This window comes from Anser cygnoides, chromosome 11 (assembly GCF_040182565.1).
Source record: "Anser cygnoides isolate HZ-2024a breed goose chromosome 11, Taihu_goose_T2T_genome, whole genome shotgun sequence".
Taxonomy (NCBI): domain Eukaryota; kingdom Metazoa; phylum Chordata; class Aves; order Anseriformes; family Anatidae; genus Anser; species Anser cygnoides.
The window spans coordinates 5,148,419-5,257,500 of NC_089883.1; the positions used below are offsets into that span (position 1 = coordinate 5,148,419).

Sequence of the window (109,082 nt, forward strand, 5' to 3'; positions counted from 1 at the left end):
AAACATGGGTTATGATTTTTCAAGGTCTCTCAAGCTTCCGTCTCAAACTCACATAAACATATTTTATCATGCAAGTATAAGAATTACACAAAGGAGTTGATCCTATTCCCCCTGAAGTCAATGGTATTCCAATGAAATCAGCTAAACCCCACCATATTTTTACTTTAGATCTATTTTTTTAGATTATATGTTTCCCTATATATATTATACCATACACTCGCATAACATCAATAACGGTTCCCATTGACTTATAGCCACAACTACCAGAGAGGCATTGCGGTTAGCTCCTGCCAAGAGGCCATCCTCGGAAGTTTCTGATAAATCAATGGGAGCTTTATGGACTGGTTTTATTCTCCCTTCCAGGAATAAATGCAAACAATGTCACTGCCTGGACACTTGTCTTCTGCACTGAACTAAGCAGAACCACCAAGAGTAATTCTTCTGTACCGGGAAATGCCATTCTGATCTGTCCTGTTGCACCTTTTCCCTTCAATACATTGCATTTTTATATGCATTGAAAACAGTTCAGTAGGTAGTGCTAAACTAACACAGGTTTCTGTGTCATTCACACCGTGGTGGAGTCACTTTTCAAGTCACATGAACTTGCTAATTTTAATGGAATCCACACAATGAAACATGCCACTTTGAAATAAGTCAACTTTTCTACCTTTAAATTTAAACTTTGAGGATACATTTAGTAAAATTATAATCTTGTTATAGCAATAATACTTTTTTATTTTAACTGTGATTAGCAGACTGTTAATAACAGCATTGATTTTTCCTTACAAAGTCATCACAATTACTGTTCTAAAAAAAAGAAAAAAAAAAAAGCTTGATTGTAAGCTAGCTACTCTCCCTGAAAAAATACAGATCTAAATTCTATGAGCCTGGTTTCCTACAGATTTCTGTCCTTTAGCCCTTGCTCCTCGTCTATATCCTCACCATACGCTCTATTCAGGAAGCACAAGGAGATGCTGCAGCCCGCCAGCTGTTCCCAAAGAGAATGTGGAAGGGCTGAGTCCTGCCTGCCTTTCCCTCAGTGGGGGCACTAATTTGGGTTCTTTCTCCTCTACAGATTTTCACAAAACTTACAAGAACTTAATTATCACTGACATTTCTGCCCTTCTGTCAAATTCAGTTGAAAAAAGCAACAATAATAGGAGAGGACTGACAGGTAGAGCAAACGATCATGTAAGCTTCATTTTTGTAGGTACATAGCCTAAAGAATAGTATAAAAAAATACAGAAAGTCTAAAGCCCTGCTCTAGCAATGCTGCTAGCTGTGTGATCTGAGTTAGTGCTTCATTTGTATATGGGTGTGTATTTAAAGATAATTAATATTAGCTGTGACTTTTGAGACTGATATCAACAGTCTCCCTTTGTAGTGCCTACAGTTTTGTAAATGCAAATAATTTTGAGTTCAGTTTTGCATTTTTAATTATTAGCAGGCAGAGTTCCTTTGGTATTTAACTGCCTAACCATGACTCAGGGTAGACACACATTCATGGAATTAAGAGTGACTAGGATTTTCAGGTGAAAAAAAAAATCAAAATAGGTTTAAAAACATTTAACCTCCAAATGAATCTGGAAGAAACGTTATTTGAGATGCGTGGGCTTGTTTTTTGTTTTGTTTTGTGTTTTAAAGCTTTGGCCAGAGAGATTTCTATTAGTTCAACTACAGTAACGTATGTAATATTAATATGAACTCAGACTGTTATGAACACTTACTGTATAGCATTGGGGGGGGGGGGCAGGAGACATATACTGTGATATTAAAAAAAAACACATTATTTCGAGGTAGGCATGCCAAAAGCAGTTCTCTGGAACAGAAGGTGGCCTAATTATTAAAAGAAATGGCTTCCATCTCTGTGATGGTCTGACTGTTTGTGGATAAAATCCTACAACTGTGAAGGGCCTTGTGCACTGAAAAAAAAAAAAGAAGGAAAAAAATCAAAGTGTTCAGCAGCCATACATCAGAGAGACTATACAAGAAGGGTATCGTATTTTTAGAGACCCCAGAATTCCTGAGCAAAGAAGTAGTTAGTACCAGGTCTACATCAAAAGAAAACAACATTCTATGTCATCGCTGGCCTCCTCTGTGATGTTTTGCCCTCAGCTTCATAATATTCAAAAAGTCATGGTTAAAAAAGACAGACTGTCCCTTTAAAATTAGATCATCCCTTTTATTAATATGCAGAATGAGTTGTCAATTGACCAAGCAACAAATGTACATCCTCATATCCTCATTTTCACTTCTATCTATGAATATTTTAAAACCCTAATGTGTGCTTGGCCATTTGGGTTTTAAGCAAAGACTTATCACAGTGTAAAACCCCTCATTTTTATCCCTTAGCTGAGGGCTTCTTTTTCCCTTTTCCAGGGTGTCATTAAAAATCTGATGCCAAGAGCTGGGACTTGGCAGGGTTTGCGATATAATTTGCAATCTGCAGTGTTTGCTGGCTAGCCCCCACCTGCCCCCCTCTTTTTTTTTTTTTTTTAAACCAGCCTGCCTGCTAGAGTCAATAGGGGGCATCCCTCATCTGTCTAAAAGAAAAATAGCAGCATACTAATTAGAATTCTATTTGCCAGAAGCCTCGGAGTTGCTGTGCTTATAGATTTCAAGCTTCTTTTGTTTGAATTAAATTGCCAACTTTTCCCCCCCCCCCTTCCTTCTTTGCACTAGGCATGAGAGAGCGGGTGCCTTATTTGATTGAAAGAGGGGGTAGGGGGATGGGGAGGAGGAAAGCCTTAGCTATGGAAATGCTGAGGAAATGTCAGGGTTGTGTTTAAAAATGCCTGGTATGCTTTTCAGTGCCTGACTCCTGTCTTTCTAGCAGGGTTGTCGAGGGGAGGAAAGGGGGCCTGGCACTAAGCGCAGGCACTCTGCCCCTTCTCCTGACACCGAAATTCTGGGGGAGAGCTGACATGCCTTTCCCCAGCTCAAAGCCAGATGGTTCAAGCTTGGATAAAACCTTGGGATGAGATCACAAAGCTTGTTCATAACGGAACACACAACATCTCTGTTTTTCCTGTTAATACCTCCTTTTGTATGCATTGTGTGGGGTGAGGGAGGGGCCAGGGGATATGTCATAAATCCAAAGGAAAATGTCATATTTAACATTAATTTGTTTTCATAACCCTGGAAAAGAATTCAGGCTTTCCCCATTAAAATGACATAATTAACTGCTGAGAATTTTTATTACAAATAATTTTTTTTTTTAAGTTCATGAATAACTGAACGAAATACACACATGAAAGTTTTTTGCTGCCCTTAAGCATCAATTTTTATTTTTTTTAAACATTCAAGGAAAAATTTCACAGGGCAAGCTTCAAGCACGACCACATTTATGCAACTTCCTAAGTTTAGGTGACTAAATAGTATTAGGACCAAGCTCACTTTCCATCTCCACAAAGTATGTCCACACACAATATGGCCATTGACAGTCAAGTCTCATGCACTGATTCACAACCAGGGATAAGCGAATCATGGGGACAGAATAAAGCACTCTATGATCTTCATATTCCTCATAATGATGGAATGCTTGCAAAGGAATCAAAATTCTTTTAGAATACATTAATCAGTCAAATTTACTTGACATTTTCATGGATTTGCTTCCTCCTTACAAATTCTTAGCAGAGCTCACCTGGCTGTGATTGGTGCTCTCGGATGACACTGCCTCTGCTCCCTACCCAGATAAGCTCCTTATTTGACTTCTGCCATAAATGTTACCATACAGCATGCTTAAAATTTTTTGCATGCATCAGTTTAAAATTTGTTTTCCTTACCATTCATTCATCCTATTGCAATTTCGTTTCATATATGCCCACGAAAGGGCAAGATACTTTGGACATGGATATGAATGTGGGAAAAGGAGATGAAGGCTAATTCCACATTTGCCATGTTTGTCAGACAGTACTTAAAGTTAGTAATTTGTAAAGTCAATTCTGTTCCAGAAGAATTTGACCCTCAAATTTGGTGTAAAAATAATACTGAACTATGCCACAATGTTTGACAAATTCTGTTTTTATTTTTTTTCTTTTAAACTTTGAAACCTTTAAGAATTAATTATATTCTAATTTTTTCAAGGAATTCAGGCTCATGCCTGAAATACTAGTCTTTTCCTTTAAAAAATTATCTATACGTTATCATAGTATATTTGATTTTGGCTCTGTAGATGCTGTGATTGTTTTTGCACAGTCCTTCAAAATAAATTTCCTGAAAAAAACACAGAGCTAAAGTACCAGCTAACCACTGCATTTTTATGTATTCATTAAAGATAAGATCTTAAAGGAAAGAGGGAAAATACGGACATTAGTAACTCTTACATATACTCCTCGGTGCTATTATATTTTAATTAGCACAGTTTGCAGGCTGTAACCTTTCCTAGGCCTACATGATGCATGAATATTTTATTTGCATTACTATAAAGTAAAAATAATTTGATTATCATTTGTACTATTTATGATTACATGTTTCTAGACACGCACATAGGCTCTATTTATAGCAGACTTTAGCATTCTTAAATAGCATAGAGTGCTGACAAGCAAAGTATTGATGTTTACAGTATCATGCAAACCCTGAAGCCAACCATGTTCACATCTCTTTGAATTACTTTTCCAATTCGAAGCCTCTAAGAATCCAGTCCTCCTTTATCTCTTCTTGTTATAAAAAGTGGCAGGAGGCAGAGTGGCAGAATGACCCACAAGATGGCACCTGTCACCAGTGGGATTTCTTCTGCCTTCTGCAGGCCAAATTTTGTTTGAACTCACTATGGCCTCTGTCATATCCTCATTTTCCCTTCCACTCTTGCCTCTCCTTCTTAATCCCCTTCGTGCAGGCTCAGGCTCTGTTTACCCAGCTTCCGAAACCTTTTTTCTGCAAGAAGCCAAAGTAAAACTTCATTGAAAGAGGGGTTCAGGATTAAGAGGCAAACCCTGTGCAGGAGGAAACCAGCTACACCACCTGCTGCCTTTAACCGGCTTCACTTAAAGACAGTTTTTCCTATACACAATTACCAGGCTCATTTTTATAGATGTGCATCTGAAATACATGATTGCTTTAGGTCTCAAAGGTGCGGGAGTTGATTAGCTCTCTAATGAAGCCTTTTGTTATTACTTACAGAAAAAGTACATCACATAGATGGAACATATCGTAAGAAAGCTTTCTTACTCTAGGCCAGATATATTTTAACTCTGACCTGGTTAAGATCATCTACAGCAATGAGGTAAAGCAGTTTCTATAAATACAGAATCACTGGAATTTAACAAAAAACTGATTAAAGGCAATGGCAGAAAACAACAAACAAGCACCGTACGATCATTAAGCCCAATGTCCCAAAGATGAAACTGATAATTCACCTGCTATTGAGGCATTTTGTACTTTGTCCAAAATGACGTAAGGGAATGTTCATTAGTTGCCTAACACAGAGCTGGGAACAGGTCTATAAACAAAGATATTGATACGCATCCCTTGTCTTGGACAACACAAAGGTCCAAATCCAAACACTGTTACAAAGACACAGGAAAACCATCCACGGAACACCCTAAAGCTGCAGGCCACTCCATTTAATTCCAATGGCCACAAGGGAGAATTGCTCTGCCACAACACAAGGACTGAGCAGATCACTGGGACCCACATGGAGCCTGATGAACCCAGCAGGTCTTCTGCAGCCTGCACCAGTCCCAGCCCTTGCTACTACTCTTCCTCCACCTCCAGCTTTGAAGATCTCCATGCCCTCAGGTTTTTGTGCACCTTTTTGTGCCTGAGAACATCATACCAGGCTGTTGGTTTCTTCCATTAATCTCTTTCTGGGTTGAGGAGGGAAAAAAATCTTACACCTTGTTCCTAATTGTCAACTTTCTTTGTTCTGTCAACTTCAAAAATATTTATTTATTTACAAATATTTATTCCCCTAATTATCCCAAAGCAGAAATGGGGTCTTTCAGCAGCCACCAGCAAGGACAGAAAGGAGAAGTGTTTCTAAGATCTTTCTCTTTTTTCCTAATGCAAGAAGGCATGAGCTTCAAATCTTACTTATCAAAACTTAAGTCATCAAGAATCTTATAGTTTGGTCAAACCTAGTTATGAAGATCTTGTTTACATATTATTTTATACCAAGCCAAAATTTGTGAAAACAATGCAGAACAGAAAACAATGCAGAACAGTAACCTAAGTTAATCCTGCCATTAAAAATAACTATTACTACCATGAAACCTTTAAAACGTTAGTATCACCAAAGTGATTAAGAATATCTTTTCAATAACTGTCTACAGTTAACACAAATAGCAGACAACATTGCTGTCCCACGTAAGTTGTTTTTACTGTAAACATCCAGAAGAAATTCAGACCTCACATGCAAAATATTTTGCTGAAATTCTTTGAATCCTAGGTATCAATACAGATCCAAGAAGCTGTTTTCATTTTGATGGTCCCTTCACATGCAATTAAGGAATAATCTAAGGGTGTTCATAAAATAAATAAAAGCACTTCAGTAGCTTCTTTTTGAATTAGAAAATGCAGATTCATAAGACTAAAGTGGGTTTATGAATCATGCCAATTTGTCTTGAGCTTTGGGAGAGAGATTTTTTTTGACCCTTTTGTGTTTTCATTTTGAAATGACTTCTGTGCGTGTAGTGTTTTTTTGTTTTGTTTTGTTCTTTTTTTTTTTCCCCTCCTCTGGTAGATTATGAAATCAAGCAAGTCCAACCCAAAATGAACCATTTTGATCAATCTGAAAGGCAGCTTTTTCGAGAATTTTCCTCTGCCAAGAATTTGAAAATGTCACATTTCATTCCAGTATGAACAGAAGCCAGCTTCTGAACTCTCCAAATCCTTTGCGAAATAAAATTTGTCTTTTTCACAACTCCAAAATTAATTTTCCTCAAAGACTGCAGGGTGGCTTAAGATAGTGGTCAGCAGTTGCGGATAGCACGTGGGTGCTTTTTAGTAGCATTAGCATAGTAAGGGCAAGGCCAGGATCGTGGAGTTGGAGCATCTTGAGGGAAGCGTGAGAGGCACCAACTCTCAGCTCCTGACTCTCAGTGCCAGGCTCCAATGCTTCACTTCGAAGCAAGATATAGATGCCGAGGCAAACACCAGCATTTCCTAGCTCCCACTGAGTTTCTATCAATATTCTTAAACTTTAGAAAAGAAAAATACAATCTGGTGTAACAGCCTTAAAAGACCACTGACTACCGCTACAAGAAACATTCTACTACTGGAACCTATGTAGGGATATATATCCAGGAAGTGACTGCCCAGTCAAGTAAGCTCATTAAACTCTTGCTGATTTAAGTCACTCTCCAGTAATGTAGTCCTGTTTCCTGAAAAAAATATTTTCTCCCAATGTCCCTATAAAAGACAATTTTCTACAGATTGTAATTTTGCCAAAGAACTATGTAGGAAATCCTGGAAGTTATCAGGCCAAATCTGTGTTGAATCAAGTCAGTGGCATCAAGGCATCGCACCTTCTACCTGTGGCACTGCACAGAAGCATCTCCCTCTCCAGTCCTTCTCTGGAATGATTCTGGCATAGGCAAGAACACCATTTGGCTGGAAACAACCTCATAATTGTCACTTAACTGAGTTGGGCACATAAAAACCATTGCATCCCTTTGCTTTACTGAATGTATTCCCACAGCCATCCAACCAACCCAACCATGGATACACCATTCATTCCTCCAGGGACCGAGGCCACCCCACCACCTCCCACTGCATGACCACCAGCTGGCTGGGCACAGGATGGGTGGCTTCATCCCCGCAGCACAGCGGTGGCTTTGGGAGAGGGCTGGTGGTCCAGCACATCTGACAGAGCCGCCCGTGCTTTGCAAAATCACTCCAAAATCTGGTTTTGAAACATTATGATTAAATTCTTCTACAGCTGGTACAATAAAACAAGTAGCAGAAATTCTGTGCATGTCAAGGACAGCTATCATTTCTGTTTTATCACTGTTGTTTCACAGCATTTCCTGTGTGAGCCCCATTACTTCTGCTGCTTTTAACTACCATCCTGCTCACTTGGGAGTCATATTTAAGGTCAGGCAGTACACATTAGTCCTGTCTGGAGTAAAAATTTACTCCTTGCTCTGGAAATGACAGGCCTGTACAACAACACACGAAGAAGAAATGCCATTCAAAAACAAAACTACAGGTCTGTCTTTTCCTACGTTACACAAATCCAGTATGAAAACTCTAACCTGTATATTTTTATAGAAGCTCTGTCCCCTGTAATCTCTCTTTGTTTTTCTAATTATTTTAGGCTTTCCTTTCAGGAGTAATAAACAAAGCTTATATTTTCCCAGCATCCCAATGAAGCAACTTTGAAATCATGCCTTGTTGTTTGCTTTATGCTTTCTTGTTTTCTTCAGTACAATTGATGTCAAGATGCCACTCCCCCCACCCTCTGATAGTCTTATTGGCATGGACAGGGAGGAGAAAGATATTTTGGTTTTCATTCAGTTAACCACTCCTTTCTCCAAACCAAGATCATAAAATCAAACAAAACCAGCAAGAGATAATCCTCCACCAATAAATTTATCAAGAGCAAATTTTCTGCAGGCTTGCTAAACTGTCATAAAGGGGAGGAGGTAGAGATCAAATATACTGTTGAGTAAGGAAACAGAGAGCACAAACTTTGTCCTCAGCTCGGGGACAATGATGCTCAAAGATTAACCCACCCTCTCAATTAACACCTCACATGAAAATCCCAGCAAGGTCATGGGATCCGTGCTGCAACTCGGTCAATCAGCACTGCCTGCTTCCATACAAACCAAGATCGAATACAGAATTAACACTGGTCCCCCAAGCCCTCGCTCACAGACTCACGTCAGATTAAGCCCTTGCATGGAGGAGATATGAAAAGCATTTCTAATTAGGGTCTGAGGTTACTGGTTAAAATGCAGTCGAGCAGTCTACCAACCATTCTTCTCACCTCCTCCTCCCCCCCTTTTTTTTTTTTATAATTTTAATTAAACTCAGATACTATTTAATTCCTACCTGCATATATTTAGTACTACTTGAATGTAAACCTGATAAAGAATACTCCTGATCCCCACTTAGCTGCCACAAGCACTTATTAAAAGGAGGGTGACTGTCTTCAAGATCTTCCATGGGTCCGTTTGCAATAATTACTTTTTCTATCAAATGAAAAGCATAATATTTTTCTGTAAATAGATTTTTTTTCCTTGTGAAACCTTGACTTCCCTTTTCTCATGACAAAACTATAATTATAACTTCAGCACAGCAGTTAGTTACTGTCATTCCAGTCCATGAGGAGGCTTTTTCCATATATTCTCTGCTCCTCTTTTTTCATTTCTTACAGGATTCTTGAGACTAACACTTGAAGACATTTTGCAGCCCATTATTCTCACAGAAGCATTGCTGAACACCCAGTATTTTGGGGAGTGGGAGGGAGAGGACTTTGCACTGGTCACATCCTGTTAAATTATTTGTAATTCCAGGGCACTACACAACATACCTGCCATTGTGTGATTAGTAATCTAGATCCCTCCATAACAATTTTTAATATCTACCATGACCCTGGAAGCCTTCACGCTACATCTACAGCATACTAAAGCCTTGTGACTCCAAATTATAGCTCTGAATAATTCAGGAATTGTAACGGTAGCTCAGTACTTATTAAAGCGTTGGGAAAACTTTGGAATTCTCATATCTACAGGCTCTCTATTATTATTATTCTGATAATAAAGATGTTTTAATATATGCTATTGCTATTCTTACAGGTTACCACAGTACCATTTGTGAAGAGTCAATAAACGATCCAACTCCTGTATTAAAGGGCTATACCTCAGAGTATCAAAGGATACAGTAAAATGAAGATTCCATTTTTCAGGGCAGACAGGAATTAATAATAATCTTTAATAAAATAATAATCTCTACATTAAATTCCAAATTAGACAGCATAAACATTTGCAGCCAAATATTTTTTAAGCTAAACAAAATCATGTACTTATAGAATATCTCAGGCTTTTCCATGACACACTCACTACACAAATAGGGACAAAATTAATGCAAGTCTAACTACTTTAATAACATATTAAACAAATTCTGTCTATGTTAATCCCACGTAAGCAGCTATAATAAGCCTTACTGACAAGGAGGATCTAACGAAGAGTTGAATTTTTCATAGAGGTTTTATTAGGTTCATCAGCCTTCTCAAAAGTCCAGGCCTTCACTCATGTCAGCTCCAAAACCTGGAAAAGATTATCTTCAACTTACTGAGAATAGACATCTCATTTCTAAACGGAAAATTCCATTTGATGACAAAACTTCGTCATATCCTAAGCTTTGAAACCCTGCCACTGGATGTCATACCTGAGTAGCTTTAGGTAAATGCAAAAATTATTTTAAAAGTTTCAATAATCTTGAAAAAAATCTACAAGACATTTTTAGTCTGTAAGAATTACAGTATAGCATTATGAAATAGAGTAATGTATAGCATAGAAAGCATCCAAAACATCATTTTGGTGAAGTTTACTAATGAACTGCTTTCCCAAACTGTTGGAAAAGCTTTGTTACTTTCTGGGTAGTCAAGCACTTGCACTGACACTGACTCTCCTCAGCTGACTACCCTACATTGACTATGCTCCATTAATGGTTTATCAGAGCAGATATCCCACACTATAAAAAGTGCTCTAAATTCATTTAGAATTCAAAGCATCCTTTCCCCAAAACTTTGTAGACTATCAGATGGGGCTGGGAGAAGTATCCATAGTCCACCTCACTAAATAAAGCCAGTAAAGTGGGTTGAACCAAGTAATCCTAGTGTGACCACTGCTTTTGATTTCTGGTTTAAAGCAGGTGATAAGGTTTTATTTAAAACCACCCTCATAATATTTGGTGTGAAGCAGATGATAAGGTTTTATTATTGCTACCTATTTTTAAAAGCAAGTTACTCTCCAGATGGCTAAACTTGTGCAAAGCTTACATTAGAGGAGACCTGGGTTGAGTAGGAAATCTGTCTATTCAGGAGGAGGAGTAACGGTTCCACCATATTATACTTCACAGAGGCCAGTGAGCTGGTGGTGAAAACTGGCTGCCTGAATGCCACCTTCACCTGAAAACAGTCCCCACACTTTCATGTGTGGTGCCTCAGTGCTTTGCAGCACAGTGAGAATGAGACCATGTTCCCCCAGCTTGTTCTCAGCCACCAGGACACAAGAAGTTGACCCTGACATTGACACTTGCAGATGCACAGTTGGAAGCAAACCCAGGAATCTTTGCTTTTACCTTTATTTCAACTTACAGAGTAAGCAAATCAAAATGTCTGGTTTGTACAGCCTTCAACTGCTCCCATGCAAATTATACTTTCACTTTTCACACTAACATTGGTTGAAGAAGCTTCTTAACATCAATAGAAACTGTAGAGAGCTCTTCATCCAGCCAGCTCAGTTTTACACAGAAATAGAAAACATTTTCTATTCCATTTTTTTCTATTTTAAATAGAAAATATCTCCCCACCTCCTTAGCAGATTTAACTTGTTTCTCTCTTTTATTATTATTTTTTAAATAAACAAAGTTCAATAACTTCATAGCATTAGCCTTTAAGCTTCAGGTGCTGTTCAGGGATAAGTGTACATGAAAGGATCTAAGAATATACTACACGAGGAGTGGTAGACTTTTTTGTTCTTTTACTTACTGTTGTCAATTTTGGAAAACATTGCTTTCAATACTGGTTTAATGCAAAAATGAAAAAAAACTGACAATTTTGCAAGAATATTTTTTAAAAATAAAATTTTCATTTTAGTCTTTTACCATAGTGAAAGAGAAGCAATGATTACCCTCAGCTCCAGAGATTTTCCGTTCTTGAAATATATGAAGAAATCTCCTGAATGTTGCTAAACATGGCAACAGGAGCAGACAACACAAGCAGCATCTCTGAAAACTCCTCAAAATCCTTCAGGATTAAAGTTTGTGAAGACAGTTGTATTGAGGTCTCTGTTTTACTTCTAAAGCATTTACCTTTTAGGTGACTTTCAAGGTAAGCATGTCCTGATGTGAAGAGCCTGAAATATTAGCTTACTGCAGAGAAAATATCACCCCATTTTCAATTAATGACAACCAACTTAATCCTGCAAAACTCCATTACAGACAGGTAAGGAATAAATGGACAATTAACCACCATGGAAACAAAAAAAAAATAGGCTCCTGACAAAAGATTTTTCAATCTTAAATGCATCATTATTTTTAATAAAATATGTTGTGTCACCATTATTTATCCTCAAATTACACCTGCCCCTTCCTTATACCAACTCAGATTAACATGCAAAAGCGCTACTTGCCCCTACGTACATTAGAGGAGCTCCTGTTTAGGTCAACAGAAAAAAACTTGTCTAAAAGAGAAGAAAACTGTCAGAATACAATGTTCTTTTCTAAAGCTTGTCTTTCCCATCTAGCTAACTAGTATTCTTCTCATTTAAACTACTCAGGTAAAAATAACCATTAAACATCACCTAAGTACTACTTAAATTCTATTTTGGGGATTTATGACTAGGATTAACTTCATGTCAGCTTTGTGTCACCTTTTAGTACAGGCCTGAATGACAGAAATTCATTTAACCACAGTTTGAATCCCATTTCTTCCCTACTTCTGTATTCATACACATTTTTCTAACATATATTGATCTCAGAAACCCAGAGTCACTTTTTAACACTTTATTAAATACAATATATACAAGGTAACATATTGAAAGTATAATAATGAGGCCAATGGTAATATAATAATGACATCTAAAGCTCTATCAAATACGTAATTAATATTTTAATTATATATCACATATATCTGCGCCCCACTGTGAAAAATAACTGGGTCTAGTAATTTTCATGGCCAATGACAAGATTACTATTACTAATGGTCTGAGGTACAAGTGTTTATTTTTAACATTATTAACGGTACTAATTATGATGAATATGATTATTTAGAGTCATTAGGTGGTAGAAGAGTTTGATGATCCACTCAGGTGCCTAGAATTTAACATTCTCCATCTACCATCTATGGAAATTAATGACATAGCTTAACTCTATTGTTATCGTATGCACTGCCATGAAAATTGCTTTTAAGGAGGAAAAAAGCAAAAGGGATCATCCGAGTGTGCTGTCCATTTCTTTACCATCCTACAAATGTTCATGTTTGCAAATTGGTAAGAAAGACAGAAAATAAGATGTTACGCACTGAAAAAAAATGAGACGGTAACTTTGACAGAGGGACAGGTTTCATGAGCACTCCTTCATGCAGAAGTACTATTTTCGTTATTGTAGGGCTTGGAATCAGCGCTCTTGGGCCAGGTACCAGGTAGATACAGGTATCCACAAGAGCTTGCACAGGCATGACAGACAAAGGAGTATTTTACAATGCCCCTTTTGCAGATGGCAAGCTTACACCACAAAAACCAAAGGATCCTAAGACCATATAGCTTATACAACTTGGAGCATCTTCATCCACACCCATGAGCATGGCACACCTCACCTCCCTTTGCTGTCTGTGCACCTTCACACACAAGAAATACCTGTGAAGATGCTTATGTGACTGAGGTATTTGGGCAGAGAAGGTGCCACAGGAGCTCAAAAACATATTACAACTGTGTTTGCAGGCTCCCAGGTAAGGAAATCTGGTTTGGTGGGCAATTTTGGGCTTGTTACTGGCAGAGAGCACCAATACAGACACAAAGGCTGCAGCAGGGGTAGGCACAGAACAATCGTTTCCTAAAAATCAGAGTTGCAGCCTCAGCAAGGCCTCCACAACATTTGCTTTCACTACAATTGATATGCTATCCACATAACCACAGCATGGCCTTGCAGGTCTCAACCAAATACTGCCTCGATGAGGAAAATGTACATATAATTTTCCCATTGATTTTTAAGCCAGTCAATGCTTAACCCTTTACAGGACTCTCAACCCTGCAAAATGGCTCCTACAGATCCCATGGATTGCTTATGCATTAACTGCCTGTTCACTATAAACAATTGTCACCTCTGCAGCTAGATTTCTTGCAGCACACAGAAGTAGAGGGCAGAATCATTAGCTAGTTAAATCTGATAAATACAGACTCTCAGAAAAGGATGGAAGAAAATGGACCATTCTCACTTTGTAATGCATTTCCTTCAGTGACTGGCACACTATTAGGATTGGGATCAAAGGGGGTGGGATGCTGGCGTCTTTGGATTTGGGCCTTTCACGTCGTCTGATTGATGGAACTGAAAGGCTTCTGCTTGTAAAGCAGTCACCCCAAACAGCTGTCTCTTGCTCCTGTCCTCCTCTCCATTGCAGTATATGCAGTTCAGATTTCATTTATCAACCTCTTTGAATAGCAACACCCTTACGGTGGAAGTAAAGCCTTGCATTAAAAGAGGATGCTTAGCAATTTGCATGCATGCACTGTATTGCTAAGCACTGTACAGCATTACTTGCCAGAGGACACACAGCAATGCGTATCTCCTATCTCCCACACTTTTCTGGTTTCTTAAATTATCAGTGTTTTACTTCCCTTTCATGTTCAAAGCATAGCAAATTTATTTGATATATTCTGAATGCTGAAGCATGCCAGTGACATCAATCAAACTACAGAACACTGGGAAAGCTGCTATAGAGTAATCAGAATTGGCCATAAGCTATAAATATCTACTCTCTCACGATTCTTTTGGCTGCTTTGCAAACTTTGATCATTAGCACTGATCAAAGATCATGAGGGATAAAATGGTATTATGTAACAATGGCATGTATGCTACAGCTGATACTAAGGGCTATATATGACCTATGCATGACTGTATTGTCTTTCTCTACACACCAGGAGCATTCATTAAAATGGCAGATTTATTCTGCTGTACCTTAAAGGACATATAACAGAAAACTGTAGTAGAATCAGAACTGGCATTACTCACAACCAGCCTGTTTTGCATTTGTATTCTCTGCAACATACCTCCTTATAAACTGCACAGGTAACTGTCTCATACAATGTCTAATTATGCCCAAGAGGTCACAAAACATGACTAATGACTTTTTATTGTTTTCCCACTTTGAGATGAATTAGACATTTCCTCTCTAATAGCAGGATATATCAAGCACTTCACAGGTATATCTTGCATAGTAAGGTTATGCAAGTTAGGCTTTGCATTTTAATCTAATCCTTATTTGTATGAGAATGGTTTCTTAATGAACATATCTTTTATTGATTTGTAAAGCATCCTCCATTACTAGTGCAGTTTTCCCAAATTAAAATTATGATATAGAATATGGGTTCACCATCCTTGTCTGACAGCGTACTTCTCTGCCCCATACTCTGAATTAAGTATTTAAATACCTTATCAGAGCCTCAAAGCTTTCAGGCAAACTAAAATAGTATCCAACCTCATAGTTGTCAACTAAAATGACACAAAATTGTTTTGTACAGAAGAAATTAAATGAATACAGCCTTACTCATTAACTTATGTTGAATTTTCTTAGGAAATCCATCCAAAAAGAAAAAGAACTAATTGTTTCAAGTCCTCAGTCTTACACTTCTCCCAGGAAAAACAGAACATTTAAGTTTAAGAGTAAGCTTACCCAGTCAGGAACAAGAATGCTGCATGATTCGCATGGCCACATGCTGCTTACCAGTAAAATCTACACCGGTAATCCGTACAGGTAAAATAAGAAGTGCCAATGCACATGCATTGACAAAACTACACAACTACACCTGCACAACAAATCAAAGTTCATCTGTCAAACAGAAGACTATTGTTTGCTCAAATGTGTTGTTCATCGTTATGTTCTAATCCTGCTTTGTTAATGCTTCACACTTTCTGAAGCTTGTAGATAGTTCTAGTACTTTCAAAAACTAACTTATAGGTAGAGGTGGTCTCTCCAAAGTCTTACAAGAAAGGCTGAAAAAACAAGAATGGATCCCATTTCTCCTGGGTTCAAGCCAAGTAATTTAAACACAAAGTCTTTCTTTAGCTGAGCTGGGGAAGGGCACTCAACCAGCAGGTGAACCCATATTCTCATTAACTGCTTCTGTGTAACCATGTTCTCCACACCCACTTCCCACCCCCTGGAGTTGCTTGAATTAATAGAGAAAATCATTCATATATATTATTTTGGTGACATATTTAAAACAGTTGATTCGCATATACAGGTTTCACACTTCAGGTCAGAACAAATTGTCCTCAAAAGCAACACAGTTAAATTGAGTGGAACTAGCATCCACCAACTTCCAAGGTACATAATATATATTATAAACTTGTATTACTTGGCACCAATTTGACAACCTCAGTTTGAGTGAACAGAGTGAAAATGAGTTTTAAGCACTCAGCTACAAAGAGGGACAACTTTCATTATGTATAGTCCTTTAACAGATTGCTCAGATAGTGGAGATCCTTCAGGAAATTGACATTTAGTGACTCTATTGCAGTTTTAGTTACTACATGGACTACTACTAATTCCTGCTACTATGTAGACTCCTACAAAGTCCAGAGCTTCCCACACACAGAACTTATATATACCATGTTGCTTCTCATGTAACATTTGCTCTAGTCCTCAGTGGATTTACAACGCAAGAAGCCAAATTCCACTCCGTGTGTGTGAAACTGAGGAAGGAAACTGCTGAAGATCAGTATTTATCTCGACATTCCTGGACAGCAGGGTATCAGCCACTTGGAATGTACTCTCACATGAGGTCTTCCCTAGCCAAAAATTCTGTAACAAAACATGCTTAGAAAAGCAATAGAGAATCAGACGGCCTTCGATATGCGAAGGTGAATTCAGCACTCAAGTCATTCCTACAGGCATGACCCAAAATGATTCATTGTCATTTCTGATTTACATCTGTGTAAAGAAGATCAGATTCTGGCCAGATTTTATTGTGCCTTTTTTTGTTAGTGTTCTTCCTTTGTTCATTTTGTGAGGAAGAGATGAGAAATCTCCATTTTGTGTGGCTTCTTCTCTCCTCCACCCCTTACAATTTGTGAGTTAAGCTTTCAGATTTTATCTCACCTAAAAAAAAAATCCTGAAGGAAAAAAAAACAGTAGCGTAATTTTACTTTAGGTCATTCTCAAGGTCACTGTGGCAGCAATCTGATAAAACAAACAGTGCAAACCCACAGGAAAAACCTGAATTACAGCACCTGGTCCAGTGCCTACCAAAGTCAATGGATGTCTCTGCACTGGTTTCAGCAGGCATTTGATCAGGCTCAGGGATAATTTGGCGCTCAAAACCACTTTACTTTTTTTTTTTTCCCTTCTAATTTCCATTATCTCAATCTCACTAGCATAGTCCAATTTTGGGCTTAGGTTACATGCAAAGACCCATCATCTTGTCAAAGACACAATAATCATGATGCTGTTATAGTGCCTTGATTATATCCCTGTGTTTTATCTAGTCCACTGGCTCCTGTATTGGAAAAGATTTGCATTTCCCACTAACTTGCTAGTATGACTTTATTTTAAAGCCCTTTCTCCCCCACACCACCTCCATTGTAAGCCTAGCGGTACATTTGTGAAGAAAACAAAACCAAAAAAGCAGCCCTTGTGATTGAATGACAGATGCATGAAATATTTTCTTGTATACATTTCAAGAACATGTAAGCTTTTTATCCAGTAATTGAGATCATGTGTGTATCGTTACTCACACACACCTATATCTACCTAAAAAAGACAAATACATTGAAGACACTTATATCAGTTAGGGTCTGGCAGACTTGCGTTAGCCAGAACCAGAGAAATGTGTGTATACACAAAGTTAAACAAATATCACATCAACTTCCTCACAAGATTGTGTCACTTTGCCTTTAGTCAGAGGAAGGGATTATCCACAAGGATTAGAAAATCACTACTTCCTCAATAAAGATGCCAACTAAATCTTTATTGGATGCACACATGGAGATGAGAACCAAGCGATACCAGCTGTGATAAAAGATTCCTATGTTTGAAGCATGAGAAGAGGAAATCTGTGTTGACTTATTTTTTATATTGTTTTTCTAATCAAATAGTCTATGGTAAACCTGGAAGTATATTGTGAGCCTAATTGCATTAACTTTCCTCAAGCAATCATTTTAAATTATTTTGATGAGAAACTCCCATCTATGCAAATCTCTAGGATTCATTTGCTAAGCTTGAACATTGTCTTCTCATCTGCCAAAGAGAAAGAAATAATTGATTACATTTTCACAAATCTGTTCCCTCATTTTTTAAACCAAACACAGGACTTGTAAAAATGTTTCTAAGCCAAAGGACATTTCTATTTCTTTGCCTTATTTTCTATATGTAAACAATAAACACTTTCACTGCTTCAGTCCTCTCTGTTGTAGGCCACATTATGGGACAATCTCTTCAGAATGTTCATCTTCCTTTTCTCCATATTTTTTCAATTTCTTAGATTTTTACCCTTTGCAGAGCAAACACCAATCCACAATAGATATTGTGCTCTACTGGTAGATTTGTACCTACTCCGTCAGTCTTCATGAATTACATCCCAACAGCCTTTTGCTTCTCCCTTTGCTAACAAGGGATTTAAAATGTTACTCCACTTATCCTCTCCAGTCTAAATCCTAAAATGGCCCACAAGTGTTCCACATACACTCTCTGATTACATTACATTCTCAATATCCGTCTAAGTATTGAAAGCACACTCCTTATCGGGTGGTTTTCCAACCAGCTTTTGTAATGGCACTAGCCCTTGATATTCAGGTTCATTAAAACTGCCTTTTTTCTATCCGAATAGCTAGCCTATACATGAACTGCTTGGAATGAACTGTTGCAATCAGGCTCACCTGTACACAAGTTTTCCAATACTGGTGCAGTATTATTTTAATGAAAACAAACTTTATTGACCATGGCAGCAAAAAAAAGGTTTGTTCATCTTTCATTCCTTGAAGAAAAATTCTTGGCAGTAGGAGTTTGAAAATAAACACTACAGTCAGCTTTTTTCCATTTTTGACAGTTGGGGGCAAAATTAAATAGCACTAATGCATTCCATTTATTTCAGATAGATCAAAGAAGGAGAGAATATGCATCATCAAGCAAAGTTTTCAGAGCATGTGCTCACACATGCACTCTTGCTTTTCTAGCAGACTTTTTAATGGAAATTACTGTCATTTAGTCCATAGATTATCTTGATTGAACAGGAGAGCAAGCATCATTTGGAACAGTGCAGAGGTCATGCATGACCTTGGGTTTACTGAACATGCTTAGCCCATGAACATGTTTTGTTTCCAGTTAAGAGTATAAAGGTGTTGACAGTTCTAGTGAATCCAGCTGTGGTGGTTCTGGAAACTGCCTCTGCCAGAGCTGACCCAAGAGAAAGGCAGAAGAGAAAATATGTCCACATCTGGGACGCTTTCAGCTGAAAGTCTATCTTTATGGCAGTGAAAGCAATCAGGGGATTTTGTGTTAATTAGACAGTATTCACTGCAGTCCTCTAACTTTATTAGTCAGTAACTTCTGAAACTGCCAGGACATCAGTAACTCCTCACACCTTTGCAGTAAGGCACACCAGAAGTTACTTAATAAGCACTTAAGTCACTGCTCTGCATTACAGAGCTTTACACAGAATAACTCATGAGGGATAATGAAAAGATTAAAAGATGTTTGATGGATCAACATGTTGTTAATAGAAAATCAGTCAAAAAGCAGTATTTCTGTAAAGATGTGCTTTGCACAATCTGCCTTGATCCACTACTGCAGAATGTATCAACAATCCAGAAGGCAAAACACCAGGACTAAGGAGGTACGAGGGAGAAGTAGCAATAAATGTAGCACTAATATTTAGTCATTACCAAAACATTTCATACAGAAAATTAAGGTACTTCCCCACCCCCCACAAAAAAATTGTTTTTGAAAACTTGCTGTATAGCAATAGATCTAAAGAGTTCTTAATCTAAACAGATAGTGCAGAAATTTTAAGAGTTAACCTGACTTTGATGTAAAAGCACTGGTGTAGGAAGAATATATCAGGCCCAGCCTCCAAGATATGAGTTGCTACCTGAATCTAGACAGATGAGGCAGCTATAGGGTGGCAACAGGACATGTCTGACCACACCCAGCATGAACAGGATGCTACACAGCAGAAGCTTCAAACCCTTTAACACCGTCCCATGCGGCAGGACTAGGCCCTCTACCACAAATTGAACCAGTGGAACCATCAGCAGCCATACTAAGGAGTTTGTGTACAAGTGTCTCTCTAGCCCAATGAAACATTAAATCAGATTTCAGGTTCTGTCCTCCTCATTCTAGCTTCCTAGGCTTTCAGTTTCAAAACCAATTATATTTCCTAGTCCACCATGCCTGTGGGCTACTTCCTGCTGTTCCCTTCCTTTACGAGCTTCAGCCTGAGATTTGAGCAGCCCTACAGCCATGGCCAAATGGATATAGTACCTGGTAGTTTTCATCTGGTGAGCAAGATGATTTTCTGTTCCCTGAACAGTCAGGAGCCTGACAGACACATTGCACTCTATTGGATGAATACTGTTATGGCCTTCAAGGGGGAGGAGAGTCAGATAGGAGCTGGGACAGGAGGCAGGATGAAGCTTCATGAGAACCCATCACTGAATCTTCTCCCACAGGTTTACTATGGTATCCAAGGCTCAGACAAAAATGTTGTTCAGATTTAGTTGCAAGATTTACCAACATACCCTTTGAGTAGAGAGTTCTGTTTGAACTTCATCCACAACATTAATTCCTTGTTTTATTGAATTTAGCTTCTCCAATGAGTTACTAAATACTCACTCGCATTTTCCTTAATGATATTTTTAGGGAAAGTAGTTCACCATGCTAATATATATTTACTTCACACAAAAGCATATCTATGTACAGCTTTGTACTGGATACTAACAACTTATAAACCGATGTTATTACCAGAATCAGTATGTATAAGTTGGCAATTACGTATGTTTGCCTTCTTTCCACTATATAAATTTCCTTTTCCTAATAAAGTGTGGAAGGTTTCCCAAAGAGTTTAATAACCCAGAATCACTGAAGTGTAGCTGTTAAAACAAGCTAAACTGGTTTAACTTCTGAGCTGTCAGACTTAATTTGAAATGACGCGATCTGACCACTGTTTTCACGTGAATTGCTAAAATTAGGTCATTTCCAAAGATATGTAATAAATACTAGAAAGAATGTCAAAGTTCAGGGTTTTTTGTTCTGAATTTGCTTTCTTAAATGAAATTAAGTGGCAAAATAAACCATTAATTTATTACATCAATTTAAAAAAATAGTTAAAACAGTTGAACATGCTAATAAACCATGAAGAGCAGCATTCCTGTAATATATAAAAAAAAAACTTTCAAAAGGTATTTTAACATTAAAAAGATATCTACTTCAATCATATTTTTTTTTCAGGCAGTAAAAGCAAATGCATATGGCATGAAAATCTGTTAAAACATAGTACTTTACACCTTTGTTTGTACCTGCTCCAAATATATTTGTCTATAAATTAACTGCACATGGTGGTTTTCACATTGGTTTATTTTATCCATGTGTTCAAGAAATTTAATACATAACTTGTATTCCATCAATTATGGTTATATTGAGTGACTGAAAAAGAGAGGGGATATAGATACACCTATGTATTTTGCATTTTTATATGCGGTTTAAGCCCAAGGTGCCAACTTGTATATAAAAAAGGACAAAAAAAGTAACTGTGAAATTCTTCAGCATTTCAGAAGAGCTAAACTCTCTTAAAATCCCAATGTATTAAGCATCATAAAGTAATGCAATAGTTATGTATGGGGTTAGTCTCATTCTGCAGACAGAAAACTGAACTATGACTTCAGTCGGTTGGCTTTCTAGTGAGACCCACACAGTCTCATGGTCCTCACCCCAACATCAACCATCATCTTTTAGCTTGTGTGGTAAGATTTGTTTTAAATGCTTACTCTCCAGTACTAGTTAGTACTCATGTCCACAGCTAAACATTATTACTGTTTTTCCCCCTAGAAAATCCACATATCTCAGAAAGAACCCAGGTATTCCTGATATCAAATATGGTATAAACGTCACAGTCCTGATTCCTGCTTCTGTGAGCTCTGGCTCCCTATTTAAACAGAAAAAAAAAAAGAAAAGAAAAAAAAAGAAAAAAAGGCAGTATACATACAACTCCCCAGGTTCTCCGCCAACTCCCTCAACAAGCACTTCCATTCAAAGTGGGACAGATGTTTATTACATGTGGGTTGGGTCACTTCACCCCTCTCTTTTAATTTTAGTGCATGTGAAATTTGCCATATGGACAGCTCTGAAGAGCGAAGTCCTTCACTTACTTGCAACAGTAGTAAAGCAACCCTTTCTATTACTGTTTCTTTAATATAACCCATCCCTTGGCCCAAATTTTTAGAAATTCATGAAAACTGAACAAGATCAAATCTTGCTCACAGCTCCCTAAAACTACCTAGCAGCTACAACTACCTAGCTGGGGGGGGAGGTCATCTTCTGTTTTCTGCTCCTGTTAGGTTGTTTGGAGTCTCACTCTGAACAGTTAGATTTGTTCTCACCCCCAGCTTTAATTTATTCCCATGTTATTGTTCCAGTAATATTCTTGGACAGGTTAAGCATGGGCAAGAGAATTCAGATTCTCCCTTCCATTCACTCTTTGCACTGAAAGCTTCAACTTCCACAGGTATACATCATTCTTAGTATTTAGACTAAGACCAGAAATCCCATTTCATATCATCCTTTCTATTACATCTACCTGCTCTAGACTCAGACCAAAGATTAAGACTTAAACTCTACATCCCTTTACTTGATACAATGTCAGTTGGTACATTTATTTAAAGAGGTTACATACGGAAAAGGTTAGTACCACAATCCTGCAAAAACTTGCCAAAATGCTTAATTTCAGGCATAAAAATAATTTCACTAAATGCAAACAACTCAGGCCCACTGAATGCAACATGCCATGCCTGTGCCTATGACTGAATTATAAGGCATAGGATCACGGACTTAGAGATCATTATCCATGACCCAGTTTGGTGGGTCCTGACATAAATCAGATAAGCAAATCCCTTCTGCTTGCATTCAGAGTGCTGAACCCTTACAAGCTGGATGTCTTAGGAGATGCTAACAGGGAAGAGCAGCCAAGCATCTCCGACACTATGGCAAACTTGGACCTGTAGCCCCAACTATTCAATTTGGTCAATTTTTAAGAAAAAAATGAGGTATCAACAAAACTCAGTACAGCATCTTAGTACTACTGATAGGACAATAAACATATTCCAAAACTGGACTCGGTAAGCGCTGCCTAGAAGGTGCTTTTTTATTCTCTTCTTTTAATTCGCTTCAAAGTTTAATTATATTACAGGAAATATTTGGCTAAGGTGTGGCTATTCATCACGATTCCTATATTAACAGTATGATCAGAGAGGTTTCAGTCAATTTCTCATTTTAAGCTGGCTTTTACTTTCAGAATATAATTATACCCCCTCGTTTCATTTCTGTTATAAAAAGAAATTATATCTTTTAATTTTCTTTTACTAAAAGAAAAGCTTTTTCTTTAAAAACCTATGTTGTAGTGGGCAACATATTTAGAGCTTACGATCAGCAATTTCTCTAAAGAAGAAGATTTAAGGAAAAAAGTGGCTCTAAAAGTAATTTCAGCAGCAAAGTAGATTAAATATCCACCATATTAGTCACAGAGTATTAGATGGAATTGGATTGACTGGGAAGAGGTCAAAGAGTTGCTGAAGGTTTTAGCCCACCAGAGGAGCAATAAAATTCAACCATACTTAAAATCATTAGCTTTAAACCCTTTGATATGAGATCCAAACCTCCAATGCTCACAGAAGGAACCTCCAAGCACCATGCCAAACCAAAAGGAAACCCTTTAAGGCATCTACATTTCACGGAAACCTTTAAGTGAAGTAGGAGAGTGAAGATAGAAAGGACCCGCACATGCAAGGAAGACTGGGGCACAAACAGAGGGGAAAAGAAAACAGCATTTAAAGAAAGCCAATTTATAAAATACCAGTGTGTTTGCTTTAACAAGTTCTAGGGGGGCCTGCAGTTCATTTCTTAGCTAACAGAAAACCCACCCAATTCCTGCACACTTTCTCCAGTTTGCACCCTTGCTCCCAGAACCCCTGTTCAAATGCTTACTTCTCTCTTCATTTTCTCGTGATAACAAGGCGCACTTCTCCTAACAAAGAAGGGCTGCATTTGCTGAGTGAGTATGGCACCAAAATGAGACAATCAGAGCTCTGAATTGTATGACATGATAAAGGAAAGATGTGCTGACAGCAAGGCAAGGAGGAAATCTAAAAACTCAGAAGTCATCTAACAGACAATCCAAAAGAAAAAGGCAGAGGAGTAATTAAAAACCCTGAAGACAGTGATGGGTCTCAAGTTTTTGAACTGGCTCCCTATTTAATAGAAAGGATGGTTTCCACCCGAGAGAAGAGAGATAAAAGAAGACTTTTCTGTAACTAATAACCGACTGACATATTTCTGTTGGTTTTTTACATTTTTTTTCACTCATTTTTGAAAATGACAAGTATAATTAAAGTTGTTAAATACATTGAGAGACTTGTCATTCAACTAAAATATCAACTCTTATAAATTTTCCACAATAAGTACTGCACACAGCATAATGCAAAGAAATGAATCTCTCACTAGAAAGATTTAGTCATTTGATGATCCTATAAAAAACTCACCCAGACCTTCTATTTCCCACAGCAAGATAATGAACTTTTCTTCATGTGTTTGTGAATATAAAATGTATGTATTTAACTTAATTTCTGTTGTACAGAAAAATGAAAACCTCGAGAAGAATTTGTGGTCATTCTGAGCTATTTGGGACTTTACTTTTGATGCAAGTCCTTCACAGGAGTACATTAGTATTTTTGCACAAGCGTTGTTTGTTTTTCTTTTTATCCTTCATGAAAAATAAAGAGGATGCACCAGCAAGTTGCCTTCTGGGGACAAACTCCAGTGCAAGAAATTTGACTGTGCTGCCACAAGGCTCACACTAAACGGATCTAAGTGATACTTAAGACCTGTGTTAGCTTTCTATGCAGGTTAATTTTAATCCCAAAAGATCAAAAAAAAGTATCTTTTTTGGTGAAGCCATACCCTTTCAAAAATAACCAAACTCTCAAAACAAAATTTCAGCACTCATCTAATCTATGTACAGTGATAACAGTTATAATATGAACCAGAGGGCTTAAAGTGTTTTAGTGAAGAAGAGCCCACACAAATACATGAAGTACTTCAGAAATGGAGCAGTATGAAATAATGTGTAAAAAAAGAAAAAGATAAAAAAGAAAAAACATGCTTTTTCAGTACTTGATAAGAAATAGCGTAATAGTGTCTCAAAGAAGCCATCATCACTCTACATCTGCAAATTGTGCATTTCTGATAACGCACTGGAGGAAGTTAGCGGGCCATCAGCGCGTATACTGAACTACGCTGCTTTAGCTGCCTTCCTATGCAGAACATGGACCTCTGCAAATTTCATAGTCTCTTCATCACATCTATGGGAAATTTCTGTTCTACTTCTAACACCCAGGAGTGACAAGAGCCCAGACAGTTAGCGGGGCTTGGTAGCACACAGCTCTAGGTGGCAGTACAAGGCAACGAGGGGCAGCAGGTCCTGTCCCTCTTCTGAATGGCCTGAGTGGATGACAAACCCCAACAGAGGGGGGACACGCTAAAACTCATGAAGGCAACACCTGTAGGAAAAGTTAGCTTATTTCATATTATTCACAATGTGTTCAAGCTGCATTTGAATTCTGCCCAGAGTACATTGCAGTCATTTGTATAGCTCCTGTATAGATGCAAACAGCCAGAAGGAAAAGACGTATGAAGCCTTGGCTCAGCCACTAACACATGTTCAAGAGCAAAGTCAGTGTGAAGGGGGAATAACTTCCAGCTCATCAAAGGCTTCAGTAAGTGATCCTCTTCCAGGCTGAATTCCTCTGACTCCTTCTGGGGGAATATAACTATGAACTTGTTCAGGCAATGGGAACCAACGCTATCTAAATTAGAGCATCTGTTGCTATGGGGTGTCAGTTGGGTTCTCACTGTAAAAGTTACAAAGCCCTGATTACAAAAGGAGTTTTAATTCTTAACTAAAAAACAAAAAGGATGATTTAGTTACTGGCATTTTAATATCCTCAGTAGTTAGAGCAGAATTTGTTATTTTTCATAGGTTACTAGATGGGAACTAGACCAGCTTTTCTGCTCCTGCTAGCGGAAGGTCAATCCTCAAAGCAGCTTCATCTTTGTTGTTGTTTAAACCTTGACAAGACTGCTGAGATTGTCAGAAATCAGTGATGGTTTATGTACAGAGAATACCTGACCACTTAAAGCTGGGCTGGGATCCCCTGAACAAGGCAGATTATGGATGAAACTTCCAAATATGCTTCACAAAGCAAGACAGTTGCTTTTGCACTTCACAGAAGTAAAGAGTAAAATTTATTTTCCCATTTGAAATGTATTGCCTTAAGCTGTTTTGATGAGTAGGTCCCATGTAGTAGTAGAATAAAATATGCACACACAAATATTCGTATCTGAGGACACTGTAAAAGAGTATCTTCAAGGATGTTATATGCAAGGTAGAATACACTACTGCAGCAAAGCAAATCCTGTTTCATAATTTAAATCAGAACTGGATGAGTGATCAATTTCTTTTCAAGGATAGTGACTGAAAGAATAGTTCATGTTTCATAGTTTTTTTAGTGCCTAAAATAGTCTGTTTTCAATCTCTGAAGGCTTATTTTTCTTTCTAAAGATGGCGTGGGGCCTGGGGGACCCACTTAAAGTTTCTTGCCATACTTGGCCAAGAAACACAAAGTGTTGGTGAAGTATAAACACAGAGCCCTTTTTCTTTGACCCATTCTGCAGTGTGATGGGATAGTGTTGTTAGTTTATGTGAGAGAAAATAGCATAGGCTTTCTGAAAAAAAAAGTGGAATTGGATTAAGGCCTTTGTGCAAGCCTCAATGCTGAGGGGAATTAGCAATAGTTGTAGGCACTTAAAGGAGCTCTCATGCTGAAGCTTATCCCAGATTTTACACAATAAACATTTGAATATCAACAGTGTTTTGCAACTTGCAGCACTAATGTATAAACTTCTTCCTTTTGAAACTCCCAAATCCCTCCAAACGTTCGCAATACCCTCTACGTAAACATGTAGGGCCTATAGTGGAAAACACCCAGTCAGGGATGATTTTTTTTTAATTTATTTTTCATTCCCAAAATCTAAAGTCACCTAGTACTATTAGCTGATTTTAGCACTTCAGAAGTTCTGTATTTTAACCATCCAACTTTTTCCCCTCCAGCCTTACTTCCCATTTAAAAGACAAAGATATCAATGGGACATGGGCTTGACTTGGGTATACTAATCTCACATATTTCATGCTACCATAAAAAGGCACTACAAAAGCTTCAAAGTGTTTCATTCTTTAAAATACTTATCTGTCACGCTTTTATCATTATGTTCATAGCATATTTTTTCTGGAGCTCGCTACCAGGCTTAAACCACACTACCTCATGAACACTTAGAGCAGGCATTTAGCTCCCTCCCCTTAAACTCCTCTGTTAGCAAGCAGGATTCAGAATAGACTGACTAGGGAAAGCTGGATTCCTTGCTGCTAGGGTTGTACTAACACCCATGGAGTGGTGTCATTAGCCATAAGTAAAGTCTGGCAGTTAATGACAGATTTTGAATTTAACACTAGGTATAGCAAATTCACTGACTTAGTTGGAAAAAAGAACTGTGTCTTTTCTAGGTACTGATTAGCAAAATTTGCTGTTGACATGACATGACTAGTTTTTGTAGATGCAACTTAATTTCAGTATCCTGTTTAAAGGATGATAGATTCAGGAACAAATTACTTCCATGCTCTTAGCATGATCCCAAAGTAAATCTTCTCAATGCAGTATGTAATTATAAAAGATTCTCTCCTCCTTACTTACTTTAACTCATGTTCAGTAGTGATGTATGTAATCAATTTTACAGCTTTGCATCTGTCTACTAAAATATCTAACAAATAAGGCTATGGTGAAATAGCAGGGTGGGAAAAACTTGGAGATCATTTTTTGTGGCAGTGTTTGTTTTGTTCTTGAAAGGACTGCGATAAGAAACTCATTGCGTTAAGAAAAAATGAAGACATTACTGCCCTGTCCAGTTCTGAAGCATGTTGAAGCAGTTTGCCTATTGAATTTGATACAATGATGTATAGATGAATAAAGTTATCTCTAGTATTGAATAGGACGGTGTCAGTGGGAGGGTAAAAAGGGAGGAACTTGGAATCTGAAAAGAATACTTCCCTCCCCCCCCCCCCTTTTTTTTTTTTTTAAGAACTTGAAGGTCAGGGTCCAGCTGCCGTAAAAGGCTAGAGGACAAACAAAATGCTGGACAGGCCCAAATAAAGACAACTATAGACACATAGACACACATATTGCAGAGGTTTCCTGCTTCAAGTAGCTATTATATTAACCTACACTTTAGGCAAAGAGCATTTTTGGTTTCACACTGGTGAAAACCTAGGATGAGCAGAAGCACCAGTAAAAGTTGCATCTTTAATGAAAGAGATGAAACAGGCCAGCAAAGGTAGGAAACAATTTTTTAAAAGAAGAAATTATGTTGACTCTAGTTTACTTGAAAGTCTAGTTATTTTGACTGAGATAAGCTAGTAACATTGCTTCTCTCTTTACAACCTGGTAGTATCTATTCTAATAGATCTGGTGCCTCGCTCCTTGTAAGGCCTGCGTGATATGTAGCAAACCTTGAAATTTGAGTCAGTATATGAAAAACTTGAACTCATTGTTCATTCACCCATGTTAAAAAACAGTTTATTAGTAAGAGTTCATATTCTGATAATTTATCATTCACATCATGGTCTGGGTAGGGGAAGAATCTTCAGGGAAGTAGTCAGAAGGGTTAATATCACTGATTAGAGGGAAAAACTGCATTAAAGCTTTGAGTTGAGGTCCATTTCGTCATTCTTACCCAGTGCTGCTTATTGTTTTCGTGTAATTATTCTAAATTTAAATGTCTCCCCATAAAATGAAAGTGATTAGTATCTTTTTTAAACAAGAATAAATACTAGTAAGCCTGTCCTGTTCAGCAGGGGGCAGGGGGGAGGGAGCTGGAGAGCTTTGTCTGAGTTTGCTTGGCTTTTTTAAAGCAAAAAGGGAACACTGGAGTTAGAATAATCTCACGATCTCAAGTTTTTAATATACATATTTAATAGCCTTGGATGACTGCTATAAAAAACAACCCAATTCACTATATTACTGTTTTCCAACACTAGTTTTTGTTCTTTTTTTTTTAAATCAGTGGCATAAAATTCTAAAAATTACTCCAAAGAATTTAACAGCTTGATATAGATTATATTTTGCAAGGCGGAGAGCTTACAGTAAGTCTAGGTTCTACTGATACCACATAGTTAAATAAGCTCTTTACAAGTTATCTTTTATACTAAGTTTATATAAAATCATGCAAGTTGGTGGAAAGGGAAAGGCAGAAACTAGAATAATCTTCTGTTAAAAAACACTTTCACCTTGTGACAAAAATGTTTTAAGAAACAAAAAGAGGGAAATAGTATAAAAAGGAAAAGATGCAACAGTTAAGTCTTTAAAACAGTTTCAAGGCTAACGTAAGTTGCAGATCATTAACTGAATGCATTGTCTAATGGGCACAAATGATAGACTTCATTTTGAAGTTTCTCTTTTGTTTGCAGTCAAACTTTGTGTTTGATCCAACCTATATAGATAAATTTACAGATTAATCTGGAGGTTTAAATGGTTTAGCCAAAGGTTGGTCCAGCTTTATAATAGTGACAGCTGATCTGTGTTACTTTCCGCTGAGATTTCTTTTTTGGATGACCCCCCTACATATTGCATCTTGCAATTAGACTGTTGACAACTCTATTATGCTGACAGCAGCAGTAGAGCTACACAGGGAATTATACAGCATGTTGTGCTGTAAATGTTACTCACAGATGTCTTAAGAGATGGTAGTTTGTCCCATGTGTTCATATCTACGCTGCAGTGCATCTCAAGTTGCAGTTATTCAAGGTAGAATTGGTGACATGCTGAATCTAATGCAACTCTTACCAACAACTTTCTGAGATTAAGAGCCTGTCAGAATGATGTCAAAGGAGGTTTAAGAAGCGCTTTCTGAAGTTGTTCTGAGTTAATAATTAATGGGTATCTTTCTTTGATAGTTCTTTTATTTTTGGATGCAGCTGGCTGGAAATAACCACAAAGGGAACCTGATTTTATTTGTCATTAATTTTGACTTAGCAAATGATCATGTCCCATCATCAGAGCTTTACTAATCTGGCTGTACTATAATGTGAAGATGAAACCTTTGATTAACAAAACAGATTAATCAGTTTCTAGGGTGTTTTAGGGTAAGATGCATACATACATCTCCTCCCAAGTAGTTTTCCAGTACATGCTTAGAGATGTGTTAACTGTTGAAAGCTGTCGAGTAATCACAGTGAGGTTTTTGATCTAGGCTACATCTTCATCTTGTACAAATGAATGTTTTGCCAACTAAATCAGAGGTGTTTTATCTGTACATATGAGATGCAGATTTGGCATTGCATATTGGAAAATATAGGGCTGAAACCCATATTTTATGCTCAAAATTAAGATTTAAAAAAGATAATCTGAGTTAATATTTAATATTATCTTGCTATGACAATGCCCACAGATGCTAAATGCTGCCTAGATATAGGCAAAGATTAGATCCTACCTTAAACATTTTTCTTTTAATTTATTTTCCAGTATCCAAAATACGTGCATATATACACTACCTAGGCATTCCAACTCATACAACAGTAAGTTCACACATAACCTTCATGTCTTTACAAGAAAACCTGCTTGAAGACTCAGTCCTTTGAGATCTCCATACTGTCACATAAATGTACTGATCGCACAAAAAACTTTGATCAAACTGATCTACTCTATTAAAATTACTTCCTAAAGAAATTAGAGAAAAAGAACCAGAGAACTGGAAAGAGAAGGAAAGAAAAATGCAGTATTCTGAATATTCAGAGATCTGACACTGAATGTTTGCTTATACAAAGAAAAACTGAAATGATTCTGTATTACTTAAAATATACTAAATTTTAAAAAGTAGTTCTTAACAACCTGGGTGAGAAGAAAACTATATATATTTAAATGTAGTTGAGTTATTTTCATATAAGAAAACAAACAGTTAAGAATTTTATTATTATTATTACCACCCACAAGTTAAGAATCAAAGCAAAATCTAGCAGTTAAATAACAGGTCTCTTACTCTCCTGGGTGATCTACCCAGTGTAGATGAAATTGTATTGAGACAGAGCATTTTACTAGTCAGATAATGAACAAGGAGCAAGTTTATTGTATTGATTTTTAGAGAGCACACATTTCTAAGAAGAATATATTACCAATTTTCTAGTTATTAGGTATTTTCCATCCTGTGAATCAAGTTTCGTGTTCATAAACAAGTGCAGATTGCAAGCTTCCCCCGTAAGACCAGGGAATTAAGTTAAATTTAACTGTTGCTGTCTATTTAGACACTGCAGTAGGTTTCTTTAGATATAAATATGTACTGTGGTCCTGAGGTTTTAATGCAGACTATGGCTTCAGTTATAGTACCAAATATCACCTGTTAGCAACACTGGAAAACTTTTGTACTAACAAGGATGTGACACCCACCACCACGACAACCAGTGCACACCACGAATATATTTGAGTGTTTGAACATATTTTTGAGCTATGAAAGACACCCTTAAGAGTTGAGAGAAGCTTGACCATCACACCACAATTCTCACTGATCCTCCATAACTGAAAATACCTTCTCTTACTCACTCCCTCCCTCCCCAAACCCGGCTTAAAAAAATTGTTTTAAAAAGCTGGCAACTGTCAGCAGGGAAGCTGAAGGTACAGTGAGGTCTACAGACTTCTTTAATATCCTGTTTAGACAGATTAAGTCAGGAAAAGATGCTGTTTCAGTCATCCTGAATATCTGATTATATCTGATTACTATTTGAGCTGGATTTGATATTTGTCAGCAATGTGCGAGAAGAAGAAACTTCCTGAATCTTGGTTGGGGAGCTCTAACAGTTTTTGTTTACCATTATAACAAATAAGCACATACCTCTGTATGCATTTGTAGTCGTGAATGTATGACTATCAATAACAAATGTGTACAAAATATACTGAAATGCATGCAAGCGTAAGTCATTGCCCTCTTTATTTTTGTCCCATTTTAAAAAGGACAAAATTTGTCCCATTTTAAAAAGGACAAAGATAACAGTAAACTGAACTGTAAGAGTATTTGTTAATTTATACTCTAAGTTATCTGATTGGTGTATATACTCCTGAGAAAATTTAAATCACGTTCTTGAAAGTAAATATATACAAATAACTACATAGTTATATAACATATATATATATAACAGATTTTGAAAGGCAGTATTATGAAATTGAAGCCTATTATATTTCAGTGCCCACTGTTAGACAGCACAGCAGTAATCTGTGCATGACTTGTTACTCAGTTGTATTCTGAGGTTGATATTAAGAAAACATTTGAGTGTTTAATTTAAAATGATGTTCAATTTCAGCTCAGTGTTACGTTCTTAAACCAAGACAAAATTTTATGAGATTTTTGAATAAATTATAACTGTATCAGTTCCAAAAAGCAGCAGAAAAAGCACATGTTGACAGTCTGTATGTTGATTTCATACTACTGATCAAAATAACTTCGTATGCAATTTTAACAAAAACACCTCATTTTAAACTGCAGATAAACATTTCTGATAAATGCCCAGCTCATGAAGTGCATAATCAAATACAGGATTTTTCTAGTGTTTCTCCTAAAAAATATCCCCAACAGCAAAATGTTTTAAATGATTTAAATGTGAAACCATTTAAGAACAAATAGTGGTGTCCTAGGCATGAGATTCTGATCTTCACTTCCAGAAGGAAAATATTTTGTTTCTAGTAGAAACAAATAACTTGAAAGTGGTTTTCTATTAAAAAAGGCAAAATAGTATTTACTTCTGTGCTAGCTCTGTTTCACTGATGTGGTTAAATACATCTTTATCATTTACCACTTCTTAAAGGTACATATAAGCAGGGTAATGACAAGATATATATGTCATGGTAAATTGTGAAATAATTATTCTATTCTTTGATTTATTACATCAGTTGTAAAGCCTCTAGCTGGAACTGGGTATTGTAACCTATGCACATGTAAATACCTTTCTTCATGTTATTTGTCTCATAATCTATTCAAATCGGTTAATTACTCATGGGTGTAAAGATGAACAAAATTTGGACCTTAACTCTTCACTTTAGCCTTAAATCTTTATTAGCCTCTGTCTACAAGTCTATACCTGTATGATAGAGAAAGGAGCAAATTACACAGTTGCTCCAGTGTAATTGTTTTAGATGTTTTGAGCTTGAAATAAAAGCTATGTTAATAAGCACTCAGTTGAAAGCTTTGCTTTCTATAGTGTTAAGATGCTTGTTTTCATTTGATGAAAATTATTAATACTAACACAAAAATTGTTTTGAAACCATTTATATGGAATACGTACCTAACTCTTTGGTTAAAATCAGTGATCCATTAAGGCTTTTCTTGCTTTTTTTCCAAGCTGTGAGCATACTGCGTATTTAAGTGTGTGTAAGAGTGAAGGTGGGGGGTAGGTTTAGCTGAATAAAAGATTGCTTGATATCTTGAAGTCCTTTGAAGAGTTTTATAGGCTTATAAAGCCCAGTGTGAATGAATGACATTTTTCCTCCTTTACTTTTACATATGGAAGTTTGTTAACCTGCGTTTCAATTAGTGAATGATTATTAATTATACTAATTACAGGTTTAATGAAAACCACATACTTTGAAAAAAAAGTTAAGCTTAGGGCTGAAATTGTAGCTGCAGAGTGATGCTATAATAAAGGCTGAGGCAACATTTGTGCTTGTGGGGTTTTATATACACGTAAATTTATTTAATAAAACAATAAAGCACTAGAGCAACTTCTTACGGAAAAGAAAATCCATAGAGAAAATATATCCAATAAATGATTTCAGACAACCCTGATTTTTTTGAACCAGGAGTAATAACTATTTTGTTTTAGAACGAGAACCGTACCAGAGTGACTGGAATCCTAATACAAGACACAAAGCTGTCCTCATTTTAAGCTATCTATCCACACAAAAGAAATAAGAACTAATTGCAAGTTATCTGCTAGAAATTGTAATACTTTTTTTCCTGACAAAAGAGAGCATTGCATACATTGAGATTGCAATTATATTATGACACAAAAAACAAGTCAGAAAACTTAGATCTAATGGTATGATTCTGTCCCAAGGAATCGCCAACATTGTTTTTCTCTTCTCAAACTTTAAATTCCAAATAGGAAAGGAGCATGAATTTGAAACATCTCTATTTCCACATGACTATTTTATTTTAGTATGCTCTGTTAATTATACTTTTAGATAAACATTTCAGAATCCTCTAACAACACAATTTACTGTTTCTCCCTAGAAGGAGGCACCTCTAGAATGTTTTAAGAGGTATGTGAATCAGAAACTTTTTTTTTTTACACACACATATAAAGACTAACAAGACACCCTACTCCCTAGAAAGCAATTATATTTAAATCTAGTGTCAGTTTTAAGTGAGGAGAGAAAGGAAAGTCACTAAAGATCAGAATTTAAAAAGCTATGTATGCACATATACAAAATTGTTCATTCATTCTTCCACAATATAGTTTGAAATAATCTGAACATTCAATACTAAATTTTACAGAAATAAAGCTGTTCTTTTTCAAAAAGCTTTGCCTTTTTTTCTTCCGGTTTTCATAAGAGTTTTCCCTTGTCTTCTGCATTCAGTTGAGCATATTTTAAAGCAACGAAAATTTTTCCATCACATTATTATAACAGAAATTGAGACAAATATTTGCATAATGAAAAATTATTGTATAGATAATATCAATAAGTATGATTAAAATCATCTATTTGGGGGAGTTGCAAATGGAAAGATGGAACTAATATTTATAAATTACCACTGTAAAATTAATAACGTTAAATTTTTTTAAAATAACATGCAAAGCAGTCAGCAAATGTTTTGTTTTAAACCTCTTTTTATAATATTGGTGTTGCATTTTCCACAATTAACTGGTAACTTAATCCATCAGAAGTACATACAATTAAATCAACTATAAGGAGATGAAATTACTCTTCATATTTCTCTTCCCATGCAGAGAGAATTCCAAAATTAAAGTAAATTAACTGTGTTATTGAAATCCACTTGCGATCTTGATTTTAGATTTAAACAATATTTTAGCAAATACTTAAACAGGCAATTACTGTTTATATAGTAAACAGAAAACTGCCTGCAGTTTTAGATGAACTAGATTCACTAATATTGACAAGTAAATAGCTGTTTGGACCCGGAATAAGACTTAATTACTATAGTCAACAACATTCATTATTGAATGCAGCATACAGCTTATATTAAAATAACAAATATGTAAATATGTTATATTTGCCCATATTTCATACTAAGAAATTAGAAAATATGAAAATGTATAGAATATGAAATATGCTGGCACTAGAAATAGCAGGTATGAATCACTTCAGCAAGCTTTCAGACTCAAAAATCCAAATCTTTTCTTTCCAAAGAAAACACATTAATTAGGCCCCAATCCTGCAATGGGATCAAAATCTTTATAAGAGTCAGACTCTCTGAATGCAGTATGGTTCAGACCAGGACCCTTAACAGCCTCACAGTATTTCTTTCCTCTTGATTTGAGCTGTTATCAAATTAAAGAACTACCACAGCTTGACTTTCTGCCAACTGTACTTGAATTTTCAGAGAACAGCTTTATTCCTTTTATAACCTATTTTTGAATGAATAGTAATGCTAGCTGTAGATACTATTGCCTGAACATCACCAAAATTAAATAACATGAGAAGATGTGCCTGGTCCTAGGGGTAGAGTGCTACTTTTCATTGTCTATTAAGGCTCTGTGAGAAGAAATCTCTGAAGCTGCCTTTACAGGGCAGTTTGGGGGCATGTTAAAGCTTCCTGTCTTTCCTTGTCCCCCTGCAGAAAAATTGCTGCCTACCCAGACTAGGGAGTTTTTCCCCAAATACACAATAAGGAAAAACCTGCAGAGATCTCCCCACTGGCTTTGTCCCATGGTGCAGCTTCCAATGACAACAGCATAGAAATAGTTGGGGTCTGAAATATGAAGCATGATCACTCTGGACAAGCAGCTGCCGCACACATCACACAGGAGCTGTAGCATGTAATAACTCTCGGGTCAGCATGGATGTCTACAGTAAAATCAGACAGCTGAAAAACAGCCAGTAGCAACTTCTGGCACAGACCTGTCAAAGACACACTTGCTGAGGCTCCTTGGTAGGTCCCAGAAAACATTTTGGCTTTTGTGCTAGGGTCTACAAAACCTTATACAAGTTTTAGGCAATGCAGAGGACCCTAACCACAACCCCCAACAGCACACTGGAACAAAGCAGTCATGTTGTATTTCCAAATATAAGTTTACATGCAGGAGGGAAGAAGTGTCCCAGCTCCCCAGGAAAAACCACATCTCTAATTTCCACTTTAGATCATTTAACAACTTGCAAGCCCTTTGCATCAAGCCCTAGATTTGTAGCCATTCCAAAAAAAATGGGTTTCATTTCTAGCATGAAAAACACTTCCATCCAAACCCTTAGTTATAACACTTTCTGCAGCAGATCCCACAGTGGCCAGCTCAAACCTGGGCAAAAGGGCTTGACCAACTCTGAGTCCTACCCACTCCAGAAAGGAGCTCCTTTTTTCCACCTTTGCAAAGAGCACCATGGAGGGAAGCAACCATACAGAGACACTGCTCACAGCTCACCCAGAAAGCAAAGCAGCTGCAGCTCCACAGGCTGCTCTCAGGTTTGGGAGGTGGATTTTCCTTGCCAGTTTGTCTTAAATGGATAACATGGATTTCACAAGAGGAACTAACCATTGTAAAATGGCTTTAGTAATCAATATATCAGTTTTTGTATCAGAAGGACTTCAGTAACATATTTCACAACCACAGTGGGTTGGAGAAAAAACATGTCAGCATCAGGTTACAGTATGACTTACTCAAGCCATGCTCTTCTCTGTATTCAGGTGTAATTCCCCTGAAATCACTGAGAATTGGCTTGAGTAAGGAGTAAGGTTCACTCAGTGATAACTCTGAAGTTAAGATATCCACTGTTTCACTATAGACCATTTCAAGGACTAGCTCTGATTACTCTTCCCCAGCAAGGAAAAAGCTGAGCACTCACATTTCAAAATCAAGGGTGGGCTGATAGGGCTGCCAAATCTCCTCCAGCATCACAGCACACTGAAAAATGGCAGCTCATTGTTAATACTCTTCAGAAGCCCCTTATTTCCATTTACATGAGTTCATTAGGATTACACAGGTGACTGATGTTATATGCTAAGTGTCTCCATGATTGCACAAAGTGCCGTATTAACAAAAATCAAAAATAAAAGTGGTTTGTCAAACACTATACATAAAACGTTGCTGAATGCTTTATGGGCATCTGTTTTAGCCTCCATATGCCTGCACACTATGAAGCAATCTTTAATTACATGATCATGCACAAACTTCATCCTCAATGATGGTAGTTCTACAACATTACAAGCAACAAAACCCAAGGGAAGGAGAACCTAGGGCTACTTCCCTGCCTTCTCCAGTAATGCTGCACCAATATAAACCTGATCTTGTTATTCTCAGGTTTTCAATGGAACTAAGCAGCTTGTTTCAAGACATAGGAGTGAAAACAGCCTGCAAAACCAACTGTCTTTACCTTGCCAAAGTCCAGTCACCTTGGTAAATTTTACATCAGTTTTTGCATCAACCCAAGCATTTACTGGTAGGATTATTGTAGTCCTCCTCTCCTTCTTTTCTCCTTACCCTAGGAAGAACATGAAGGCTGACCCTACAAAAGCATCTGCTTGCAATTGCACCTACAAACACCTTGAATTCCTAAAATCCAGAGCTTACCACCCTATTCCAAAGGCAATGCCTAAAATCAACTAGCTAACCCGTTTTACCATGAAAACACACTGAAGAGTTAAGAGCTGTTTATATATTGCACTCCGTACACCACATGTCAGTTAAATAAGTATGGATCCAGGCAAATACAAGTATCCAACTGATTCATCCCTGATCCTAACACATAAGCCTGTATGCATCTTTACTCCTAGGAGCAATCCCAGCTACTTCAGCAAGAGACTGCTGAGGGAAAAAAAATCATGCGGAGAAATTAGTTCACATTAAGCTTAAAAATAGTGTTATTTCTTCCTTTACATAATTTGCTGATTGATTCCTGATTTGGGGGGTCTTTATGGGAATTTTGTATGAATGGCACTTCTGCAGCAGGCAAAGTGACAGCAAGTCTCGGGTGGATTTCTGGACAAGGGAATAATATTGTATCATCGTGTCTGCGCGGTGCCCTCTCCATGCACAATAGCTCTGAGTGGCAGTGCATGGTAAGCGGATGAAGCAGTAAGAAGTGTATGATCTGATGAGCTTGGCTAAGCTGGGGGCGTCTCCTCTACTCGGCTAAATTAAAAACCTCCCTGCAATTTCAGCCCTAATCACCCCCTCTGATGCTGTAATTGATGATGGTCAGTTAACTCCTTCACTCCCAAGGCCATTTATCAGAACCTCAGGAACTGTGCTTTAGCCAGCTCCTCGTAGCTTACATCACTTGGATTTAGCTTTTTTTTTTTTGAAAAATTTAGAAATATTAAATGATATGAAGTATACAGAGAGTCACAGCATAAATATTTCATGGCAGGTCTCCGGTTACGTTAGAGCCATGGTGCCTCACTCCCAAGTGGCACAAGCTGTCTTTAAGCCTGGTTTGTGGAAAATCTCTCCTCTTCAATGGCACTGAGACATACATTGGCTTCTCTGCCACTCTCCTCCCTGTGGCTGGCACAGGCAACATGCCAGCAGCATTATTACACCCTTGCACCTCCCAGCTGGCAAAACAGCCCTTTGCAGCCTTTACCAGTTGGTGCAAGCTGCTCTAACTTGTGTTGAGAAACCAAACCAGAAAAGAAAGTCCTATTTGCATTTTCAGCCTGATTCCAGACACAGCCCCTGTATGCTCTACATACAGGCTTACTGTTAGCTCCTACACAACATGTTCCAAACTTAATAACAAAGGTGTGACTAGAGCTGTTAAAATGATTCCAGAGCTGAAACAATATCTTTCCATTCCACCTTCTATTTATAAAGGTTTGTAAGGAATTGTCTGTACAGTGCATTGTTCTTCTCTTGCAGAATTCTTTAAATCTGACTCATACAAAGGAGGAAAAAAAATCTATAAGATGTGATATATGTTTATACTCGGCTGAATAAGAGGCTTTTCAGCATTGGGAAATCTATAGCATGAATTATTCTAACTGATTTATAATAGACAGCAATGCCTTAAGGACACTATTCTGACTATTTGTGCTTTCATAACAGGGTCGATGTACTAGCTGCATCATATTCAGTAAGTAGAATATCCAAAGTTTATGTCCACATACCAGTTTTAGAATGACAGCCTATTACTGTACTTTAGATGAGGGCAAGAGGCAATGCCCTCCCCCCCCCAATTTTTTAAGGTTGTAACTTTTAACATTGTGTCTTGAAAGACTCAAATCTGCATGCAACTTATAGTTAACATAGTTCCAGTATCAACACTGAATCATCATGCCTAGAATTTTAAATCATCCCAAGCTGTACTAGAACAGCAGCAGCAGCTGAAGTCTTATCTTACTTTAATTTCTGTTGTGTTCTTTGCTCTCTTTTCTGAATGGGGAATAGGCTGCAAAGTCTTGATAGGGTGAGGCAATTTTGTGTACAGATCCCAGCACTTCCTATTTACAGAGTGGCAACCAGCTGACTCAGGAGACATCTGGATATCAAAAGATGTGTCAGCTCAGTGGAGACCAAGGCAGAAACCCCTTTTGCAGCTCACTGCTTGAGTAGCAGAGGTTCAAAGCTGCCCCGATAAGATGCTTCAAGACTACTCTACCCAGTGACTAATAGCTGACTGGTGCCTGATGGGCAAGAAAATTGGATGAACTGATAGACCTTTCCACCTAAGGTACCATTCCTTGTCTTCTGTCTGTGTAGGAGGGCAGTAATTTTTCTAGATGCTTTGATAGATGAAAGCATTGATTCTAGAGAGCGATTCCTACCCAGGTAAGTGATTCATCTTGTAAACAGTACCATATTCTCATATACTACACCATTTTCCAATATAAAAAGGAAAAATACACCTCTTTACTTTTCTGGATCCATGAGAAGGACAGAGTCCTGGCTGGTTTCAGACAGTCTTTGATCAAGCCCTACTCTAAGGTAACAGAGTGAAAATATAGTAAAAGACAGGGAAATAACTTTAGAGTCCACCTCCCTTGCTGCTGTTATTCTTGAAAGAGATCATTGCTCAGGCCCCCAAAGTAACCACACCACCCCCCTCTTCCAATACTGCTTGCAGTGTTTGACCAACGAAGTACAACGCCAAAGTTCGTATCAAATTAGGACACGACAATTCAGTCCCTAACACAACAAGAAGAGCTGGCCCTGAAGATCTCCCACCACAACCAGGATAACACGTGGCACTGGAAGATGGTGTGTCTGCCAGTCAGTAAATGAATTTAATTAAGCAGCAGAATGACTGGTCTCATATGGCTGGAACTGTTGAGTGTAGGTGTGTGTGTGCATGCACACTCGACACATTAGCAGAACCAAGCCAAACTGCAGAAGAATCCATAAACTTCTCTTGTAGCAATTAAGCTAAACAGACCCTTGCTCTGCCCATGCCAGTAGGACATCTACTGGACTTGACTTTTCAGGAAATTACTTACTGCTTGAAAGGTAACACATAGGAAGAAACATGTGCAAAAATACAGAGTTTTGAATTCTATATGCCTTGTTCTGTACTTTGCACTGCTTTACACCAGTTTGAAGACAAAGACATGAGAGAATTAAGCATGTTAATGAAAAATAATTTAAAGAACATCTAAGAAAAATATCTCAAGATCAGGCTGTCCCCTTTTCAGGTCAGACTTGATAGCTTTGCTCACAGAAAAAGCATTACTTACTGTTATTAAAGGAAATGTGCCCAAGACATTGAGGAAACTATTCCATTTACTGGACCTATATGCAGCTATGCTTCTGTATCCAAATGACATGCAAACTACTAGTACACAATCAACTGTGAAAGATAATGTATTCACTTTTTGAATATATACTTCTGTATATACTACTGACTAGCTCTCAGCATCTATTCAGGCACTAATACCAAGACCACTCCAAAAACATCTTTCCTTTTTGCAGTCCCTTTAGGGCAACAGAGACAAGGGCCACAAACCAATTTAATTGGCCAGTGGGGATTTCCCTTAGAGGAGAAAGCACTCAGACTATGTAGGACTGACATCTTACTCCATTCCCCTTTTGTAGTCTGTGACAGGAATGAGTCTATTGGCGACAGGCGAGACACCAGCCATATGGCCACGGCACTTTGTGTTACAGCTATTGGGGACCAACCGATCTCCTAACAGGACAACTGAAACCCACAATAAGTCAGTGCAGGCCACCATACACCTGAGGTTTTCCCTGCAGAGTTCTAGAAGATGGCAAGCAAGCTCCATGTTATCTTTGATTTAACCTTATTCCCAGAGAGTGCTTGTGAAGAACACCCAATGAGAGACTCCATCTAGTCTGCTGGCCTTTGCTGGCCTTCCATTCCCACTTTCTTACTTTGAACAGTTTCATTGTAAATGAGTAAAGTATTAGAACATTAACTTATATTGTACTGCAAAGTCTATTCCAGTAAACATGTCAAAATTGGCATCATTAATAATAATACTTAACACTTACATAGTGCTTTACGTTTTCAGAGCACTGTAGACATTAAGTTAATTAACAAGTGACAGTTTCACAAGCAGAAGCTCTCCCTGCAACACTAGTCTGTATGCCTGAATTTCTCACAAAGTCTCAAACTCTGCATTAATCCACTTGTCTTTCATCCTTCTGAAAAGATTACCTTCCTTTTTATTCGCCTCCTTTGGACATATACACCCATGCTTTTAAAAACCAAGCCATTAAAAAAATTTAGGTGGAAGAACAGTGACTTAACATAAGCTAATTGGAAAATCCACATTACCCTACTTTTCAGCCTAAATTACACAAAAATCAGAGCTCTATCAAGCACATATCTGGACAGAATATGTCTCTAAATGGGTGTAAAGTGTACTTAATATTGATTGCTCTGCAATTTCCCAAACTGTTCAGAAACAGAGAGACATAATTAGGTTTTATTTGAATTTTTCCTTCGGGTTTGAAAAGAAAGATGGCAAAAAAAAAATCAATACATTAGTCTATCTACAGAAGTAAAGTAAGTGAAACCCTTGTCTCTAGCAATTTATCCTGTGAATTCACTAGGGAGAACAGCAGTCAGTTCTAGCAGCTGTATTTCAGAGGAGGCATGTGCAGCCTGCCCTAATTTCCAAAGCTTAAATTTAGGCATGCCAGTGTCACATCAGGCTTGTCTTCCGCTCATAGCGCACCAAGCAAGATCAGCACCCAAAGGACACGATTGTATCAGAGGTCCTCCATATTTGGCCTACCTAGTCAAGGAGGCATAAAGCCTTACTCAACCTGGTCTTCATCAAGATACTCGAGTTTACAGAGGCAAAAGGACAACTTGAGAAAATGCACCAATAAGCCTGTTTTCCAAGATGCTCATGAACAGTAGAACCCACAATCCACATGGGCAACATAAGCACTTGCTGCCCATGTGAGCCACATGCGTCCACACTACAGGGACACTGCAAATACCACCATGTCCCACAGCACCAGCCTCAAAGAGACCACCCAAAACCACAACCCAAACATTAGTGCAAGAGTGGAAAGACCCCCCCCCATTAAGACACAGTCCTATCTCCAGCCAGCTGTGTGCAAGCCATGAGGATTTAAAACATCCTCACCACCACTGAATGGTTTCTACAAAAAAATGATTTCTACAAAAACAAGCAAACAAACAAAAAAAAACAGGGTCCAAAGGAACTGGGGCACGCAGAGCTACTGCTAGCTTTTGGAAAGCCCTCAACATCTCTAGTCTGCCCTCCTCTGAGCTCCCAGCAACAGCCTTAGCACACACAACCAGGAGGAACTGAAAAATCACAAGCAGTATTTAGGTTACTCACGTCTGATGTCCTCAGATTCAGGATGGGGCCGGGCTTTGCAGAAGCATCTCCACCAGAACACTCGTAGATCTTCAAGATGGAGCCTGATGCAAGGACAAGGCTTTCAACTGTGATGAGGCCATGTTGAAGCACTACAGCTGCCTGCACTGATGAGGGAGCACCACGGCAATCCACTCTTCCAGCAGCCAAACCCTAGGGCCTCCATTCCCACTCTTTTATGGCAGGGCAGTGCAGAGGCCACAACTAAAATCATCCACCACCCACCAAAATGGCAGTTCTGAGGGCAGGCAAGGTGCTGCAGCTAGGCAGCCTACCTCGTTTGGGGTAGCCTCGTTTTTGCTGTGGTGCCTTGCTGCAGGCTCTCCTCTCATATTCAGTCACAGTGCCCCTGGTCATTACGTGCCACCATTTTCCTCAGTATCTGTGCAACTGCTGGCAGCTTTTCTTAAAATCCCAGCTCCTGGAGTCAGAGAGTTTGTGCTTTTCTGGCCCTGTTTCACAGGAGAGTTTGTGGCTGTTATGGCCTGCTTGACAATATCAACAGCTAAACCACTTCAAACACACAGGTGCCACCAGAAGAGAAGAAAAAAAAAAAACATTACAAGTGCCCTTCCCTCCATTTTATAAACACCTGGAGCCCAGCATAGGCTGAGAGGCCTTGGTCCCCTTCTCCACAAACTGCTCAGGCTGCGCCCCCGTGGCTCTGGAAAGCAGCTTCTCTGTACAGCACAACTGCTATGAGGATTTGGCCATGACGTGAATGTTAATTTATAGCGTAACAGTTATATTGGGAAGTGATGTTTCTTCTCAGTTAGTTCATGTGTAGAAGGGGGCACAGCCCTGTGTGTGCTCAAGGTGTGGCAGGCAGGGAAATTTCTGTAAACTCTTTCAGGTGGCACTTCCTGTGGGGTCAGACCTTCAGCTGATGGAAATCAGCATTTCTTTGCTAAAAGCAAATGGTCATATATCCTGATTATTCCAACAAATCCATTACTTAAAAGTGCATCATAAGATCTAAATGCCTGCTAAATTAATTATTTTAGATCCAAAAATATTTTTTTTTTATTTCACTTCAGTATAAAGACATCTAATGCCAATAAACTGTTTGGTCATGGTGTGCTTATGCACAAACATGCACACACAAAAATAGCCAAACTAACTTATTCGGCTAGGATGAGTGATTCTGAAACAACCTTAACGCTAACACGCCAGCGCACAGTGCGAACAACAATTCACAATTTCTCTTCCTCTAATAGACAGCTCAAACACTGGCGAAGCTCCTATCAGAGCATTTAATATCTGCTGTAAGCCTCTGTTTAGCAGGAAGATTACATCCCCCAGATTTCACAGTTCAAAAGTTCATGCTGTACTGTTCTATTTATAGACTTGCCTGACATTGCTTCTTCTTTAGTATAGATATTCGGAAAAAAAAAATCAGTCTGAAATATTTTGGAACATCATTTTAAAGAGTTTATTTTGTGCAGACAGCACCATCTCTCAGTCCTGCACCCAGTCATAAGGAGCTCTTGTTTGCTAGCATGAAGTTTGCAATTAAAATTTCTTCTGACCTCTCATTAGACTTGAAACTTTGAAAATAAAGTTACAATTCAGAACTGAATAATCAACACTAAAATCAACATATGCTTTGCTTCTAGTTAATAATTTTATCAGGAGGAACACTATGATTAAAAAATAATAATAATTTTGAGAGATCCACAGGTTAAAAATTACTTTTGCTGGAAAAGAATGGTCATGAACAGAAAGACTCTTCCAGCCTGTAGTTGCTTGATTATTTTTGTATCTAGTTTTCCTTTCCCATTGTATGTATTTTATGTAGGTCTTTCAGCAAGTAAATCCCTCATACTCTATCTTGGTGCAGGACTGCTTTAGAAACACAAAATAGATATTTTAAGTCATCTCTAGATATTCAGTTCCAGAGAGGTAAGATGCAGGCCTCGGTCTAATCTCATTTACACAGATCAAAATCAGAACTCATTTCACTGGAGTAAGCAGTGCGACACTGCTGTAAACCTGCACTGCTTCTTACTTGGGGCAGTTTTGCGTGTAACGTTTTTAACACCTCTCTGTGCCAACTCATTTGAATGCATTCTTTAATCAAACCTCTCTTTTAAAAACAAGGAGGCACTCGTGTTTGTGAAGAGCTCTGGCCTGCCAGTGCTTTCAGGTCAATGTCGTACACGCACAGCCTCCATCCAGCTTGACCCTGCCCTGATCTGGGGTTGGCAGTATCACGTTGATTTGCCTTTTCATTCCTCAGTGCAAATGATCAAATAGCTATTTTATAGCTGGACTAAAAAAGGAAGAAGGTAGTGAGAGGGAAAGCTTCTGAAGCGAATTAAGGAGAGGTCTCAGATTCACATCTTCTGGAGCTACAGAATGAAAACAAAACTGCGCTGCCATCTTCATTACCAGAATTGGGTCTAAGAGTCTTGCCTCTAAGTACGCGTCCTTGCCATCTATTTAGCAAAGCACTTTATGATTGTTGAATGTGTTGACTATCTTTCAAGTGCTGTCATCTAGTTAGAGAAATGATTTACTTACTGATTCATCTGAATATTAAAAAGATCAGACAGCATTTCTCAAAAATATGTTGCTCTGTAAGTAGCAATGTTGGTGCTGTGGTTAGTTTGCTGAGTGAAGCGCAGGTCTGAGAGATTTTTATAACTGAATCCAGCATGTCTGGGGCTTGTGCACTGTCTTTAGGTCAAAGCTAGCTGAAGTATCCCTTAGTCACTTGCTGCACACAGCATCATCTTCCAGGGAGCAGCTTCTCACCATCTTTTCTGCTCCATGTTTCATCATGGTGTCATGGGCTAGAGGGGACACAGGGCCGTATATGACTTTTCTGCACTGTAAGTAAGGATCAGAAACAGTGGGACAACCTCATTCTTTTCCACAGTACTCCAGAGGTCATAAAGTATGTGCTTGAAGGCACATGTGTATTTAATCAGTTCGGACGTTAAAGAAAATCAAGCTCAATTTTATGTATGCCCTATCCAAAGGGAACTCTAGCTTGCAACCACAGAGCCCAGATTTCAGGCATATATCTTGCATCTTTACAAAGGAACACAATTTTCTGCCTAATGCTATTCCACTCCCTTTTCCCGAGGGGAAAGCACCTTCTGAAGGCATAATCTGTAAGCTCCTTAGCCAGCGTATCTTCTGACAAGCTTTGCCCTGCTAGTCCTCACAAAGCAGCCCGCACACCCTCGGTTCACACTCCTCTCAGCTGAGATGACAGAAGCAGGGCATTCTGAGTGCCACTTCTCATGCTCAAACTGCGAGTAGCGAACTGCTTACACAAATCCTCCTCTTAAAGTGGCTGGCCCAGCGTGACAGCTTTCGGCGTGGTAATGCAGAGCTGTACACCTGCAAGAGCCAGCTAGCCTGCAGTGGTGAGAATGTTTTGATCGCAGACTGCAGTAAATATTTAATTATCGTGTGATTTCGTCTGTGGAAGCCTCAAAGCATTTCTCAATATCAATACTTGCTCTAGTTATATGTAACCATCTTTCAACATTAAGAAATATATTCAGGAGTGATAATAAATATTTCATAAAACTGTAACTAAAACCTGTTTGTAGACTAGAGGTGACCTGCTGCTTATTCTGAGGTGAGAGAAAGTACTTCAAGAATGTATTAATTTCAAATAATTTTAAAGAAGTCTTGTATTTGTTGGATATCTGCTTTACCCAGCTGAAAATCAAGGCCACGATGACTCAGTCATTATACTGTAACGTGAATTCACTATCCTCCCTTCATACAACATACACAGCATGATTCAAGGTTAAGCATAGAATATCAAAAGACTCATAGCATGGACAATTTTAATGGTAAAAGAACCTTGACTTTTACTGATTATATTAGTTCAACTAAAATTGACCTTCAATATATGAAGATTTCATTTTCACAAATAAACGGTATGACTTATGCCTTTTATTAGGCTTACAAAAAAGTAATCAGAATTGAAGCTTTCAAGGCCACAATCTCTTTTTCAGTTTAAATTACTGATAACGGAAGGAAACAGTTATGAGATCTTAAAAGCTAAACTAATCTTTTTTGTTTGTTTGTTTCTTAGTAAAAGGCAGTAGTATTACTAGAGGGGTCCCACTAGCTAGCATTGCTGCTAAATAACAACATGCCACTTTCCAACACTATCACCAGAGTTGTCGCTTGTGCATATTTATCCAGTTAATGGGATGGATTTATTACAAGTATTGAATAATTTGGACCCAGCCGACACTGATGTATTTTATGGCATGTGGTCAACACAGCTATTACGGCATGGATCTGCAACTGCTCTATAAACTGGAGCATACAGTCATTAAAATGAATGAGCACAAGTGTTTGTTATGCTGTTTTTAATTATATGTTTATCTCCTTCTCTTTTATACTTCCATTTTATTTATACCACATGTGGTCACATATGGGCCATGGATGTCATCTTAGGGAGTTTAGGCAAACCCTAGGCAATCATCTTACTTTATTTAGGAGGGTATAACTTATCTTAGCAGCAATTATAGAGCTATACATCTTCATTTACATCCATATTCTTGATTTTCAGTGAAGTCCAATATCCAGAGCTGAGGGTATACTAAAGCAAAAAGATTTCACCATCGTGTGGCACATTGATTATTGGAAGGATTGGACTCAACTCCCTGTTAGGAGCAATGATCCTTGTGGGTCTCTTCCAACTCAGGATATTCTATGATTTTATGATTTTAATGTTTATCACAGATTAAAGAGAGCTTTATTATTTAAATTAGATATTTACCTTATAAATTCCTGAAGGAGTTGCTTTAATAACTTTTGTAGAACAGAAAACCCTGGAGACAAAAACTTATGGAACTATTAGTTTAATAACTAATAGTTTGAAATTATAATTTAAGGCACAAATTAATGCTACTTACAGGGCTCAGTTCTGTTTTCTTTAAGTTCTGCCAAGTGGATAAATATAATTCCCTTATGTACTGATGAAAATTAGTCTGAAATGATAACACAGGTATTGGAGGGTATCTCTGATAGTACAGCTCTACTGCCAACAGACAGGGAGCCACTAGAAACCAGACTTTATGTAATGGTGCATGAAACCCAGGGGACTGGTCCATGCCTCTGGGGCCATTGGCATCCTGTTAGGCCTACAGTTTATGCCATGAAGGCCCTTTGACTTGTTCTTAATTGGCTTATGGGCTTATTTTTCATATAATTTTAACAAAAAGATTAAAAGGAAATTAAAAGCACTCTTCAGTGAGTTGTATTACCTTCAAGTTTGCTTTCTGTGAATGTTAATGCCAGAAAGCACAATCATCTGAACTTTCATGAAAGTCAAAGACACCGTTTTAATACATGTACTTCCTTTGGACAATTAGCAGTCAGAGACTTGCTAGACAGTAGTTTCCAGACACACGTGCATCTATGAAAATTTGCATGTATATATACTTTACTTTTCCCACTGGGTGGGCTATCAGTTGTACTCCCAACTTCAGCTCAAGGCCTATATCTTTCACATGACAGAATGTGAGCAATTTATGCATTTAGCTAAATCAGCTTAACCTGGGTCAAGCTACACCCATGTTGGAGCTCTGCCATCATAAACAAAAAAGAATTATAGATCTGATGGTACATGTTCTGATGAAGGAGAAGCAGTGACACTGGGCTGATCAACGGTTTAACTATGACTCTACTGGCTCCCTCTGAGGACAGGATCAGGTCTACTGAAATGATCAATTTAAGTTTCAAATTGTACTTTTAATTATTTAAAATAGAACATTAGCAGAGCTAGGGAAAAAAAATCCCTTTGTGTCAAACAGTAATTACATCTGACTTCTGCACCGAAAACTCTAAGTGCTGTAGTACTACATTATAACTGCTTAAAAGTATAAGGTTCTTTCTTTTGCATAGTTCAGATTGTGCACTGAACTAGATAGCTTTGTTACTAGGGCACATGGCTTTCCGTTCCTGGAACCCCGCTTGAACTCTTTACTTAAATGAATACACTGGTTTTGCTCAGTCATTAGTAGGCAGTAACTCATATCAAAATGCATTGCATTTAATTCAGGACAGTTGGCAGTCTCTGCACAAGAGAGACTCCAAAATGAGCCAGCATATAAAGGGGGGGGGGGGAGGGGGGAGGAAATGTCTTCAGCTTAGAGCTGAGGTTACCACTAGGGCAAGGAGGGGATTTTCTCACTCCAGCTGTCTGCATCAGAACTGGTATTCAGTTTCTGGTACTCTGAGGACTGTAATCTTGGTGAGGGGGAGAAAAAAATTCTCTTAAATGCTTACTTGGAGAACAGAAATTTGCTAATAAGCCATATAAAAAAAATCAGAAATATACATGCTCATGCATCAATCACCTCCATTTCAGATGCAATGCCAAACAGAGGGGATGAATGAGGTCTCAGCTCAGTTAGGAAGAGTGCAAAAATCAACAGCACTAAAGCTACTTTTCAGGTTAGCATAATCTTCTGTCTGCAAACACTGTTTTATCTGATTTTTTTTTTTTTATTGGACAGCTGTGATCTTCTCCTTTCAAAACCTTGTCACTGCTGTTCAGCAGAAATGTAAGTGATATGATTAAGGAACATGGCATCTTGTATAATCGGTCGTAATCATTATCTAGGGGTTTCAGTAACATGACACATGCACAGCAACAGCAGCATCTGCTATGGACTGACAGATATCTCAAGCTCAGGATGATGGAAGCACACTCAGGGATTTGTAAACTTGTCTTGGCTAATGCCACTATCCTGATGTGAACCTGTTGTTGGCTACGCTGCTTAAAGGCCAAAGATTAAAAGTGTTTTATAAAGTTCATCGTATCCCTCCTGAACCTACATCTCTGGCTGGTGTGGGATGTATCACCTTAGCAGACCTTTCCCACTTTCACTGATAGGGTGGTACTTTTGGAAGCAGCTGTAAAGAGTAGAACTCTATTTTTATAACATTTCCTCACCACGCATTAAGTCGGTCTTTTACACACACTCTATTAGATTAACTGTGTTTCCAAAGAAGTCAACAAAGTTGAATTGTGTAGTATACTATCTAAGTTATAAACACTAGGGGATGGATTCCCTGCTTCAGGGACATGTGACAGTAACTTCAGTGAGAGCTACCGTGTCCCTGCTGCTTGCTTAGAAGCTCTATACCTTATGTATGTGCTAAAGTCTGCTGGCCATAGCCCCAGAGACACCAGATATATCCTGGACACTTCATAAAGGAGATCTGAAGTCTGTGTCTCCTTCAGCCTGCAGAGACTAAAACCAAATCTCTCACTTTCTGTGCATGTTTCCCAATCACTGTGCTGTTAAAGATCTGGGAGGAATAGAGATGAGAGATGTTTTCCATGCCTTCTTGTTATAACAGGGTCACTGGGAGGCAAATGGCAATGAGCCAGGAGAGGAGCAAGCAATTGAGAACCAGGCCAGAAACTGGATACAGGCAATTTTTTTATTATTATTATTTTGGCAAAATTTAGAACAGCTGTAGGCTGCATTAATTTACTCTGAGGTCTGACTGATTGCCAAAGCCGTGGCTGGGGACATCACTTTTGCACACCAACTGTGGAAATTCATCATTCCTCCCCATTGACATTGGAGGATTGATACCTGGGCACTGTTCATTTATTGTGGTTCCAAAATATTTCTTTCAGTCACTTCTAGACAGGATCTTGTATTCACTCTGCTTCATTCAACAATTTGTATACATTACTGCAGCCGTATTTCTGGGACTGTTACAAGGCAATCAGACAGTGGGCATGGTGAAGTCAGGCTTGCTCTGCAATGAAACAAAGGTTTTTTAAGCAAACATGGTGGTTTATAAAGGTAAAGTCCATCTAGACGGGCTAGTACCTTTTATTTATATTTGTCATCCATCTCAGCAACAGGAGTGTAGTATTCAATACTCACAGCTGACGGATTCCAAGTAACATTGAGGGTTATTCCCAAGTTACAGCAAAGATAATGTTTTTTATCCAACAGTTGTTAATAAGGTCCACATTGAAGGAAGTCGTAATCTGTCTTGGACAATCTTTAAACAGGTTAAATGCTTTAAATTAATTGCTTACACTTCTGCATATTTTATATACATTCCTACTCCTGAAAAGAACTATAGATCAAGTTGCATCAAACCATGTTATCTAAGAATAACATGGCTAATTGTTCCAAACTTATTTATTCCCACTTTACTTTCTAAAGGCTTTCTGGATAAGGATGTTTCATAACATTTTATATTATGATTCAGATTCCCTTGCTCTCACCATGCAGGACCTTATTCCACAAATATTCTTCTCAGGTTATCTTTTTTTTTGTTTGTTTATGGGAATCAGCTATGTTGATTTATACCATTTGAAAATCTGGACAGTTTAAGAGGATGACTAATGGAGTCAGATGCTCATCAAGTTCAGTGATGGTATCAGAATCTGATTATGCTTGGATCTGGGGACAAAGGACTGAGACCTGATGAAAGGAGAAGCAATTAGTTAACCACCTTTATGAAGGAGACAAAGACAGAATGCAAATGCACCTGCCTCTTTAAGGCTTCCTCTACTACTGCCTCATGGAACAAAAAAAAATTGTTTTGCTTTATTCTCAAATACAAACATATTGAATGATTATTGTGTCAGTGCCAGGATGTAGGTATCAAAATTCACTCTTCCTTCTTGTGTTCTTGCAGGTCAAGGTTTGAAAGAAAAATATGTGTATAAATAAAACAAGCACAGATCAGATGTAAAATTCCACCTGCTACGTTTATTAATGTGATTCTGCCTGTGAAAATGTAATGTCTAGAATTAGGTATCCTGGAAGTACAGCTAAATAAACTTAAACAGAATTTTGAATAAAGATACATTTGGGTATATAAACCAGGATGAGATTAAACGTAATATAATCAAGGGTACAAAACAGAATGCGACACAACAGGGCAATGATCAGTATTTCCACTCTTTAAAATTGCATTTTTACATTGCCACAGGTGAAGTTACTATAGCTTCTCCCACTTTCTGCATAGATGTTAGCAGGTGTTCCTGCCTTCCCTTTGCCTCTGAGACAAACACCTGCTAATATTAGCTACCTACTTCCAGTCCACACCAGAAGGAGCTTAGCAGATGATATTTTCATTGGATTGTGCAATAATGTGAAGTCTTCTCTAATCTTATTTGGCACATTACCCATTGGATTTATGGAAATCCTCAATGAACTTTAACCTGGAGGTATAACAGTCACATAAACTTTGCATGTGAGTGTGTGTTGTGGTGGTCATGAGGTGTGCCCTTGACTTTACTTACTGCCTAAGTCTTTGGCTAGTTCTACAAGTAACCCTTAAATCCAAAGGGAATTAAGTATAAAAATCAGTCTTCCAAACACATAGCACTTTGGCTGATTAGCATGGAGAAAAAAAGAATTAATAATGTGAAGAGAAAAAAAAAAGGATAGCCAGAAACTACAAACACCAGGGAGCCTGTTTCAGCGTTACTTGAAAATAAAGCAACAATAGCAAGACTAGTCATCTCATTAAATAATAATTTGTTATTTCCCTTTAATGCTGCACATGTTCTTTAATGGCTGTGACTTCTTAAGACAGTTGGACTATAATTTGTATGAATTTATCAATGGGAAACTTGTATAACTTTTAATGAGTCCTTGAACTGACCACCTGTGAACAAGAGGTATCATAAACCTTGTCTCTTGAAATATGAAAAATAATTTGAACATAAGCTTTCCTTGATGTAGCTGATCTAAAGTAGGTCTTGAAATTACTGGCAGACAGCTCAAGCCATGCTCCCTACAAAATTAAAACATATCTACTGCCTCTGTCCAATGGCAGGGAGTAGATGTTCACATTTCTCACATTTGGAAAATTGCAGGTAATTAAAGAAGGAAAAAAGTCTGTGTTTATTAAAGATTGATTCTTTCTATAAAAAGGCATATTGTTATATTTTCTTGTGATCAGAGTCCAGCCATCAGGAGAACTTTCCAGCTGTTGAAACTATCGTCATGGTCTTTCATGTCTACATGATTGGTAACTTGGATGTCTTGTGACAAGAGACAAGTATGTGCTTTGAGAAGGATCATGGACTCAGGGGAATTTCTTTTTCATATGAAACTGAATTAGTACAACTTGCCACAAAATTTCAGAGAAAAGTCATGTGAAATATGTCATTTAATATCAGCTGAAATGCTTTGTATGTTTTACCAGCTCTGACTACAGTGCTGATAACTGGTTATAAAATGGAGTCTTTCTTCATTTTATTCTTCTTTATGTATCCTCTGTTGGATTCTCTTGTTTCATTTTTGCTTCACTGGTTTGTTCAAATGTTAATATTTTTGGTTTAAATCACATATCCTCTGGCATGTGTTTCCACATGCAGACGTTTCTTTTCCATTAACAGTGTAATGAAATAATGCTCTATCAATAAATCTGTATAAACATTTTCAAAAATTACGAAAATACATTTTCAACAAGGAATTTTCAAATATGTTGAAACCATAATATTTCAGTGCAAAACAAATATTGCTTTCAATACAGAAAGTTTTATTTAAGCATTTGTTGTAAAATGTTTTCTGTTGTCTTCAAAGCATTAGTTTTTCAAAACATTTGAAATTCTGTATTTTCCTTGCAAATCAGGAAAAAATAATTTTTTAAAATAATGAAATTTTAATTCCTAGTTTGCATACTATTCTTTCATTTTTATTTCATAGGTATGGATTATCTTCCAACTCCGAGCATGCTGCGGGAACAAATTCAGGCACTGGAACTCCAGTGCCAGTTTTAGAAAGACTACAGATATGTTAAATTCGTTTCTCAGGATGTGCTCTGCAAGACAGAACAGTGAAGAAGCCAGAAAAAAGTTAGAAGGCATACCACCACAAATGCACAAACTGTTTTTACAGAAACACTGGCATAAACAAGGTAAATCTATCCCTTCACTCAGATGGCAATTACATCACAGGTAGCACAACGTTTTACTACCTTCAGCAGCTTTACAGAGATAACCTCTCTGTGAAGAATATACTTTGAACAATTTTTCCTGTGTGTGAGCCTGAACCAGGCTTTTCTCTGGTGCTAAACATAAATACCCTACTGTAACTCCTGTCTTTTTCTTGCATAAATAAACTGTCTACAGGCAGTGGAAAGATGTACTTGCTATTGTGTTTCTGTTGTGACAATGTCAGAAAAAAAAAACATGCGAGGTGTTTTCCAAGGGGCCATCTTTGGATTCTGACGAACATCCATACAGAAAATGTAATTGCACCCTTTTAAAGTATCATCCTGGTGCCACAGAATATTCTGTGGATCTGCTGAGTGATTTACTGCACCAATAATGCCGTCCTTTAGTTTTCACACAGTTTTAATGGAAATACGTGAAAACCGGGAACTACATAGCATTCCCTTTTGTGACACCAGTCTCAAATGAGCTAGGTCCCTCATTTTTCCATTTCACATATTAGAATGAATATACAGCAGGAGGAGCTGCCTTACGTTTTCCATTCTTCATGTTAAATATAATCTCCTAGCCTAAGTGCTGAATCACATCTCCCAACTATTTCCTGCTCCAATTGTGCCTTCACTTGTGATGCTTTTATTTACCATGTCGGCTCGCACCTTTCTTAACAGTGTTGCTTTTCTTCCCCTTCAAACAAACATATCCTTTTCTCTATGGCAATTTTTGAAATGTGTGCTCAAGTCAGGGGTTAGACAAACCTTATCAGTATGCGTGCGTGTATGTGTGTGTGCACTTGTGTATGTAATTCAGGTATTTTCTCTCACTGAGCAGGACAGTTGCATTGGAAAGCTCATAAAAGCTCGAGTGGAACAACAGCACAATGCATCAAAGGGGGAACCGAGATTCTTTTTTTCCATAATTTTAGTTGAATACATCACAAAGTGGCAATTATATGGCACATTTTTCTTCTAAAAAATTGGCCTCGTTGTGCCTCTAGACAACAAAACAGCATGAGGAAACCATACAGGCACAGCTTGGTTCCAAATAACCATGTTTACCTAATATACACAAATATGCCAGGCCTAACTATATAAATATTGCTGTTCTGACTTATTTCTGGAAGTTTCTGAAACACATAACATGGTGAGTAGAAAAGAACATTCGCTATTTATTTTTCACTATAGGAAAAGGCAGTAAGTTTCAAGCATAAACATTATTTGCAATGTGATAGGGAAAGATGACAGAAATGTCTATGGAGCATTTTCTACCCACTCATACAGTGAAAACCTTGCAATGGAAAAAATCACTGGAGGTGTGCATCTCAAATGAGATGCATTTTGATTTAGCTAGGAAATATTTTCTATGTTATTTAATTTGAATTGATTCCTACTCTACTTTTCTTTTTTCCTTTTATATGATATTCAAAAGATTCTCAGGGTGACATGAAACACTTTTAAGGGAACTACCACTTAACTCCTCTTTTCTTATCTCTTGGGCAGCTTTTTCCAGCATTCAAAACTAGTGCCTGAGTTTTAAAGCTCCCTCACAAGATTCTTATCAGATGAGGTCTATCGACAGGGAGGTTTCCCTCTGGAGACCTAATGTAGTGTTTGAATTCATCAGAAATTGCAAATGATGCAAGATGATTCAAAAAATATATTCCTAACAAGTACTCAAGAAATTCCCCAAACTAGAAGTATGTCTGGCTTTAATAAATGACATATTCAAAACGTAGCAAAAAAAAAAAAAATCTGATTCCAGGGGAATCCACAGAAAATGAGACACAGCCTGTGGCACTTGTGCCTGGCACTGCTGTTTCAGTGCACTTGTGTCAAGGTGCAGGGCTGAGATGACAAGGTCTCCTCCTTTTTGCCAAACCTGGAAGATAATGCAGCTACGGGCTATAAGAGGCACCCTTACCATTACACTTACCATTAGTCAGGTTTTGACTTGAATTATCCTGTTGGTGGTTCCCACAAGATTCTTACAAAATGTATTTGCAGCAGTCATTTCTTGCTCACAATCACCAATCCACACATTTTTTGGCTTCCAGAAAAAACAGAGAATTTATAGGGCCTGACTCACCTTTCAGCTGGAGCAGAGGTTGGTGCTGAGATTTAGCAAATAAGATTTCCACATGACCCTAAGGGTGCCAAAATCTATATTGGCTTTCAGTTCCAGCTGTGCCACTTTGGGGGCTGAGGGTGACGAGTGGACCCACTGCGAGTAGCTCAGTTTCCTGACTTGTACCATCCAGATGCCCTCCAAGAAGATGCTCTGCAATAGGGACTGCCCCGTGGCTTGAAACGCGGGAGTCCTGCTCAGTGTCCCTATGAAACCTGGTTAAATTGCAGTATGCCTGGCCTTAATTCATTTTAAGTCTGGCACTTTATTTCTATAAAAATACCCCCAAAAAATCCTTCCCTTTTTGCACTCACTTGCTTTCTAAAGCATTTGAAACAACAAATCTTGTATTTTGCTTTTTGTTTTATTTTTATTTGGTGGTTTGGGGTTGGTTTATTTGCAGGGACAGAGGTGACTCCGCTTAATTACTTTCTTATTCCTCTTCATTTGTCAATTCTATTGAACTTGAATATCTTCCTCCAGTTTGGAAAAATTAGGTTCTGACTAAATGACAGCCTTCTCTTTCCTCTGGCCACTTTCCAAAAGCCACAAAATACTGAGAAATTCTGAAGCAAAAAGGAATTTGGGGGGAAGGGGGACAAACAAAAAATAAAAGTGAAAAAATTCACTAACATTCTTTTGTGCTTTCTTCCAACTTAAATATAAAACTTCAAATTCTTAAAAATCACTTTTTGAAAACAAAATTATAAAATTTCAACTGAAGTGATTTTTTGTAGCTATAGTTCACACTCCTTCTATAGAAAATAAATTCTTTTGTACTCACTCACATTTTTTGGGAGATAAAAGTTATTTTTGCCAGAAATTTTTAGGAAAAAAAAAAAAAACAGGTCCAATATATCCAAAATATAATCAGGCTTACATTGTCTACCAGTAGATCTGCTGCAGAAATCAATATGATCATTTAATATTCAGCAGTGAAAAACAATGGAAGATTTTTTAGAAAGAGTCCTTCCAGGTACAAATAGTAGAGAATCTCAACACATATCTATTAAGTTAGGAGATCCAATGAATAAAGAGATTTTTCAGGGCACTTAATTGAAAAATTCTGTTTTCTTCAGAAAAGCATCCTCTAGTGTGGGTCCCTCCCTCTCTACCAAAACCCCTTTATGAGTTCCTCATTTCAGTACTGTGGTGCTGAGGGAGGGATTTTGTTCTCCACTGAAACCAGTTCCATCATGGATAGACCACATGATAGTGAAATTCAAGCTGAAGAATTAACCTCTTTTTATTGTTGTTTGTGTTAATTGAATAATAAGAATAGTCTCCTCTAGCTGGGATAATGGGATGGCCCTGGATCTGTCCCACTTCATAAGCCAGTCCTTTTATTTCTTCTCTAGGTATCATAACTGTTTGATCACATGGGTCCAAACGCTTCAAAGCCACTACCTCACAACCATTATTTTTCCACCGATTTCGTTTAGCTTCCATGACTTATTTTTTTTCCCAGAGTTCTGATCCTTATTCAAATTAAAAGCAAGCAAACAAACAAAAACATTTCTTTATTCCTTTTCCTTGCCCAAACGCCTTGCAAGACAAAGACAAATAAGTGCTTTGATCTGGAGAAAGCCTGGATTTTCTTTCTTCTTTAAAACAGGCAGACGATATTTGTGCAAGTGAAGGATCAGGGTCAGGACAGGCAGAGCTTGTAACTGAAGTTGTCTGTCTTTGGGCCATGCAACTGGGCTGCGAGCTTCCCTAATGCCTTGGCACTGATCCATACCCTGACCTGGAGACACTGAGCTGAGGCAAAGAAGCCAATTAGGTTATAACCTGAAGTTGGTTCAAGCAGAGGTCCTCTAGGTGAACTCTGGCTGCATAATCCACTAAGCTGCCCTGAACCGGCATGTAGTTTAAGCAGGAAACGGGTTGTTTTTGTCAAAAATCATAGTTTCCCTGGGAATCAGAATTGTATAGAATAATGAAAAAAAATGCAATTGCAAAACTCATTTTCTATACAGTGGAAAAATCATTTTATTGACGTTTATTTTCTCTGTTGTTCTCCTTTATGTAGATTCTGTAAGAATACGCTTCTTAATACTTCATTCCAGTAACACATCTCCTGTTTTATTTCAAAGTGTACATTTAAATGAGAACAATACTCAGAAAAAAAAATAAATAAAAATTCTGGTGTATTTGCATTTGTTGAAAGCGACAAACCATGAATGAATACTACAACAGCATTTGCAATTTCCTCCATATTCCCCTATTTTCTTAACACATTTGGCAAGGAAAAAAAAAAAAAAAAAAAGAACTAAGACATGAACATTGAACCTCAACTTCTATGGACTGGCACAACTCCATAAAGTCAGTGGAACTACTTTGATTTATATCAATTGAAGGTCTGGCCTAAAAGTTTGCAAGAGTAATGGGAATGCGAGAATTTCGGCAGTGCTTCAGTGACAGAGGAGAGATGTGCTGCGGGGAGCTGCACATGTAGTACATGGTCATGACTGCTTACATGTTAATTAAACCAGTTTTATATTTTGGTACTGGAAAGCTGGTTAAAACCATCTGTTTCTTTTCAGAATATTCTACTAGCTAAGAAGAAAATGTGATCAAGATTAGATTTAGGAGATAAATAGTTGTGGGGTTTTTTTACTCTGCAGCTAAATATAAAGATTTAAATAGTATTTGTGTCAAAGAGTACTTAAGTACAGATGTAAAGGTTTTTTGCAATATGACAAACAAAATAATCTTAGGCTACTCTGCAATGTTTTGTTTCATCCAACACAGCGATTTAATTTCTTTTGCATTTTATTTATGCTTCCTTCTTTCTGAATATTTTAACCCTTACAATATGGAAGCGTGTAACATATTTTGAAACAAATGTTGAAGGAAAATTTCCCAAGTTTTTACTAAAACTAATTGTTGAATATGACCCAGTCTGAGGCCTCTTACACATCAGGCAATCAACAGGCTGATGCCTCAGTGGAGCGTTCCAGCAAATTACCTGGCACAGCCGTCGTGGGGTGGCTGTGCTGGAGCACATCCGTGGAGCTGAATTAGAGGTTGTAAATTGCCTCCACAAATCCCTTCCCTCATAGTCACTTATTGTCCCACATAAGTAGCTATCATTTTAATTGACAGAGTGTTGTATGAGGGATGCAAAATCATGAAAAATATGAAGTGCATCATACAGAGACAAAACACAGCTCCATTGAAATTATACCTTGTCAAGAGGGAAAATATTCTGGTTGGCTGAACATGAATCAAAGAATTTGGAGGACCAGAATGCTGGAATTACCTGGACTCAGAAAGTAATTATAGAAAAGGACTTGGCTTGCTTGTTTACACTCATCTTTTTCTCTACTTATTTTTCTTTTGTGTTGGCTACAAAAAAAAAGGGTGAAAGTTTAAAAAGGAAAGGTGGAGATGAACTAAAATATAAATAATAACAAATTGTATTTGTGGAGTAGATAGTCCAGAGACAGATAACAGCACAGAAACATTTACCTCGGGACTGACTCAAAACCCAGCTAGAGTCTGAAGAGATGGCAATAGGTCGGCCGTTCAAGGGCCCACGAGCAGTGGGTTTGTGGTCCGTGTCCCTTCCTCATAACAGCGCTTAAGTGGTTCACAGCCTCTGCATTGGCCCTGTGAACAAAGATGAATTCCACTGTCTGAACACATCTGTCATGTTAGGATGTTGACACCATGCGTGATGTTGTTTAGCAGTTTGGGTTTTCACACATTAAGAATTTTATTAGTACTTCTTCTCCAAAATGGATACTTCTTTATGAAAGAAATACATGCAGATGTGTGTAATCACAGTTTTGTCACCTAATGCTGCAAAGCCACATAGGAATATCCAATTCCTGTATCTTTCTTGCCTTTGTTTTCTGCTCCATGGTTTGTATTACCCTATGAAAATGCATACATCAATAAAATGAGGATTGAGTTTTATTTTCTCCTTTTTTAAAAACAATAAAACTGAAATATACATGATCAAGAGGCTGAAAAATGTGATAAATAAAAAATGTATTATCCTCACTGAGTTCTGTTTGACTTTGCATTTTGATATCCTTTGCTGGCAAGGGAGAAATATCTTACACCACAGATTTTAGTGGAAGTCAACAAAGCTATTTCTGTCTTAAAGAGTAAAGGTAGAAGAATCTATACCTTAGTTTTTCTACTGAAAAGAGAGATTAAAAAAAGTTTACATCCACTATTGATTGATTTATTTATTTAATCCATCCACTGATAGCACGAAAGCTTCTGCTTTTGCACTTTACTGTTGATGCTTGACTGAACTATAGAGCTTACTTTTTTTAATGCAACCCTGAAATCAGCTTCAACATTGAAGGAAAGGCCATGACACTAGAGATTTTCAAGCAGATGGAGTAAAAAATATTGGTTTTGTGTGTATCGGTGCAGTAGGTGTTGAAAATATAAAAAAGAGGACCATTGATCAAAATAATAGATAGAAGCATTTTTTAATCTGCACAAGTCCATACATGTTTGTATCTTCAATTGTAAACACACATACAAAGACATGCAGAAGTGTATCTCTATCTCCTGAAGTATTTGGCATTATATATATCTTTCAGCTTTTAGCTTGATTTCTTTGACAGTTTGGCCAGAATACCATTTTCCCTTCCCTTGTGGCAAGCTATACGCGTTAAGCCTTTTCTAACAGTCCTCTTCTGCTGTTTTCTTTCTTTTGCTTGATGCGTGTCTTGTTTTGTTCTTGAAGTAGAAAAGCACAAGTTCTAAAATAGATTTTTATTTCCAAAAATCATCTGCTTTTAAAGTACTGCCAACTTGGTGAGGGTTTGCTTGAAGGGGAGAGCCAGGTTTTTCCTGCTACCCCAACAGCACATGCAAGTGCATTGACCAACGGAAAAGTCAATCCCAAGAAAACTCTAACTCCCCTTTTCTCTCCCCGGAGTTCAAACCTGAAGGCTGTTGACATCTCCTATGATTTAATCATTAGGATGAGGTGCTTTACTGAGGAATGGCCTCAACGGAAGGTCAGACTTCAGGGTTCAAGGATAACACTTGCGCTAACAGAATGGTGTAAAAGAGATTTATTTTTTCAAGACAGATATTTATTAAATATACTCTGTGAGTGCAGATTGCTATCAGTATATTTTGTACCCTTGCATTCAAAGCACTTTTAAGGAAAATGTATATCACAATATACAGTTTATAGATGGGTAGACTAAGGCACACCAAAAACAAATAATCTGCTACTTCAAAATTAATAAATAAATCAGCTACATAAGTTGCAGAGGAACTGTGCAACCAACTGAAACTACTAGCTGGGGTGGCTTGTTTATTATGCTAAGTATGTTAATGTACCTCAGGACTAACAAATGTTCTGGAAGGCAAGGTTTTTTTGATGCAAAGTCCCCTAATATACCCAACTTTGCATTGAATATTCTGTGAAGTAAGAGTTAACTTTAATGAAAGCCTGTTTGTATTTTAAAATGTCATATATAGCTTGATTAATGGAAATAGATTAGAAAGAAATATATTTTAATATGGAGAACGTACCTACCATTGCACTATCAGAGCACAACTGACATGGGACGCAGTCTAAACAAAAGTCAGCAGCTACTAATGAGGCTTGTTAGTGATGCTAATCTATGTAAATGTTATTAATTGAGAACATCTATCTTTTATCTCCAACATTTGGTAATCAGGCAATTAAAAAACAATGACATTCCCGGCGGTTGTTCTCCCAGTAAAAAAAAAAAAAAAAGTGATCAAAGAGTCCTGAATAAGGAAAGGGAAAGTCCCTTATCAAGAGCTGGGCCTTGCCTTGGGCTACCAGGCCTCATTAAAGGCAGAAAAGCTCTGTTGATCACCAATTAACCTGATTTGTAGGAACTCTGATAAAGACCTCAAACAACATGAGTTTTCTTAACTATAATAAATGACACAGTTTATTGACAAAAATAAAAACGTTTGGTTTGAAAAAGAACATAAAGGAGCTATTCAAATTGGATAGCCCTACCACACACCAGTCTTGAAAGACGTGGGATAGGTTTAACTTCACCACATTGGTGGCATATTATCAATGCCAGATACAGTCAAACCTATTAACAGCCATATACACAACAACCAAATATATACATATTTGGTAGCTGTCACATAAATTTCTGTCATCTCTAGTCATAACAGACAGCAGATTGCATTAATTATGTATGTACTATGCTCATGAATGGAAATTCAGCGCTCTAGGGTGAACTCTATCTCAAAACACGAAAGTAAAAAAAAAAAAAAAAAGATATTTTCTTGAGGCTTAATTGGTGGACATTTTGTGATTATACTTTTTTTTTTTTTTTAATCTTAGCAGTTGCTTTAAACTATCCCTAGTGTAAATTTCCATATGCCTTTTTAACCCATTCTTTCCTTTCTGGAGAATTTTATTCTTCTTCTCAGGTATTGTTCGTAGTGTCATGACTAGTAGGTAGAACATTGCAGTGTGACTGTCACCTATAATTGTAATTATTGCCAGTGGTTCATTAATTCACATGGTGACGGCCTGTCCCTGTTTGTCTCTCTGGAGAAAGAGGAAATAATAACTAAACGTAAAATTTGGGCCTAGAGCTGAGTAAAAAGGTATCATAAATATGGTACCAAACTCAAGCCTTCTATGCATTTAAGGGTTAAATGGCTTTGTTTTCACACTTCAGCTATTCCACCAAACCTATAGATTGTGAATGTATCTTCCAGAGATAAAAATTTTTTGTGTACAGGGGATTGTGCCGGCTTTAGCATGTCTTCTAAAATTATACCCTGGGCTTACGTCACTTTATTGGCAAAATCTGTAAGTGTGCTTTAGGTCTTCAATGATAAAATGTATTTGAGATTGTGGAACTAGATCTGCCATATTAGGTATATCGAGTAGCTGATGTCCATGATCTTTATGGGCCAGATCTGACTTTGATAAGAATCAGATTGGGTCATAAAGTGAAAAAATACCACTGTCACTTTTTCTGACATATCCATTTGACACATGCAGGACTATATCTCAGATTTATACATCAAAAAATCAGGTCACTTTTCCTCCACATGATGGAGGCCTCTGTCATTTTATTAAAATATTTTCTGTTATAAACTATTTTTCCTCTTCATATCTGCTGTTTTCATCCTCTATTCATTGATATTCAATATAGAATTAAAGTGGTGAAAAAAATTATGGGGAGGTCCAAAGGCATTAAATGAGCAATTTTTAAGACACTTCAACTCTAATATACAAATTGATAATATGTCACATTTAGCAGAGAATGTTGGGTATCAAAAGACATGTCTGAGAAGAAACAAAAAGGAGGCACAGCAGCAAAGGCAGTATGAAGTGACAAGAACCCCTTTGAAGCTCAGCCCCCTTTTTATTAAGAAGTTAAAATGAAAGATCAGGTGCTTGATGTTGGAATATGGGAATATTTTGGTCTGAGATGACATTTGTATGGTTTTGCTTTTTTAACTAATGCATCTGTGCTCCCCTCCCCAATAAATAAATAAATAAATAAATAAATAAATAGAAGCTACTGGTTAGTGATACTGTGGGTGAGCTTTCATCTTAATATGTAGGACTGAGCTTGTTTTACAGCAAAGATAATTATCTCAAACCAGTGATTTTGGTTGGTTTTTGATTTAGCTGTTCAAGCAGATGCCACCATAGAGTTTCTATTATGCACAAACAATTGTATTTCATTGGTAAGTGCCCTGCATGCCTACCTCATTATTAGAACCCAATTAATTTTTCTTTGTAATAAAATGGAAAGACTTAGAGCTAATGGGAAGGCTAATCTAAAGAAATTTGGACCAACCGCAAAGAGTACCTGGAAGACGCATAAAGAAAGAAGAGTGGTAATTACGTGACACATGCACACACACAAAAAAGAAAGAACATGAATTGAAGTTTCAGAAACAGGCCCAGGGAGCACAGATCGCAATCTGGCTAGATTGCAAAACTAGTACTAAGATGTCTTAATTGTATGATTGATGTAAGCTTCAAAAGAAAGCTCTGTATTCACAATGGCTACAAGGTTATGAGTGTTATCTAATGTATAAAGACAACTACCACTGAAGGCAAACACTACACATGAAACTTGAGACCTTTCTCTTTCAGAACCAATCAATAATGTCTTATTTTTAGTCTATATTATGTTTAAGAAAATGTGATGACATCCTTGATTGAAGATCACACAAATAATTATGTTAGTAATGACTCACTTTGTAGGATCTACAAGGACTGGATCTACAAGGACTGTCCTTTGAATTCCTGTGACACTGTATGCAAGGGGACCTGGTTCAATTACCTGATAGAAGTATGTAGACTATTTGTTTGAAACAAACTGAAAAAAGCACTGCTTGGGGACATTGATTAACACATTCTAACACTGTTCTGATTACTTTAATCCAGTGACTTAGCTCACCAGCAAATTATCTGTTTTCAAGACAGCAGGGTTAGCTGACACCAGGAGTTCCATCTTGCAAGAAATTCCAGTATTTCAAAACCTGTCTTTCTCCAGATTGGATGAAAGCCCTTCAAATCTCATTATTTTAGGGCCCTTTTTTTTTTTCTAGCTTATCACTAGAATTTTATTTTGATTCAGTTTAATCATTACAATTGTTAATACCAATGGAAAATAAATATAGAATATTGACATTTCTTCCAAAGGAACATTTTTATAATTTGGGGTTAAAAATTGAGCAAAGAAATCAATACAAACCTTTTTTTCAGTCAAGCAAATCACATTCCAGAAGGAAAGTGCTTTCATTTTGGAATTCTAAAATAAAGGCTGTTTCTGAGCTTCCTAAAAATTTCTGGAAGATGACCAAACACTCAACATTTCTCAGGCTGTCAGTGCCACCATCAATAAACTGCTTTTCTGCCTTTCTCTTGGTGCTGAGTAATTTGTTCCGGGGGAGTATGATCCAGTGCTCCACAGCAGCTGGTAAAAAGATTCCCTCCAAGTTTTGTGGTGATCTGGTGAAACAACCTCTCTATCCAAAAACATTGTTTGGCTTATCTACACTGAGATCAGGAAATGTTATCTTCACATGTAAAATGCACTCGTACACCCAACAAAGTCTACTCTGAGGAACACAAGGATCCACAATTTCAGACCACCTAGATGTGATATAGGTCTTCATCCACACTGGACAGAATGAAATGATAAGCTAAATGAGCTAAAGGTTCTCCAAAAGCCTTAAGTTCATTATGGCACAGCATATGTTTTAAACACATCTACTGCCTGATCTTTGCTAGGGTTGCAGGTGAAGCAGTCTTTTCCTCCACCTATCTGATCAGCTTATTACTGAAGGGTAACTCCCTTGCTTGGAGATACCCAAATACAATCTTAACGCAGTTGGCCCAATTCTGTTTGAAAGTCATTTTATGAGTCCTGATTGACAAGGTTTGATGGTAATAGAGTGAGAGTTAATGCTACAAGCATTACACAGAAGAGGCAAAAATAAAAGCTCTACTGTGCAGACAGGAAGGGTGAAGGGTCCATTGAAAATCAGAGAGATTAGCAACTCATCACATTATATGTGGGTTATCAGGAGACAGAGGTAATGAAAGTGAGACCTATATCCTTGATCAATAAGAGTTTGACTGCATTTTGAGTTCATTTTCCCCTGCCGAGAGTGAGACAGCAAGCTTACTATTGATCACAGTGTTAATCCATAACTAGTCTGGGCCCTAGCCTAGTGGAACAAGGAGGAAAAATAAGATAATAAGCAGGAACTCTTGATCTTTTATTATGGTGTGCTAGATAAAGAGAGTGCAAGGTTCAAGGTGAAATACTTTATGGTTAACCCCTTCTTTGCTGCTTAGTTCTGAGTGCATGAATCAAAGCAAATTACCCGAACCCCATTTATATTTATATATATGTTGACCTTGGATCCTGTTGACAAACACTGTGGTAGGGTGCCTGCATGGGACTACAGGTTACCACTCCGTGTCTCTTCAAAGCCCAGGGGACAAAGACACTTATGTGGCATCTGAGTGTGACACCAGGGACACATCCTCAGCTGGTGAAAGCCTGTGTCTTTCCCCTGAAATATGCAGGCAGGGGTTGCTGTAGCTGAGACAGGATGTGACCCTAAACCTAACCTTCAGCACTGTCCTTTGGAAACTGAATGTGCTTATCTTAGATGAGCAATATTTTCCATTGCTTGCGTATTTACTCTAGCTTCCGTTACATGCATGTCTAGATATTCTCTGGTCATAGGCTTTTTTTTCCCCCCCTCTGATGTCTTTAACTGACAACATGAGCAATTAAGACAACTTAATCTTTCCCATGGCAACAGCCGACTGATGTCAGAGACAGCAACGGTTTTGAGGTGAGCAGCTGACAGGAACTAGTGATGGCCAATTACCTTTTAATAAATCTTGGGAAAAGAAAGAAAATTAACAGTTAGTGCAAAGTTGTTTTGAAATCATGAATATTCCAACAATAGCTTAAGTAAGATTTAAAACTAACAGCATTTCCTTCAAGAGCAAAATGGTCTTTGTCTCATAATTATAGTTTCTAAAAGCACAAAAATCATGGGTTTATGTTCCATCCACTTGGAGGTTAGAAGCATACCAAGAGCCTAGTAATGCAAGGAACATCTTCTCTCAGCCCTGCATTGATATAATAGAAATATTTGCATCTATATACACATTCAGCCTTACTGCCTTTTTGTATGAACCTGTCACATTTCAGCAAATAGTTGCTCAGTACTGGCATTTCTAGTCTGAGTTAAAATTACCCATATTCCAGCACAGCAGTGGCATTGCTTGTGCTGTTGCAGATGTCTTTGGGATGAGATCAAGAACCAACGGCCTTGGAAATGCAACGTACAAGGAATGGTTTCATTTTTTCTAAAAATAATTAACAAAGCTTTCTTCTTTTCCTTGAATTTTTGGTCTGCCTAGATAGATTTTTTTTCTGTTTTCACAGTTTGCATCAATGCACATCATCTTTAGTGAGCAGAGAACAGAAAGATGCCAGTACACATGGCACTGAAAGAGGTCTTACACATCTCAGGGTGAATCTCACCATAGTGTGATTATTTGATCCTTTGACTCGGCCAAATCATAATTGCATTCTGCCTACTAATGCCACTTTGCCATTGCAGGTCAGTACTGTACTTTTCAGCTCTCCCTGGCTACAACTAACTCATTCAGGTAGCCTGTAAGACTAATTTACAACCTCTGCAGAGGTACCTCACAGTTAGCTCATTTTAGTAGTTGTTAAATTATCCCTGTGCATCATTTACATGTTGCATGAGTTGGTCAGGATAATTAATGCTTGTAAAGCACTCTGAGGTTTTTGGATGAAATGTACAGTAGAATTACAATGAATTATTCTCATGATGATGATGATAAATAAATATTACAGGAAAAAATAAAAATAAAAAAATAAAAAATAAAAAAAATAAAAAATAAAAATAAAAATAAAATAAAAATAAAAATAAAAAATAAACAAAAACAAAAACAAAAACAAAAACAAAAAACAAAAAACAAAAACAATAAAAATAAAAATAAAAATAAAAATAAAAATAAAAATAAAAATAAAAATAAAAATAAAAATAAAAATAAAAATAAAAATAAAAATAAAAATAAAAATAAAAATAAAAATAAATAAAAATAAAAATGACAGCAGCTTTCACATGCTTTTAAAAACACAGACCTGTAGCTGGAATGGTCTTTTCCAGCTGTGAGTGCCCTGTTGTCTCAGATACTCAAACAGAGAGAAGATTAATCTTCAAGTGGTAGATAGCCAGTTATTTTTTAGAGTTCAGCATATTTTACACAAGTGTGTGCAATGCAACTACCCACTGTAACGTAAATCAATTTATGGACAAAACAAGAGGAAGAAAAATCCCGTTGTTCTTTAGTTTATTAACACACACACAAAAATAAAAAATAAAATAAAATTTTAAAATTACAGGGGACAGTGAATGATAAGAGTCCTAAAAAATGGCAGGTGCTTTTGTTATTGTTGTTTTTAAATATCAAATTGCTAACATATTGCTGTAGGCAGCACCCACAGGTTAAGCTGAGTGGTTCTTCCAGCACAACACAGAGAAGCAGAGACTCCTGAAGATCAAAAGCAAGCATCTCTCTGCAGTTTTAGGGACTGTGTTTACTGGACTGCTCACTTTTATTTTATAGTATTTCAGTAGTGTGATGCACGTTATTAGTTTTATATTCTGAAAACACAGCTTTGACTGCAGAGGCTCAAATACTTGACGCCTTTAATTCAAGGTGCTGGTTTTCCCTGACAAGGAGGTTTCCCCAAACTCTCTCATCTCATTTTTGTCATGCACTTGAGAGCACTCGTTAAGTTTGCAGTGAAAGGAGGTGGTTAGAGCAGAGCAAATTGTCAAGTGGACTCTTGCACAGAAGCTGCTTTTATAAGGTCATGGTCTGAACTGGACACTGCTGCCTTGATTTTCTTATGCAGGTATTTATATATGCATGTGCACAAGGCATAATTTGTGTGCTTTGAACAACATCTACCAGATCTTTATGGATAGTATTTTCTGATGACAGCCTCCATTTATGCACATGCCAATATTTAGTGCAATCCTTGCACAAATAAAGATTATTGTCTTCATCTAGCCAAGGCAGGAACCTCAAAAATATCACTCGTGATAGATATGTGTACAGAGATTCAAAGATACAGTTGAAGCCTTCTATATTCACCTGTTATAATGTGTGCCAAACCAATAATGAAATGCAATGTCGCATTCATAGTCAGATCAGAGCTTTGTGGTTTTACTCTCTTGGAAGTCCTACGGTTCTCAGGTTGACATTTCTACCCAATGTGCCCCTAGGGAGGGCTACAGAGCCCTGCTGAATATTTGCAAATGTGTCTGCTTCTTCTGAAAACATGATATGGAAAGTTTTACCTTCAAACTATGAATGCATCTCCCAGTTCATGAAGGAAGGAAAGTGATCATGGCTTAGATCTGGAAGACTCCTTTTTTCTTTTTTGTTAGGGAGGTTTTACCTTGTTTCACAGAATCACAGAATCACAGAATTGAAGGGGTTGGAAGGGACCTTGAAAGATCATCGGGTCCAACCCCCCTGCCAAAGCAGGTTCCTTAGAGCAGGCTGCCCAGGTAGGCGTCCAGATGGGCCTTGAATATCTCCAGAGAAGGAGATTCCACAACCTCCCTGGGCAGCCTGTTCCAGTGCTCCGTCACCCTCACTGTGAAGAAGTTCTTTCGCAAGTTGGTGTGGAACTTCCTGTGCTCTATTTTGTGGCCACTACCTCTTGTCCTATTGCCACAAACCACTGAAAAGAGGTTGGCCAAATCCCTCTGTCTCCTACACCTCAGGTGTTTATACACATTGATGAGATCCCCTCTCAGTCTTCTTTTCTCCAGGCTGAACAGACCCAGGTCTCTCAGCCTTTCTTCATAGGGAAGATGCTCCAGGCCCTGTATCATCTTTGGCCCTCTGCTGGATTCTTTCCAGGAGATCTCTGTCTTTTTTGTACCGGGGAGCCCAGAACTGGACACAGTACTCCAGGTGAGGCCTGACCAGGGCAGAGTAGAGGAGGAGGATCTCCTCCCTTGACCTGCTTGCCACGCTCCTTTTAATGCACGCCAGGATCCCATTGGCCCTCTTGGCCACAAGGGCACACTGCTGGCTCATGGTCAACCTGTCGTCCACCAGGAATCCCAGGTCCTTCTCCTCAGAGCTCCTCTCCAGCAGGTAGTCCCCCAGCCTGTACTGATACGTCTGGTTGTTCCTTCCCAGGCACAGGACTCTCCACTTGCTCTTATTAAACCTCATTTGGTTTCTTCCTGCCCATCTCTCCAGCCAGTCCAGGTCTCGCTGAATGGCAGCACAGCCTCCTGGCGTGTCAGCCACTCCTCCCAGTTTTGTGTCATTGGCGTACTTGCTGAGGGTAGACACTATTCCCTCGTCAAGGTCGTCGATGAAGTTGTTGAACAAGACCGGACCCAGCACCGACCCCTGGGGAACGCCACTAGTCACAGGTCTTGTGTTTCCGCTCTTGTTTCCATGAGTGAAAATTCAGTCAGTCACTGGAAACGGAGCAAGCCAAATTCCCAATTCATTGTACTGAGTTTTGTATTTTACTAAACCAGGAAGAACATACAGGAAATGAAGATATACAAAACCATTAAAAAAATAGCTCAAGAGAGATAGTTTTTGACCAACTTATGATCTGGCTATCATGTATAGAAAGTCTCCAGAGGCGAGAGTTAAACAAACTCCCTCAAGTCTGTGCTGCCTTCAGAGTCCAGTTGTTGGAGAGCCTTAGATAGATCACTAATTGCCTCACCAACCACTTCTTTAAAGAGGATTAACCCAAGGACAATTTTTGGCCAACTTATCAGGCCGTGGTTTAAGTTGGACATATAGTACTCCTGCATTCAAGACACTCCAAAACAACTGGGATGGATATGGCAGAAGCTGCCAGGATGAATAGAGAAGAGTGGGTTTAGAGGGCAGCAATCCAATGCCAGCACAATTCACACAGTACTCACAGCCTAGTAGCCTGCATGGGCAACAGCAATAAAAAAAAAAAAAAAAAATTGCTTTGGACTGGAGGAATGTTCTAACAATGGATTATCTTCTGTCGGCTGTGGGAAATAGCCGCTGCAAACCTCAGGAGCCGTCCTAACCTTTGAACGGTGCCGCACCAGCTGCAGCACCGCTCCACTTCCTGCTTCAGCTGCCCTAATAGGTTATAAATATGTGCTCTTTCCTCCCCTAATTTTCACCATAGGATGGGAGCACCTGCCCCAGAAATATTTCCCTGGAAGGTATTGTTACCATAAAAAGAGCACATCTATATGACTACGTGAAAAGAGCTATACCACACTTACAGAGAAATGTAGGAAGGTGTCTTTTTCATCTAGAAAGCAAAATGGTTTCTTTCAGTTGTCAAATTATAATGTCATAAATAGTAGATTGAATAGATATTTATTAATTATTCCCCTTCAAAATGTCCCCCAGTGATGTAAATTGAAACTGATGTGTTTCTTTGGGGGAAGTTTTTTTAAATATTAATTTGCATTTGTTGGTTTTAATAGAGTTTAATTAAAAGAAGGAAAATAATACTGTTTAGTAAATGTCAACATGTTCAGGCTTTTCGTAGAATCCTAACTGGCAATACATTTTTCATTTTCCAAAAATTATTTTTTGCCACAACACAAAGCAGATCATTTTTATCTGAAGTTCGATTTTACACAACTGATTTAAACACGCGAATTGCCGTGTGTACTCAATGACATGCAGATAAATGCAGCTACCGCACAGCCTCGCTTGCTACGTCGGGAACACTCCAACCATCCAGGCACAGAGAGGTGAACCATGGCTCTTTCCTTCAGCTGGATCTAGAGGGGATCTGCCACGTGGTGGAAGAAATCAATTGTATTTTCGCTGTTTGGAGCTCCTTAGTAGCCCATGCAGAACGTGCTGCCCACGATCTGGTCCCCTGTCTGTTCTGTAGGGGTCATTGCCTGCCCACACTGGGGGTGCTCTCCCTCTGGCAGAAAAATTAATTCTCCTGTACGCACTGTTAAAACAATAGTGGAATATTTCACTGTAAGATGCACTGTAATTACACCGAGGAATACTGGCATGAGCTGTTACAAATAGAGTTTCTGCTCCAGATTGTCGAAAGTAACAATAATTTATGTAATTATTTTATATTAATTATAGGTCATCTACTAAAATCTTTAATTAATTAATGCTGTAATATGATTATGTAATTTATAGTTACTGTTGGAAAAGGTTAATTTGTCAAGAAAGACACAAGGTAAACAGAAATGTTATTAAAACCCAATATAAACATTCAATTCAAAACTTGAACTAAACATAAAGAAACAGTACAAAGAAATAAATGCCTAACCATATACCTATATCTAAACACCCATATATCTATTGCAAGTTCACAAAATAGTTGGATTTCTTGCAGGTATTTTTTTCTCTCCTTACAATTGAGAAAAATATATTTTTTCATTTTTGTTTCAGTTGAAATTTTTATCTTAAAATATATTTTTCTGGTCTCTTAGGGAAATTGTTCCTTTTGCAACATTTTAGTCAAATGAATTGTTTTTATTATGTTTAATTTATTATTGTGATTTCCTTTACAGGGAAATTTGGTCTTGTTGAGGATAAATGTAAAAGAAAGCACAAGTAGCTCTGTAATCATGTCAACAATGCTTTTTAAACAGCTTAAAATTAAAGTCCTTCAAATCTAAGCCACATTTTCTTCAAAACATGTATTTTCAAAGATCTTGCTTTTTTTTTTTTTTTTAATTTTATTTTATTATATAATCTAAAAAGTATATTTATCACTGTCTTGGCTGAACTTCCCAATACCAGAGGGCTTAGGAAACAAGAATTACATTCGGTGGGATTCACAGATCATTCATACCCATACTTTCCACACTTGGAGTGGGCAAAGAGGGCTGTAAGTCCCCCAGACCTACAGATCCCCATTCTCACAGTACAGAGTAGCCGTCAGGTTTCTTACATCTCTACTTGCAGACTATTTTATGCCTGAGTAACTTTGTGCAGCAGAATATTTCTTCTGAAATGACTGGAATTGCTCTTATTTAGGAGCTAACAGCTGCTGAAGTTCTCTTTTTTGTTGTTTTTTTTTTTCTTTTTTTTTGAGGCATGTTGCCTCTTCCTACATGTTTTTGTAGAACAAAGTGTGTTTTGAGCAGGATAGTAACCCAAACCATGATGAAGGAGGCAAACTTACAAAAACCATGTAATTGAGAGCCACAATGTTAAACAGGTGTAGTAAAATCAGAATCCATCCCTCGTGTTTGTTACTGACATATGCTATAATACTATTGAATTATTTCAGCAACCTGATGTGAGAATGGGGTGTGGGGTAGAAATTTGCAGATGGTAACAAGGGCAAAAAATGCAGAATGAATTTTAAATCTGTGCAGCATAACATTTTAGCATCAAAGTGAGCATTTAGTACCAAATACCATTAATTAACATTTCCATGGGCTTTTTATTAAATGCTTGCTCAGCAAGTCAAGTGTCTTTCAAGCTTGCAACAGCTGTGAATGTATAAAAATATATTGACACAGATATATTCATGCATGCAAATAAATGTATTTCTTTCATTTGTTGTGGATGATTGTTATTATATTACAGGTTTTTAACAAGTTAGAAACTAATTTGCATTATCAACCTGAACAGCTGAAAAAGGGTCATGCATTACTACCTGTCTACCTGTTTGTAATCACTCCGTAGCATCTGCTCCCAGCTAATCCTTCCTGTGTCCTACTTGTGAGCAGCTCACCCCCAGGAAAGGGGTACAAACCCTAACCCAGGTTTCACTTACAGCATCTCTTTTAGGGTTACTCAGGTGCTCATTTAACCATGTCTCTAAATCAAGGTAAGAGCCAGTCAATGCCAAACAAGAAATTAAAAGGCATGAATTAATTTTAAAATAATGCATTGCAACGAGCTGCTCTGCAACTAAGTGCACTTCTTACAGCTTAATCGTCATATAGCTTACTAATGCCAGACCCAGTTGGCAGTCACCTGATAGCTTTTGTTTTCACCCTGTGATAGTAACTAAATTAATTTGTTTCCTAATAAAATATTTCAGGATGTTGAGAAAATACAGATAAGTAGACAGAATCCTTATTAGGATCATCAGTATTAACATAAAATCCTTTTGTGCTCATTAAAGAAAATACAGTCAATTTAATTAATGCACATTAATCCCTAGTTGACATTAAAATCAGCTAAAAAACAACACTGATATAGATTATTAAAATGAGACCAAAAGAAAGTGTAGGAAGTGTCCCCTATAGGAAGAAAATTATTACTGAAGTCCAACATTCCCTTTTTTGTTTGTTTGTTTGTTTTGGTTTTGGTTTTGGTGGAAAATGTAACCCAGCTGGAGCCACAATTGCCTGACCCTAGGGAAAGTCTGCACCCACCAGTGGGACTGGGGAGCAGAAAGCCATGCTGGATATGAAAATCTGTCCCATGCAACGGTGCTGGGGAAGAGCCCTAGTCCTTGTGGAAGTAAAGTAGGCTTTCACACAGGATACTGGGCTTTATTTCTTTCAGGGATGTTGCTAAGCTTGAGATACTGCTTTCCACCTTCCTGCTTTTTGTACTTTTATTGCCATGGCCATGACTCAGCAGAGTGTTAAGACATTCCATGATCTCTAAGAGGGTGAGTGATCTCATCCCTGTTCAGCAAAGGCCTCAGTCTCACATTTTATTTCAGACATAAGGTGTCTTGTTGAAGTCTGTGAGATATCTCAAGTGGCTTCGGTCAAGAAGGCATTTAGGAGTGGCATTATAAAAAATGCCTAAGTGATTCAGGTGTGCATAAGGCTTATTTTCCAAAGTATTGTAAGCGTTTAGACACCCAAAGTTCACAGGTTTCATGTGTGGGCTCAGATGTGTCCTGTGTGCTAGCTCTGGGAAAAATGTAGGTATATCAACCCCACCCAGTTAGGACCACTTTTCTGGCACCATGGGACGTGAGTTGCTTGCTCAGGGACCTCTAAAGCCAACCCTGCACTGAGGTTTGCAGACAAGCTATGCCAAGATGAATTTCCAACCCATCCTCAGGGATCTGGCTGCATTAGGTGAAGCAGGAATCAAGGGGCCATTCAACATCCAGCCCCTCTCCCTTAAGAGCTGAAACAACATCAGGAATTGGGGGTGTCAGGGATGAGATTTGCAGCGTCAATGCTTTTTCAGGCTTGCATGTTCTCTCTGGCCCAATTTTTCTGCAAAGTGGAACTGTTTCAGGAGGAATTCATGAATGTATGGTCCATTTCCCCCTTATTCTCCCACCAGAGCTGGGGCAGGAGCTTATGTCCTCTCTTATGGAGCAGGACCTTGAGCATAGATCACCCCTCTGGGGCAACTCTGACCTAATGATATGAGGACAGCACAACTTCCAGAAGGGAAAAGGCAGCAGGTCAGCCCCTTTCCTTCATCAGGTCTATTTTCTCTTTTAAAGCCCTGAGAACTCCCCCTCAATGAGACCCCTTGGGTGAGCACAAAGGCCTCGTTTTGAAGGGCTCAACGAAAAAGCAGAAAACACTGCACTGTGCAGCACTGCCAAGGGACAGACGACCCCAGAACTGGCAAGGGGCAATTTCTAGGACTTGCCAGGCTTTAAGGAGAAAATCTGCAGTGCCTACAAGCTTCAGGTTTATTTTGACCAGCAGCTGCACAGGCGTTTTGAGAATCCATATTTTGGACATAGGTGTGTAAGAACCTTTGTACACCTAGTCTAAGCTGCTTTTGAAAATTGGTTTCAGATGGCTCTGCAAATATTATCTTATTATTACTTTGTTGAATGGGGACCAAAATCATTTGCTCGGAAAAGGTGTGTGTTGGCTAGAAATTGATCTTCAATGTGTAGCTTAGATTTCAACTGAAGATGGCAGAAAAGCATCCTAAAAGGAAAATGTAATAAGTTCTGGTTTAGAATTCTTGTGTATATAGCAAAAATCAATTCATTTTTGTAGAATCTAGGATCAATAATATGTATCTGTTCTCCTGGACACAAGTATTTCTAAAATACCATTCAAGTCACGGCAGGCCTTATTTAAGTTAATGAGAGTTTTGCCATTGATTGTTCGGTTACATTTCACTTTATATTTCTTCATCGGTACCTGGTGTTTTTGTTGCGCACAGATTTTAACTCCTCAGTGAGGATTTGTTTGTTGGTTTTTTTTTTTTTCCCAGGTTTTCTGTCCTCTACTAAAACCCTATGCACTCCCTTCACTATTGATTACATGCACAGAGACTCGTATCTTCACCCTACAACTTATTTATTCATTACTTGAAAAGTGAAGATAAAACATCAGAAAGGAAAAAGTGAATTGTGTGATTATCCCATTAACAGTACGTTTTTTGAGAATATACCGATTTTCTAACCAAATAGAAGATTTTTTTTTAATGCCATGACATGTTCCAAACTATGATAAGGTTTTGGGCTAATTAAATAAGAACTAAGGTTTGTTAATGTACTGTTTTTGTGATAGATGTTAGTATGTCGAGTCTTTGCTTCTCTTTTGCTTCATATTTTAAAGTTTCCTTTTATGCGTGTGAAAAATGAGTAAAAGTGTCAAGTCTTATCACACCTGACCTTGCTTTTTGGCTAGCCCCTTTCCCTTATCTATCAAACACATTACTCTCCCCATCATAACGTGGTAGTGCAAATATCGCAGCTGGCCAGCAAACATGACCAAAGCTACCTTTAAACTACCTCTAAACTCTTTAAACTCAACTAAAAGGCTGATTAGGTTCCACCTCTTTGGTCATTATCTCATTTCGATAGCCACGCAATGAAAAAGCAATCTAGTAAAAAGCTGTCTCATAGGAAAACTAGTTAAAGTGTGTGCTTGCTTAGGACGGCGTACTTAAAGAAAACAATTTATTCGTTTCTCCAAACCAACTGTGTAAACTAGTTTAGCTGTTTGCCGAGGCTTGGAATGAACAAACTTTGTCGTTTCCTCCCCGAAGCTCCCAAAGGAGGAGAGGGGAACGACCGGGAGCTTGGCGGGGCCGCCGCCGGCCCCATCCCACAGCGCCCCGGGGGCCGCCCGGCCCCGCGCCCCGGCGGAGCCCCGCAGCCGCCCGCGGGGGGGCTTCGTGATCCCCCCCTCCTCCCCCCAGGAGCTGAGCAAAGCGATGGGCACCCCGATAGCCGTGCCCCGCTCTTGTTTGTGGCCAGATGATGCTCGCCCCGGAATGGCCTGGGAGGTGCGTTCCCCCTCCTTGAGCCCTGACAGCCCCCCACAGCCCCCTTTCAAACCTAATTTAAAAGGAAGAGATTAGGAAGGGGAGGGAGAGGCTGAGAGGCAGGGCGGGGTGCGAGGCTGCAGCCCGCATGTGTAGGAAAACCACAAGCCTTTCTCGGGCGATGTTTGCTCGGGTTTCTTTTGCAAGCGCGGCACAATGGCAACTATTCAGGAATCGGTCAACATGACCTGGCGCTAACAAGCCCTAAAAACATATATGCTTCATGCTCACAGAGCCTAGGAATCATGTTTTTAAGTGGGATTTACTTTACTTTGTCAACAGAACAGGTACTGTGGCAAATCCCTGCTGTAGAGGGAAAGCGGTCAACGTTCCCTCCTCCCAGAAGACCCCAAAACCTTAGTGGGTCCCTGTACAGGGAGTCAAAACCTACAGGATTTGTCCAGAGCCAAAACTAGCCTGGAGAGGAGAAATGCCCTGGGATGTGCCCAGGCGACCCGCCCGGCCTCTCCCACTGGGCATCGCCCCCCCCCCCCCCCCCCCCCGGGCTACCAGAGGGGCGAGCGGGGCGAGCTCAGCCGAGTGCCTGCAAGAGAGCACGGAGAGGCGGCCGGCCACGAAAGGGTTACGAGCAGGCGATCGGGGCTATTTGTCACCGGTACCAGCAAAAAATAAATAAAATAAAATACTGCTAATAATGAATTACTGATTAACGTGATCTGTCAACACTCCTTTGCCCCGCGGGACTGCAGCCGATCTATTAGCTGGCACCTCCTTTGCCATCTCCCTCACCTTGCTAAGCCTTTGCATCTCTCACCTGGCCCTGAGTCATGGGTAAACAGCGCCGGGTGCCAGGCTGTGCCCGGGGTACCAACCCGGGGCAGGCACCTCCCGGGGCCGGGCGAGCCTCCCCGCCCCGAGGCCAGCTCGGAGGCTCGGCCTCGCCTCGAGGCTGGGCTCCGCTTGGTGCCGGGGGCTCCTGCGGGAGCAGAGCGTAGCCTCCAGGGCGCACAGGAGCGAGCTGAGCTCTCCATCTCCCCGAGGTGCGCGGCCAAGGGCAGAGGAAAACCTCACCCGTAGGCATGTAGAACCAGGGGTCGAGGGCTTGCTCCGGAGCGCATCCCTGACTCTGCAGGAGGAAGGGAAAAAATAAATAAAAGCAATAATTAATAATTTTTTTTTTGAAAAAGCTCACAAGTAGTTGGAAAAGTTTGTTTTGTGCAGCAGAGCGTGGCTGCGCGCAAAGGAAACGTGCAAATAAATAAAGTCAAGAGCACCTTAATTAAAATTGCTGGAGATGCACGGCCGCGGGGCTCGGCAGCTCCGCACCCCCGCCCGGGGACCCCCCTCCCGGGCAGCCCGGGGGGAGCAGCAGCAACCTCGCTGCGGGGAACGGCTGCAGGGCAGCAGCCCTCCCAGCGCAAATTAATTCATCACAGAGCTTGTTAAACAATTTGCTGAGCGGGACTGTCGCGGGCTGTGTTTTATTCATTTATTTATTTATTGTTATTACTTTTTGGGGAGGGGGGTGGTGGTTTTGTTTTCAACCCCTCTCCGGGGGCAAACAGCAGCTGGCAGCCAAAAGACTTTCTGAACTGTTTCATCTGGGGAAAGTGTGGAGGAAAGCACCGGCTGGCTCTCTCCGCATCTAAATATGCTTGAATATAATTGACCGACCGCCGCTATGAAGCATCTGACGTGGCTGATGCTGCTGTACTCAGGTGCTTTGAAAGTCCCAGGAAATGCTCATTTACAGGGAGAACTTGTTAAAAATAAAGGGCTCGGATTAAATGAAGAGGCTAAAGGCAATTGTTTGTGCGACCGCTCGCATCACGGTTGCAGAAGCACTCCTACACCCCTCTCCGTATTTCAGATTTTTAGTTTAGAAAACCCTGGTAGCTGTGCGGTACTAGTTCATAGAAATCCTTCACCGTATTTCCCGAAAACCTCGTCTGTGCTGTAGGACCTGCTGTGTTAAATTATGATCCAAAGGCTGTGGGGTGGGAACAATCAATCAGAATACCTGGGGTAGTGTGTAATGTGTGTGCTCTTGCCAGCGGGAGCAAGCGGCCCCTGAACACAGTCCCCCAGCAGGTTAAATAAATATGATACTATAGACAAACCGAGAGGATCACATGGCCGCATCAATCAGCTGTTGATAAAATACAATCTTCCTTTAATACACGCTGGGAAAGTTATTTAACACTTACAAAACCTGAATCCAGTGCTGTTTCTTTTAGTAAAAAGGGAGAAAAATATTCTTTGAAGGTGCAACTCTTTTTAAAAGGCAAGGCGAGGTGACAGTTGCATTTTCCTGGGGGAAATAATAGAAAGCTTTTAATGAAGCCACAGACACCGTACAAAGTACGTGAGCCGCGATGCTGGAAAAATACAGGAGCTATTAAAAGAACAAGTCGGTCTCGAAGTGGCTGGAGTCGATGCGGGGCTGCGCATCAGGGTTTATTTCCTTTTCATTCATGGTTTCACAGCCCGGGTGGCTGAAGGGCTCCCGAGAAAAATTTTTGCTTGGTATGCAATTAGGGAAGAGCACCTCGGAGGAGGGGGGTCTCCCCTCCCGGATGGACATTTAGGGCAGTCGCAGGACGGTCTGACCAGCGGGGCGGACACGGGTGCCTTCAGTACGGGTTGTCAGAAAAACGAGAGGAGAATTTCCTAGAATTCGGTTCTCCGGGGTATTTTGGAAACAAAAAGTTGCCAGCAGCGGCTGATCGCGAGGGTGGGAGCGAGTGGGGCAATGGGGTGCAATGAGTTTCCCCTGTTCTCAGATAAGGGAGCGTGGAAGAAGTTTGGCTATTGAGAAAAAAAGGGCTGACACCCAAATACGCTTTGAAATTTCCTCCTATTCGTTAACTTCCCGCTTTCCCCTCGCTGACAAGCACTTTTTTTTAGTTACCAGCGGGGTTCCTTGTGCCACCATCCCGCCGTGGCAGGCCCCGAAGCCCCCAGCGTGCTTGCAGCGAAGTGGGGGCAGCCGGGGGCTAAAAGCCCTTCCCCGGCCGCTCCCACCGCCCGCAGCCCCTCAAGGCACGGGGAGATAAGGCATAAATCACCGGGCAGCCAAAACCTCCAAGGGGAGAGGCGGGAGGAAATTCTGACAAGGCTTCCCCTAACAAATGAAGATTAATGCCCGCTCCATAAAGGAAGCGGTTTTAAGTGTTGTTTATAAAAAAGAAATCCTGGAAATGGGGGGGAAAATAATAATAATAATAAAAAAGCCCACGAGGCTGACAGTCCCGGGCTGATGTCATCCCAAGTGTTGAAATATACGGCTGATGAGCCAAAAAAGCTTTGGAAGGACGGTCTGTCCAGGAGGCTGCTGCCAGCGCTTTGCAGCTGGGGAGCAGCCGCGCATCCCGGCGGCCCTGCGAGGCTCTTGCGCGGCCCTGCCGGGCGTCGCGGGGATGCGCGGAGCCCTGCGGGTGCCGTCGGGATGCGCGGAGCCCTGCGGGTGCCGTCGGGGAGGTAGCAAAGCTCGGGAAAGCAGCGGGCAGGGCAGGGGCAGCCCACGCGTGGACGCGCAGCCCCGGGGTCCCCGGGGGTGTGGGGAGGCGGCGGGACCCTCCCCCCCCCCAGCCCCGAAGGAGCACCCGGCGCCTCCGCTTCTCCGCTCTGTTTGGAAAGTTGCGCTAAAGAGCTCTTTACCTGCAACAGACACCCTTAAGCACTCTCCAGGGGCTTGTTGGGCAGATGTAATGGCAAGGCCAGGGGGTCTTGTTTGGCTAGACGTAGGGACATTTGTCATGGCTGACCTGTGAACTTCAGCTTCTGAGCCCAGAACTGTAAGAAGAGGCTCGGGCTAATGTAATAAAGCGAGAGAGACAAGAGGAAAGGCCTATCTTGCCCCAGGGCCACCACATGTTCACTCCGTTTTACTGTCAGTGCTACATGGAAGCGGTGGCTTCATTTCATATTCCATTAATATTTACAGCAGCTATTGAATTTCCCATTACAAAGTTCAGCATACACACACTGCTAATATGAAATATTAATAATATTGTGCACATTATGAAAAGTCTTACTATTAAAAAAAAAAATGCCGGGCAATTTGCACGGGTAAATTCATTTCCTGCGTCCACCTGGACGAGGGGACCCGCGGCAGCGCAGGGGCGCGCGGGTGGCACCCAGGAAGCAGCACACCCTCGCAGGGCCACCTCTGTCCCCAGTATGGTCGTTTGCTCCGGCTGGGTCACCTTTTCCATCTGCTCTGGGGCATCCCCAGGGCAGGAGATGTCCAAAGAGGCTTTACCCGGCGAAGGGACGGGGGTCAGGTGTGGCCAGTGGGGACGGAGTGCTTGCATTTTTTTTATTTTTATTTTTGACCTCTTCCCCCAGGTCTGCTTTTCGAGCCAGTTTGGAGCAGAAGCAAACTGTACGAGTCTAAAAGATGAGTAATAGGGCATCAACTTACTTTGCAGACCGCAGCTGAGTCACTTCTGGGTTGCTGCTTAGGGCAGACAGAGAAATCCTATCTCCTGTGAAAGAAAAATTGGCCGCGAGAGTCCCAAAAGTGCCCTGAGGATCAACTGAAATGAAAGTAAACCGATAATTTCCAGACCGCGTGGAAACAGAGCGGTGTTGAATTCAGCTGGGGCAAACTCAGAGCAACAGGACAGCTTTCTCCTGGAGCACTTTCCTATTAGAGAGGGGCTACCCGGGATTCTTCTGCTCAATTTTTCACCCTGAACGCAAACAGCCCTTCCTTTCCATGCCTCGCAGACCTGCAGGTCCTTGGGAAAACACAAACTTGCCTGCGAGCGAGGTGCAGGGCGAGAACCGAGCAGGTTTCCGAGCTGCAGCGCTGGCGGCTCCCAAGTTTAAGAGCCCCACACCTAGCGCCTGCAGGTGTTAAAATAGTTGGGAAGAAAGTTGGCATGACCTGGGGGTTTTATGTTGGCTTTTTTTTTTTTTTTTCCAGGGCGTAACACTTCAATTGCACTGGTGCAGGTCTGCTACTGAGATTCTTGGAAAAAAAAAAAAAAAAAGAAATGAAAAAAAAAAGAAAAGAAAAAAAAAACACTTGTTTTGTGTTAGGAGCTGGGCTGTATCGATCCACGCGGGTATTTACTTTCTGCTGATAGCAGTAAGTAAAAGCCGCTGTGGAGTCACTCTCTTCACCTTGAGTCTCGGGTGAAGGTTGTGCCTGAGCTCAGCTGGGAGCGCTTCGCCCCTGCTCTGCTCGGATCCTCGGGTCGGGGCTCGGGCTGAGCTGTGCCTGCGGCAGCTTTTTGACCATGGGGAGAAATCAAAGCCGGGATGAAGGCAGTGGGCAGCTCTAGGTGCTGCAGATGTGGCCACAGAGCCATCTCCTAGCGAGCGGGTCGCGGTGGCTCTTCTGTTTTCCCAAAGCATCCCCCACGCCCGAGGAGCAGAGGCTATTTATGACTCTTAATAGGTCTGGATTAAGGCAATTTAGGAATCCTTATGTCCGTCTCTCGGCTCGGGAAGATGACAGGCTCTAGGAGGTATGGATGGGTGACATTTCCACCATGAGATCCGTCCTTCCCCCTCCCCGCTCCCCCCTCCGCATCCCCCCCTTCCAGCCCTAAATGTGTCATGCTTTGTCACATCCTCTGCGTGTGTGTTTTTAGAGAACATTTGAATAAAAGGCTCGATGCCAGGTATTGGTGACACAGTGGGTGGAATTTGCAGCCTTTCCACAAAGAGTTGGAAGCCTCCATTTGCATAAGGTCAGGGTACAGCTTCTCACAGAACTTTAGCAGCATCTCTGTCTCTTAGCAACACTCTTGCACTCTTGGTCCCTGCATTAAATTGACTGGTCCTTTCCTTTTCTTCCTTTCATAGGGAGGCTTACAATAAAATGTCACCCTTCCAACCTGTGCCTGTCACCCAGTAGGTCATCTGTTTCTCTTACACCTCCTTCCCCCCCCCACTTCATCTCCAATTAGGGGATGAGATTATTCATTTGGTGGATTCCCAAAACTGCTTCATTTTTTATTTTGTTAATTAATATTAATAACATTTCTCCTTTTGTATTAATAAAAAGGAGCCCTCATAAACAGTGAGGAGATAAGGAGCAAATTGCAGGCACCTGCAAAACAATGGGATTGGAGAGGGGTAATAAGGCGAGTGGAGATAGAGAGAGCAAGGTTTAGGTCATCCTCTCCACCCATTTAGTTGATGCAGGGTTGAACTCAGCATGGAAGCCTTCAATGTGCTCAGAATATTAGAGTCACCCCTCTTGGCTCCGGCATGGGAATTGGTGACAGAATACAGATGCTGATAGGTGGTGTTAATGGAGGGTCAGGCTTGGACAATAGTATCCATCACTTGCCTCATGGCTCTGCTGTCAGATGGAGTCATTTCTGACTGCTCTATCACCAAGATTTGGGAGAGATTCAATTATTACATTCAGCTTGGCAGCGCTAGATACAAATCTATGCCCAAAGGACCGGAAAAATCGCCACATCTCTCCCAGAGTGGGTTTTTCCCCCTTATAAATAATAATAATACATAAAGGGAATTAAAAATGAATGTTCAATATATCCTTCTACTGCGAGTTGCTAAACGCCAGTCAGCCGCAGTATCTCCGCCCGACAGGTACGGCCAGTTGTATGGGCGCAGTGAAAACTTTTTTGGGGGGAAATTTTTTGGGGGTGTTCAGGATTTGAAACCTGCACGGGGAGTTTGTGCTTTGCCTCCCAGGGCTCCAGCAAGGCTCCGCAGGGAAAGAACTGCTGTATGTAGGAGTGAGGGGCTGAGCAGCACCCGCTGAGAGCCCCGCTTCAGCCGGGCAGGATTTGAGGATTATTTGTCAAGTGCCCAGAAAGTGCCCTCATTGACTCTGAGGACGGGGCTAAAGGACAAACTTGAACCACGGAAAAGCTCTCCGTTTCCCCCTTCCTACTTTTAAAGGTATTTAAGTGGTGATAGACGTTTTAAATTCAGTCCGGATTTTATTCCCCGGCTCCCTGTGGCGAACTGATCCACTTCTAAGGAGGAATGGCTTGTTTTCTCTAACACTTTATCCATCTCTTGAGTGGTGCAAATGCTAAGGTGAAACCTGGTGCTTTTCAGCGGTATTTCTTCAAAACTCTTATCCAAACGCCCCCCTCCCTCCTTGCTGCTTCTCCCGAAGCTTTCAGACACCGTAATTCCTGCAAGATAAATTCTCAGGTAATGGGTTCTGAGAAAAAGCAACAGAGGTTAGGAGTCAACTGCCTCCTCTTTAATAATTCACATGTCATATTTCTTCCACTTTGTCAAGTTGGCTAAAGAAGATGGGCAGGGCTGAGACAGGCAGACACTTGAGTTTATTATCCACGGGCTGGGGGACCCAGGGAAGGGCGATGCCCCCTTTTCCCCGAGCAGAGGGGCAAATCCTGGCTCCCGGGCTGCCCAGCGCCCCTGACCCCACAAAGAAACGCCTGGTCCCGCTCAGCCTCTGCCCGGCTTTCCCCTTCCTAGGACCCTCATGGAAAAGTCCCTCTCCTTTTTACCTTTGAAGCTGTTTACTGCCCCTTCGCTTCTTTTGCTAATATTAAAAATAAAATAATATATATATATATTATTATTTTTTTACAACTAAATCCTAGTGAAAGCCCATACTTATATATATATATACATATATATCTTTGGTTGGTTGGTTTTTAGCCAATGCAGTGTGATATAACTGTACCACTGCATTATAATGCTCTTTTGCATGGGTTATTTTTCTGTTCGTACAAAAGTTTTGCAGCTCGCTAGCTCAAATTCGAACAGTTTGGGATAAGCAAAGGGAACATGGGGTTTATTAGTAACGTGAGAAAAGTTGGGGCTGGGCTGTGTTCTCCAAAGTAACAATGCAATAAAATATCGGCGGCTGCAAACGTGGGCAAAAACTTGTCCCTTAGGTAGAAGATGCGAAGAGTTGGCCCTTCTGAAATTTGTCACCCTTCCTTAGGTAATACAGGTCCCCGAAGAGTATAGAGTTTATACATTATAATCCCGTTAGTCCCCGATAATTTGTCTTTTCAGTGCGCTGTTAGAAAAACTTTTAGGATTTTCAGTCCTCCCCTTCCCTGCCCCATCCTTCGTGCATAGTCCCACCGCACTCCCCCAAACTTGGGGGTGAGGCTGGGTGCGGGACACTGTCCTGTACCGGTGCCCGTGTCGGCTGCATTTTGAAATAAAACACAAGAAAAGGGGAAGAGAAGCGGCTTCCCGAGCCACGCCGCCTGCTCTCGGGAGCGCAGATCCAGGTGAAAACGGGAGTGACAGCGGAGCGGAGACCCTCGTTATCCTTCTGGGAGCTGCCCCTGTCCCCCTCCTCCTATATCGTGATTTTCCTCATGCTGTGGTTTAAAGTAATACACTTTTTCAACAGTCTTTCATGTGAGCAGCAACACATTTTAACTGATCCTCTGCAGTGTGGCTGTAAGGCTTATCCAGCACAGTAAAGGCATCTGCCTTTATCTGCCAGGTTTCCGTAACTTTATACATGAAACGGAAGAGCAAGCAACTTTGGGGGATTTAGCGAAAGGACTTATCAGTGTAAGTAAGAATAAGGGCAAACCTTGAGGCCCATGGGAAGTTTGCCCTTGTGATACTGGCCGGGGTTTGTTACGTTTTTGGTTAAAGGCTCGTGACTCCCAGCCCTTCTGCAGGCATCGTTTCCAGCTCCAGGCAGCTCTGGTACGCGGTGCGCATCGCTCTGGGATTTCGTTGAGGTTTGTTTTTCCTTCGGAGGAAATCTCTCGTGTTACCGGGGGTTCAACACTTCAGAAATAAATATAAACCCGCAATCAGACCCCAGAGCCGAAGAGAAATCGCAGGCGTCAGACGCTGCCAGTCACCTGCCAGGGACCTGGGGGTTGTGCCCGCTGCTGCTGCCCCCGGTCCTGCCGCTGAAATACCGTGGCTCAAGGCTGGCAGGGGGAAGCAGGCTGGCACAGAGGTCACCCCTGAGTTCCCGAACCCACACGCCTGTCCTCGGACTGTCCTTGCGATTGTCGCACGTCTGTGCCCTGGGGAGGACAAGGGGCTCCCAGGGCGATGCTCCCCTGCCGTAAGGCACGGACGGAGTCACTCCGGCTGAAGCTCTTAAATTTACACTCTGACACTTGGAAACATTTTCTTTAGGATTATTCTTTTTGCCAGACAAGAGCACTTCTCCTTCTACCCCGGCAGCCGAGATGGGAGCTGATTTTCCCGGTGCCAAACCGCTCCCAGAGACACCCGGCAAGCGCCGAGCGGGGCTCGAGGGGAGCGGCTGAGCCGTCCTCCGTTGGCAACCAGCAATAAGCGCGCTTGAAAAGCTGCCAGGGAGAATTAGGATGGGAGCCCTATCCTGCAAAATCAGATGGTTTAAAGTGTCCTTGAACAGCTGTTAAGCTTGTCGGGTTTTTATTATTATTGTTATTATTATTTGCCGGGATATATTTTTTTTAACACCTGCGAAGTTTGTGCAGGAGGATGCCACTGAAGACAGAAGTACTGAGTGCTCGACAGACTCCGCAGGGTCCTTGGCATCCTCCTAACGACGTGACAGGTCCAAGGGCTGAGAGCTGGGAGCCGGGATGTGAGCACAGCCCCGGGGGGGCCCGGGCAGCAAAGAGAAGGGGTTGGGTGGGGAACCCGCCTGCAGCAGCAAAGAGAAGGTGGGGACCCCACTGCAGCTGCTTCCTCCTCTCAGCCGCACACAGCCTGTCTTGAGCGGCGCAAAGGGGGAGAAAAGCTCTCCAGGCGCTTAGATGGACCCAAATGGATAGCCAGAGGAAAAATAAAATGGAATGGAATAGGATAGGATAGGATAGGATAGGATAGGATAGGATGGGATGGGATGGGATGGGATGGGATGGGATGGGACGGGACGGGACGGGACGGGATAGGATAGGATAGGATAAAATGAAATGAAAATAAAATAAAATAAAATAAAATAAAATAAAATAAAATAAAATAAAATAAAATAAAATAAAATAAAATAAAATAAAATAAAATAAAATAAAATAAAATAAAATAAAATAAAATAAAATAAAGGGAAGCGGGGCCCGGCGCTGCCCGGCCCTTTCCTCCCGCGGGGCTGCTCCGCTGCGGAGGCTGCGCGGTGCCGGCTGCCGCCGCTCTCCTCGGGGCTTTGCTAACACCTATCGCTTGAAGGCATCTCCGCTCCGTCTTCCCAACATCTGGAGCGTTTCCCCCCTCGCCCTTGAATCCGCTGGCTGTTTCTTCTTATTGAGCGCTCCGCGTCTCTCTGCGACTTGTCATAACCCGTAATCAAATGCCCTTTTTGTAGGGAGTTAAAGTCCAGAGGGCATCAGATCAATTTTCAGCTGACAGCAGAGAAGCGAGGCAGGACAGCGGCCGGGCGGTGGCTTTTGTCTGCTTCCAAGGCTTTAACCATCCCCCGGCGATGCACCCCGAGGGCAGCCGCACCCCGGCCTGGCCCCCAGCCCCCCAGGGCGGTGCCTTGCAGCCTGCAGCGGTCCCCAGCCCACGGGCACCTCACTGGGACCGGGGTCGGGTGTCTTGGGGAGCCCCTGCCCCTACAGAGCCCACAGGTGCCTGCTGGGACAGCCCTGAACGGCAGAGCATCCCCCTGCCCCATGGCCCGGCTGCTGGGCACAATTCTCATTTATTCTTTTATTCTTATTCTTATTCTTATTCTTATTCTTATTCTTATTCTTATTCTTATTCTTATTCTTATTCTTATTCTTATTCTTTTCTTATGCTTATGCTTATGCTTATTCTCATTCTCATTCTCATTCTTATTCTTATTCTTCTATTACTATTAAATATTCAGATATGACTGCCATATGCTATATATACAATTATACATGATATAGAAGGAATGCATCTCTTCATGTCCATATTCACACACATTAAGGATAATGCACAACCACAAATATGCAGTTATAAACATATGCTCTATATGCACCTATACTTATGTACATATATGTATATATAGACATACTGTATACACGTGTGTATGCACATAGAGTAAATGTACGTATCTAGACAAAGACAAGTTTTACATGTGTCTCACTGCATATGATAGTGTGCAGCCTGCCCAGTCTGTAGCCTCCTCTGTTTATACAGGTGTGTGTAAGATGGGAGAAGTACACTGTAACATAAAGTGTGTGAGGCCAATGAGTCCTTGAGGAGTTAAATATAATTTTATTTTTTTTTAAAGACCAAGCAAACCAATAACAAACAAGAAGCAGCTTAAAAACAAACCCGGCAAGGTGCACAGTGACCCCAGCACTGCCCAGCATGTCCTGGCAAGGGGTAATGTTGTGGGGCCATGCCTCTGATCAAGTATTTATGGCCATTGCATCTTTCCATAACATTTACTTTGCTTTCTTTAACGGTTCTTCCATTCCTGTCCCTGCTCCTCACTGCAAACAGCTTCAGTTCAGCCCCAGTCCCTGTGATGATATCAAGGAAGGTTTTTCTTTTTTTTATGGTCAAGCCAAAGCGAGGTCATTCTAATAATACCCAAGGTCACTGGTGGGAGCCACCGAGTCTCCCAGTCATTTTTCATTTGCTTGCAACAGTTAATGACAGTCACAGGGATGGAGCTGGGAGCGGACGGCCATGTGATGTCACCAGCACATGCTAGGGGATTATAAGGGCAGGTACAGGGCAAGGTTGTGGATTAAAAATGGTGAAGGAAAACAAAAATCACTATTAACTGCTTCACTTCAGCAGCTTGGTGGAACAAATAAATTATAGACAAAGGAGGGGGAAATATTCCTTCCCCACCCCACACCCCTCTAAATCAGTCCTCCAAAATGCCAGGTCAACTGCTCAACTTTTCCCTGATTCAGTGACTCAGCTGGAAAAGACACGCAAAGTGTACCCGTGTGAGAGGGGGCTCCGCGCACTGCACTGTGGACAGCCTGTGAAAGCAACCTGGCAATTACCCAGGGGCGGTCCCCTCCCTCCCACCCAAACCAAAGGCCTCAGCCCTCTCCTTCCGCTGCCACCGGCAAAACCCACGGGGACACCAGTGGGAGTCAGACCTGCAGGGGTCAGCTCTTTTAACTCCTCCTTTCTATCCCGACTGCCCACTTGGAAGGAAAAGAAGAGATGGGAAGCAGCCCTCCTGGTTCCATCAACTCCTCTGTGGTGCTCCCTGGCTGGGGGAGCCCTGAGGGTGGCGGGTATTGATTTAACCCCATGCACCAACTGCGAGGTTCACGCCACCCAGTACCCCTCACATGGCCATTCTCGCACCCAGGCCTGCACCTTGCCACCCCAAGGGTCTTGGGCTTCATGTGTGGCCCATTGCTTCCACCACAGCCCCGCACACCAGAAAGTCATGGCTCTGCACCAGCTTGCAGGGACCAGGGGAAGGAACTCCTTAAATAGCCTGGGTTCCAAGTTTCCTTTTAATTGTAAAGGGATAATTACGTTCTGCTCCAAAAGGTGCAGAGGTAAGGAGCTTTGGACCTTTAGGGTAACTAACAGTTTGGACAAAGAACTCTTTTTTACTGGGAACCAAACCAAAAGAATGATAAATTGCATATTAATTTCCACTCAGCCTCTCATATTGCCCTATTTTGTCTTACTTGTCTCATCTTATTGCATTTATTTATGAAACATGACCTTCCCATAGCTTTTGTTTCCACATTTTTATTCTTTTCTGACATAGCGACTGTACAGTGACTATCAGTTTCATTGTTTATTGTTGTCACCACATATCTTTTAAACAATCTTGCTTGCCCTGATTTGGCAGAAGTCATAAATACCTGTTGAAAAAGAATTCTCCAAAGAAAGTTGGATATCAGGTTGAAATTTTTGTCCAACAACATTTCTTTGTTTTGTTTTTGTTTTTTATCATTCAGTCTATGAAAGAAAAAAAAAATGGTAGTCCAAATTAAAACTATTTAGACAGAAAAAGAAAAAAAAAAATAAAAAAAAAAATAGTGACTGCTTGGCTGATATGAGCACTGAAACTGTGGGTTGTTTCATAGCCTGCAATCACTCCTGAAAGTCTCACTGTTGATGTCAATGGACTTTGGATCGACTCCTCTTTAGGGCAGGATGGATCAATGAGATGCAGTGATGAATCCAAAGAAATGTAATTGTCTAAAATACTCTGGGATGTGTAAAACCTGCACTTTCTGTTTTCCATGCCTGTTATCTTCTCTCAATGCTCACTCCTGCAAATAACTTTTCCTTCAAATGCTGTGTCTCTTTTGAATGAAAAGGGAGAAACAGATGCAGCTGGAGGCTGAATTTTTGAGCCAAATCTTGCTGTTATAAACAGCCATGGCTGCAGTGAAGCCCTCTGAAGGATGCTGGGCTATGGCAGGATGATAGCTACTCTGATATGTGTTGTTAAGGATCTTCAGCTGTTACCCAGTATTTACTTAAGCAGTTCTGTCAGAATCAAAATCTGATTTCTCCTTTTTTTTTTTTTCCTTTTCTTTCTTTCTTTTTCTTTCTTTTTTTTTTTTTCTTGAGAAGATACAAACCCTTGTTCGGTTCCCTGGAAGAGAAGAAAGTGGTGCTTTCTTCCTATGTGCCTGTTTACCACAAAAGCAAATAATGTCCCCTTGGCAATTAGGCCTGACTTGATTTATCGTGGTTAATAAGATTAGAGCATCAGCCTCTCTGAAATTCAAATGCACAGGAAGAGTGGTACCGAGATGCTGGTGTCGTTCTTCTCCTTCTGTGATGGGCACAATGACACACCTACAAGCAGAGGGGATTTGTCCGGTGGGAGCAAGCAGATTATCTGTATCTAGTGAAACAAGGCGTGCATGGCAACCTTTGCCAAGGCTCAAAGCCAGAACCTACTCACTATAAAATAATTGTGTCACTACCTAACCAATGCACTCTTCATGTTTCATTTATCTTTTGACTGTAATTGAATGTTTGAAAAGCAAAAAATGTAGACAAATTCCAGCTGTATTGAGATCTGTTTCTTTCTCTTCTACCATGGCCCATCATTAGATAGTTTCCCTCTCTGTACAGAAGGTCAGAGAGTATAAATATAAATTGCATTTTGCATTACTTCTAGATGAGTGAAGCTGTCAAAGCAATAATATAAGCTTTCAGTCCCACATTCTACCACTTCTTTCCCATTTTTTGGCCAGGAGGTCATGTGCAAATTGAACGTGACAGCCCAGACGACATGTCCAACAGGCTTATATTGTTAGACTGTTCTGCCATGGCACTCATCACAACATTAAACCCACATCGGACTTAGAGCTCTTCAGTAGCTGCTAACAGTAGCTCATACTTCTTGCAGAAAAGTTTGCTCCACATCAAGCTTACATAAAACCAACATTTTTTTTGGAGACTCTCATTGTAAATGTAGGCAACAGGAAAAAAATCTCACAGAAAAACCTAAAAGAGCTGATCATACTAATTCAAACTTTTATTCATTTGAAAGATGAATATAGTGTGTGTATACTCTTCACTTCTGTAAAATCTTGCTTTTTGATGAAAGTTAGGTGGCCATTATTTTATCTTGTAATAAGCAGTAACTCAGTATTTAATGGATATTTTTGCTATCAACATTCAAATGATGGGGGGAAATCCCCTAATTGTTCACCTCTTGTTTTATGCAAACAAAGTTTGCTTCATGTCAGTTAGATAAAATATGTGTATGCAAATTAATAGCATCAATGATTTTGAAGTAAGTATCTATCTATAGCACGAACATCCATGGACAGTCTCCACTAGCAGCTATTTGGATAATGTAGTCTAAACCTATTTGTGAAAATAAATGTTATCAAATACTGTATTTTATATTAACTTGGAGAAAAGTTTGCCTACAGAACACCCAAAGGACTGCAGTTGTTGTCTTCAGGTAGAGGAGAATCAGGTGTCAAAATAGCTTTAGAAAGTGCTTTGTCCTGTGCACAATGTTGAAGAAAAGATAATGCTGAATGACAGTGAAACAAGATCGCTCTAGGGATGGAAAACTGGATTTCGAGACCTTCACCTTTAGGTATCTAAAAATGCAGCACAGGTTGTGAACAACTGAAAATTCTTAGCATCTGGCAGCAGTCTGGTGGCCTGTGCTAAAGAGATGGTGGTCTTAGTCCAAGTCCCAGCAGAAAGGAGTTCACGTTATACATGGCATTATCTGGCAAATCTTTGCGATAGTCTGAGCAGAGGGCCAGGAGCTGACTTGGCACAGAAGCCTGTGCTTTCCTTCATCGTAGAAATGTTCTCCCTAGATAAGGGCTGAGGCGTACACACGGATCAAGAAAAGTCCCTGCCACTCTTGCTCTACTAGCTTTCCATGAATTAACAAAGAACTTCATTTTCAAGGACTATGAGGTTTTTGCCTTTTTTTTTCTTTTCTTTTCTTTTTTTTTTTTTCCTAGAAGGACTAAACTTAGAGTGAAGAGTTTGAGTCCCATCTGGTACAAATCGGTGGGGGCTTTGCAGGCTTCAGTAGAGCTACACTGATTTACACCAGATGATGCTATTAGAGGACTGAACTATCCAACAATAATTATAAAAATGTCTTTGATTATGCATGTGCAACAACTATTTATGTTTACATTGCAGAGATTTGCATGTAGCACAGTGGGGAGTATTTTATCTCTTCAAAACATTGCACCAGCATAAATAATCCTCCGACATTCAAATGAGCAAAGAAATACCCGCTTTTTACCACAAGATGGACCATAAAGGTTTTTCTTCACGCATTTTTCCAAACAGATTTGTCAATAATCCTCAAATGCAAAGTTCATTCTAAAGAAAGAAACATGGGAAAAAAAAAAAAAAAGAAGAAAGAAATGTTCTTTTCCAGGTGGCTACATTATAGACTGCTCTGAACTGCAAGAGTCTAGATGTGAGCCAGATAATCCTACACGTGAGAGAGAAAAGGATGGGGAACCAGGGAAAAGTAGGGCATAAAAAATGCCACACAAAAGCCATTACTGTACCTTATTTGAGAGTGTGTTCAAAGCATTCAGTCAAGGGATAGGAACCGGTTGAAATCCAGAGTGAATTCTTGAAGCAATTGGACACAAACTTATCAAAGGCAAAGATGGAGATAACCATGTGAAAACTGGGAGATGTTCTGTGTACCGGCCTGGAACGGCACAACAGGAGTTACCACTGGGGAATTACACCAGCATTTATGCTTTCAAAATAGCAATTGCTTAAAATATGCAGTACTATGTTGTACCTTTGACTCACAAGAGGAAAATGAGATGAAAGCACAAGCAATGTTCCTTTGATGTTGAAACTACATACGTAGGTCTCCCACTTTGGCTTTTGCGGTGTTTTGCTTTTTTTTTTTTTTTTTTCCTGTTTTTTCTATTTTCTAATTTTGCTTTGGAGATTCTTTGAAAGCATTAAATTTCTCAAATCAAGCCATGTCGTCCTACTCCAAATATAGCTTTCCTCCTGAGACCAAGGGAGAAAAGGGTTGCTGGAGTTTCAAGCATGATGCCCAGCAGAGAAGCAGAAGGTGTGCAGCCTCCCTTTCTCTGCACACCCTCGCTTCCAGAGGCCCCAGATGCTGGTTCCCATCACACATGTCTGGTATGGCCACATGGATATGACTGCAAGGGCAGCTCATCCCAGTGTGCATCTTTAGTTGAACTCACCACAGCCCCCACTCAGAGAGCCCCGGGAAGTCACTGGGAGGCCTCTGCATTGTTTCCATGCCCAAAAGGCCCCGCTGCCTCCACATGCAGTCTCCACTTTGGCCAAAGGTGTTGAGGCTCTAGCAGGAATTGAAACACAAGGGTGAAGCTGAGACTTGACAATTCTGTGGCCTCAGCTCCTTCTTCTGCTGATATTTGGAAGAAAAATCAGACAAACCAAAAAAAAAAAAAAACCAAAAAAAAACAAGACATGGGAATTCCTCCATCTATAACCAAGAGTAGATTTTGCCCCACATGGGAAACCACACAGCATTGCATTCATCTGAGTGATGTGGCAAGGACTTGGTCTGTGGTCCTGCAATAAAACACTTTGCCTCAGTTTCCCTATTAATAGAATGAGGGTGTGTGATAGTGTGAACGTGCCTCTTGGGAGCACTCTGAGCAGTAATTATTAATAATAATTTTTTAGCTCTTCAGAGATGAAATATGTCATATAAATGGTCAGAGTTATTAAATTGAATTTAATTGGATATCTTTGAACAAATGAAGGAGGTAGTGGGCTTGACCCTGGCCTGAGGAGGCCCTTTTGTGCAACAGAACAACGCAAGAGCAGGACAGGGGAAGGAAAGCCAGCGCACCTGACCCTAACGGGAGCCTGAGGTGGTAAGTCATGTAAGGTATTCACTCAGGATCAGTCAGAGACAGAAGCCTGAGTGTAATTTCTGAAGAAAATAGGGTGAAAGTGAGCTTCTCTAGAGATGCTGTCTGCTCAAACTGACGGTAGAAGAGAAGGAATCAGGCCTGTGTTCTTGCAGAGGAGTTTAACAAGGGGAGCACAGCTCAGCTGGGAACATGCGAGCACCAGTTGGATGGGACAACTCCACATTTTTGTATCTTTGTGGGTTTGTTTTTCTCTAAAAGCAAATCTCTATTTTTATGCCTGTTTGGGGAAAAAATAAGCTATTCTCTTTAAAACCCAGACTCTAATTCTGGCAAACTAGCCAAACCTCCAGGCACTCTGCTCACCAGAATTTGAGTACAAGAGGAATCTGTCACTTTATCACTGCAACATGGGGCCAAATTCTCAAAGATGTCCCTGCAATGAGACTCAGAAACCTGGTACTAAGCCATCAGGGGATTTGCATTCACGGTTTGCGTTTCCAACGTGACAATAGGAAGTTTAACTCCAAATGCAACTGCGCTGGACACGTGCATGAAAAAAATGTCAGAAAAGCCTCTTTTCATTTTCTGGGACAAGCATGAGTAAACCAAAGTGACAACTGTACTCTTGCTTTGCATACAGGCTTCCTTTGATTATAATGAGAGCTTGGACACCCAAAAGTTGTGTTTGTAGGAGCTCTTCAGGAAAAGAAAAAGTTTTTAAAACTTCTCTAGTTTTGAAATTAAAGAAAGTTAAGTACTGAGGCCACACACTGCGTATTCATTTAATACTCCTGAAACTTAATTTGCTAATGACTGTAAAGCTATCTGCAGATCCTTAGAGGGGCCACATCTTGGATGCACAAGATGAATTGTTCTGACAGTCTAAGTCCAATTCTCTCCTTCAGCAGGGCGAGCAAAGGTACAGCCGGGTCACTGCAGGCTTGCTGCACTTGGAGAGGTGACTGAGAGGCTCTGCACTGTGCAAATGGATGTTGGACACAATGGAACCAGGAACTTTCAATGCAGTTGCAGACTGATCTTCCTTAGTGGCACCAGATACACAGAGTGTGCTTATAAATCTGGTGTTTATTTTTCTCTTGGTTTTACTCTCCATTATGATTTAACCAGCTGGGTGAGCAACATTTCTCTTTCCAATTTTATTGCTAACAGGTTTTGCCATGGCTTCCTCTCTTCTGCAGTTTATGCATTTTAAATTGGTAGCTGCTTTATTAATATTTGCATCTAATGTCCCTCCCATGAACCACATTCACCATACAGTGCTTTTTCAGGCACCAGTGTCAGGGCTACTGTGTCAGTGTTTTTCATCCTTTTTCTCTATCCACCAGAGAAGTTTGGGATGGTCCATGAGAGACACTTGTGCTATATAAATTGGATCATTTATTTAATCTATTTCCTAAGTTGTCACATTCATGCAGTCCCAAACGTGCAGGGTGTATAATCATGCACTGGGTGATGGGCAAGAGCCTCCTTTGAGTAAAGTGCATCCACCATAGTTTAACCTAAATTGTAGGGACTATTCTTTGCCTTCTACCAATTCAATATGGATTGTTTGTGAATAGATACTTCATTAATTACTTGCATGTGAATTTTCTGTTTATATTTTCATGGTATGTAACAAAATAAAATTAAAAGTGTTGTAAATATATCAATCTATAGTCTTTTTTCTTCTCCTTTTTCTTCTCCTTCTGCCTTCCCCTTACTAACTGATTAATAAATTAATTCTTAGAGAGCCCATATATGATGCAGAGAAAATGTGTGTTCAAACCATTCATTTAGCTTTCCTGTTTGCTCTGTGAATACCTTCACAGCCGTTCATTTTTTTATTCTTACATCAGGATCTATGCCTCAAATTTTTAACCAGAAAGTCTTACCTAGACTCGAGAAGTCTTAAAGTTTAACTGAAAAATTAATGTAATTTATTTTGGACATTTATGTTTTCCAGTATAAGGAATATATGCACATATGGGATTCAATCCACTGCTCTGGCTGATGCTGAAGTGCTAAAAAGTCTCAGGGTCTCCTCTGGCAGCAGTTCCTAAGGCCTGTGGATGGACGAGTAGACCACGACCCCGTCTCTCTTCCAGGGCCAGCTTCTGCAAGGGGGCAGTGCCCGAGGAGAGGGGAAACAGCCAGGGCTCCTCAGCCAGAGTGAACCAACCCTTGAACCAATTCACAGTCACCCTTTTCTTCCCAGGTTATCTCCTCTAATATGATTTTATATGATCCTTATTGGAGCCTTGTGGTTTTTTTTTTGTTTGTTTGTTTTTTCCCTTTAGAGAAAGCTGAAGAGCTGCAATCTCCATCATTATTTTCCACAGCTCTAAGATCAGTAATAAACACACAACATCACTTTCTTACCCAAAAGCATTTAATTTTCTGACCAATTTCATATCATATATGTTATAATAAGCTACCATTGTTACTGAGATGGTTAAGTGCTAATAAAATATTTCCTAAATAAAACAGTGCCTGATATATATGTGTGTGTGAGCAGGAATGACTGACATTTTCAGTTACTCTTCTTCATACTTATTACTTGAGCAACTCAAAACACCAGCCCAAATTTTAATTACTGCATCAGGTCTCCCCTGAGCAAGGCAAGTGCTGAGGAGAGGGGGTTGAAGAAATCGATCGCTGCACACATATATTCTTTTGCAGGCATTGTGGCAGCTGCGTTCTCGCTGTCTTGCTTTGTTACCCACCTCAGGCTGTTGCTTTGGTGATGCCCGATGCAAGGACTGCTGAAAAGAAGCACAGCCACGCCAACCATTTGCACCAGGGCTCGTGTTCTTGAAGGTGTTCAGGAGTCAGCTGGTCATGGTGTGGCGGGGTGGCTCTGCACCATCCGTCTGAGTGACACCCTGGTGCCCGAAGCCAGGCTCACCTGTCTCTGCAGGATGCTCCTGAACAGGGGCACCAGGTGGTGCAAAGCCACTGTAGTGGATCCGGTGCCATCTGCCCTCCTGGCCATGAGCACGGAGGCTCTCGGATGCGCCAGCGAGTCCTGGCTGCCAGGACAATCCCTCGGTGCGGCTGACAGCTTGTACGAGGGACAGGACTGTGTCCAGATGGCCCCAGCTTTTGAGGAACTGCACTGAGAGATCAAAACTGAGCTCACCCCTCCCACGGTGGCGGTGGGGGCTGAGAGCTCCTTCTGCCCCCGTATTGCCTATATCCCACTCCCGTCGGCTGCCATGCCTGACAATATCTCCGCCGACCTCGCCACCCATCGCCCACACGGGCTGGCAGCCGCCCCCAGCTCCCCCCGACCCGCGCCGCCTGTCACCTTCCCTCCACCACCCCTCTGAGGTCCGCTCGGTCAGCTGCATGCCCCATCCCCTCCTTGCTGCGTCCCCTTCCTCACCGCAGCCTCCCATCTGTCATCCATCCCAAAACCAAATGACAAATCGCTTTCCTCAGCCTCTTGTGCCTTTCTTCCAGACATCCTTTGCACTCTTTTTTTTCTTCCATCCTACGGCAAGGTCAGACTTCTTAACTTCCCTTTCCAGATGCCCATATGCTTTTTTTTTTTTTTTTTAATGTCATTCTTCCCTACTATATCTCAGTCTCTTTTTCACCAGTGATGCCAGCTTGGATCATCTGTTTAGGCACATCTACAACTATCTTTTTCCCTCCTGTCCCACTATCCCCTCTCCACGGCACTGCTGCAGTCAATGGGTGGCCAATGGTCCTTCCTTCCTATCCTGTAGGAAATGTCCCTGAAGTGGGAACTTTAAAAAATAGCCAAGATCTTAACAGGTGGGTTGAATGTAGCAGCCAATCTATCTCGTAAACTGTCTTTTAATTTGAAATGGGGACCAAATGTAAAGTATGCAACAGCTGTGTAGGATGAAGGTGATGCAACCCTTCCTTCACCATTTGAAATTTATCCTGCAAAGCTTCAGGATAGTTTTAGAAAGTTTGGCTTCAAGGAGCACTTGCTGGATGTGGATGGACAGTTTTTAACAAGGCATTTGTTGTCACACAGAACAGCACACAAGCAAACAACAACAAAAAAAATAGCTTTTTTGTTTACTAAGATTTGATTTTACTGGGGATAGATTTCCTGGTAGGACTAAGGAGATTGAATCGCTCTTCCCTCACTAGCAAACAAAACAGTTTCCCAAGAGAAGAAATAGAAGCCCGTGTAAACCCCCATCTCTATAATGATACTATTCAGGTCCATTTGTGAAGAAAACCCTCTCTGTGCTGCAAAAACAGCTCTTCTCACTAATTAATCTCTTTGCTCCAGAAAATATAAATGTTTCTTTCTGACTTCTTTTGTCTGCCCCAGGCGCATCACAAGCACTTGCTTATCATCTCCCTCCATTTCTCACCAGTCTCTTGTCACCAGTAACCACTGATAAAGGCATGTCAGGAAACACCCTGACCCTTATCCTGAAGTTTCAAATAGGCCAGCTCTTCTTTAGTTTTTATTCTCACTGTTGTACGTCGGAGGTATGCAGCTCCAGGTGCTCATCAGCTCAGTTTGCCGTGCTGCCCAGCTTGCTTAGAGTAGTGTCTTGTTGATTGGATTACATCTGAATAGCACTTTAGCTGCCTTAATATCGGGAAGTTCACCAGAGCCCCTGTGATTGTCACCCTGTGTCTATCACTTAGAGAACACCGAGGCTCTATTTCTTCTTTGCTATGAAATAATGACTAACTGGAGTGCTGAACTCTGATCGGCAAAAACCCTTCAAACGTTTGCAAGTGTTCTGCCATTTGCCCCTCTGTGCTCACTGGAAATGTTATCGCAGAGCTTGGAGGAAGGAGAAGTGGCCCCCAAGCAGCAGCCGGCTCCATGGCCCTTCTCCAAGGGCTGGTCCCGCAGCCCAGACCATGACATGTGGGGAAGGGTCATGGAGAACACTCTGAATTTGTTTCTGAACGGTGCAGGATGAGGCCACCCCCCCTTTTCCCAGGTGTGATTCCCAGAGAGGCAGCTACACCCCTCTTTCTGTTCCTATATGCACACAGATGTGTTCCTGGGAGAAGGAGGCACATTCAGATCACGAAGATGTGAAGGAGGCAGGAGCCAGACAGGATGGTTTCTTACCAGGATTTAAGGGTCCAGGATCTAAGGGTCCAGAGCAACACAAAAACATCAGACTCAGTCAAATAGCTTTTGAAGAAAAAAACAAAAATATTACAGATAAGAAAGACACAAGGAAATGTTCATACTTTAATAGCTAAACCAACTCTCCGTCTATGTAGGCCAGCGGTCCCCAATCCACAGTCCTCTGACGTTTCCTGTGGCAAAGGAAAATTTTGGAAAAAGTTGAAATTGAGACTGGCAGGCAGCACAAAATAAAGCATTGCTCGTGACATGTGAGCTGGTGTGTGGGCATTGTGCCAGGCCGGTGACCCTGACAGGCAGAGGTCTCCTCTGCTCCCGCCCCTTGCTCCAAGCACCGGCTTTCAGCCTTTGGCCAGGAGAGACCTTGTGGTCTGTGAGAAGCTGTAACACCAACGGGCAGGTCTGTGGCCAGTGAGAAGAATGGCAGCAGAGGGAAAAGTGAAATGGATTGAAAAATGCTGCCTCACGGGAAGAAATTCCTTTGCTTCTTTGCTTTTTGCTCCATCACTAAGAGGAGCCTGGATAGGAGGAAGCTAAAAAATACACCCATGGAGCTCAAACACAGAGATGTAATGATGTATAAACACTCAGGATGGAGTAGAACTGAAGTTTTAATAGATGAAAAATTCAGCTGGAAAATCTACTTTTTATCCCATTACTTTTAAATGCCATCAAGATACCACAGTTCATAACATGTCCCCTGCACAGGGTGGCCATGCACAGAGCAAAGAGAGCTGGTTCTGTAATCAGGAGGTCCTGCGCTGCTCCCTGCTCCTGGTCAGGGATGGAGTTAACGTGTAAGAGCAGAGCCAGCTTCACATGCCACAAGCTCGTCAGTGATTGTCCCTGATAAAACCCATGGCATGACAGACCAGAGAGCAATACACAGCGGGGGCTGCACAGGACATCATTTTAACTGAGTAGGTGAGGGGGGATATTCTTCTGGCCCCTTGCTTCACACCCTCCCTTCTTTCCTTTTGGGTGAAGCTGTTTCTTGTACATAAGTAGATGTGCATATGGCATAAACAGGACTTTTCAGAAAGTTACAGTAGTTTATACACTTTCAGGATGCGGCCACTAAGCCCTTCGCAAAACATTCAAAGCAATGCCTCACAGAAATCTGCTTTCTGAATGAATCCAGACTATTTTAGACTAGGATATTTTTTGATGCATGAAAATCTGGCCAAAGAGCCATCGGCAAAGGGAAATAATGAGAGGAACAAATTATCAAATTATCAAATTTGGGGCAGGTGCCCCCAGAGACAGGCTGGGCTGTCCATGAGCTCCCCTTTAAAGGCTTATTTTGTGCAGGGGAAGGCTCCCACCTCCCGCACTGCCAGTTCTGTCACACATTAATAGTCTCTTTCCATAGCAACACCTGACCCTTCCCTCCCCTTGCTGTGATTATACATACATATATACATATATATACATATATATATTCCCTGCCTAGGGAAAGGATGGACAGCTGACAATTTTCCGTGGCATCAGCACAATTTAATGAAAGGAAGACTTAACAAAACAGCAAGAGAGCTGGAATGCTTCTCCTAAAACAAGAAATATGGCGAGTCACAGGCTCCACAACTGTGTCAACAGCACAACAAGCTGTTATCAGTAGCTTCAGACTGGCTTCTGCTTCCAGAAGACGGTACTATGACAAGTACTGAATAAACACGGGTGACAGCACTTTGGAAATGGGCCATTGCCAGGGCAGCTGCAAGGGACGTGCAGAGAAGAGCTGCAGTCCGGTGAAAGGCGATCGCCCACTCAGAGGCAGCGGTCCTCTCGCAGGCAATGCGGTAATGTATGCCTACAAGAGCCTGGCTGAAATCCTGGCTCTACTCCTACCATCGCTGGTCACTGCTCTTTGAATGAAAAGCCAGCGTTTTGTGTTAGAAGCAGAAAAGTCTTTCCTGGTGCTGTTCAGCCCAAGATATGTAAAAGAGGACGGGCAAAAAACAGCCTCCTGACACCTCTTATAAGGAGGAAAGGGCACATAAAAGCAAAAAGAGTTGCACCTAGGAGCAAAGTGGTAACCAGCAATGGAGTAGGTAGGAGCTGGAGAGGGATTCCTTCCTGGAGAATACTCCAGAAAATACACTGTGTTTACAGAAAAATTTGCATAAGTTTGCACAAATACAGAAGCAAGAATTAAACCTGTGCACAAAGCAGAGCTATAAGCAAAGGGAAAAATGTGCTCAGGTACAGAAACACACCATAAAGCCATTCGGAGTCAAGATGAAGCTGCTAATAGAAATCCCTCAAAACAAGGGATAACATCTCTTGATAAAGCAGCCAACACATGCAAGTGCCACGCAGCACTGAGCCACAGACCTCTGCGGGTGATGGGCATGAGATGTCTTCGGGGTGAGGAAGACCAAGTCCTGCAGGCCTGGCCCAGCACGCTCATGGGATGAGGAAGCAGCTGGAGGACGTGAATTCTACAGGACAAGCTTAGGGTAAAAGCAGATCCCCTGATCAGGTTAACAGAGAAACAAAACAGACTTTTAGCACAGATAAAGCTTCAGAATTAAAAAACAATAGCTTGCATGGGAGATGTCATTGTATCTAAGAAATCCAGCACAGGATGGATCCACAGCCTAGAGATAGGGGAACGTGCAGGTAAATTGAAGGCTGGCAATGACCCAAAACTGCTAAAGAGAGCACTGAAAAACATCAAGTGCATGCTACCGATACTCAGTGCTCTGATGTGAAGAAAAGGTATTACCCAGGGAAAGAAAAAATCATTCCTCAGAGCCAATAGATTAGGTAGCTTGTTTGTTCCAGCTGTGAGGAGCAGGAGGCAGCCTATCAACATACCAAAATATCTTCGCATCTCTCATTAGAGCTGATGAAATTTATCTTTTCTTTTTTTCCTTTTTTTTCCCCCCTCTCTGATGAAACAGATGTCCAATTCATTGCATCTGAAACATTTTGTTTCATCCCCGAAGATCTGCGCGGCTCGCCCTGGGGCACGGCCCCGCTGAGGCTGCCCCGCAGCTCCCAACCCTGTGAGCACAGGGTCCTGGGGGCCGTCGGGCAGGAAGAGTCCCGGGTTCACGGCCCCGCAGCAAAGCCGACAGGCGTGGTTCAGGGGAGGATGAAACAAAGGGGGGTTGAAATTCCCAATTTGTTAACCTTATGGACCCTCTGAGGCTACTCGCAGCCATAGGAGTTGAAAAGGATGGGAAAGGGAGTGGAAAAAAAAAAAAAAAAGAAAAAAAAAGACGGTGCATTCCTTCCTGATATTATTATCCCTGGGCCAGCGTGGTCTGGGGACCACTGGGGCAGAACAAAGAGTCAACGCAGACGTCAGCGTGCTCAGACGGTGGGTCCCACTTGCTGAATGAACCAAAAACTTTTGACTTTTTAATCCCAACCTCAGTCAGAAGGTTATTAGACCAATGACTGGTGGGCCTAAACCAACAGCAAGCCCCTGAGTGACAATTTCTACCGATTATGCTAATAAAACCCAGGACTTCTTTGAAGCCGAAGCATGTTTCTGCTCTCGCCATCCACAAGCCATCCCTGAGAACCACATGTGGTGCTTCCCTAGCATGGTTCCTCTGGCATTCTTGTGCATCTCTGATGAAATATGGTCCCACTAAAGGCACGAGCAAATTACGTTCAGCTGTGGTGCAGCAAGGCAAAAATGCTCACGTGTACGTGTAAGAAAATCCTGCTTCCAAGTCAAACTGAAGAAACTCCCAGGCAAAGGCAGCTTCCTTAAACAAACCTGAGGGGGGGAAGCCAAAAGAGAACTGTTAGCAACCACGTTCGATGTAGTAAAACTCTCGTTGCAGGGCTGTATCCTTCCTCGGTGTTTTCACCAAGCTCTGAACCTTGAGGCTGGATTAAGGGTCAGTCCCTAGAAAAATATCCAAAACTGATGTTACAGGCTGAAGCAATAACAAACTCCGCAGGTCCTTTAAAATAACAGTTCAAGATATATTATGAACCTTTAAAATGCTGTTGATTATAACATTTTAAAAAATAGATGCTAGAAACCCAGGAGACCGAATTATGGTCCCTACGTCTAGCTGTGGTTCTGGTCCAGCCTCACAGTCTTGCAACCTGCTCAGTCTGTGCTGGCCAGGTAGTTTTATATTGTTTCTTTGCACCAAGGTGTGAATCTGGAACTGGGGGCATAAATCAGGAGGAGAGATTCCCGAATAATCCCCCCAAAAGGCAAAGTTCTTCTTAGTTTTCATCTTATATATATATATATATATGAAAATATATATATGTAAATATATATATATATATAATTATTTATGCAGAAAACTGCAAGGATTTGCCCTCTTGGGTGTCCAGAAACTTTCCCGGTGCCCAGCTGAAGCTGGTTTATTTCCTCTTGGAGAAGATTTCTTTACGGGGAAGAATATGTCTAGATTTACAGTTGGGTAAGTGAGAGTAAAACTGGAGTTCTCACTGGGGTAAAACAACCGTGGGACGCTGGGGTTGCCTTCAGATCAGCCAAACGGACAAAGGTTTAATCAGAAAAAGCGACCTGAACTTCACTCACGATTTCCCACCCCACCTTCTACGAAGAATCTGCTCGGAAGGACAGACAGCCCCCGAGGGATGCTGTGCCGGGCCGCTGAACCCTGTACAGATGGCAAAAACTCCCAAAACTCGGGGCCCTGCTGCCGGGGCCGCCGTGCAGGCGCGAGAAGCCCGAGGAGGGTGGGAGAAGCTCGCCGGAGGAAGGGGGGCTCCGGGGGTCCCCCTCCGCGCCCCTCCGCGCAGCGGGAGCCCCCCGGGGCTCAGCGGGGGGGATACCAAGGGGGGATCCGCAGAGGGCTCGGGGGGGCCACGGGCGAGCCCCCATCCCGCAGGGCGACCCCCTCGGAGCTGCGCCACGGCCTGAGAGCGCAATTAGCGTTATCGTGATGAATTTATAGGCTGCGAGTCCTTGCTGTGCCTTTCAGGTGTCGCAGGGCACTCTGTCCCCATCTGTTCCTTTATGATTATTACTTCCCCCCTTTCTTTTTTTTTTTTTTATTTATTTAATAGTAATCGTTGACCTAATATATATGACTGGGGGAAAGGGGGAAGATGCGGCTCCTCCAACGTCAATCAAAACTCTTCCTCAGACCCTTCCCACACGAACACTTTCTATCTCCCAGCGGTACTGGCAAGATGTTCTTAGCCAAATACATGATTCTATTAATGAGCACTTATATTTGCTAAGGAATGCAAATTCTTTCTCTCCGTGTATTATTAGCTGTATCAGAATGTTTGTCCTTTCAGTCCTCTTTGAAGTTGAAGGAGGAAAGGCTGTTATGTGGCACTGAGAAGAAAAAAAAAAAAAAAGAGAGAGAGAGAGAGAGAGAGGGAAAAAACACTTCTAACTCCTCCGGGTTTTTATTTGTTCTCTTGCCAAAAACGCCAAAGGTAGCAAAAGTTACAGAAATTATTTAAAATGTGTGGTTTTTTTCCTCTAAATTAGATAGATTTTTTCCAACTGATCGTCTCCTTTTAATAATAATGGGATCTAATGAACAGCCTGCTTTGAATTGACTTTACAAAATCATCTCTCTGATGCTCTGGAGGACCCGTTTCGAGTCGGAAGGAAACAAACCCGGCCGCCTCCCCCGGCGCTCCCCAGCCTCGCCCGGAGCCGGGGCCGCGCTGCTAGGGCGCGGAGCGGGTTGCGCGGGTGCGCAGCGGTTTCCGCAGCGCTCCGCGGGGCCGCCGCGGCTCGGCTGAAGTTTTTCTTCCAGATAAGAGGGGGAAAAAAAAATAATAAAAAGGGGGCCGCTGCGGCGGCTAAACTTTTGTCATGTATCACTTTTCCTCTTGAAAGGTGTTATAACAGCAATTCAATTACAGTAAATAGTGTACATCATCTTCACAGCTGGAAAATTCTGTAACTAACTGTGACCAAACGTTGTAAAGGAATATAGCTTAACCGGTATTACTTTTTTTGTTGCTGACCACAGGTTAATTAATTTCAAGGAGCTTAGTATATCTAAACAGAAACACACTGAGATGCTGGCAAGAAATCATAAAATATAAAACGCGGAATTAGGGAGATCATGGGAAATCTCCGCAGCAGCTTTCGGTGCCTGGGAATAACCGCGGCGGCCCCCCCACCCCTCTCGGCCAGGCCCCCAGGCCCTGCTCCCTTAAAAAGCAAGGGGATGCTGCGACCCCATGCAGGCACCCCAAAGCACCCACGGGCGGCCGGGTGCCCACGCGTGGGTGCGCATCCCCCGGGGCGGCTGCAGATGCCAGGCGGTGCGTGTGAGCACCGCACGCTCCCAATCCAGCTGTGCCCGGAGCAGTGTTTGTCTGTGTGTCTGTGTGTCTGTCTGTCTGTGGCAGGCCGTCCGTATAGGTTTTCGCCGGGCATCCACTTTCAAGCCCAGCGCGAAGCGTGCGCGCAGAGGTGAAGCATTTCACGTCGGGGCAAAGAGGTGAGGTCCGAAAGAAACGCTAAATCACTCCCCGTAAAAAAAAAATAAATAAATAAAATAAAAAAATAAAAAAAAAATAAAAAGAGAAACCCCCCCATAAAGCGAGCGCAGCTCTCATTTCAATTAATGTAATATTAGCTGCCCGGCTCCTGTTGCAAAGGGGAAGATTTTAGGAGGATTTAATTCACTCGCGGCTATATGAAAAAGGCGTTATGTGCCGTAGGAGGTGTTTGCGGTTCGACACTTGGAAGCGATCCTGTTTCCACCTCGCTGTGTGGCAGCCGGAGGAGATCCCTGCCCCTGCCCCAGCCCCCCCAGTGGCACCGGGGGGGTGCAGGATCCGGCCCGGGGAGTCACGGCCAGCAGGCAGAGCCGGCCGGGGCCTGATCCTGCTGCGGGAGCTGAGCTCGTCCTGCGTGGCTGGGGGGAGGCTGGGCGATGGGGGGAAGGTCTGAGGGGGCAGCCCGATTTGGGGTGTAAGATAATATAAATTCACACCCAAAAACAGAGAGAAAGGGGAAGAGACCAGGGCGTGAACCAGGTGGATTTCTCTGGGAAAGGGAGGCAGGATCGGGCCCTCTCGCCCGCTCCTGACCCGGGTTAGGGATGCTTTCGCCAAGAGGGCTAGAGTCACCGGAAAGGTTCCCATTAATTTCCACGTTCAGCAGGGAGCTGTTGGCCACGTTTCCAAAAAATAAAATAATAATAATAATAAAGAACTCGAGCTGTGAAAACTTTGTTAAACAAAAACCTCAAAACCTCTCTCTCCAGCGAAGGACCGTTCTGTTTGCTTTAAAGAGAAAGCAACCACCGGTCGCCACTTCCAAACTGCAATCCTCAGCCCCAGAACAAAGGTCCGAGCCCCCACGTTTTGCAGTTGTCAGGACAATCTTGTCCAGCTCTGGGGTGAAAGGAATACAAAATCTCTGCCTCCTCTCCCTCAGCCCCAGCAAAAACCCGCAGGAGGGGGCACCGACCCGGAGCCCCCCGCCCTACCCGTAAGACAGCTGTTTAATATTTCATTTTTTTCCCTCTTCCCAAGGAAGACTTTGAGAGCTGAGCCCTTGCCCTGCGTCCTTGCCCAGAAAAACAACGATTCCCTCCTGGGCTGTTCGTTTGGGGCTCGTACCCCCCCCCGCCACCCCCCCGGGGGGCTCCCGGTGGCCGGGACGGGAAGCGAGGAGCGAGCACAGCCCTGCTGCTCTCCGAGGCACCTCGACCGCTTCCAGCTGCCACCAATTTTTTATACTTTTTCCCCCTCCGACTGCACTTTGTTAAGCTGGAAGCGGGAAATTCGGCACTCGAATTGTTGTACTCGTGCAAAAATACTTATTTTTTTTTCCTCCAAATAGGAAAATAGTTCTTATAAGTAGACTTATTTCTTTTCCTTCTCACCTGCCAAATGCATTTAATTTGCCTTCATTCTAACTCTCATTTCCCCAGACTTTCTGTGTTTATTCCCCTATTTCCAATTTAGCACCCGAAATCCTGGATTGCAAGCACATCGCCATCCAGACACGAGCAAAAGATCACAAACGCCTGAACCCCCCTAATTCTGGCTTATCTTTTTTATTTTCTTTACGGAAAAAATTCCCACACCAAAAGATGTTTGTGGTTGCCCTTTAAACCAACCCATCACTGATTGTTCGATTTATTTTATTTTAAATTCTTTAGCCTTGTTTATTATCTTCAGGAAATTGCTTCCCCTACCGCGTAGGTTCATTTTTGTGCCATCGCCCAGAAATATTCCCAGCAGAGGAAAATGCACATCAAACGCATCTCAAAAGTTTTTCTTCACACCGTTAAGTTCATCGATAATTTTCTTTCTTAAAATTACCATCTTTCATTTAGAAAAGGTGGGGTCCATGCAAAGCGGGGGGTTATATGCAAATTATCTGATCACTTCAGATGGCAAGAAAAAATTGAATGTTTTGTGCATTATTGAGATGTCATTTGCCAGAGGTACCGCTGTCAAATTCGGAAGGGGGGGGAATGGGAAACTTTGCTTTTTAAAATATTGGTTTTCTTATCGTACCTTCAGCAGTGCAACCCCCTTCATTTGGGGCGTTTTGCAGAGGTTATTTTCTGCTTCTCAGTTTGGCAGGGCAGATATTTTTTATTTCGAAAGGTATTGCGAAACTCCGGCTACTCCAAACCCTTTTTCATCCCTTATAAGCGGAGAAATATATATATATATATATTCCTCCTTCTTTTTGAATAATTGCTTTTCTCTCCCAGAGAAAGAAATGCCTGCAGCCAACCTCCACGGGCACATTTTCGCAGCTTCCCTGCGCTGCCCTCACCTGAGGAAGCCCACCCGGCGCCAGGGAAGAGTTACACGGTTAAACAAACAAAAACCCAGCCGGGATGCGAGACACGGGGCAGGTATTTTTTTGCATCGCTCCAGATTTGGGCTTTACACAGCACCTAGGAGCAAACCGCAGAGGGGGGACCCCTCCCCTGCTCCGAGGTCCCCCGGGGCTCGCCTCGGAGCTAATTAGGAAGGAGCACCCCGGCAAGTTCCAGTTTCCAACCCCACCTCGTTGCTTTTGGGAAGTTTCCCGCTTCGTTTCTTTTCGAAACCGCAATAATTAGACCTGAGCTGAGTTAACTTCTCTTCCTCCTGGTCAACAAATCAATAGCAATTAATTTGAAATAGCTGAGATGATAAAACATTTCCTATTGCACCTGACCTTTCCCAAAGAGTTGTAAAGCAGAATATACCGAATCTGTGTTTTAACACAGCTCCCGTTTGTTTAATCCGTCTTTTGCTGTTCCTCGGCTCCTAGGAGGAGACTTTTTATTTTCTCTTTCGGTCTGTTATTCTGACTTTTTTTAGACTTTAAACAAAATTCCTTAGAACGATTAAATGATTTAAATAAAACATTAATGATATGAGATCTTTGTAGCAAAAATCATCTCTTTGCAATAAAGTTTAAGTTAAAAAACGCAATATATTTCATGTAAGCGCATATGATAGATTTTTTACAGTATCAGACATGAATATACATGTAGCCGGTATTATATCAGTTATGCATGGGGTTTCTGAGGACATGAATTGATCTAAAATTGAAATTGTAGAGGAGAAGAAGGTGATGGGGTGGGAGGACTGTAAAGGGAAGAGATCAGAAACGTTTAGGTGTGGAATATTAATTATAAAACACAGAACTCTTCACTTTTCTTTGCTTGATAAAAGAGCCTCGTCTTCCCCCTCTCCCCCTCTTGCTCCCTCTCCCTCTCTTTTATTGGAAAGAGGATCCTAAATTCCTTTTGACTGATAGGAAGTTACAAGACAAGATGCTATTTTCTCTTTCTTTTCTGACAACTCTGTCATCCCAGGGATCATAGTCATGTCAG

General features: G+C 40.6%; 2 long non-coding RNA genes across 4 annotated transcripts in view; both read right to left on the reverse strand.

Annotated features, from left to right (window-relative positions):
- Positions 1 to 2,908: 2,908 nt before the first annotated feature.
- On the reverse strand, positions 2,909 to 44,010 carry LOC125184336 (uncharacterized). 2 transcript variants are annotated; one of them, XR_007168231.2, is made up of 3 exons: positions 43,818 to 44,010; positions 43,187 to 43,269; positions 2,909 to 4,875 (listed from the first exon to the last, which is right to left on the reverse strand). It is a non-coding gene; the product is annotated as an uncharacterized lncRNA (long non-coding RNA). The 2 variants fall into 2 exon arrangements; XR_010834289.1 differs by having other exon boundaries at positions 43,187 to 43,677.
- A 52,217-nt stretch (positions 44,011 to 96,227) lies between these two features.
- The window catches only part of LOC106036401 (uncharacterized), a 27,024-nt gene continuing 14,169 nt past the window's right edge, over positions 96,228 to 109,082 (reverse strand). The window contains exons 3-6 of one of the 2 annotated variants that reach the window (XR_007168239.2): positions 102,964 to 103,039; positions 101,638 to 101,777; positions 99,408 to 99,476; positions 96,228 to 99,303 (exon numbers count right to left, since the gene is read on the reverse strand). This is a non-coding gene — a long non-coding RNA (uncharacterized lncRNA). The remainder of the gene's footprint in view (positions 99,304 to 99,407; positions 99,477 to 101,637; positions 101,778 to 102,963; positions 103,040 to 109,082) is intronic. The other variant, XR_001207268.3, reaches the window with a different exon arrangement.